At 50.2% G+C, this 142,994-nt stretch overlaps 1 protein-coding gene and 1 pseudogene across 10 annotated transcripts; both read right to left on the minus strand.

Annotated features, from left to right (window-relative positions):
* Window positions 1-1,755: 1,755 nt before the first annotated feature.
* LOC118670309 lies at window positions 1,756-6,818 on the minus strand (annotated as a pseudogene).
* Window positions 6,819-16,439: 9,621 nt separating this feature from the next.
* PAX2 (paired box 2) lies at window positions 16,440-108,573 on the minus strand. Of its 10 annotated transcripts, none has more exons than XM_036336297.1 (12): window positions 106,754-108,567; window positions 96,217-96,327; window positions 92,562-92,727; window positions 91,634-91,831; window positions 65,188-65,273; window positions 63,312-63,431; window positions 57,534-57,602; window positions 39,003-39,178; window positions 36,603-36,729; window positions 20,360-20,461; window positions 18,110-18,196; window positions 16,440-17,668 (listed from the first exon to the last, which is right to left on the minus strand). In XM_036336297.1, exons 1-12 carry the CDS (start codon window positions 106,776-106,778, stop codon window positions 17,547-17,549), a joined length of 1,389 nt encoding a protein of 462 aa, XP_036192190.1. In that variant the 5' UTR covers window positions 106,779-108,567; the 3' UTR covers window positions 16,440-17,546. The 10 variants fall into 10 exon arrangements, with proteins under 10 accessions (XP_036192190.1, XP_036192189.1, XP_036192195.1 ...); XM_036336296.1 differs by having other exon boundaries at window positions 92,562-92,730; XM_036336302.1 differs by lacking the exon at window positions 106,754-108,567 and adding an exon at window positions 98,652-99,522 and having other exon boundaries at window positions 92,562-92,730.
* Between the last annotated feature and the right edge of the window lie 34,421 nt (window positions 108,574-142,994).

Consider the following 142,994-nt stretch of genomic DNA (forward strand, 5'->3'; position numbering starts at 1 on the left):
AAAAAAGACCTCGTTTATTTGACAGCCAATTCATTGGGAATCATTGTGGGGCACTGTCGGGAGTACGATGACTCCCCTGCGCCCAAGCTGTTTTAGTAGATTTCTTGGAGTAAGAAAGGCCAATTGTCCCACCAATTTCCACATTTTGCTGGGTTCAGAGCTGAGGACCCTTTTTTAAAGAGTGATGTCTTTTAAAAAAGGAACACCTGCTCATTGAAAAATTTCAAATGATAGCTAACTCGCTTCTGTAAAATGGATAAGCTATTAGTATCTACCTCAAATTGTTGAGGGTTAAATGAGTATAAAGTGTTCAGAATAATACATTAAAATTTATAAGATAAAAATAAAACTGTTTAAAAGAAAAAGCAATTCTTTCTTTCCTAACTCCTCCCATCCTTATATCAATCATGTGCCTCAGAGGTAGTCATATTATTAGTTGCATGTATTTCTAAATTTTTTTTAGAAATATTTTTTTAAAATATATTTTTATTGATTTCAGAGAGGAAGGGAGAGGGATAGAGAGATAGAAACATCAATGATGAGAGAGAATCATTGATTGGCTGCCTCCTGCACGCCCTCTACTGGGGATGGAGCCAGCAACTCAGGCATGTGCTCTTGATCAAAATCGAACCCCGGACCCTTCAGTCCGCAGCCGATGCTCTATCCACTGAGCAAAACCGGCTAGGGCTCTAAATATTTTAATTAAAAATTAAGCCGAAACCGGTTTGGCTCAGTGGATGGAGCGTCGGCCTGCGGACTGGGAGGTCCCGGGTTCGATTCCTGTCAAGGGCATGTGCCTGGGTTGCGGGCATATCCCCAGTGGGAGATGTGCAGGAGGCAGCTGATCGATGATTCTCTCTCATCGATGTTTCTAACTCTCTGTCTCTATCCCTTCTTCTCTGTAGAAAATCAATAAAATGTATATTAAAAAAAAAAAATTAAGGTAATATGTTTTTATGAAGCCAGTGTAGCAAAATCTTGATAATGGCTAACTCTGAGTGATTAGACTTTGGGAGTTCAGTGTATTATTTTCTCTATTTTTAGATATCTTTGAATTTTTCATTAAAAATAGTTATTTACATAGCTCAAACAGCAAACTAATAAAAGTTTATAGCTATTCGCTATTAACTCCCTATAGGCTATATTTTAAAATTATTTAGGCCCTAGCTGATTTGGCTCAGTGGATAGAGCGTCGGCATGTGGACCAAAGGGTTCAATTCTGGTCAAGGGCATGTACCTTGGTTGCAGACCTCTTCCTGGCCGCTTGTGCAGAAGGCAACCAATAGATGTGTTTCTCTCACATCGATATTTCCCTCTGTCTTTTCCTCTCTCTTCCACTCTCTTTAAAAATCAATGTGTGTGTGGGGGCCATGGGGGGATAAGGACACATATGTAATACCTTAATCAATAAAAAAAAATCAATGGGAAAATATCCTCGGGTGAGGGTTAAAAAATAAATAAAATAAAATTGATTAGCTATATCTTCTGCTACTTACCTTCCTATTTCTATTGAAATATTACATTTATGTTGCTATATTTGACTTTTCATATTTTACAATGATCTATTGACTATTATGAAAGATGGAGATGGGGCTCTTTTTTTTCCAACACCTATATTTACTTTCTCTTTCTTAATTCTCTCAATACACTTATATCACAAATTGGAATAAAATCAATGTTTTGTGTTTATGTAAACAAAAGTGTAATTTTAAAAAATGTTAACATTTTAATATAGTTCAGATCAGTGTGTTTAGTTCATTTCAGCTCCTTCACTGCCAAACCTGGAGGCAGGGATTGCTTCAGTTTCTCTGCCTTCTCTTTGATGACCAAAGTCTAAAGGTGTCTTTAAGCACCAGACTTTAAACGTAACATTATCCTTATTTTTCTTGATCTGAACATATTTGACATTCGTTCTCCTCGCAATAAGCAGGAAGTCCTTGATTTCCTCAAGTTTGCAGGCATGGCTAGCTAGGAGTGGGAAGCACGTGGCTGCCACAGCAAGCAGCAAGAAGCAAGGAAAACAAAAAAGAACAAAAGTGTAACTTTTTTACAGCTGAGTCATGTTGTGCCTTTCATCACGTTTTATTTCTTGTATAACTTTTTTGTTTTTTCTGGGGTTAATAAGTGCCTCGGTTTTATTTTACTTGCTAAGTTTTTTAGTTCATTATTACTAATTCATGTCAAAATTACCAACAGGAATATGAAACTCATTTTATTTTTGTCAAGCATATTTTGTCATCTATTGTTACGGTGGCATCCTTCTAAGATCTGCAATGTTTTTCATTTAGACCATCACTAATACAAATGACCCTTTGAGTAAAGTTTTTAACAAAGGCATACCCTCTGGATAGATGGATTATAAAAAGGAGCTTCCTGAACTGACAAATTACAGAATAGTGCTCTCTTTGGGAAATCATAGTAAGTGTTTTCTTTCTGTAGGTTTAATGCAGCCATTCATCAAGATTGTGTCATGGCAAGCAGAGGGCAAGATAGATTTTGGCTCTAATATATGGCCACCAAGCTCGACACCTTTGGTCAGAAAACAACCTACACTATTGTATATAATGTACCTGTTCCTGTTCCTATTGTACTGGTTACTCCGTGGATATGTTGCATGATTGTCATTATGGAATTTTTCTTCTCTATCATGTTGGAAATTCCTCTCACCCCCCTCCTGTATTAGATCTTTTGCTTACTAGATCCCAAGTATACCTCTTTCTTGGTTTATTCATTTATTTTATTTATTTATTCATTTTGTATGGAGAACATTCTCCAATAATTTTAAAAGAAAGGATGCATGAGAATTTGGGGGGATTTGGAAGCACGAGAAAGACTATTTTAGTCTCAGACTTGATTGATACTTTAGCTGGTTATAGAATTCTAGACTTGAAGTGATTTTTCCTAAGAATTTTGAAGGCATTATTCCATTATTTAATAGTTTCCATTGTTGCTATTGAGAACTTTGCTGCCCTTCTTATTTCCAAACTGTTGTACTTAACCCTTATTTCCCCCTTCTCTCTCATTCTGAAAGCTCCTCTTTATCCCTTGATGTTCTATAATTTTATGATGATATGCTTTGGTGTAAGAATTTGTAAATCCATTGTGGTGGATATTTGGTAGGCCCTTTCAATATAGAATTTCATGTCCTTCATTTTGGGGAAATTTATGGAATATTTTTTTTGATAATTTTCTCACCTCCATTTTCTTTTTCTGAGACTCCCATCAGTTAGATATTTATACTTTCTGTATTTATCCATTAGATATTATTTTTTTTCTTTCCTAGTTTCATCTCTGTAGTCATTCATTGTAGTTTTTAGGTATTTTCTCAACTTTACCTTGAAAGCCTACCATTGAATATTTTTAATTCTGATATTATATATGCACATATACATATATATTAATTTCCAGGGGTTTAAAATTATTATTATTCTCTAAATGTACCTTAAAATACACCCTGTTTTTATTTCGTGAGTATGTTTCCTTTACCTCTTTGAGACTATTAAATTATAGGCAGTTTTTATTTTGTTTTGCTTTTCTTCTCTTCCCTGAATTGTCTTTGATTTTTTTCAAGTCTTTTTTCTTGTGGTAGTTAATTCTGGTCTCTATACCCCATGTTACAGGCTTATTTTAAACCATTAACATCCTTTCCTGTCCATCAACACACACACACACACAAAGGCAGTAAAAGACTGCTTGGAAACATTGTGTGCATGTTTGGGTCCTGTTGATTGGTAGACATCACTGAAGAGTAATACGATAGAGACCAGGATGTTTTTTGGGAGACCCTGACTTCCAGAATCTGGAGTTATATTTTTTTAGGTTAGTCAGTTTCTTCAGAATCTCCAGCTTAGACAGCTGACCAATTAAAGACAGTTGTCAGCTTTCTGAAAGTCAAGATAGGGGATATGGCTATCCCCAAATTTAACTGGTTTGATTTAATAGAACAATGGTTTAAAATTTTTTATTATTGAAAAATTCAAAAATAGAGGATAAAAATAGGATAGTATGATAAACCCAGCTCCAAGAATTATCAATTTAAAGCCCGCCTTGTTTCAATGACTCTGTCCCCATCTTATTATATAGAAAATCCCAGACATTATATTATTTAATCTGTAAATATTTAAATTATAAGATGAAAGGACTTTAAATGATCATAATATCATTAGCTCACCTAAAAATTTTATAATGTGCAATTAGTGCAGTATTTACATGTCACTGATTACTTCATAACTTCTCTTCCGCTCCGCCTCCTCTTTTTAAGTACTTGCAAGATTCAAATATATTGCAATTAGTTGATATATCTCTTAAGTTTCCTTTAGTCTATCTATTTTCCAACTTGCTATTTCTTTTTTCTTTCTTTCTTTTTTTGGTTAATCCTCACCTGAGGATATTTGTTTTCCATTGAGTTTTAGAGAGAGTGGAAGGGAGAGGGAGAGACAGAGAGAAACATCGATGTGAGGCACATCGATTGGTTGCCTCCTTCATGCACCCTGACCAGTGTCAGGGAACCTGCAACCAAGGTACATGCCCTTGACTAGAATTGAACACAGGACCCTTCAGTCTGAGGGCCAACGCTCTATCTACTGAGCCAAACTGGCTAGGGCCCAACTTGCTATTTTTTTTTTTTTTATTGAAGAAGCCAGATTATTTGCCCTCTCAGTCTGGGGAAACTACACAATCAAGAGCCTAAATCAGATTTCATCTCTGTTGTTCCTCTGTTCATAGTATTGTCTGTAAAAATGGTGTTTCATCTAGTGGCTTGATCAGATTCAGGTTGGATATTCTGGAAATATTAGCTAATAGAGTTTTCGGTTTTTGTTTTGTTTTGTATGTGTGTGTTTTGTATTTTCATCAAGGGGCACATAATGGTCTGTTGTCTCTCTTTTTGTGAAATTAACAGCCATTGATGATCATTGCCTAGATCTATTATTCCATTAGGGGTTGCAAAATGGTGATATTTTAATTCTATCTGTTTCTTCTTCATTTATTAGCTGTACGGCATTTATAAAGAGAAACTTCCCTTCACTCACTGTTTGGTTTTGAAATGCAGTTCTTATAAGAAAAGCAGTAGAAATGTTTGATTTTTTTCTCTTTACTAATTTCCCAAATAATGAGTTGGTTTCTTAGCATCCTACAAATAAAATAATAAAATGTTTCTCTTAAGTATAATTATGTATTCATGGATTTAAATATATTTAATGAGTTTCAATCCATTGTAGTTATTATTCTAACTGATGTTCAATTATCTCATTTTTTGAGCAATGACAGCCTCTAGTTGGCACCTAAGTCCTTTTGACCTGACTTTAGTAGGAGTGTTTAATAGCTTCCTTGCTTTCTGTTATGGCAAGATTTCCAGACACATCTTTCATTTTCCCAAAGAGTTATGGTTCCTTTTAGTGCAATGTGGTATTTAAAGCCCACAATCCAGGGACCAGGGGTGCTTATTGTTACTGAGTTGATTAGCTTCTTGCCTTTCTCAGTGGGTAGAGCTAGGAAATGGTTTTCAAAAGATAAAATGCATTGACTTATTACTAAGGCATCCATTTGAAATCTAGGACCAGAGGGATTTTACTTATTTTCACTGATCTTCCATTTGTTTTTGTTTGTTTGTTTGTTTGTTTCTCCCACACCAAAATCTTCAAGAACATCAATGTCATTACTTATTTGCTTTATCAGTGTATGACCCACTAGGGAATGTACATATAGTAAATTACTAGGTTTTAAATTACTTGAAATAGTTTCTCTCCATGTGGTTATGATTCCAACACAATGAATATTTAGGTTCACTTATTTCATTTTGTGTCTGCCTTTTGGGGGGATTACTAAGTTATTAATTTTGTTGGCTTATTATATAAAATATGTACATAGTTCTAAAGTCAAATCTACAAAATAAGATATAATCAGTGAGGTAGCTTTTATCTTGTCCTCTCCATTTTGTTTCTCCCTTCTTCAATAGATGAGCATAAAAAAAACATTTTGCTTATCTTTCCATTTTGTAGCATGTAAGCAAATAAGTATACGTATTTATATTTCACTTTCCCTTTTTAGATAAATGGTTGCTTATTATACAAATTTTTATTCACCTTAACATTGGTCTTTTAATAAAATTTATGTTTAGGAATGTTACCGGTTTATGTTGTGGCTCAACCTGCTCTCTGGTTTGCCTCTTACTATTGTGTGACATCATCGCCACACTCTGCCATTATGTGATGACATTGTTATGTCATCATTACCGAGTTAACACGATTACACTGTCAGGTTGTCCTTTGGTTGCCGGATTGTGTGCCTTGTTACAGTGTCACTGATTTACATGGTTATTTCATTACCACAATACAGCCCCACATTATTAATTAGTGCATTGACCCATCATTCCCTGGTTCATATTAGTAAATTGTCATATGGTTATCCTGTTTCTGAATTACATCATTACACTATTATTACAAGCCCTACACTATCACTTGTACCTCATGACACACTTTACTGCATATTATTTAGGATCCTTTGTTTCAGTATTATACTATCACTCTATCGCACAATTTCATTGGCCCATGCTAACTAAATGCAAATTTGGAGGAAGGGGGGGGGGGCAGGAAGGTATCTTCCAATTCTACATCTTAAGGCCAATTTACTCCCAAGCTACTGCTCTGTAATTCTCTCTATCGGCCATCATGCCCAGGCATGGCAATCTCAGGCACGTGTACTCAGTATATAAAGTCATGCTCATTGTTTCTCGTCTCAAGTCCGCCTCTCTTCTTACCTCTGCTGACAGCCCCACCAGCCACCCAGCCTCTTGGAACACAAACCTTGGAGGCAGCCATCTTCACCCTATCTCTCTATCTCACCCTCAGATCCAACTGGCAGCCAAGTCCAGATATATCATCTCAGTGAGGCCGCCAATAGTCCTTTTAGGCATCATTGAGATGGAGCCCACTCAGCTCACCTTATTCTCCTCTGCCCCTCATGGGAGACTTCACAAATCTTTCTGCAGGTCTCTCTCTCTCTCTCTCTCTCTCTCTCTCTCTCTCTCTCTCTCTCTCCTTCCTCCCACCTTCCCTCCCTTTCTCATAACTGCATGAACTTTCTAATGGTCTCTCTGCCTCAACCTTCCCTTCAGACACCTTGTCTGGCTGCCAGAATTAACTCGGCAAATAAAACTTTGCATCTGGCCATTGTTAGAAGCAGTCAATGACCATCCTGCCATCAGGAAAGGAAAAATGGCAAACTTAGTCTGGCATTCATTGCCCTATAAAATTGGTCTAAAATTTCATCTAATCAATATCAAAGTCCTGTCAGTTCAACTTCTGGTACATATATCAAAATACATTTTGGAAAGTGCCCTTTCTAGGTGTTTATTCCCTCCTCCCCTGATCAGCCCATGCTTCAGACAACCTTCGTAACTACCCAGAGCATGCTTCTTCCAGACCCTTGGCTATGCTCTTCTAGGAAGCCCTCCCAGAAATTCTCCCTAGCATTCTAACCCCCAGCTCTCAGTAGCCTCTCCCTTATCTGAACTCACTTAGCTCAGCTGTTTTGGGTCCATCTGATGGGGTCACAAGTTGACTATTTTCTGACAATTTCTTTTTTTAAAAAAATATATATTTTATTGATTTTTTACACAGAGGAAGGGAGAGGGATAGAGCGTTAGAAACATCAATGAGAGAGAAACATTGATCAGCTGCCTCCTGCATACTCCCTACTGGGGATGTGCCCACAACCAAGGTACATGCCCTTGACCAGAATCGAACCTGGGACCCTTCAGTCCGCAGACCGACACTCTATCCATTGAGCCAAACAGGTTAGGGCCTGACAATTTCTTATCTCTTCAGCCACCCAGCCTGTCTTGGCTACTAGGAGAGTTCTGACTCTGGGAAGCTTGGCCCCAGAGTCAGACCAGGGATAGAACCAAGAAAAAGCTGAGCCTTTATTCATTCATTTACTTATTCAACAAATATTTTCTAGTACCCATTAAGTGCCAGGCTCTAAGGATAAATACATGGGCTCCATTCTTGTGAAACTTGCCATTTTGGTGGAAGTACAGACAGTGCACAGGTAGGGTGAAATGTTGATGAATGAAGAAGTTTGGGAGCTGTGAAAGCTCATTAAGGGGTTGAGGAAGGCTTCCTGGAGGGAGTGACATTTAACCTAAGATTTCAAGGATGAGTAGGAAGGAATTAGTCAGGTGAATGGTAGGAGTTAGAAGGTAGAAAGAGTTTTTTAGGCTGAGAGAGAAATAGCATGTGTAGAGCCAAAAGAGAAGGTCAATGGGGCTGGAGCTGAGAGAAGGGAAAGCATACTGGAAGTGAGGCCGGGCTGCTGGCAAAGGCTGGGGCTTTGTGCCTTCTCAATTAAGTTAAAAGTTTGGACTCTATCCCCTGCAGGCCCATGGTGGTCCACCAAAGAGTGTTAAACTGAATTTTGTGGTAGGGCGAAGGGATACAGCAGGGTATTATCTGTATTTTTAGAGATAACTCCAACTGCAAGTAAGGACCTAAATTAGGAGAGCAGGCAGAGCCACTGGTGGCCCAACCTTGGGTGATAGGAGGAAGCTGGAAGCAAGTGGCCCAGATATGTTTACAGGAGGGTGAGCCGACAGGATGTGGATTCTGATTGGTTGAGAGGGATGAAGGAGAGGGAAAAGTCAAGGACAACTGGCAGGATTCTGACTTGAGCATTTGAGTGGAAGATGGGGCCATTATCTCAGATCAGAGTCAATGGGTGGTGCAATCATGTTTTGGCCTCCACACAAAGAGTCACACAAGATGGTTGAGGTTAATGAGAGTGAAGTACAGGGAGTTATAGCTTCCAACCCTGTCAAAGGGTCGAAGGCGGCTTCCTGGTTGGGGAGCTAATGGCAAGGCCATGACTAAATGTGGTGTATGGTTCAAGATAAGAAGTTGGGCCTAAGATTGGGATCTGGTGGGGTCTGGAAGCTGAGGGAGCAGGAGGCCTGAAGACTTGGAAGTGGATTCAGGGTGGCCCAAGTCCTGGGTGACTCTAGCCTTGGTTGGTGACAGACGGCTTGGTTGGGCTGGGCTGCCCTCTCCTCCTCTGATAATTAATCCCGCACGGGGGCCTCGGGCGATGACAGGGCTGTCTAGCGTGCACTTAAGCATTAAATGACCAATTTCTGTCAGACTAACTTCCCCAGCCTCCCTGTCCCCTCCTCTGCCGCCCAGCCCCCGTCTGCACCCCCTCCTTCCGCTCCCTGCACTCTGAGTTTTTCAGCAACTGATGGCTCCTGGTTCATTTCTGTGGAATTAATTGGTCCCTGAATGAATTCTGTTGACAGGGCAATTTATCATGTGTTTGGGCTGACAGTGCGGGTGTCGGGGGGTAGGGGGGATAGGGAGATGAATGGGGGCCCTGAGATGAAGGGGGGAGGGGTCTGGGTTGGGGTGAATATTGACCATCGATGGGGGCCTGAGAGACACCAGCCCTAGGACTTAGGGGGCCATAGAGTACCCCCAATCATGGCTTCATTCTTTGCTATAGATCATTGATTCCTCAAGTTTGAGAGAAAACCCCAAATTGGAGAGGACCCACCAAACTTTGGCCTGTCCCCAACTCTTCAATTATCTCAAATGAGGGTGTCTTCACTGGGAAATTCAACATCACCCTACATTAACTCTCTGAAGGCTGGAATGGGGCCTGAAGCTCTGGGAAAGAATAAGGCTCAATGTGTGTGTGTGTGTGTGTGTGTGTACACGCATGCACTCAAGGAGCGAAGGACTGATTAGTCTGGGGGGTAAGGGGGCTGGTCTCTAGGGAGTTGGGCGCTCAGCCGGCCTTGCTAACAGGGGCCTAAGGGACTAGCTAATTAGGATATTGGGATGGTTGGGCAGGTGGGGGTGTCGAGGAAGGCAGGAAATATAGTTGGCCCAAAATAGCTGCTTCCTTTGTCTTCTTCCCCTGATCCCCTCAATGCACCCTCAGTGGTCCCCACTATTCTTCTCAATGCTCAAAGCCCCTACCTCTAGAAACATCAGGGCAGACACTGGGAAGAGAGATAGAAAAGACAGTACTAACTCCCTATCTCCCAAGATGGGAGAGATGACAACAAATAAATAAATCTATGCCTACTCCTCTCTAGCTTAAAAAGCTCCCCATCCTTTTTCTCATCTGAATGTACCCACCCCACCTCTACGGAACTTTCTTGAACTTCTCCTGATCACAGAGATGACTTGAGAACCTACAGAATACAACTACAGGTGAATAGAATGTCAAATGGGAAGGAGCCCTCGAGGCCATCTGGTTGTACACACGAGGAAACCGGGCACACAGAGAGAAGGGGGCTTGAAGCTTACACAGTGACCTTGTGAACCAACTTCTGGGTTCCTTCTGCTATTGGTTTGGAGATGCCGCCATACATACATGCTTTCTGTTCCACCTCTAGGTTGCATATGGGAGTTGCATATAGGTTGTACTGGGAGTTCCTTGGGAGTCTGGGTCTTCTACAGGCCTCCTACCAAGTATTGGAGGCCATGCTTGGACACTTGGGGATGCACAGTCACAAAGGTCATTCCATGAGAATGGGCCCAAGGTACTGCTGGGGTTCATCAAGTAGGGTGGCCGCATGGAGAGGGATGTAGATGAGGTGAGAGAAGGGAGAGCAGTGTAATCTTGGGGGGCCAGAATGCTACATCCTAAGAGAGGGGAGCTAAGGATCTTCTGCTCATGTGACTCATGTGTGCTCTCCCTCCTGCTGCCTGGCAATGAGCTCCTACTGCTCTCAAAGATTTCTTTTCGAAACCCCAAGAAAAATGCTTCCAAAACTCTCTATCCTCCTCAAGGCTAGACCCAGCCCTGTTCCCCACACCCTCAGCAGACAACAATTGTGCCTCCTGTAATTTCTCTGAACAACCCTGGCAGCCCCCTTTTTCTCATGACCTTCTTCTCCCCAGAATAATTCTCTGGTTCCTCCCCACCCATCACCCCATATTATTTCAGGCCTCCTTTCATAAGTCCCTCATGTCCATCTCTGAATAGCCTCTCTTCACCCTGGTTGCCTCCCATCCTCTGCCTCAGTCAGCAGGCTTGTCTATAACCCTTAGCCCGAAAGGATCTTCCCTTGAGCTCACTAACAACATATTCTGGCCCTCCTCACGTTCCCCCCTCTCCCAAACCTTTCAAAAGACTTATTTACACACTTCATCCTTCCATATTCTCAGGTTTTAGCCACCCCATCATTTCAACTCCCAGCAGCTCTCCCTCCACCCTCAGAAAAAACTAGCTCTCAGGTCACCAGGTATCCCCTATTCACCAAACCCAATGACCATTCCTTCAGTCCTACAATAAAAAGCGAAATTTGGGTTATTCTTTAAATAATTATGCCTTATGTGTCAAGGACCTGGCTGTCTCTTGTCTCTTTTTTAAATTTAAATTTTATTTTTCAACAAACTCAGAATTACATCAAAAACTATACTCACAGAAATCTCATTCTTACCCGGTCCCAATCGACATTCCTCCCTCCTCAGAGATAGCCATTTTCATTAGATTGTTGTTTATGTTTTCAATGTATATATATATATATATAAACAAATGTAATAACATTCTTATTTTCCTTCTTTCTTGCACAATGTGCCCACTGTTCTTCAGCAAACAGAACAAAAATCTGTCATCATGGAGTTAACATTCTAATGGGAGAGGACAGGACCTAAACCAATAAAGCATAACCTGTCAGGAGGTAGTAAAGAATGTGGAGAAGCAAGGGAAGGGAACAGAGAGTGATGGTGGGTGTGCACTATTTTACGTAAGTTAATGAGGGAAGGCCTTGTTGGAAGGTAACACTGGAGCAGAGACCTTAAGGAAGTGGGTAGCCAATCTATCTGGATCACATGAAGTGCAAACACCTTGGGAAGGCTTGTGCTTGGTGTAATTAAAGCACAGAGGCCAGTAGGCTCAGAGCACAGTGAGTTGAGGAGGCAATGGGAGGTGAATTAGGAGTGGCAGTGGGAAGCAGGGAGGGTGGGAGTGAGAGGGCAGACAGCTAAAACATGTAGGGCCTTGTAGATCAGGTTTAGGATTCTGACTTTGAGGGAGAAGAGGAGCCACTGGAGGCCTCTGAGCAGAGGAGGGCTATGATCTGCTTTACATGTTGGGAGCATCACTCTGCTGCTGGGGGAGAATAGACTGGAATGGGGAGGGAGGGGGTAAAGATGGAAATAGGAAGACCAATTAGGACTTCTTTTGCAAATCCAGGTGAAGGATCCAGGCTTGGACTGGCATGGTATAGTGCAGATTGTTAGAAGTGGTCAAATTCTGAACCTATTTTAAAGGCAGAGCTGTCTAGTTTTGCTGGTGGATCAGATGTGGGATGGGAAAGACAGAAGCAGTCAATGAAGCGGTGCTTGACTGAGATGAGGAAGACTTGGGGAATCCCCTTAGAGCAGCGGTTCTCAACCTGTGGGTCGCGACCCCCTTGGCAGTTGAACGACCCTTTCACGGGGGTCACCTAAGACCATCCTGCATATCAAATATTTACATTACGATTCATAACAACAGCAACATTATAGTTATGAAGTAGCAACGAAAATAATTTTATGGTTGGGTCACGACATGAGGAACTGTATTTAAAGGGCCAGAAGGTTGAGAACCATTGCCTTAGAGTTTCCATTGGGCTTTGCTGCTAATGGTTAATGGCCTTATTCTCTCTATACTTCCTAATGCTGTGTCCTGAGAGAGGGGGAATCATTGAATCAGCTTGGAGTCAGTCATTGGCACAGATATGGTAGGAGGAGGTTGAGTGGGACAGCCTCCTTAAGGAAGCCATGGTATTCAGTGATGAATACCATTTTGACATTTCTAGCATGGTGTCCTGGCACTCAACTATTTTAAAGCTTCATCTCCTGCCACCTGATGCTCTAGCCACATTCTATCTGGTATATTTCCATGCTTCCATGTGTTTGTTCCTGCTGTTCCCTCAACCCAGGACACCTTTCTTAATCTGTTTATAACTGCCATACTTGGTGTAGCTCAACTCTGGGAGTGGGCTGGGGATAGGCCTAGCAGAGTCAGAACTGGGTCAGTTATGGAGAACAGGCCCTATTTGTGTTTGGCACATGTATATGGGGCTGAAGTTAGAACAGGCAACTGCTCAAAATAGAACATGTTTCAGGGATCCTCAGTCTGATTCCAAGCAGAAACCAACACCCCAGGAGAAACAGCATGAAAGTGTCTGTACAGAGGTGGTCACTCTCAACAGTGGCACTCTCACTGTCCAATTTGGTATGGGGAGGCCAGACAGAACAGAAGGTAAGGAGTTCTGGTGGGAACCAGGTAAGAGGCCCTGACTCCCAATTTGATGTGTTAGGCAAAGCAGTGTTCCCAGTCTGGGAGCACCTGGAAGCAAAGCCAGGGACTGGGGGTCAGGTAGCCTGCTATATATGATGAGGGCAGCATTGACTGGGCCAAACCAGAGCCTTGACAACTTCCAGGAACTTACCTGTTGACATCAGGCAGTGGTCAGGAGTTCTGCCATGCTGGGTTTTGATGGGTTCTGAGCAGCATCTCAAAAGTAGGGTGAACATCTCCCAGGGGGTACAAGAGAAGCCATTTATCATAGAGAACATTAGAGCAGCAGTCACCAACTGGTGGTCTGCAGACCGCTGGTGGTCCGTGAGGTCTGAAAGGTTGGCGACCACTGCATTAGAGCTTCTATGTCTATGTATTCCAACCTCATCTTTTTACTATTTTATGTCTTATGAAATTCATAATTTGTTAGTCCAGTTGTACATTTGTGGAATTTATAAATAAGTAAATATTTAAATAAATATATTATACTAGAGGCCTGGTGCATGACATTGGGAAACTGGGGGGTCCCTCAGCCTGGCCTGTGCCCTCTCGCAGCCTGGGACCCCCTCAGGGGATGTCTGACTGCCTCAGAGATGGGAGAGGTTCCCACCACTGCTCCCCAGCTGTGAGCCTGGCTTCTGGCTGAGCAGTGCTCCCCCTGGGTGGGGGTGCACTGACCACCAGGGGGCAGCTTCTGCATTGAGCGTCTGCCCCCTGGTGGTCAGTGCACGTCATAGTGACCGGTTGTTCCGCCCTTCGGTCGATGTGCATATTAGCTTTTTATTATATAGGATTGGAGGTACACATTAAGAATTCTTTTTACTGATAGGATGTATGATTTAAAATAACTTTGAAGATCACCCAGGAAAATGACAGTCAAGAGGTGCAGTACCAAGCAAGGTCAGAAGGTGGGATTGTCATTTGCTGAGGTGGGGAATTGGGAGGGGCCACAGGGGAGAGGGAGGAAGAAGGAGATTAATTTAGGGGCTTGCTGATTTGTTGGGGATCCTGCGCATCCTCCTGAAGTGTCAGAGGGGGTGAAGCTAGGCAAATAGGCTTGGGGAAGGAAAGGCCTCTGGGATCCTGGAGGGAAGGAGGTGTCTGGGACACACTGCTCCCAGCCAAGAGGATGCCCTGGCAGCTCAGAGCATCAAGAGCCTTCCAGGAGGGAGGAGGCCCAGCGAAGAGCTGAGCTGGGAAGGTATCCCAGGGGCAGAGAAGGAAAAGTCTCCACGGGTGAGATCAGGTGAAGGCTGCAGCCTTTAGGGGGGCTGGAGTTGAGGGGTTGTTGAAAGGATCGAGAGAAGACCCTTCCAAGTACTTCAGATGCTGCCTGGGCAATCACCCATCCTTCCCCCAAATGGGAACAGACACAGGATGGACACAGAGCCCCGCCCCTCCGCACAAGAGCAGTGAGAATGCCTGAAAAAGCAAACAGTTCTCCCGCCTCCCCCAACCCGGCCCACCTAGGAACATAGACCCACCCAGTCCAACAGAATGGAAGCACCTACGGACCCACAGACTCCTCTCGGGACACAACCAGACCACACCAATCCTAACTGCTGCTGGCGAGGGCCCGGGCGCCGCAAGACACAGGGGGCGCGCGAGGTCCCGCGAGCTGGCGGGTTCTACCCGAGCCTCCGCGGAGCTAAGTGTCGGCACGGAAACTTGTGACCAGCGTCTGCGGCCTCCGCGGCCTCAGTGCAGACTTGCGGGATCAAATTGCGGCTGCGCGGAGGATTGGAGAAAGGAGGCAGGACAGCAGCCATCCCCACTCTCCTCACACCGGGAAAGGGCCTCTGACCCCTAAATCTGGGAGCGGGTGGAGAGGCAGGGCGACCATCGGCCTGCTATAGATGTGTACCCTGGAGTGATTCTTACGTTTGGAAAGCTCCTTGTCCCAAGGGCGGGTGACTACGGAAGGACCAGCTGGTCTGGGCCTTCGCCTGCTTTCAGCTGCCGCCACGAGGGTCCTGGGAAAGGGGTGGCAGTGGGAGCGTGGCTGGGAGGGTCACTGAGGGGGTTATCTGGGATCCACCAGCGGGAGGGGAGGCCTGTCCCAGAGACAGGGAGAGACAAACCTGGAGCCATGGGGAGTGACATACAAAATTTTATTATTATTTATTTATTTATTATTATTATTTATTATTTATTTCTCATGTGCACAATAAAAAAAGAAAGAAAAAGAAAAGAATCAAAACGAACCGACGCGCTTCAAGTGGCCAAGGAGACCAGAGCTATGGGGGGGCTGTCTCTCGAGGGTTGGGCTGGGTCGTGGCGCTGGTGCCCCCCCCCAGGACTGGAATGGGTTGAGCCTCGGAGTTCGAACCTCGGTTCCCTTGCCGCCCCGCTCAGGCCCCTGGAGCCTGGCTAGGCGCCGGTTGTTCCCTTAAACTATTCTCTTTACTCGTTTTCCTTTTTAAATAAAAAAAGGCTCGAAGGGGAGAGAGATCTGGGCGAGGACGCCAAGCCTTTCGTATTTGTTTAAGAATTTTTATTTATTTATTTTCACTTTTATTGACTTTGTTTCTGTTATTTCGAGTCGTCACGATCCACGGGTGAGGAGACATGCAGGGCGCATCGCCGCTACCGAGAGAGCAACTACGGGGCGGGGCGGCCCGGCCCGGCCGCCGGCGGCGCAGGGCGCGCGGGGCACGGCAGCCTCGAGGGGGCGAGCCCGGGAGTGGAGCCGCCACCGCCGAGTTGGCTGCACGGGCCTGGCGGCCGGGGCTGGGCGGAGGAGAGGCCGAGGGGGGCAGAGACAGACAAAGACGGAGAGAAACGGACTGCGGAGAAAGAGATGGAGAGAGGGGAGCGATGCGCAGGAGAAAGATGAGCGAATGAGGACATGGAGTTACAGAGAAACAGCCAACAAAACAGAGGCGAGAGGAGTCCACAGGACCATGTTCGTCGTTTTGCATAGAGATTTCTTTTCTTTCGTAATTTTTTTTTTTTGTAACATAAAAAATGCCCCCCTCCCCCAGGACGTGCTGTGCTTCAGTGGGCGTGTAGCTGTGTCCCCCTCCCCCCACCCCCCAGCGAGCGGCGACTCTCACAGCACAGAGCGCGGGGCGTATCTACAGGCAGGGCGGGCAGGCGGGCGGGCGGGCGGGCGGGCGGCGGGGACTCTACCGGGCGGGGCGGGGGGAGCGGGGCGGGGTTATATACACTGGGGTTCGCCTTCGCACGACACACATCGCCTTTCTACAGAGCAGCAGCCTGTTGGGCTTTTGTTTCTTCCTTTTTGCAAAGATCATCATATTAAATAAATGTAGACTTTTTGCGGTTCTGTTCAGTTCCTGCCGGAGGAGGAGCTGGGGGTGGGTGGGCAGCCCCCGCTTCCACCTCGTCGCAGCTCAGACCCTGCTCCTGCCGACGGCAGATCCAGAGTCTGTGTCGGGGGAGGGCCGCACTGGAGAGCCTCCGATGGGTGGTGAGACAGGGAGCAGCGATGCAGAGCACCGTGGGTCGGGAAAAGGACGGGCAGGAGGGAAGACGGGGCGGGGGGTGTCACAGAGGCAGAGACGCTGAGGTAGGGGCAAGGTGGGGCTGAGTCTCCTCACTAGTAGGGGGTGCCTGGGCCCTGGGGGGCTGGGGCTCTGGTGGAGTCGGCTCGGTGGGTGCGGGCTGCTGGGGCCTGCGTGCCTGGGGTCCCAACCTCGGAAGGACCAGACGACCCCCACCTTCCCCGCTAGAGCCCAGCCCCCACTCCAGTCCACCTTTCGGGGCGGGGCGCACTCGGAAGGCGGGGGCAGTCCGGCTGGCGCGGGTGCGAGGGCTTTTCCCCAGGGTTAGGCAGGAGGCTCTTCCTCCCGCAGAAAACCAGTTTGTCCTTCATTTCCTTTGCCCAGGCCCTGCGGCGAGGCCTCCTGGCGAAGCGGGCTGCTCCGGGGCTGGCCGCGCTGCAGTCCGCGCTGATTGTGTGTCACAGAACGTGTCCCCGCGCCCAGCGGCGGCCCGGCCCGAGTCCCGCGTCCCGCCCGCTGGTCGGCTCGGGTGCAGCTCGGGCGAGGCCGGGGGGAGCTGGGCGCGCCCTCCTCGGTGCCCTCCGAAGTCCAGGCAGGCGGAGAGGGGCGGGGTCGGTGGGCCCAGCCGGCCCGAGGGTCCCGCCGGAGGCTCCACTAGTCCCGTCCGGCCCGGGGCCGGGTGACGCGAAGGGCTGCAGGCGTCCTGGGTGCGGGGGGTGGGGTGGGGGGCTGGGGCGGCGGCCAGGAGGCTGCGAGTCGAGGAGGTCCTCCCTCCCTCGGGGCGGGCGGTCAGACAGGGACGATGTGGAGGCCGAAGCTGTCGGCCTGGAGCTTGATGTGGTCCCCGCGGTAACTAGTGGCGGTCATAGGCAGCGGCAGCAGCGGCAGGGGCGGAACCCCGGGGGGCGGCACTATAATAATAAGGGGAACCTGGAAGTTAACACAGGAGAAGAATGGGCTGGGTGAGAGGACAAACAGGAGAACAAAAAGAGGAAAGCAAAGCAAAGACCGCCCGGGGCTCGGGGCTGGAAGACCTGGGCTGGGCTGAGGGGCTGGGAGAGCTGCATGCCCTGGGGGGTGGGGGGAGGGGGGACCCCGTGGGCGACCACGCCGCGCGACTGCGGACCTTGCCGGGAGGCTGACGCTGGGGCGGCCAGGCCCTTTCAGCGACTAGGAGGGCGAGGAGGGGAAGGGGGCGGGAGGCGCGGGGTCCGCAGGGACGCCGGGCCTCGGTGCTGCACTGCGGGCCTGCCCGGCGGCACCGGAGGTCCGGTGGCTGGAGTGGGGCGCGTGGGGCAGCGGCGGGCGGCGGCGGGCGCGCTGAGCCGCCGGCTGCCGGGTGGCGTACTCACTTAGTAAGGCGGGGTTGCTGAATCTCCAAGCCTCGTTGTAGGCCGTGTACTGGGGGTGGCTGTACGGGTTGCCGGAGAACTCGCTCCCTGCGGGAGGGTGGGGGAGTGGGATCAGACACGCGCAACACCGAGGCGGACCCGATGTTGTAGGCTGTGGGCCAGGCGAAGGCGGAGCAATCCACTGAGACCGCGTGGGGAGAGCCCTGGGTGCGTGTGTACAGGGCGGGGGGGAATGCAGCAGCACCCACGACCCTCGCACACGGGAGTGGAGAGACCTGTGGGGCGGTGTTCCCCTAGGACACCTCGCGGGGGCGTCTCTGGCACCCGAGAAGGGTTGATTCTGGGTGCAGGCACGCCTACCCCGCTGCGTGGGAGGACAGGGTCTTTTTAGCACAGACTCTGGTTCTGGGAGCCATAGCCCCCCGGGGTGGAAGCGGGGGAGGGTGGCGAAGAAAGGCCCTGGGGACACTTTGTCCCAGAAAGTCCTAAAAATGGCATCTTAGCACTGTGCCAAAGCAAGGGCTTGGGTTCTGCTGGGAACCCCCCTCCCACCTTTCCCTCCGAGAGACCGGACTTGTGGGGCACGCAGCAGGGGAAGGAGGTGGCGGGCAGCAGGTGGACTGCCTGCCCAGCCGTGAGCGGTGAGCGGTGAGCGGAGGGCCCCGTGGGCTCCCAGCCCGTCGGAAGCTGCTTCACTCCCTCCACGGGAGAAAGGCCACATCTCCGGGTTTCCCCCTCGCCCTTTCTCCTGTGTGATGACCCCAGACTGTTTACAGTGATCCCTAACCGTGGGTTAAGTAGAGGAGAAGGGGCCCCTCTCGGAGAGGGAGCTGGGGTGGGGGTGGGGGATGCAGCCACTGGAAAGCCTGTTTATTGACGAGGAGGGAAAGCATGCGTGCAGCAGGATAATGAGCTTCTGAGCTCAACTGTGACCAAGAGGAACTGAGCTATCTCCTTCCCCATCGCTAATGAAACAAGTGTAATTTCCTCATCAGCACTAGATTCTGTTTAACGACTCCCCCCTTGCCACCACGAGCTCTCTGCGCTCCCCTCATCCCCACCTCCTTACAGACTCCCCCCTCCCTCACCCCACAGCTCCAAGACCTTCTCCAGCCTCCACCAGCTCACTGCTGGGACCTTCCTGGAAGAGTCTCCTTGCTCTCAACACTTCTACTCCCCCTACCCCACATCTGGGTCTCCTCACCCACACCCCTCAGCTCCTCCTACCCAGTTCCTCTAAGTCTCTTCAGCCCCTTTCTACCACACTCTGCAGCAATGCCCTCTTAGCCATGCCCTTCCCCCAACTCTGCTTATCCAGGCTGTCCCTGGATGGACAGTCCAGGAAGGGGGCCGGTCACCCTTTTCTACCCACCCTCCTCCCATGAGAGCTGAGCTTCAGGGAAGGGGCACACAAGAAGGCAACCATGGGAGCGGGTGCAGGCCCACCCTTATTAACCAAGAGTTTTCCGGTGTTTATGCAAATAGGTGCTTCAACTCTCTTTGGCTCCAAGTCTGGCTGCAATCTGAGGTGAGGGGAGCACAATACCAGAGCCTACGGGCGACCTCTGCCTCTGATTCACACAGCCTAACCCAGCTGCGCCCAGCCAGGGGGTGGTCTGCACTCTGAGGAGCGAAGAGCCTGGTTCCTCTGAGGACATGTGGGGGTGCTTTAGCTCATTTCTCTGGAGCTAGCCTCTCTGGTTCCTGCCGTAGCCTGTCCCCTGTTCCTCTTTCCTTCGGGGTGGGGTAGTTCCCTCTTCTCTCTAGGGTGGGGTAGGTTCTTAACTCTGGTCTTCCCTGTAGGTTGGTGTGGACCAGGGTGGCTTTGTCTGAGTGACTGACATGTCTCTGGAAATGGTTCTTGGATCCAAGTTTCCATGGAAACCAGGGCAGGCTCTTCCAAGCAGTGTCAGCTGGCTGGGGGGGTGGGCTGGGGCACTGAGGGTGGAGCTGAGGCTGAGTGCTCCCTGGGCACAGGCTTGAGTGGGTGGGCCCTGTGAAGGGGCCATGACATACAGTGGGATACACACAAGGGGCACTTCTGCAAGCTCCTTCCCTAGGTTGCTTAGGAAAGAGGATGAGGGACCAACTGCAGCTCTAGGGAGAGTGAGGGGTAGAATAGCAGTGTTTTGGGGGGAGGGGATGTTGGATCTCTTCCCACCCCCAGCCTCAGCCTAAAGACCACTCAGCAGCTCACCCACAATTTAGTTACCCCCACATAAATTAGGCAGCTATAGCATTGTCACCTACCAGGCACCATTCCTGCCAGGGTGGAGGTGGGGTAGCTTCCCTGGCCAGTGGGGGGCACGTGAGGGGGGTAACCAGGCAGAGTGGTGCTCGCCATGTCACGACCTGGAAAAACACAAAGGGGAAGGCATGAGGCCTGGCAGAGAGGGGCCTGCCTCTACGCACACCAGGGCACTCCATGGGAAGAGGGCCCTTGGAGAAGAAAGAACTGTGTGTCGACAGAGATGCATGTGATGAGCAGATCCGGGTGTGCCTTTACAAGTGCGTGAGCTCGTGACCTAAACGTCTGTCCTGTGATCAGCTGTGTAGGCACCTCCACTCTGTAGCTCTTTCTCTGTGCGTGTGTGTACGTGTTTGCCTTTGCTTGTGTCTCTTTGGAGCCCAAACCCAGATGGAGAAGGGCGGGAGGATGACCGGGCTGTACTCTCCCTTCCCAGCCAGGTCTTCAGCTGTGGTCTCTCCAGTAACCAAATGGGCCGCTATGATCTTGCTCATCTCTCTCCTCCCCAACACCCTACCTTTCCTTCAGGTTTGGAAGATACCCCCCACCACCCACATGGGATAATGGGTCTCTCTTTTCCTCTCCAAGAGATGCTGCAGGTGCTGGGCCTGGCCGGTGTGGACAGCAGGGGGCCAGCCAGTGAGCCACTCTGTTGTTAGTGTTTATGGCATTTAAATGACAGAAAACCATCTCCGAAGTGAATCAGAAGCTTTTGAGCCAACAGTGCAAGTGGATCAGATCAAGTTCCAAAATCTTCATCCCCTCCCCCCCAACTGATGACATCTGTCCCGAGAGTCCTCTATTAGCTAAAGCCTGGAGAGTGGGAGGCAGGGCTTTCCTTAATGGGAAGGCACATCAAGTCAACATTAGGGAAATACCCATGGTCCACAGACATCTCCTCTTCAACACAGCTGCACCTGAGTGAGTGGCCTCCCTCCCTGCCTGTCCCCTTTACCACCACGAAGAGGTCACCACCTCCCTTTGCATTTTTCTCCCTTTGCATTTTAGTATGCTCCAATTGCTAATCATAATAATTTGCCCTCATGCTCAGGCCGGTTTGGCTCAGTGGTGAGAGTGTCAGCCCACGACTGAAGGGTCACTGGTCTGATTCTGGTCAAGGGCAAGTACCTTGGTTTCAGGCTCAATCTCTGGCGCCTGTCAGGGCGCGTGTAGGAAGCAACCAACCGATGTGTGTCTCTTGCATTGATGTTTTTCTCTCTCTGTCTCTCACCCTTCCACTCTCTAAAAACCGATGGAAAAAAATATCCTCAGATGAGGATTAACAACAACAAAAATTGCCCTCTTTCTTCTCCCACACTTTCATGCCCTAGACCAGTGATGGCGAACCTTTTGAGCTCGGCGTGTCAGCATTTTGAAAAACCCTAACTTAACTCTGGTGCCATGTCACATATAGAAATTTTTTGATATTTGCAACCATAGTAAAACAAAGACTTATATTTTTGATATTTATTTTATATACTTAAATGCCACTTAACAAAGAAAAATCAACCAAAAAAATGAGTTCGCTTGTCACCTCTGACACGCGTGTCATAGGTTCGCCATCACTGGCCTAGACACTACTTTCTGCTCTCCTGGGTCCCATTCATCCTCTCCAAATTCCCTTTATCCTCCTCTTCATCCAGTGCCACTCTCCCTCCAGTGTCTCTGTCCAAGCCTGGGAAAGCAAGGTGTGGCTGGAGGAAGTTATGGAACTATGCATCTCTGGCCCAGTTCACTTTCACTAATCCTCATCCTCCTAATGTCTATTCCAAAGCCAGTCTCTCTCTCTCTCTCTCTCTCTCTCTCTCTCTCTCTCTCTCTCTCTCTCTCTCCTTGCCACTCTCACCTTGAAACTGACCTCTCCTCCTACTTTTCTGAGTTTCCTCATCCCCACCTTAACATATCTGAGTGATTCACCTTTCCTACCCTCAGACTACAGAGATACAGTTCAAATTTCTGTATTTCTAGCTTCCTGCTGAACATTTTCATTAGCTGCCCCACTGTCACCTCACACTTGACAGGAATAAAAGCTGATTCACTGTCTCCATTATCAGTTCTACCATCAACTTACTTGAAGACCACGAGACCAAAAATATTGGAGTCTTTCTTGACATGGCCTTTTCCCTCCCCCTCCATATGAAGTCAGTCACCAAGTGTGCCCAGTTCCTCTTAGCAATGTTTGTGACATCTGTCCCTTCTCCATTTCCTCAAACACCTCCATAGCTCAGCTCCTAAGACCTGCCCTTGGTTTGCCACAACCATTTTCTTGCTTATATTCCCCGCCTCTACATTCTTCCCTCTCAGGTCTCTCCCAAGTGTGGATGCTTGGCTTGTCCTCATAAAACATTGCTCTCAACACTTCCCTTGTAAAAACCATCATTGATTCTGTGTAGACTACAGTTTGAATCTAAACTCTGCCAGGCTTTCACAGCGTCCAGGTGCTGCTCCCAGCCAGCTTCCTCAGCTCTGATTTGCACCCCTCCTGGTTTAGTTTGACTGTTTTCACTGGCGTGTTGCTGTGAAACCTCTGTGCTTTTGCCATATCATTTCATCTTCTTACTCATAGCTTCCTTCTCCTTCCAGCTCAAACCCCTACTATTCTACCCTTCAGAGTTTATCGCTCCTAAACTTCTGTAGCGTCTGTGCTCCATGGATGAGCATGTCATTACATTTCATATTATACCAGCCCTGTTGTTTCATATCATGGCTTGCTTCTTCAAGCAGATCATAATCAAACTGAGGGTCCTGTCTTCTGCGCTTTCTTGCACAGCTGAGAAATGGTAGGTGCTCAATAAATACTTGTTAATTTTCTATCATTCTATGCATTTATAGCCAACACAAACAATAGAGGGGGGCTATATTGTTTTTTAATTGTTTCATATTTGTTGGTCTCCTTTGAAGAGGTAAAGGCTGGGACAAATGTAAATGTTTGAATCTGCCCTTTTCTCTAAAAATAGTTTGAACAGTGGATTATGAGTGTTTACAGGTTAACGAAAGATTAACAGTAAGGGACTCAAATATTGTGACCCAGCTTTCTCATGCAATAGAATAATTTTTCTCTAACCTATCTATTATAGCCAATTTCTTACACTGTAAAACTCAAGAATAAACAGAGTGGAACTATTAAACAAGAGATTGCTTTAGACTCCCAGAGAGATAGAAGAAAGAATCTGTTTGCTTTGTTGTGTGTTTTCTTTCATTGACTTCTATTGTCAATAAATGGTCTACTCCTTCTGACCACCTCTCAGAGAAGTGGACCTGAAATGGACAATGACAGCCATAGCTATCAATTCCTAGAGAGATTAATAACATGACATATATTGGTCAAAAACAGACCAAGACAGCCCTAGTTGATTTGGCTCAGTGGGTAGAGCATCGGCCTTTGGACTGATCAGGTTCCAGGTTCGATTCTGGTCAAGGACATATACCCGGGTTATGGGCTTGATCCCCAGTAGGGGGTGTGCAGGAGACAGCTGATCAATGATTCTCTCTCATCATTGATGTCTCTCTCTCTCTCTCTCTCTCTCTCTCTCTCTCTCTCTCTCTCTTTCTCTCTTTTCCTCTCTGAAATAAATAAAAACATATTAAAAAAGAAAAAGAAAAAAGGACCAAGACAGAGGAGAGTTAAAGAGAATGTAAAAGATTTAGAAACCCAATTCCTCTTGGTCTTGTGATCTTAATGTATACAAAGCAGCTAGGAAAAGAAGTAGGCTTCTTTCTTAATAAACAGGAATTTAAATGCATCTGGATTCTGATTTTCAGCTGCATGGTTTCCACAACCTGTCACACATGAACTCCTTGTAATATGTTTTTGTCACACAATCCCGTCCTTAGCCTCTGAGGCTGGATGACTGGAAAGGTGTTTCCAGCTAACCTGGAGGTACACCTCCAGGGTTTTTTGTTTATTTCCACTGGATTTTTTTCTTGCCAACTTTTATTTCCACTGGCTTTTTCTTTTGCCAACTTTCAACATATAGACACTTTGGCATGCTGAAGGTCACCCACAGAACTGTTGCCTGACAGAGACATTTCTGAATTCTACTTTAAACACAGAATCTATAGAGTGCTATTCAGACTTTTTTTGTTATTGTTAATCCTCACCTGAGGATATGTTTCCATTGATATTTAGGGAGAGTGGGAGAGAGAGGGAAAGACAGAGAGAAACATCAATGTGAAAGAAACACATTGATTGGTTGCCTCCTGCATGAGCACCAACCAGGGCCCAGGCCAGGGAGGAGCCCTTGGCTGAAATCAAACCCAGGACCCTTTGGTCCGCAGGCCAATGCTCTATCCACTGAGCTAAATTGGCTAGGGCCAGACGTTTTTTTAATAGTCAAGTTGTCACTTTATTTTTTTTCTCAAAATGAACTTTAAAAAAATTTAAGTAATATTGGTTTATAACATTATCTAAGTTTCAGGTGTACAATATTATCATTCAATATCTTTATTTATTTGAAGAACACAAAAACACCTATTCAAAAAGATATATGTGCTTCTATGCTCATTGCAGCATTATTTATAAGATATGGAAACAACCCAAGTGTTCATTGACTGATGAAGGGATAAAGAAGATGTGGTATATATACAATGGAATACTACTCAGCCATACAAAAAGATGAAATATTGTCATTTGTGACAACATGGCTGGGCCTCAGGGGTATTATGCTAAGTGAAGTAAGTCAGGCAAAAAAGGGCAAAAATTGTATGACTTCACTCGTATGTAGGCTATAAAACAAAAGAAGAAACAAGTGAACAAACAAAACAAAAATCAACTCATAGATACAGATAGCTTGGTGGTTATCAGACATTTTAGAATGTGCGAGAAGAAACCCATGATGAGGTAAAACATGCACGCTTCTGGGTGGTCAGCATACAGCTGTGCTGCTGCTGCTCCAGATTCTGGAACATCAGTATCACCACAAAGAGGTGCCCGTTCAGGACGCCTAAGCCAACAAAGGTGCAAGCTACTGCATACAAAGCACTCTCAATGGCTTCATTAGTACACAGGTGACACCTGAAGAGCAGGAAAACATTGACCAAACTCTTGCCGGAGCCATATATTCTCCCGGAACACCATTGTCAATAATGGAAAACACATACTGCAGGAAGTTTTCAAATTACTAAGACTGTCATACCATTTGCCCAGCAGCATTCTTTGAGCAAGCCTCTTTTAGTGAGAGAATATGAATGGGTAATGGAATCAGTGCAAGGAAGAATCGACAGAGCACTGGGTCTTGTGTTACTACAGACAGATGGACAAATGGGAGTGGAGACAAACTCTAAAACTGTAAGACAGCACAGCCACCTCCTTAAACAAGCAAAAGCTTAGAAAGAGAGAAAAAACCCCCAGCTACACAGCAAAATACATCAGTTATAAAATATGTGCCATCCAACAGGAGATAGGAAGCAGTAAAGCATTTGCTTTGCTCACTGACAATGCCAGTAACATAAAAACAGCACCAAGAATCACAAATGGATAAAATGCCACATATTACAAGGGGATGGACATTTCATGTTGGAGACTTGCTTCCTAAGATTATAGTTTTAAAGATGGAAGAGCCTTTGAGATGATCAGTCTAACTTGCTTGTTTTAAAGTTGAGAAAATGGAGGCACACAGAGCCAGAATGACTTTCCTCTGGCTCCAGAGCTAGTATATGACAGAGCCAAAGTGTGAAGCTACGTCTGTACCACACTACCTTCTAATGGTGACATGAAGCCAGGTACTCCCAGAAGAGCCAAAGAAAAGGAAAAGAAGCCATCCAACCAGCAAAATCTCATATTGCCACGGCCATCGTGAAGATGAGACAAGAAAAAGGAGGACACAAAGAAGAAAATACTGACACTGAAAGTCTGTAGTAAAGCTCCATGGGGTGGAGTATTAATCTCCTTTGAGAGTTTGCTAAAAAACAAAGAGGCTCTTCAAGAAACAGTAGTAGTTGAGTCTCTTAAAGTACCCAGAAGTGTTAGAAGCACTGTACTTGATGAGGATGCCTTCTCAGTTCAACTGCAGAAGTCCCTGAAGATTCTAAAGCCAATTTCTACAGCAATCACTGCATCCGAATCAGACAGTGCACTTTTGTCAGGCATTCCCTACCAAATGGGCCAGATCGAATCAACTGTTTTGGAGAGAATCTAAGTGAAGTTGCTCTTACAAGTACAGAGAAAAGCAAAATGAAAGACCGTTAAGAAATTGGAAAATTTCAGTCACCAGATAACTTATGCTATTTCATCTAAGATTCAGGGCAGACTTGTGTTTCTGCTTGTACCTAGGCTAGCCAGCATTCATTGAGCACCTACTATATGCTAGGCACTGTCCTAAATATTTTCTGTGTATTATCTCATTTAATCCTCATATCAACCTATGACAGCGGTTCTCAACCTGTGGGTCGCGGCCCCTTTGGGGGTCGAACGACCCTTTCACAGGGGTCGCCTAAGACCATCAGAAAACACATATGTAATTACATATTGTTTTTGTGATTAATCACTATGCTTTAATTATGTTCAATTTGTAATAATGAAATTGGGGGTCACCACAACATGAGGAACTGTATTAAAGGGTCGCGGCATTAGGAAGGTTGAGAACCACTGACCTATGATGTTGATCTGTTTTTAATCACCATTTTATAGACGAGAAATGGAAACTCGGAGGCGCTAAGTGTTATGTTCAAGATTTCACAGCTAGTACATGGCAGAACCTGGACTACAGAAAAAACAGTATACTTGGGTGATTCTAGAACAGCCGTGGGCAAACTACGGCCCACGGGCCGGATCCGGCCCATTTGAAATGAATAAAACTATTGAAAAAAAAAGACCGTACCCTTTTATGTAATAATGTTTACTTTGAATTTATATTAGTTCACACAAACACTCCATCCATGCTTTTGTTCCAGCCCTCCGGTCCAGTTTAAGAACCCATTGTGGCCCTCGAGTCAAAAAGTTTGCCCACCCCTGTTCTAGAATGACAGTCTCAAATATTGTAGACCCAGGAAATACATACTAGTAGCTATTTGGTTCAGGTAATTAACCTGGGATTATGCTGAGCAAATTCTTCCTATAACAGAACATCTTGTCACTTATTGTTTCTTGCATGTTTCAGGTTCTTCCATTTTCCACAACAAGGATTCACTGATCCTGTAGGACTCCAATGACGTGCTTTGGGGAGTCCCATATAAAGTCATACATTAAATGTTTATATATAAATAATATCTAGATGGCTTTTAGCATAGTCTCAAAAGTATTCATGACCCAAAGATTAATAAGCAGTATTTATAAAAGACCAAAAGAACCTCTATTCTTTGGTGTAGGAAAGGCACTGATTTGTTTGAAGCCACTTGAACTGTACTGATAAACAAGATCATACAAAGAACAGCAAAATAACACGGGAAGAAGCAGAGAAGCTTCTCTCAAGTAAAAAGAAAAATGTCAGCATTTAGAAGACCAAGGAAATGATAAAGAGGAAGCTGCCAAAGCAGAGGGATGCTTCGGCTCAGTGATGGCTCAGACAGCAAGACTTATTAGACATAGATTTATGCAGCAAAAGTTATATGCGATGAGTTGAGAGATGCTTTTCCTCAGCATCTTTCTCTGAAAATGAGCACTTTTGCTCTCCACTTGACACTATGGAGGACCCTAAGGCCAGAAAGCATAACTCTTGTTTTACTAACCTATCCTCAAGTTTGCCTGCTTCTCATAAGGTAGTGAAAACGAAGACATTAGATTGCTTCAAGGTTGGTAGTCTGTGGCTGCATTGGACACAAGCATTTATACTGCTTCCAAGAATACACAGTTATTAGATTGGTAATTGCTGCCTAAATATACCATATACTTACATTTACTAGACCAGTTATGATCACATGACCAATCCAAATTACATAATGCACTAACGTAACAAACTTTAAGTCTGTAAAAGATGCTTTAAAAGGAGAGGGAATGCCAGGCCGCTGTGGCTCAGTGGTTGAGTGTCAACCTATGAACCAAGAGGTCATGGTTCGATTCCTGGTTAGGGTATATGCCCTGGTTGGGGACTCGATCCCTAGTAGGGGTGTGCAGGAGGCAGCCAATCAATGATTCTCTCTCATCCTTGATGTTGCTATCTCTCTCCCTCTCCCTTCCTCTCTGAAATCAATAAAAATATATTTAAAAAATAAAATAAAAGGGGAGGGAAAGAGTTTTTTAAAGAATATTTCATTTTGTTTCTTATTTCCCAGGTTTTCAAGTCCTTCCACAGGTGTGAGGTTCCCCAGCCCCAGCCAGTCTTGGCTCCACAGCTCCTCATCCAGAGACTTGTCTTCTCTGGGTTCCAGCAGAGGGGGCTGTGCCTGCAGCTCAGAGTGGCTGCTCTCCTAGCTGATCTTGCTTCCCACAGACAGTTCGACCTTAATTTAGTCCCTGGTGTATCCTAGGCAGGGATGCTGCCCAGATCTGTGTGGACTCAGTGAGGGCTTCCCCTTCACAGCCAATGGGCTGGACCCACCAGGCATGCGGTTCACACCCCTTCTCCTCACAGCACATGGCCTTCATCTGGGCCATGGTAGTCTGCTGGCCCAGGACCCCACAAGAGGAGGCTTGCTTCTAACTCAGCTGGACTATGGATGGACCTGCAGCCTCAGCATCCTAGCATAAGGCTAGGGAGTATTGGGAGAGTCACATTTTCCGAGGGCTGATAGGGAACTTGGTTACCTTCTAGTCTAACGCCCTCATTTTACAGACGAAACTAAGGCTCAGAGTTGGGAAGACATCCTAGCCCGCTCATTTCGCTTCCCCACACTGCCTCCTCTGGCTCCATGAGCAAATCGCCAATGAAGACTGGAGCTGGGCAGGCGCTTGCTTTCTAGAAGGCTGGGGCCCAGGCTCACTGATGGGCTCAGAGCAAGAGACACCCTCGTGCTGGGTGGGCAGAGGTTAAGCCTGTTTGCACAGTCTCCCGATACTCCAGCTCTGCCAGTTCCTCTCTGGCTTTATTTTGTTCTCTGAGAGCACTGAATTGTCAGCTCTAATCCTTCCGAAAGCGCAGCGTTTTTCAGGCGCTCTGTGTAAGTGAAACACTAATCCCAAGGAAAACGGCCACTTAAGCTGCTGGAGCATTAGGCTGCTCTCTGAGCCTGCCCAGGATTTCCTCCCTCCTGCCTGCCAGCCCAGCCACCACCTGGGAGGAGAGGGGAGGATTCCAGTCTGAAGGCGAGCAAAGCCCTCTCAGAAGCAACAATAGTGGCAGGGCTTGCCTCCCAAAGCTCAGGTGGAAATGTGTTTGTCCTGAGGCTACAGCTAATGTGGGGGAAGGAAGGATTCTGATCACCCTGGGGAGACAGTGGGGGAGGGGTCTTCCCATCACCTTGGGGGATAGCTGGCTCTTTGAGGGAAACAAGCTTTCAGGTCTTGCCTAGGTGGCTTTGAGGCACCAGGACATTGCTAAGAACTTTGGTTCCCATGCATACCGGTAATATTCATTGGAAAACCACTATTTAGGCTTTCTGGTCATTTAGAAAAGGTTGGGTTGATTGACTTGACTTTTACTTAGCTAACCTTTTCTTCATAGGAAGTGCCAAATAATGGAGTAAACAAGCTTAGTGCTGGGAGATTCCCCCTTTGGAGAACTCTCCTTTGGGACACCTCAAGCATCTCTAAACATCTGCAGCAGCCTAAACACTCCCTATAATCTAGCGAATCATGAAAGCAGTGCCCAGCGTTTTCTACTAGGTAAGCCTTTGTTGGCCTGAGTTGGCTACTATATGCACTTGAAAAAAAGATCAATGATTTCTTGAAAATAGTTTGAATCAAATTTAAACTGGCCCCTCTCCCTGATCTCTAAATGAATTGGTGAAACTATGCTATGGAGGACCAAGCACAGTCCATTTGGCATGGTCAGCCCTTGGGTCTCATGGATGGAGGGGAAAGATGAACCGAAGAGTCAAGAAGAGAGGCCCAAAGTAATGGGCCAAATTTGAACTCAGCTTAGAACACCATAGAATTACATCTGTGCTGAGATGCCTGGGAGCCCTTCATACCTCCCTATGACTCTCCTCCCCTCTGCAGCTCCATTAGCAGCCCCTTGTGCTTCTGCCCAAGGCACCTTCCTGGGAAAGGCAGCTGAATAGGAAGGCCGGTGGGCACAGGCATTGGGCATGGGATTGGAGCTGGAGACAGGGGTGGTACAGGTTTTATACTGCTCCAATTTGACCTGACTCTCCCTTCCTAGAGTAGATTAATGCCTCTTATTTTGAACATTCTTTCCCTCTAGAGGTGCATGAGATAAAGGAGGAAGAAAAAGAGCCCTGATCCAATGACTCCCTAGGCTGCAGGCCCAGGGCACCTGCATTATCTGTCAATGTCTCATTGCTATGGAAATGCCCCCATAATTAAATCAGAGATGAGGTCTGGTGGCTGGAGGTCCTTGGGGATGTGGCTGGAGGCCTCAAAGATGTTTGGAGGAAGCTAGCTACTTTCCATTGGGCCTTTCCAGTTTAAATGAAGGGTCCAGGGCCTGAGGGTGCTGAGGAGAAACCCTCTGGCTTGGTTCTGCCTCCACAGGAAAGGGCTCTCTGACTTGCCGCATGTTGGTGTTGCCCTAGTCTTCTCCTCTCAAGGTTGGAGAGGAACCCTGATGTCTGTGCTCTAAATTCCTCTTGCTAATCGGGCTTTGGGCTGATAGACAAGACTAGGAGACTCCCAGCCTCCTCCAAAAACATTTCTCAGCCTTTATTGCCCTCTCCTCCCCTGAGGGGCTGGCCAAGGGCTGAGCTGTTTGTTTTATGGAGGGAAATGCAGTCACTTTGGAAGGGGGTTGTTAACTACAGGAAAGAGGCCGTTCCTGAACTCCCTGAGTAGGAGGAGAGTTTCCCAGGGTCCACACTTCTGTCTGCTAAAAGGCCACTTTGCTGACCACCCCAGATGTGGGCAAGGAGTCTGAGCTTCTAAGGGTTCGCAACCCTTTCTCAGAAGCTGAGCTCACACTGCTCTCCCAGGCTTTCAGGCCCTGGGGGCCAGCCCTTGCTTTTCTTTGAACTTTGCCTGACTGGGCTCTCCACCTCTGCTCAAACCAGCATCTCCCTCTGCCTGCTTTGGGCAGCAACCACATCACCTCCTGGTTCTTAGCTATGGATTCCTTCAGAGCTGCAGTCTCTCTCTAGGCATCCAGAGAAGTCTCTTCCAAGCTCTTGAATAAAACTACCTTCTTCCCACCAGCGTGGGGAAGCTAAGAAGGCTCCCATACCACTGGGGAGGGATGCACTGCCCTTGGCATTATTTCCAATGTTCAGACATTTTCCCAAAGAAAATAGAAGATTCTCTGCTGAGACTTCGCTGTCTGGAAGCTTGGCTGCTAAGCAGGGGACAGACTTTACTTGAAAGGCTACTTGAGGTTCATCCCTTTCCCAAACAATAAGCTATAGGTGTCATCTTCATTTTTTTAAATCCTTTATTATCTCCATATCTCACAATTTGCTGAGCAGTGGTGGGGAAGGGGAAGTAGGATCCAAATCTGTGATATTCACAAAACTATATTTCTCTTATCTTTTTTAGAATATTAAATATGCTTAACGTATAGTTGCTTTGCATTGATCTATGCCAGTGATGGCGAACCTATGACATGCGTGTCAGAGGTGACACGTGAACTCATTTTTTTGGTTGATTTTTCTTTGTTAAATGGCATTTAAATATATAAAATAAATATCAAAAATATAAGTCTTTGTTTTACTATGGTTGCAAATATCCAAAAATTTCTATATGCAACACGGCACCAGAGTTAAGTTTGGGTTTTTCAAAATGCTGACACGCCGAGCTCAAAAGGTTCGCCATCACTGATCTATGCTCTCCAGTGCTAGGGGGTATTAATTGTCCTAATTATCGCTTCTGTGAACTTTCCTCGTGATAGTGTGTGTTGATATGAGGTGTGTAATTTTTTATAGTAAGCTCATCTTTACTGGTGGATTTTTTTTTCCCTGTGGGAGTCCCAGGTGCCCTGGATTGGGGAATGTCTCTGCAGAAAAAGTTTGCCCTTGTTCAACCCCAGCCTCCAGTATGATACCAACAGGTTCTCACATACTGCTCTGGCTTTGAGTTTCCCTCTATTTCTGGTAGCAGAGAGTGAGGTTTGGTCATGTGTAAACAATTCTTGTTATATTTTACCCAGCTGCGTTTTGGTGAGTTTCACCTTCCTTGCTTCTGGAACTCAAGTCTCACTCCTCCATTACCTCTCTGGGACTAAGATGAAGTGGTGAGAACTACATTGGCACGAAGCTTTCCCAGTGCGTGACAGTGATGCACACTACAGGCCAGTGACGGCCGCTCAGTGCAATAGCTCGGGAGACCGGTGTATTCCTCAGCTTCTAGAGCCGTGATGGCGAGCCTTTTGAGCTCGGCGTGTCAGCATCTTGAAAAACCCTAACTTAACTCTGGTGCTGTGTCACATAGAGAATTTTTTGATATTTGCAACCGTAGTAAAACAAAGCCATATTTTTGATGTTTATTTTATATATTTAAATGCCATTTAACAAAGAAAAAATCAACCAAAAAAATGAGTTCGCGTGTCACCTCTGACACGCGTGTCATAGGTTCGCCATCACTGCTCTAGAGAGAGCAGGCAGAGCCGCCGCACAGCCCTAACGCGCTCCAGCACCATCTCATCCCATTCAGCCCCACCTTCGGGGTGGACTTTCCCCAGGCCAAGCGACTCTCTAAATGCTCAGAAGCATCTCCAAGGGACTTTGGGAATCCTGAAACTAGTATCATCTTCTCCCAGATCAACATTAATGCCAGTGTCCCTTCGTGTTCCTCTGTGGCTGCAGACCTGACCAGGCACAGGAAGGGAGGGTTCACGGTGAGAAGGGCACAGGGAAGAGGGGCTCATTCTACCAGTGATGAGAGACTTGAAGGAATGAAGGCACTAATTCACAGCTGGAGCCAGAGTCCTCACTGAAGAGGCCCTGATCCAGAGGTCCCTGGGACCACTGAGGGGTTGATGGCGGCTCCCTGTGGGGTCCTTTGGAAGAATAAGAAGTTAGAAGACGGTACCAGCCACAGCCAGCCAACCTGAGGAAGCCTGGGGCCAGAGTGCCCCCAACCTATCTCTCGTCTAGCTGGTCCCTTTTTTCTTATCACTTAGGAGCGACTCGGCTCCGTTCCAGATCAGCAGCCTAGAGCAGTGGGCTGGAGAGAAGAGGTGCCGCTGAGCTAGAGCAGCCCAGCGGCGGAAGGGAAAGTGGGTGATAAATTTAAATAACCAGCTTGACTTGGCAGCTTGCTGAGTTGTGATGCAGTGAAATTAAAATCTCGGCAGAACTTGCAAACACTACCCAGAAAAATCGGTCTCTCTCCTTGGTTCCATGATGGAAGGTGGGGAGGGGAGGCTACCGGGCCGAGCCCCAGCCTCTGGCAGCCACCCTTGCTTGCAATGTGATTAGCTGTGTCCTGGCCCACTGGGCCCCACTCTCCCCTCCACACAATAGTCCAAGCTCCTCTCTCCTCTCAGTCCTGACCTTGTGGAACAGCTGTATCAAGTGGCTGGTGAAGTTTGAAATCAGCTTCCAGTGCCAGGAGGTGGCAGGAATATCAATAAGGTCGGCTCCTCAAGTCAGGCTAGGGCATTCCGGGCTGGTTTCCTCAGGACTCATCCCCGGAGGCTGCAGCTTCAGCTGCCTGTCCCCAGGGAAGATGAGCTGGGTGCCTGAGACGTGGGGAATGAAGAGGGCTCCTTGAACTGGTACGCCTAAGCCAGGCTGTAGGCACAGGGTGCCCCCCTGCATCCACACACCTGGCCAGACACCTACCTGAAAGGGCCTCCCTTTTCTTCCTCCACCAAAGCCCTTCATATTCACCAACAAAGTCAGCTTTTCAAGAATCTTGGGAAGGAATTTCTACAAATACACCACAGCCTCTCCCAGATCCCAGCCATGCTTGGAGCTTGGTTCTCCCAGATGCCCACATCTTTCTAGAGAACTGTGTGTCTGCTCTCCTGGCATCACTGCTCACTGCTCCCCACAAAGTCCTGGCCTGAAGGCCGATCTGCTGGACCCACTCCTGAGATGGGCCATGAAATCTCTGGGCACTGCCTTGTTTCTCACCTTGACAGTACCTTCAGCAAATTCTGTTTGTCCCCATAATAAACACATCATGAATCATTCATCTTTAATAGATTATGCAAATTAGGAGGACATAAAATCAACGAAGATCAATAACTGCAGCCGTTTAATTGCCAGCAAAAACATTTTAAGAATGAGGAGCCCTTTCTCGGGTAATGGCACCATTCATCCAAACACTGGATCTTGGCCTAAGTGTAGAAAAATCATTCCCTGCCCCCATCCCCTTCTACTTCCCCTCCCCCACATCTCCACACACTTCTCTCTTTTTGGTAATTTCCAGTTTCTGAGCGAGTTTCCCCGTCATTACCACTGGTGAACAGCTCCGAATGTTAATGGTTCTGCTTTTGTTACTCCTCGCTTGATTGAAATGTCGCATACAGATTGAGATGTTAGTGCTAACTTGCCACCTGGGAATGTCAAGCTGGGTCTGAAATGAACTTTTCTCACACTTGGATCCAGATGGATCAGCCGGAGATGTTCCCAGGCTGGGCTGGGACTGTTCCAGGGCAATGGGGGTGGGGTGGGGCGGGGGGAGGCAGGCGGGGGAGGCTCAAGGTGGAGGGACTTTTCTCCACTAGCCCCAAGTTTTCCTGCAGCAGGAGCCCTGCCCCCAAGTTCCATCTCTCCAGCCCAGGAAACACCTGCCTTCAGGACTGTGGCCATGAGCCCAGGGGAGCACAGCTGGGATTAGAGAAAAGTCTTCTGGGCTCTGTTTCACCAGTTACCTAAGGTGGCCCCAATGGGAAGTGACACTGTAACTCTCGGCAGATCAGGAGAAAGGTGGGCTGGCCTGGGCCATCTCCCTGCCGAGGGTCACAATACCCAGCAGCTCAGAGAGCTTCCAAGTTGAGCTACGGAGAGCTCATGCCAAGTGTCAGTTGATAATAGGCTGTGTCCTGATCCAGCTAAGATTGTCACTTTCAAAAGCCTGATCAAACAGTTCTCTGACACTTCCGGAACTCAACCTCTGATTGTCTAGCCACAGAGCTCAACACTGTCCAGGCTGGAAACGTTGCACCAGGACACCGCTTGAGGGAAAGCTAACAACAGGGCTCTCCCAGCCTCCCAGGTGGTGGCTGGGTGGACACCTGCTGCCCATCTCAGGCCTGAGCCATACTCAGATCACCTCCAAGTCAGAAACAGGGCCCTGTCTTACAGCGAGCGGGGCCAGGCCTGCTCCTGGTCTTGCCACTGGCTGTGACGCTGGACGCTTGCCACCCTGCTGCCAGGTCCCCAGGCCGCCTCCACTCGCCTCGGCTCACCAGGTAACGCCTCAGTGTCTCCCAATCCCCACCGAGACCCTTCTCAATCATTCTGTCTCCCAAGGAACAAACGGCACATTGCCTTTAGTGGCTCCAGAATAATTAGGTGAATTTTAATAACACCTCAATGTGTGTCTCTCCCACTTGGGCACTTCCCTGGCCTGGAAACCCTTCTGCAGTGCCAGGCGCCTTCCGCAGCCGACAGCTCTGAGGTCTAGCGTTCATCGGCTGGCCCTCACCGCGCCACATCCCCGCCTTCTTTCGCTCCAGCTGCCTCTGCTGATCCTAGTCCATGGGACCACCCAGATTATGTGACCCTGCATTGCCTGTGGGACAGGCCCCACCTCTCTGGCCTTGGATCAAGCCTTGGTCTCTGTGATTTCTCTGGGAAGCCGGGAAAGCACTGGGATAATTGTGCTTTTCTATAACCAGAGAGCTGGATGCCATGTCCTAAGCCACAGCCACCCAGGCTGCCCAGTGGGAGAGGAAAACAGGTTCCCAACAGCCCTGGGGACCTAAGAGCATGGAGGCTGGACCCTGGGCACTGATGCTCCCTCCTGCCAGCCTGGCCTATTTACTCTCTGCCTTCTCCTGCGCAAATCCTAGTTAGAGGCTTATAATGCTGGGCACCTCGGTGGAGGCAAGAATAAAGGCAAAGAGAGAGGAAGAGGGTTGGCAGAAAGAGCCGGCAATGACCCCCTTTCCGGGGGGAGCACACAGAGGCCCTGACCACAGTTTCTTATCCGCACCTCTGCACACATCCATTCGGGAAGCGCCCTGGATTTGGGAGCCTCACTCTCTCTGCAGATATGGCAGGCGGCCTTCTTATCCCCCTGGGCCCCAGGCGGCATGAGCTGAGGAGCTCCCACTGAAAGCCGTGCTCCCACCCTCCTGGAAGCCCTCTTACCGGTCACAACGGGGTATGTCTGCGTGCCTGACACGTTGCTGCCCAGCTCGGGGTTGGTGGATGCAGATAGACTCGACTTGACTTCATCAAGCCCAGGGGTCAGGGCTGGGAGGGAGTACTCGTTCCCCTGGGAGGAGAGAGAAAAGCGACAGCTCTCTATTGATGCACACACTCGGAGGAAGAGCTCAGTGTGCAGATGGGGAGGAGGACCGGGGAGCCCTCCCAGATGGGGTGGAAGGAGATGGCCAGGGAGAGGGCGGGAGGATGGGCGGGGCGGGCTGGAGGATGATGGAGAGTTTGTATGGGTGGATGCAGACCTGACTGGGAAGCTGAGGTGCAGCCTATACATTATCGGTCGTTATCCCAGCACCCTCAATATTGCTGTAGCAGCTCTTCCTAGGAAGCCCCAAGGGTGGAGTATAGCACTGAGGCTCCCCTGCTGAGAGGCAAGGGGTGTTTTAAGGTCCCCCTGGGGTGGGGAGCCTTGGGGAGGAGGGGTGGACCATGACATGATGGCAGAAGGGCCTAGTGGGGCCTCCAGCCTGGCACTGCTGGGCTGGCTGATCGGGTGCTGGCGCCCCTTTTTTAAAAAACAAACAAAGACAGCCCCATGGGCCCCTCGCTCTCTGCCTGTGCACTGGGGTATGAAATTGGGGAGGGGGAGAGTCCACATGGCTAACAGAAGGGTGGGAGGGGGCCAGTCATTGACTCTGAAAGGGTGTCCTGCCCGAAACACTCGGGTAATTGCCTTTTTATTGCAGCCACCGCCAAGCCAGACCCCAGTGCTGGGCAGGCCAGGAGCCTGCACAAAGCAGGAAAAGTTGCTCTGATTAATATTACGTTAAATTAAAACTGATTTTCTGCTCTTTCGGGTCCGTTTTTTTCCCTTCCGCTTCCTGGCCCCCCCCCAGAGGACCCCCTCCCCTCCCTGGCTGGACGGGATTGCCTCGTCATTTCCAATTCCTTCTCGTATTGATCTTCCTGTAGAAATCAGTTTTGTAATTAGCTGCAAATTAGGCCTTCTACTGGGGGTGAAGCTGCCCCCTGATTTATCACCAGAGTAATTCGCTGTGATCGGAGAGAAATTAAAATGAACTCAATTAGGCTTCGGATTTGCTTTATGGGCCCTGCTCCGAGTTTCAGGGGGAAAAATGACTGTGCTGGTGTTTAATAGTCTAATGAAAGTAAATAAAGGTTATTCATTGTAATACAGCCGGGGACTCGGGGAGGGTGCACCGAGGCTCCTGCCTCGGCCGGCTCCTCCTTTGTTGGTTTATGGCTCAGGGCACCTTAAAAAGACTTTTGATTTTTGTTTTATGAAGACAAACAGCTTATGGGATAAAAGGACGGGCGGGGAGAAAGGCGAGTGGCTGTGAGCTGTTGGAGTCCTAGAGCGGAACTGTGCTGTGTGGAGCCCGTGGGGCTGCGCTGGTACATGTGTGCTTATGTGCTGGGGTGTGTGTGTGTGTGTGTGTGTGTGTGCATGTGCTGCATGTTTGAGCATGCACCGTGTGTGTGTGCAAGCGCAGCTGAGTGTGTGGTGCTGTAGTTGTGGGCCTGGGCTGGGCTGTAGGTGTGGGAGGAATGGGGGCGTGTTCCTGTGTTGGAGCGTGTGCACTGTGGGCTACATGAGGTGTGGGGGCAAGGGGGCTGGAGGGGGCTGAGCTGGTGGGGGGAGTACTGGGAGCACTGTGGGCTGTGGGGAGGGGGAGCCAGTGGGTGGTGGTGGTGGTAAACATGTGCACAGGGTTAATGTGAGAAGTTAGCAGATGTATTTGTACATTGTGTATTATGCGGGTGTGCTGTGGGCGGCGTCCCATGCTGTGTGTTCTGGGCTGTTCTGCATCTGCAGGAAGTATTGGGTCTGAGAGGTAGGCTGTCAGCCTGCCTGGGATCACACCGGACAGCTGGATCGGGGAGCAGGAGGCAGGGACAGCCGGGCAAGAAGAGTGCCTTGGACTTGCATAGACTTTCTGTAGGACCCCGGGGGCGGGGGTGGGAGGGTAGGAGGGAGGATTTAGGCAAGGGACATGGCAAAAGGAAGTTCCCGAATACTCGACACCAGAAGCAGGTAATGGCAGGGCCAGAAGGAACCTGTCAGATCACACCTCCAAGCCCTTCATCTATAGATGGGGAAACCGAGTCTCTGAAGGGAGTAAGACTTACCCAAGGCCACACTCGCACCCAGAACTCACCATTTCTAACTACCATATGCCATAATGATTTGCCCAACTCTACTATAATGTGCTGTGTGCGCCTGTTCACACGGCCCACACACGGTGCATCCATGAGCAGCACATGCAATGCAGGTGTGCACATGGCTGATCCCTGTGCATGTTCTCCAGAGGCCTGTTCTGCCAGGTCCTTTCCACTTCTGCACCCAGGAAGCGCCTTCCTCACCTGTTCTGATTTGATGTGCTCTGATGCCTGGAAGACGTCAGGGTAGGAAGGACGCTCAAAGACCCGATCCAAAGCTTCCAGCTGCTGCTGGGTGAAGGTGTCAGCTCGCAAGTGCTTCCGCAAACTGTCCACGCCACTCTGGGAGTCTCCATTGGGGACTGATCCCTCGGACACATCTGGGGGACACATGGACACTCGAAGCATCAGTGCAGGCCAGCGAGGCACAGAGTAGTGCAGTGGGTAAAGCAGGGCACCTGGCTTGGTCCCTAGGGCTTCGCACTCCTGCTGGGGCCCCTTACTCCCAGCTTTGGGGCTGGAGGGGCTGGCCCAAGGCTGGCCATGCCTCAGAGACCTGGCTCAGGAAGCCAGAGCCTCTGAAGGAGCTGGGGAGAGACAGGAAAGTTGTCCCAGGATAAGGGGCCAGAGGACTAGACAGAGGTGGAGCCAGAAGGGCTCTCAGGGGCCATCTCCCCTGAACTCCTATCCCCTGGTCTGGGTCAACCTGGCGAGGAGCTGGGTGTCTGGGACCGGCATTACCCAGCCTCTGGAGAATTGAACGTGGCTCTGAGATGAATTTCAGTTCCACTGACTCCATGGGTGGAAAATCATCAAATCTCCGAGGCTGAGTGTAACATGGAGACTGGGTGAAGCAATTAACTTCACCACAGAGGGAGGAGGGACTTGAAGCCAAACTGAGGCATGTGGCTTGCACTGGGCCAGGACGGAGACCAGAGCAGGGGGACAGCAGGTGGCAGGTGGGCAGTAAAATGCTAACTCGGACAGACTGAAGACAGAGTCTGTGTGGATGCTGCTGTGCCCAGGCACCCTGCTCAGCCTCTGTCCCTGACCCGGACTCTGGCTAGGCCTCTATCAGAGGCCAGTTCCCTGGCCACCTGGTTCCTCCTGTGGGTCTCAGTGGTGCCACATTAGTGCCTGCTCCCTGGGGCTGCTGGCCAACTCTGTCCACATCCTGCCCTACCTAAGCTTTCTCTCCTTTCTGCTCCCTTGCTTCCCCGCCCTCCCATATCAGGGCCACAGTGAGCCCAGTGCCTACTCTGCCACCTCTCCCTGAACCCCCACCCTGTAACTCCCCTGGACCAAAGCTGGGTTCTCCCCAGCCCTAGCTTGGCCAAAAGCAGCTGGGGAGCCTTGGGCCTGGGTCCAGACCATGTTGTAGGCCTCAGGATGATCCTCTGGGACTGTTATATATATCAGTTTATAGGTGATTATACGATATGATATAATCAATATTGCATTATATACAGTAACACCGTACAGTATCATTCGGGAGAACATAGAAAATATTACATATTGATTAACCTCAACCTGCAGCCGTCCTACCCTTTCTTGCTGGCCTCTCAGACGGAGCATGGGGGTCTGTTTTCTTAATGCGACCTCTTGTCATCCCTCCATTTTATTCTGGTGGGGGTGGGCAAGCAAAGAAAGTGGGTGTGTTGAGGGGCGAAGAAAGAGAGAGAGAGAGGGAAAGGGTAAGGGAGAGAGAGAGAGAGAGATAGAGAGAGAGAGGAAAGAGAAAGAGAGAGAGAGAGAGAGAGAGAGAGAGAGAGGGAGATGAAAACCAGGATCAAGTCTATGGAGGACAAACAGACATAGAGACAGCCTCAATGGTATTTCTATGTGCCCTGTTACTATGGATACAAAACTTGGTGGTTGTGTTTTTTCTGTATAAGCCTCCACTATGATTTTCTGTTAGGGTGTGGCATATTTATTTTTCCCTTTTGTGTGAGTATTCTCTGTGTAAATGCATCTCTACACATATAAACATCCACATACATAAGCGTCTGGGTATGTGTAGGTGACAGTGTGAGAACTTTTCTGAAAAGGTGTGTGTATGCGCATGTGTCATTGCATGGGGAGCAGGAGCCCACGTCCCCCATGTTCTCCTGTCCCTGTGCCATCATCCTAATTCCACCCCTTGTAGCTATTTGCATGTTTCATTGGATCTATTCTTCCTTGCTAGAGTCCTCCTACCTTTGTGGGAAGCCTGGCTGTCAGGACTGAGGGAGGCAGTAAGAGTGTCTTTGTGTTGCCATGTCACCAGTGGGCCTGGGAAGGAGAGTGTGCACTTGTCTGCGAGAGGCTGCCCACACATCATGTGCATGGATGTGTGCATGTGTGTGGCGAGACTCATACCATGCCTCTGTGTAGATTTGTGAATATGCCTGTGTGTGGCTTGACCAAGCCCTTGTGAGTGTGTGTGTGTGTGTGTGTGTGTGTGTGTGTGTGTGTGTGTCTGTAGGGGCTGAACTGAAGCTTTGTCCTCAGGTCACTGGCTGGAGGAGTCTCTTTTCCTTCATTTATTCAGGGGCCCTTCAGATCTTGACAAATCTGTCACTCTAAATTTGCGAGAGATTATGGTGCTCTCTCCCCAGCCCGCAGAGAGGTGATATATGATATCTGCTGCCCCTATTGATTGCCTGATCTGGTGGCAGAGGCCGGCGAAATGAACTTGAAATGAACATCATGCCTCAACTCATTGTGCGTATAATACACTACTTAATCCCACATTTTTCAGCCGCTATGGAATTCAATTGATCAATCATGTTCCACTGATAGTACTGTTTTAGGGGTTATTGCTGCTCCCTCTACTCACTGACCTTTTTATTTATTTATTTTTTTGTACACTCAGGCCCTGGTGATAAGACAGGTTACAGAGGCAGCAATGGAGAGAAACGGGGAGGGGAAAGGAAGGCAAAAGGAAGCCTGTTCCAGGCAGAGGTGGCGGTGGGAGGCGGGGACAGGGAAGGAGAAGGAAGGGGTGTGGGAGAGGAAAAGAAAGGAGGTGCTAGAGGTGCAGCACAGCAAGCTGGCGTGAAGAAAGCATTCGGAGAACCCCTAAGAGAGGCTGCTGGAGGCTTGAGGAAACTCCCCAAAGATAGAAGGAAGGTGAGGAAAGGGGGAGAGGCAGCAGTAAAGACGAATCATGAAGGAGCACATGGAAAGTTCTGGGCAATCAGGGAGGAGAACCACAGAGGCAGGGGCAGGGAGAGGGCAGCGGCATGACTGGTGGGGGACAGGGGGCGGCCCTCCCAAATCAGCCAAAGGGCCCATAGGCTCTCCCGGGCTCCCTCCAGAGAATGGGGTGGCACCCTTCCTTCAGCTAGGGAAGGAAGAGAGGAATGAAGGTAAGCAGAGAGGGTGGGAAGGGAGTTAGGAAAGGAGGTTGGGAGACGCCTGAGAAAGGACACAAAGAGAGGAGAAAGGGAGCCTAGGGCAGCGCTGGCTGGGAGGAGGGCATTTGCCATCCGAATAAACCTGCTGGCTCTGTCTCCCCATCAGCCTGGGTACCCACTAAGGGGGGCAGCCCAGGGCCTAGAAGAGAGTGGGGGTGGAGGATGAAAAGGAGAAGAGAGTAGAGGAGGAGCAGAAAGGACAAGAGAACACAGAAGAAAAGACTAGGAAAGGAAGGGAAAAAGAAGCGGTTGTCTGTGCCCACCCTCCAAGGGACCTCCTCAGGAGAACAGAGGGGGAGAGCTCAGAGTGGGATTGTCCATGGGTCGGCTCAGAGGTGACAGCAGAGAGGGGGTGGAACTGGGCTATGAGGCTGCTGCAGCAAATTCAAGTACTGAAGCCCCTTTTGGCAGAGCTGGGCTGAAAGAGAGGAGGAGGCTTCAGAGTGAGCAGGAAAGGAGAGGGTGTGAGTAATTAGGTAGCATCCTTCCCCTTGTGAGCGCCTGTGGGCAGGGACCATGACCGACGCATCTCTGGAGCTCCAGGGCCAGGCACGGAGCTGGGCTTACAGTTGGTACTCAATGAATGAGGCTCTCCTAGGAGCATTCAAGCCAGAACCCTGGCAGAAGGTCTCTGGACTGGCAACCTGACTGGCTTGGCACCCTTGCAAGGCAAGTCCCTCGCATCCCTAGGTCTCAGCGGCCCCTGGGTAGACCTATGCCCCACTTCACTCACCCCCACTGCTTGTTAGCTTCTGGCAGCCGGGACTCTGGTCCACGGGAGGCCCTTCCTGCTCTCATTAACACCATCCTGCCCCCTACAGTTCCTCTACCCAAAGGACAGAGAACAACACCATATTCCAAATTAAAAACAGAACCTAACCTTGGAGCCACAGAATTGCCATCCAAAGCAGGTAGGAGAGGTTCCTTGGGAATAGGGCCCCGATGGCCTCTGTATTGGACTCCCCACACCAACGCCCTGGTCTCAGAGAGCAGGGTCAGCACAAAATGGATCTATTTGCCCGTGGTGGGAGCTGGTTCCAGGGAAAGTCTTTCCTAAACGATGGGAGGAGGCCCCCGGCCTTCACCTTGATGGGATAAGAAGACCACCCCTTCAAGGACTCCAAGAAGAAGGCTGGAGTATGGTGGCCATATGGCCCGAGCTTTCTGAAACAGTTCTGATTTCCAATATCCTTCTCCACGCTCAGGCCATGTTTTTAGACTGAGGTTAGAAAATATGGTTGCTGTAGGTTTAGTAAGACCCCATAGACCAAGGAAGGAGCTGTGTCCTAGTTGGTCTCCATATATTGTCCTGCTGTCCCCTGCCCAGCCACCATCCATTAGCAGTTACAATACCGAGAGCTTATTACATGCCATTGCTGAACTTTACACAGCTCATTTAATCCACCACCCCCTAACAACCCTGGGAGGTAAATACTGTGACACCTCTTTTAAAGCTAAGGAAACTGAGGCCAAGACAGATTACGTAGCTTATCCAAGGCCATGCAGCTGGTAAATGACAGTCAGGATTTAAATTCAGGTCTGTCTGATTCCAGAGCCTGCCCTCTACATCATTTCACTCTGCTGCCTGGGTGCTAAACCCAAGGGCCCAGCTGAGGGCCACTTGGCCCCATCCGGGACATGATTTCCCTCCCAGCATCCTCACTTCTCTGCCTTGCACCCTCTCTACACTGAGGCTGCAGCCTGTAGCTTGAGCACAGACTGTGCCCAGAGTGATTAGGGGACACCTGGTCCAAAGTCCTCATTTTATAGTAATGAAAGCTAATGGGGTGGGTGGGGAGGTGAGGGAGGGAACGTGACAAGCCCAAGGTCACACAACTAGGAAGTAGATTTGCAGGACCAGAGCCCATTCCGGGACCTTGGTCCACTACACCGTGAGCACTTCCAAGGAGAGTGAGCCACCAAGAGTCCTTTTTGGAACAAGGCAGATATAAATAAATTAATTAAACTGCTGAGTTAAAACTTTGACATATATTATTCTTTCAAGGAGAACAAAGGCTCATGTTGACTCCTCCTCTAACCACTTCATATTTGCTTAGCGGTTAACAAAAAGGTTTCAAAGACCTTAGGTTATTTGGGTTTCCCCGACCACTCTCCAAAGTGGTGAGGATTATAATCCCTGTTTTGCTGGGTAGGAAGCTGAGGCTCAGAGTACATGAGCTGCAGATTCAATGAGAGTGAGGGGCTAGCTCAAGGGCACATCTACCGGCGAGCCTGGCACAGGAACGTGCTCTGTAATCAGGTGTGGGCTGACCCAATGAGCATCATCAGCTCCCAATCTCCACGCAAACCAAGTGAATGGCAAAACCAAAAGATCATCTTGACTGGAAGGAGAGCCACCTACCTCACTCATTTAAGTTTTTCCATATCATCCAAGCTTTGTGCAATAAGCACGTGCCACTTACAGAATCACTAATAATAATCTTTTACTCCTCAATAAGCTCTGATTTCCTCATTCACTTAGCCTTGTCACTCCCCATCTACACCTGGGCTTCCCAGAGCAGAGCTCTCTACCTCCCGCCTCTCTGACCCCAGACCAGAACCCTCTCTCTGGCTAAAAATAAATAAGGTTGTCCAGTGAGGTCTCAGCAGCTTGGAGAGGGGGGCAGTCCCCGAAGGTCATGTCTCAGGGATGAAGGCTAGGGACAAGGGATAAAATAGAAGTGCTCTGTCTTCCTCGTATGTGGACATTCCACCCAAATTCCCGAAGTAGTCACTGCAAGGGACAAGAAAATTCTCATGCACTGACCAAAGGTAGGTGGGGGTGATGGTAATAGAATAGATGATGTCATTTCCTTGGTCACAAAGTGCCAAGGTTATCAAAGTCTACAAAATCAAGATGGGTATGAACTGGGGTTTCCCATCAAATCCCAGGAAGTGAAAATGAGGCATTTGAAGGGACTGTTTTTAAGTGTAGTAAAGAACTATACTAAGTTCCATTTTCTAAGACCAAACACAAATATGTCAATGGGGAAATTGACAATATTAGGGCTTTCACATATGCTCATGAAATCCATTTAACTTTACAAGGTAATTATTATTAATCTCATTTTCAGATGAGAGGCAAAATTATTTGTTCGACACTGTCAAATTTGCCTTCTTGTCAAAGATTGTCATTATCATCATTTAGTGAGCACTAACCATGTACTAGGCAGTCGAGGTGCTTTACACACATGCTCTCTAATCCTCACAGATCACTTGCAAAAGAGACACCATTAGTTCAATTTTACAGCAAAGAAAACAAGCTCAGGGAGAGTTAAAAGCATGCACAAGACCACACTGCTGACAGGAAGCAATCTTGGGGAAAGCAAGTCTTACTTCATCTGCAGACAGAAAATGACCTGAAAAGGTGATACGGGAAGAAAAGAGAAAAATGTGGAGGAAGTGAGAACAGTGGGTGATGAGCTTCAGGCCTCAGGGGGTTGGGCGAAGCAGGAGGGGTCAAGGCTAGCTGTGGTTGGGGGTGGGGCTCTGAACAGACATTTGCTCCATACCATTCTGATCTATGGCCTCTGCCCCCGTCTCTCTGCACCCTAGCTTCTCCAACACCCCTTCCCCCTCTGAGGGGTTCACTCCCAGGCTTCCCCAGTTTCCCCAGCTGCCAGTTGTTGCAGTTTCAAACTCAATTGTTCTCCTCAGTACTGAGGCAAATGGAGTCATTAATTACCTTCTATCGGCTGGGCTGAGTTCAGAATGCGATCAATATCTCCGCTTGTCATTCAGGGCAGCCCTCCTGTGCAGCCCCAGCCCCACCCCCACTGCGCAGGAGGAGAAGGTCTGGGCTGCCACCCTGGCCCTCCCATCTGATCGAGAACAGGGAGTGTGGGGTTTGGGACCAGGAATGGAGCTGCTTTCCAGACTGGGAGAAGAACGGGGATAAATGGAGTGGGAAGAGGGTACAGGCGAGTGGGAGGGAGAAAAGAAAGGGAAGGAGTGCGAGGAAAGGCGAAGAGAAGGGCAGAAGATAGGAAAGGGGGGGGGGAAGAGGAGGGAGGGAGGGGGAGGGGAAGCACGGTGGAAGGGAGAAATTGATAGGAAATGGAGGGAAGAGGAGGAAAGCGGTGCTGCAATGTGCTGGGAGGGGCTGGGTGGAGACTGTGCTGGGAGAGACACTGCCTGTCCAAGGAGCTGAGGTGACGTACCCCATTGCCTCCCATCCTTAAACTGCACAATCTGTGAGCCTGCCCTGCCCAGGAACCCTAAGCCCAGCTGAAGAGGAGGGCACAAAGAAGCCCTTGGAGATCTGGCTGAAAGACAAGGATCTGGTAAACCTTCCAGCCCTGGAAACCTTTGGCCAAAGGGTTCTCCTTGACCACGCCCAGCTTCCAAGCACTCAGTGAGTTCATGGTAGTGTGAAAGGTGTGTGTGGAGGCCTGGCCTGCCTGGCCTGACTTCCTGTGCTTCCGGGGACACTAACTGCCCGAGTGACCCTAACTTAACACTAGACCTGTAGTAACATCTCCTGAGCTGAACTCCTAGTTTTGTCGCTCATGTGCTATGTGACCTTAGCCAAGTCCCTTGAGCTTTTCTGGATTGAGTTTCCTCAGATGTACAGCAGAGGGTTGCTAGCTCTCCCCCAGCAATTTCAATTTCTCCTTTCTCTGTGTTCCAGTAGCCCATCTATCCAAACCTCTATTGTAGAAATAATAATAACTAAAATCGATCCAGTTCCCATTATGGTGCCAGACACTCTGCTTAACGTACATCTACTGATTTAATCCTAACAATAACAGCAGCTAACATTAAGTGCCTACTATATATTAGGCACCCATCTCAGATTTTTACATATATTAACTCATTTAATTTTCACCAAAACTTAAAGCAGGGAGCTTCTATTACTATTCCCGTCTTGAAGACACGGACATGTCTTTTTCATCTTTATAAACCTAGCATTGGGCTTGACACATAGTAGGTGATAAAAGTGTTGACTGATTTGTCAAATAGAATCCCCAAAGCAAAGGTTGATAGATTATTAATTTGCCTTGTTCAATATTTTACCTTTTAGAAGGAAAACTAAGCAACAAAAGAAATTGCTACTCTGGATTCAGTATTATCATATTTCACAGCTGGCAAGTATCGAGATCATTTAATTCCATTATCTCTTAGAGATTTAAAAAAAAAAAAGAGGCTCAGAAAGGTTAAGTAATTTTCCCATGTCACACAGCTAGTCATCGTTAGGCTGGGGACTGAGGTTCTCAGTGTAGAGGCCTTTCTCCTATTCCAGGGTGCTCAATTTTAATCAACAAAGAAACACTGATAAAAGGGAAGTGATGGGGATCTGGGGAGAAAGCAACCATGTCTAGAGTTAACAGCAGCAAAGGAAGGAGGCATTTGACAAAATCTGACTGGAGGAGAGCAAACTGCTAGGTGTTGAGGGAAAGAATGGTCGTGTGATCCCATTGCAAGAGGTTCTGGAAAGGAACATAGTTCCATAAGGATTGGATGCTCTAACAATGAAATTCTGCCCCTGCAAGCTCAAAGAATCAACCTGACAAGAGGGAGTGAGAGTGGGGGAGGGGTAGAAAGAGAAGGACATTTTAGGAACATCATTGCTGTTGCACACGAATAAGCTTTAAAATATGATGAGCCTAGATTTTAAAAGGACATGTACACTGAATAGTGGAAGATTATGCGACCATTAAAAAATCATGTTTTCAAAGAATATTTAATGATATGTGAAAATGGTTCTATATAATGTTAAGTGAAAATAGCAAGACAAGCTGTACATACAATATCATTCCAATTTTTATCAAAATAATATATATAAGATTATACTTGCACAGAAAAAAAAGGATACCATAGTCCAACAGTGGTTATCTCTTGATGATGAGATTGTGGATAATTCTTTTAAAAAAATCTACCGTATCTTACAAATATTTTACAATGAGCATGTATTGCACTTATTATCAGACAAAAGTTATTTTTTTCCTCCTGTAAAGGACATACAACAGATGGAAGGAGGGGACCATAACCAAGGATGGATATGAGAATAGCATGAGCCTGTCAGGAAGACAAAAGCTCAGAACAAGCTGAGACAACAAAAAAGGGTCTTGATAGCTCTGCTTGGAGAAAGAACAAAAAGGAAGGCAGGTTTAGGCTCAGTGCTGGGGAAGAGGAGGTAATACTGAGAGGAAAGAGAGAGAAGGCAGAACTTCTCCACCAAGAAAAGTATCTTCCAAACGGGACCAGCAGGCGTTGCCCAGGTCGGGGGGGGGGGGGGGGGGGGCAGGCAGGAGCTCCTAACCATGCCCATTGAGTTAACTTTCTCAGGCCCAGATAATTCATGTAGCAGGAGTCTGGGAAGGGGGAAAGGCAGATAAAATTCTAAAATTTTTGTTGATGATTCTTGAGGAGTTACAGTGAAGCAGTGATAAAGCCTAATGCCACCCTGCCTTGCAAAAAAATAAAAGGGGGTCAAGGTAAGCTTACACAATAGCACTTCAATAAATTTAATATTGGGGTCTGGAAATCTTTTAGAAGAAATTATTATAAAATTAATTTGTGGGCATCTGAAAAGAAAACAGTGATACATGCAAGATGGAGCTTGCATGTACTCACCAAGAATGAGTTGGAGCACATTACTTATATATCAGCGCTTAGATCAAATGCCACCTCCACTAAGACTTTCTCAATTCCCCTGGTTGGAAGCAACTGCCCCCCATTTTAAAAATATTCGTCACAGCACTTCCTACCTTGATTAAAGCACCTATCGCATTCTGCTCTTATAATAATATAGAGGCCCTGTGCACGAAATTCATGCACAGGTAGGGCCCCTAGGCCTGGCTGGCAATCAGGGCCAATCTGAGGGGCGACCAGCGGGGTGGCCGGGGCCCCCCTGCTCACACCCACCTTGGCTGGCCTAGCGCTGCCTGCTCGCCGCCCCCCTCCCCCCCCCCCCCGTTGGGGCCTGTGGGCTGGGGGCAGCTCCTGCCCCCTGGTGGTTAGTGCGAATCATAGCAACCAGTCATTCCACTGTTCGGTTGATCTGCATATTAGGGTTTTATATAGATAGATGCACCCTATCTCCCTTTTAGATGAAAAGCTTCTTGAGGTCAAGGCCTGAGTCCTATTTGCCTCTGTAAATCAGTCCTGACATGTTTCATACATAACAGGCACTCAATTTGTGCCCTGACTTAAGTTGGATTTGTTTTATTGATCGATTAAAGAAATGCTCTGGATGTAGTGAACGTTAACATTTCACAAAGAATCTCCTTCCTAACTTTATGGACAAGATGAAGAAAAGTGAAATGGTTGATGGCTACGGGAGTCAATAGTACCCAAAACATTCATTTATCACAACCAGGAGGGGGATCTCCACTGGTGGGCTATGTGACTCTCCTTTATTTGAAAGGAAAATAACTCTTTAAAAAACGATGAGGGTGATGATATAGAAAACTTCCTTATGACCTTAATCGGGTGGAATTAAGAGTCCAAACCAACAAGATGAAATTCAACAGGGATAAATGGAATGCCCTATGTTTAGGTTAAAAAAAAATCAATTACATAAGTACAGAATGGGGTAGACCTGGCTTGATAGCAATTGATGTGAAAAAGATCTCGAGGTTTTAGTTGACCACGAACTCAATATGAGCTTGAGTCTGACATGGCTGCTAAAAAATCGAATGCAATCTGAGGCTACATTATGGGTTTAGAATCTCCAGGTGCAGAGCGGCAATGGTCCTACTGTACTTGGCATTGGTTAGACTGTCTCTAGAGCAGTGGTTCTCAACCTGTGGGTCGCGACCCCTTTGGGGGTCGAACGACCCTTTCACAGGGGTCGCCTAAATACATCCTGCATATCAGATATTTACATTCGATTCATAACAGTAGCAAAATTACAGTTATGAAGTAGCAACGAAAATAATTTTATGGTTGGGGGTCACCACAACATGAGGAACTGTATTAAAGGGTCGCGGCATTAGGAAGGTTGAGAACCACTGCTCTAGAGTTTAGTGTTTATTTAAGAGAGACTTTCACTGTCAATAATGAATTCAGAAATGGGTAATCAGGATGGGTAGGGACCTCCCGCAAGTACAAGGACCATATCATGTGAGAAACTGAAACCCACTCGGCTCAGCTCATTGTTTTTGCAGGTGCTCAGTAAATCAAATAGAAGGAATGGAAGGGAGGGAGAGCCACTCTAGGTGGTTCACTTTAAAGATGAGGAAACTGGAATTCAGAGAGTATGTAATTAGCCAAAGGTCCCAGAGCAAGTAAGGAGTGGAAATAGATCCCACATCCAGAAATTTGAATTCTAACAGTGACAACTGTCCATTCGCGTCCTATGTCCAGGCAGGGGATGTACCCTGTCAGGCAGAACTGCTGGAGGGGAGACCTGATGACCTTTAAGAATCTGAGACTCTGCCTGACACCACTCTCAGTCCAGCCTCTGACCTCCTTCCACATGGAAGGTGTCTCTGGAGCCTGTCTCCCTGAATCTTAACCACTCCCAGGCTCAAGTCCCATTTCCTTCTTGCTTTTCTAGCTACTTTCCTGGATTCCTACTGAACTCTTGCCACCTGGTTCATCTTCTAGTCTCATGTGTGATAGCTCTGCCTCCCCCAATAGATTGAAGTTCCTTGAGGCCCACCTCCTGGTTCTTTGCTCCTCTCATACCTCCCAACACCGGGGCCCACGTTGATACAAAGCTCCCCCGAGAGATGAGTATACATTTCCACGTATTAATATACCAAAGCAAGATCACAGATTCTCCGTAACCTGAAATGGTTTATAAGAAATTTGCCCAAGGACAGAGAGATAGCCTGAACGATCATTTAGGACCTCGCGTTTCCTAACCAACCAAGGGAGCTATGAGGGAGATACGAGAGAGGCCTGGAACCCCAGAAAATTATACCTGTACAGTTAATTTCCCTGTTTTGAATGTTAGCCCCCTCCACCCCAAACCCCTAGTTTACCTGTAGGAAAGAAGGACATGGGCACCCACTGACAACACGACCAGCCTGAGTGTATGTGGGGAGGGTGAGCTAGTACAAATGGGGGCGGGGGGGGAGGGGGGCAGGGGAGGCCAGAGGCAACACAATGGGAGGGAGCAAACAGGTAGCAGGGAGTGAGCATTGGGTGGGTTCGGGTGAATTCCCCAGAGTGATCAACTTTCCTGCCTGAGAGCATGCGCTGTGCCTTCCTGCTGGCCTGCTGGGCTCAGGCGCACTGGCTGCTGGTGGGGAAGGAGGGCTGGCTGAGGGTCCCGCTTTGTGGGACCTGCGTCCTCCATCGGCCCTCTCTGGGCTTTCTGGAAGGGGCCGGGGCCTTCTGCCGGGTGCTGGACTCCACGGGGACCAGAACCGGTTAGAAACCTCTCTGGAGCCAGGAGGGAAGGGGCTTTGTTAGCTCAGAGGACACAAGCAAGGCGAAAAATTACATACCAGGCCGCTCTAAGTATGCTTGTTTAGAGAAACTGCTTGCATTTATGAAGTCTTTGGTGCGGAAAGCAGGGTTGCAAATGACTGCATCAGAGCGACAGTAAAGGCCATTAATTTCCTGTTATGTTTTCCTGCGTTGGGGGCTTTATTAATTTAATTTTACACTGTCGAACAACAGCGAGAGCTGACACTGCCACACCGCCAAGGCTGGGGCTTGCTTTCTGTGTGCGTAGCAAGGCTTTGCCTGACATGCAAATCAACGCTATTACCGGAACCAATAAAGATGTGCGGAGGGAAGAGGGGAGAGATAAGGAGGGGGTGGCAGGGAGGGGAAAGGAGAGAGGGGAGAAAAAGGGCGAAAGCCATCCTGGCCAATTTCTGCTGCGCTCCATGCCTAGCATCTCCTGGCTTCCCAGACTAGCTCCAACTTCTGCCCATCCTCCACACTGCCTTCTACTCTCTTCTTCCCTCTGCTCTATGCCTTCAGATGACTCTACCTCTGTTGTCCTCCTCTGTCCTAGATCCTGGCAGAACTTGAGTAAGGACAGGAAGTTCCCAGGAGGAGGTAGGGATGGAGTTCCCCCACTGCCTGTGCCCGGCAGAGGCATGTCCCAGAAGCATGGAGGCGAGAGACCAGATGCTGCCAACCCAGCAGGCTGGAGTGAAGGCCTTTGTTACGTACACTGTCTCTTCCAGTCATTTTTCTCCTCCACACAACTTCTAAAACCAAGGGCCCTGGCCCACTGACATACTGTTAGCGCACACACACCTGATCCCATATGCTTGTGCACATGAAGAAGAGTCTAGAACAGGGGTGGGCAAACTTTTTGACTCGAGGGCCACAATGGGTTCTTAAACTGGACCGGAGGGCCGGAACAAAAGCATGGAGGACTGTTTGTGTGAACTAATATAAATTCAAAGTAAACATCATTACATAAAAGGGTACAGTCTTTTTTTTTTTTTTTTAGTTTTATTCATTTCAAACGGGAGGATCTGGCCCGCGGGCCGTAGTTTGCCCACGGCTGGTCTAGAAAGCAGATATTGCAGGTTCCTCTCAGAGCTCCCATACCCCAACCATTTATTTCCTTTGAATTTCCGGAACAAAATACTGTCCCTCATTGTTTCTCCTTAGGAGACTCCAGTAGCTGTCTTCAGTAGCTGTAAGGTACCTACTTGGTCTAAACCAAACTGCCAGAGGAACACGGCTCCCAGCATCGGAAAAGGGGCGGATTCCTGGCAGACCACATTCTGATCTCTCTGACTACATCGACCTCATACTCACCACCCAAAGGCCACCCACACTGCCCCTCACCCAGAGCAGCTTCCACCAGCCGGCTGCCCCAGTGGTCCACCCAAGTATCCACTCTGCCCACGTGTCTGGGTTGGCTACACTGCCAAAGGAGGTGGAGGTGGGCTGGGGGTGGGGAGGGAAGAGGGAAGGAAAGGGAAGCTCCTGAAGTCCCTTCTACCAGACACACTGTCTGCATCTTTCCATCCATTCTTTGAAGTCTGCTGGGGTCTAGGGAGATCTGTATGAGCCAGTGTGAGAGAGAGAGGGAGGGGGGAAGGAAGGGAGCGAGGGGGGGGGGGGAGAATGTGTCTGCGCGTGTGTGCACGTGTGTCCGTGCATCTCTCCCTCTCTTGCTGGCTTGCCCGTGCTCCTGCCTGCACTTTCTGCTTCAGGAGCTGCTTGCCAGGCTCTGGGAGGCTGTTGGACGGAATCCAGCTCTCCCTGGGAGGAAAGCATAAACTTCATAAACTACATTTGCTTTAATGCAGGTTCCTGGGGGCAGCTTTCCTCCGGCTTTTCTTCCCTCCTCTGTCTTGATCACATTTTATCCCAGCCCCTGTGTGCACCCAGACCACACGCACGCACGTGCACACGCACACACATACACACACGCTCGCACACACACATGCACACACTCACGCGCACACACTTTATAGCTAGTGCTCCTGAAAGAGCTGAAGCCTGGGCGGGAGCATGGGCAAGGTGTACAGGCTGTGTTTACAGGAGAAAGCCTCGGCCTGGCCCTGGAGAGGCCCTTGTGAGATGCCCACACACTTGTCCGGTGGAGATGAGCACAAAGGGTACTTTGAGGCAGGCGGGCAGGCGCCGCGCCTTGGGGAGGGAGGTATGCTGTCATTTTGAGGGGATGACCAAATTAGGAGCCACCTGGAGGCTGGGCCCCGGGGCTCCAAGGAGGGAGAAAGAGAAAGCGAGGCCTCCACGCAGGTTGAGGTTTGTGAGGCCTCCCTTGTCTGGTGCTGTCAAGGTCAGCAGGTTCGGGTTCACCGAAGGGTCAGGATGGTTTGAATTACTGGCTCCACTGCAACTCGGCTCTGAGGCTCGTGATCATCTCCCAGCCCTCCCCCCACCCTCCTGGCTTCTCCACCCCCACAGGGCAGGGTGGGGAAGGTCCTGGAGAGCCTTCCAGCCACCACGGCCCTGGGGAAGGCAGGCAGGAGGGAGTCCTTCCCTGGGCTCCCGGGCTCCTTGTGCAGCCCACAGCGTCGGGAAGGTGGCTAGGACCCATTCCTCTGTTGGGCAGCAATCCTGGGTCTCCAAATCCAGCCTACCTTCTCTCCAAATCCTTTTTCCAAGGGGTCCCCCATGCCCCTGCCCTTCTCAGCTGCCCACTGGCCTGCAAAGGAGGAGGTGTTCAGGGAGGCCAGCCCACTAGCAGCAGGGCCTGGGGGACAGGCTCAGGGCCGGGCCCCTCCCTCCTGCCCACAGCCCGTGCCTGGGGGAGAAGGGCAGCGCTGAGGCAGCGGATTTCTCATTTCTCGCTTGGTGCCCTTGCCGGGTGGGGGAAGGAGAACGAGGCTACCTGCAGGGCGGAAGGTAGTTGCCAAGTGGAAGACTAGGGTTTGAAGACAGTCTGACAAGGTGGGTGTGCAAACACGTGCCCAGAAACACACAGATGCCTTTGCTGAGAAAATTGTAATACTGTGCTACACCCCTCCCCCTCCCCCCAACTTTCAGTGGTGGAGGGGTGCACGCAGGCCCCTCTACTGCTAATCTGTACATTCTCTCCTGAGGGCTGGGGTCCACCTATTTTAACGTTTTGGCATTTTATGAAAGAAAAAAAAAGCTCTTTTGTGCGAAATCGCAACATACTTCCTCAAACAAGGAAATATAATTCTTTATCTACAACAGCAGGAACTGGTTAGGAGCCTGAGGTGGTTAATGATTTGACTGAAGTCTCTGGTTTAAACTCAGGGATTTATGTACAAATTCATGCACCCATGTCAGCTCCACACCACCCTGGCTAGCCCCAGTCCTTCCCCACAGAGGAAAGCCAGCCCATGTGTGCACAGGCCCCAAGGTGCAGGCCTTAATAACACATCGGCATGCCCTGCACCCACCTCTGTATAATGACATGGTCAGTGTTCAACGGGCTCACGGCCAACATTGTCCAGGGTTTGGCTAAAAATTTCGATCCAACTAAGATAGAAAAATTCCCCCCTCAGCATGAACGGCCTGATTTCCCAGTTTACTGGGAAGATATAATCATAACAACAAATATGTTCTCATAAGTGGACTTTTTTGGTGTCTTAGTGAATGCAGACCTTTGAACCTTAGCTCCTTCTTAGCCTAGAGTGGACATTAGCCAGGGTTTGGATATTTGTTGGGAAATGAATACAGGGTGAGCTTTGTTAACGCAGTTAAACTCAGGCACTTGTCTAGATGGATGGTTACCTTCCTGGGGACTTGGTTTCTGGGCTTTCCTAGGACTTGCCTCACGAGGGGCAGCCTGTGACCCGTGCTCGGTAGTATAGCGCATGTGAAATCATATCAGTCTGGCAATAACCCACAGAGCACCTGTCCTTAGAGAAACTCAAACTCTGCTTGGCTTCCCCCTGCCAGTATAATGCTTTCTTACAGGGCCTGGCCAGGGCCCAGAGGACAGTGGAAGCAAAACGAGGCTCCGTGGTTCTTTGCCCACCATGTGAGCTCACTTCAGAGCTCTGAGGGCACGCCACCCCAGGTTTACACTCCTGGGTGGGGATTCTTTAAAACCAATCAGATGTGTGTGTGTGTGTGTGTGTGGATTAGGTGGTGAACACAGGTAACTGTGCCCAAGTGCTGGGTTTAGGTTAAGGAATCAGTGAGACCTCGTTCTTCATTTTGTTTACTCAACATAGTGCAACTTCACTGTGTCTTCTGGGCCCTCCTCGGCACCCCTCCCAGCTCCTTCAGGCTGAACCCTGGCCCACGAAAATGGTATGTGCTCAGTGAAACTTCCCAAAGCTCTTCCCTTGCAGGAACGCTTAGATCCTTCTCTGTTTCCACCAGCCCCCTGCAGCTGGACCGAAAGGCCACAGAGGACAGACACTGTGGGCCTGAGAGAGTCAGCTCTGGCTCCTGCTTCTGCCTCTAAATGTCTGCCCATGCCAGCCGACCAGGGTGTGCCGACCTGCAGACTTCCCCCATCGGCCTCCTCCAGGACTGAAGGCTGCACCCAAAGTCCCAGGGCGGGCCAGCGGGCAGGGGCAGCCTCTCCTCTTCCAGGGGGTCCTCCTTGCCTGCCTTTTCTGACACCAGCACTCTTCCCACTGCCCCTCCAGAAGGAGAGCGGGGAAGAGAGACTGGTGACCAGGGCACGCCTGGTTTACATTAATGAGATACACCGAGTGTAATCCAGCCGGGGAGGCAGCCTACAAAAGGAGGCGATCGCGATCGCGGGCGGCCAGGAGCAGAGCTGCTCAGGTAATTGGTTTATCTATCTGGAAGCAGGGGGAGCAATCTCAGCACAGACAGACTAGCAGTAAAGTCTCTTCCTTAAGGCTATTTCCTTTGTCTTTTCAATTGCTTGCACATCCATGTGAGAGAGGGAGAGAGTGTTAAAGAGAGAGGGAGAGGGAGAAATGTTAATTTGTGAATTAATGGCTTTTCTCAGCGGAATTGTAAATTCAAATGTCACCTCACACGGTGACACCACGGCTGGTCTGCTGAAGAAGCAATGATAAGATCCCCCACCTCCCTTGGTGCCCCTCCCTCCCCAAAGATAGCTGTGGAGTGGAACATGCTACTTTTAATTTGCAATAACAACACAACAGAGGTATGCAGTAATGACTGCCTTCTTTACCCTCCTCCTGGCTTCCTTCCCCCCAGTCCAGTTGGCTCCCCACTTCCTCCCTCCTTTTGCTCTTCTGAAACAACACCTCACCCCACCCTGGCTGTCCCCCACCGCACCCCAGCCAGGGCCTGATCACATGGGGGGTGCCTTTGGAATTGACGATGCTACAACCCTCTCTTCTCCTTCAATAATCAGGGAATTAATGACCCTGAAGTTAAAGTGAGGCTGATACCGAGGCCCTGCCCAGCGTTGGGAAAAAAGCCTTCATTGTTTTCAAGCAGGAGGCGGGCAGCAGTGAGGGAGATTCATGGATGGAGATTGAATATGCAATTTTCTTTCACCTTGCCAAGAGCTGCCCCTGGGCTGTGCCTGGCCTAAATTTTTCCTTTTACCATCTCTGCCTTATCCGGCCCTCCCACCTCCCTTCCATTCTTTCCAGAAAATTACCTTCAAAATTGATTTCCACTTTTACAAACAAATATAATGGGAACACAGGAAAAAACTTGGGCCGTGATGAATTAGGGCTGTCAGGTGCTTCCAGGTCTCCTTTGCTTTTGTTTTACTACCCGATCTGCTCTTTGTTTTTCCAAGGGCTGGAAAAAGTGCCCCCCATCCACTGACTGCCTGATCCTCCAGGCCACTGGGGTCTCAGCCCCCACACCCAGCAGTGGCCCGTGGAAAAAGTGATCCAGGCCCTGAGATTCTCTTAGCCTCTTGGTTTCCCAGCGGACGCTTGAGCCACCTCCTCCTTTTCTGCTCACTGGCCCTTAGGAACCCACTCTCTTATTGGTCTCTAACCGCCACCCCCAGCTATTTCCCCTGACCCCCACACCAGGTTCCCTCTGGCCCCCATACCTCTTAAAGTCCAGACCAGATGCAAACCTCCACCTCCTCTAATGTGGGCAGGATCAGTGTATACCTCGACTAGAGCAAATGAGAGACAGACAGACACTGAGAGATCCCGAAAGACAGGCAGGTAGAAGAGGGGGGCAAGACCCTGAGATTGGGAGACCAGGCTCTTCTTCAAAGGGTATGAGGGTGCTGAGTGACAACTCCCATATAGCCCGAGGGCATAAGGGCTCCCAGCCTGTCTCCCTTGCCTTGAGTCCCAGGCCACCCCTGGAGGCGGGTTCAGTACAGCCCATCCATTTGCCAACAGATGCAGGGTAATGTCTACGGGGCCCTGTGCCTCAAGACCATGGGCTCTAACACACTCAGGCCTGGCTTGAGTTCTCCCTGTTCACTAGCACTCGTAGACATGCAGCTGCTCACATCTGCTCATCTCTTCAAATATATACACTCTCCAGAAGGCTGCATGCCTGCTCAATGCCTGGCGTTCTACATCCCCTTTCACCCAAAGATCTCAGAATGCTGGGAAACACACACACACACTTCCATAAATTATGTAAAAAATTACATATATGTCCATAAACAAAGTAAACTTACACATGGGAGCGGAAATGCACAGCAGTGAAGAGGGAGGGGTGCCTCCCTGGTAGAAAAGAACGGGGTCCTATATTTATTTACATAAAACTGAAATGTCTTTGGATGCTAAGAGAGGACATGTGACCCAACTAGGTAACTGCAGAGCCAATGAGTAAGCAGAGATAGACCAAGGTCCCCCCATCACACACGGGGAGCTGACATCTTTCCCGCACTGCCCTAGCTCCCCTCCTTAACAGGGGCCGCACCAAGACTAGGGAGACTCTGCCCAAGTAAGCTTCTTCCTGACATGGCTTCATTTTCTCTCAAAACTTAAACCTGCCAATTAATTACGTCTTCCCTCCCCCGAAACACAGTGACCCATCTTCCAAGATGGATTGGCTCGGCATTCTATATCCATGACCTCGTGAAGTCCTTTCCACAGTCCCTGTGAAGTGAATGCTGTTACTGTCTCCCCTTCATAGAGGAGAAGACGAAGCTGATGAAGGTTAAGTGACATGACCAAGGCACTAGGGTTCAAACCCAGCTATGCTTGACAGAGCTCACACCTTTTCCAACTGCCCGTTCATGCTGCCCTTCAGGGACGGCCTGCTGGCCCCTATCCCAAATCCTCCTTCCTGGCCCTGGGGGGCGGGGGGGGGGGCGGTCTGCAGCCTTCCCCTGCCTGAATCCAAAGCTCCTGGACAGGGTAGGTCAGTGATGGCGAACCTTTTGAGCTCGGCGTGTCAGCATTTTGAAAAACCCTAACTTAACTCTGGTGCCGTGTCACATATAGAAATTTTTTGATATTTGCAACCATAGTAAAACAAAGACTTATATTTTTGATATTTATTTTATATATTTAAATGCCATTTAACAAAGAAAAATCAACCAAAAAAAATGAGTTCACATGTCACCTCTGACACGCGTGTCATAGGTTCTCCATCACTGGGGTAGGTGCTGCTCGTTTCCACAGCTTCATTTCCTCCTTTGCTCCAAGTCTAACCTGAGCAACACACTTGGGGACCTCTAGGAGGGAAACTAACTAAGGAAATAAACTGCTTCTTCCAGTTACCGTTCCATCCAAAGCAGGAGGGAGCTATAAAGGCAGTGACAGGACTCGGTTGTTTGCAGCCGTGCAACCTGCCCTGCCTGCAAATGCACAACTGCACCGGTTTGGCACCACTCAACTGCACAACTCATTGTGCACCTAATTAATGGAATGCAGAATCACAGCCCCCGGCAATCCCACACGTCAAAGGATGAGACCAACACACCTCCCCGCCCACAGATTAACAGACTCAGACCATATGACTTCATTTGGATTGTTGGACAGGTTATGCAATTGCTCTGTGTTTCAACAACACCAATGGACAGCAACACTTTGGGCCATGGCTGAAAGCAACTGGGGGAAGGCAAAGGCCTTTGGTTCTTCAGCCTGAAAAAATGTAAGAGTCTCTTTATCCTCCAGTCACATAAGCCAAGACAAGCCACATTCAGGGAAGCAGTAACCTTCAAAGGACCCTAATATACTCTGCCATAATTGTAGCCAAAAAGAGGTAAAGCCTTTACGGGTCCACAACAGGGTTTTACCTCCCCAGACAGTCTTCTGGGGGCTTTGTGACATACCTTACTCATCTATCACTAGCCTGTCTACCTGTCTGATTCTGGGATCTCCTGGACTCTTGGGGTTTAGGGGCGGTGGTAGCATATTTCTCAAAGGAAAGTCTGGGGATTCTTGCAAAGGCCAAGGGCTGAGAAGGCGTCTCAAGCAGACTCACAGTCACTGTCAGTTTCTTTTTCCCCAGAGTCACAGCTGATCGACCCTTTACTAATATCCCCACAGATATGATTGCTGCAGATACTAATAACGCTGTCCATATTCCAAGTGCCAGTGCCAATAATGCTCTGGGTATTATCACTGTGAACACCAATAACTACTGCTGAGATTGTCTCCAATAACGCCAGCACACGCTGCAGTGATTGTCCTCGCTAATGCCCAACACCATGACATTGTTAGAGCTGAAGAATAGGCTGAGCTGTACCCAGAGGCAGGAGCGGGAGTGGCTTCCTTAAGGACACAGAGGCTCACAGCTTGCCCTCAGAGTATGACACTCCTATGGAGATGCCACAGTAAGAGGGGCCAAAACAAACAAACAAAAAAAGGCCAGCCTGGCAGGGCATCAGGGTTCTCCTGGAGGGAGATGTTGTCTGTCCACTCCCTCAGTCCCTTGACACGCATACCTGCTCCCATCCCAATGCCCTCAGCTCCTCAAGCCAGTTTTCTCTTTTGCCTGCAGTGCTGGCCCAGGAGCTAAAGGACACACCTGGGTGTCGGTGCAGCCCAGGCCGGAGGCTGCCTCCTGCTACTGGCCTGCCAGCTGCTGTGCTACCTTGGCCTGACTGCAGAGTTGGGCTACATCATCTTGACACATAATTATCTCCCCTATTCTTAATCATCTGAGCTGCTCACTAATGCAAACTGGACCTGGCTGCTTAGAGGCACCAAGAGTGGGGGAGGGGGAGTACAGGCTGGGGAAGGGCTGTCCTTGCTCTCTCTTTTCTTTTCCTCTCTTCCCATCTGGGTCCGATAGGTCAAGTGTATGTGGTGTGGGCACGAGGGGTCAGAGAACGGGCCTCCCTTATAGGCTCTACCAGGGAAAGGACAGCTCTATCAGATCTGTGGTGGGTCAGTAGGAGGGAGAGTCAGGGCAACAGAACCCGTCCACATCCCCCCAAAAGCAGTAGGGCCTCTGATCCTTCCTGCCACCTCGCTGGGCCCAGGGAGTGAGTGTGTAAGCAGGACACTTGGAGACCCTCCTGTCCCTCACCTGCAGGAGTTCACCTGCTTCCTGAGATGTCTCCCCACTGCCACCACTGTCCCCCTGCTGGAGGGTGATCCTCCCCAACCCAGCCCTGTCCTTTTCCCTTCCTGCTCACACACTTTCGGCGGCTACTCTTGCCTGCAGAAAAAGTCCAAACGCCTTATATGATCTGGTCTTGACCTGATCTGCGACCCTAACCCATTTACTTAGCCTGATTTCCCATGACTTCCCCTTCCGCCCTTTCATTCCAGCCAAAGTGCCCCTGCACTTTCTCATCACAGAACCTTCTGGTCACAAGGCTGGGTCCAGCAGAGAATTTCACACCACCATTGTCTTTGAACATGCCCCTCGCCCATTCCTCAGGGCCCTCCTCACAGAGCAGCCCTCCCTGGGGTTTGTTCTCGCCCCACTCTGAGCTCCAACGGTCCGCAGCCCAGACCTCCACCACAACACGGATATCTGATGGGCCTTTCCGCTCTCTGGGCTCACATGTTTTATACGCCCCACTAGACGGTAAGCTCCTTAAGGACAAGAATCATATCTCGTTCTGCTTTGGGACCCTATAGCACCAAGCCTTTCTTGTGATTAACACACAGGAAGGGTTCACTGAATTGAATTGACTTGAAACAATGAACGTGACCAATTGCTCAGAAAGGACAGTGCTCTGTTCTGGGCCAACCAGGCCCAACCTGGGGTGGCCACAGCCTCATGCCAGTGCCTCCCTACCCCTGGTCTCTTTTCATGGCCCATAGGAGCCCAGGAAGCAAAAAGCATGTCCAACCACAGGACAATGGGACAGAGAGAGGTGAGGGGGTCTGTGGCCTACCCTGGCTTCCTGAACAGCTCTCACTCTAAAAAATGCAGGGCAGTGGTTAAAGGAGAAACCCCTTAGGGTTTGGGGCAGAATCTTCCAAATACTCAGGGCATCAGGAAGCTTGGCTAAGGCCTGAATGTGGGAACCCCTCAGGGAGAAGTGGAACTAAGGGCCTTTCACATCGCTTCCCCCTGCCCATCAGGGGCTGTGGCCAAAACAACCACAATGAAATTCAGTGAGTAGCAAAGGCCGTGGCAGCCAAATGGGTTTGGATATTTGGGAAGAAGGAGAAATAGAGCCAGACAAGCTGTTTCCCTGTGAAACGAGGCCATTAGGGCTTCTGGAAGGAGGCCAGCACCAGGTCATCACTGTCTTGCCAGACCCAGGCCTCTCCTACACTCTGCCCCTTCTACTGGAGGCCAGGGCTCTCATATCTTTTCCTGGGGCCCAGGGAATCTCAGTGTTGTCCCTTTTCTCTGTTCCTTACCTTCTAAAGCTGCCCCAATTCAAGGGCTCATCTAGGCTTAGGATGACTATATGACTTATTGTCTAAACAGAACATTTTTGAAAGAACAAGGCGATGCTGACTGGCCAAGATGCAGAGACAAAAGGTATAAATTGGGACCATCTGGACTAATGGGATATATGGCCACCCCCTTTGTGCTCATCTCTAGAGGATTCTGTCTATTTCAGGGTATCCTTAAAATCATACCCTTAAAATCATACACTCTCCCGAAAGCAGAAGGCGACTGCCTCTCCAGCAGAGACCATGAGATTGGGGCTAGAGGCAGGTTCCAGGCACTGGTGTCTCTGTTTGCCAGGGCCTGCCAGCCCTGCACCCTGGCCATGCATCATAAGAGAACCAGACGGTCACCAAGGGACCTCTAATGTCACCCATATGAACAACACCTTCTCCCAAGCTCATGGCCACCACTCTCTCCTCTGACTCCTTTTCCCTCTCCTCTTCCTCTTTATTTCCCTCTCTACCTCCATGCTTAACAGCTGGCTGCACCATGAGGTATTACAGGGAATGAGGGCAGGCCAGAGAGGAGCCGGACCGGTGTCTCCTCCCATGGGGGGAGCACAGAGAGGAACCCATGTCCAGCTCCCTGGCTGGTTTTAATGGGGCCAGTGTCCATGTGTCACAGAGAAAGGACAGCAGGATCAGCTGTATGTGACACCACTCCCCTCGCTCCTGATGGGTTGGGATCAGGTGAGGACAAGGCAAATTGGCCTTTTATCCTCAGGTCAGAGACCAGATGCCCCCCAGCCTCCAAAATCTTCCCAAGGTACATGGCTCATGCTTCTCTTCCTGGAATCCCACGGAGATTTTGGGGGTGAGTCCCAGAGGAAGGTGAGCAGTCAAGGCTGCTGAGCAGATGGTGAAGCTGATGGCCCCACCAGCAGCCTGCCTCCCTCTCTCCAGGAGCCAGCAGGGCAGTGGGGGGACCTGGGCTTTGCCACTAAAACTGATCTCATAGCAGAGCAGCTGCGAGGCTGGGCCGAAACCGGAGCTCTGAGTCCAAGGACAAAGCATGCATAGGGAAGCCAAGCCTCTTCCCTCCTCCCTACCTTCATCACGTTTCCTCTTCTCGCCGTTGGAGCGAGGGATCCCCAGGATCCCGTTGATGGAGTAGGATCCCACTGGATCATTGGAGGCGCTGGAAACAGGAGGGGAGGCCGTACTGGGAACTGGATGAGAATAAGGAGGAAATGCCATCAGGAAAGCAGTGGTGATAGCAGGCCAAAGCCCCAAGGCTGGGGGCAGAGAGAAGCAGAGGAAATAAGGAGGGATGGGGAGCCCATATTCCCCTTCTTTCTCTGAGGTTTAAGAGAGAAGGCATAGCTACATACAGAGCAGGCTATTCACTTCTGTCCAGCCCTGGACTGGGTGGTGGCCAGTCAACCCTAAGCCTTCTCTGCAGACCTATAGAGGTCACTGGTGCCCTGAACTCACTCCCCTGAAGATGAATGGAAACCTAAAGCTGACTCAACCTAAAAAGTGACTCAGCAGTCTTGGAGTGAGCACAGCTCCTAGGAGGCCTCCTTGCACAGCTAGTCCAATCCCTGGGGCCAGGAAAGCCCTTCTAAACAAACTGCATCTCACTGCCTCTCAGTCTCCTGGGCTGAGTCTTTACCAATCCTGATTTAGACTCTGTGGCTTTCTAAGATCTGTCTCTGAATCCCGAGGAGACACAAGAATGGTCCTGATATTCTCCAGGAGTGCATAGCTCTTCTCTCTCAGTTGCTTCTGGTCTTGAAATCACTTGAGAAGTTCCTCATTCCCCCCTCCGGGCACAGACTAGTGAACACATTCACTCCGTAATGATCTACTCAGGTACAGCCCAGCCCAGCCCTCCTTCCTAGCACACGCTGTAATACAGGCCCAGTAAACAACAGATCCTGCCAACTCCAGGAGGGCTGGGACCTGCCATTCTACTTCCTGCTAGTCAAGAGAGCAGGGGACAGCTGCCAAGAGGGGCAGCAGGAAAAGTTTGATCACATCCCAGCTCCTTAATACCTGGTGCCAAGCACCCTTGGGCCAAAGGGAAGACTATGATTGGGGGAGGGGGGTAGGAATGTTAGCAGGTGTTTTGGTATGGCCTAGGTCACGTCTCTGGAGGGCCATGAGCAAGGATCCGTAAATAAGGAGGTTGGAGAGAGGCAAAGAGTTACCAAGTAGATGACAGAGAGACAGAGATCAAAAGAGATAGGCTATGAAGAGGGAGGGAGAGAGACAGAGGCACAAACCCAGAGCCTCACATACAGAGATGAGAAAAGAGAAGGAGAAAGAGAAAGAGGGGGGAAGAGGAGAGAAGGGAAGAGAAGAGAATGATAATTTTAGAAATTAAAAACAGAACAAAAATGGAGTCAGATAGTAGATATGAAAAAAGAGGGGCAAATAGGGAGACAGGATCAGATAAAAACAAAAGATGGAGAAGGAGGGAGGGGAGGAGAAGCTATGCTAAAGGGGAAATATTAATAGGGAGGAAGGGGAGGAAAGAGATAGATAGATATGGCGAGAGGGGTAGGGATCCCAGTGAGCTAGTCTCTCTCAAGAAGACCTTTGAGCCTCTAGGACAGGGGTAGGCAAACTTTTTGACTCAAGGGCCACAATGGGTTCTTAAACTGGACCGGAGGGCCGGAACAAAAGCATGGATGGAGTGTTTGTGTGAACTAATATAAATTCAAAGTAAACATCATTACATAAAAGGGTACGGTCTTTTTTTTTTTTTTTTAGTTTTATTCATTTCAAACGGGCCGAATCCGGCCCGCGGGCCGTAGTTTGCCCACGGCTGCTCTAGGAGCTCATAGAGAGCGCAAATTGGAAAAAAGTAGTTCTGGGCGTAGCTGCATATCCAGCTCTCTCAGGTGGGGTCCTGCTTCCCCAACCCCTCGACCCCTGCCACTACCCCTACCCCGCTTCCCTGAGCCTGAGCCCTCTTACCAATGGTGTGGCCAGGCGCAGTCACTCCAGTCCCAGCCCCATCCGGTGTTGGGTGAAAAGGCTGCTGAACTTTGGTCCGGATGATCCTGCAACAGCATCACAACAGCATCACACATCTCATGCCTCTCCTTCCCCAGCAACTCTAGCCCAGACCTGCAGAGACCAGCCCTCAGCTCCTTCCTCACTCATCTGCCCCCTGCACCCCTGCCCTCACTGACTGCTGCAAGGCATGCTTTCCTTCCTGTTTGCTCTGTGGGTGGAGGCCGTCTGCCTCTGTCCTGCCCTGTGTGCATCACCAGAACTGCAGCTTGATTTTTGGTAGCAGGTATTGGGGCAGCAGAGTGAGTAGAGCACAGCACCCTTCCCCTTGGTGGGGGTGGGGACTCCCCCCTTCCCCTTTCCTAATCACATGCAAATCTCTTCCTGGGCGCGGGACTCCCTAGATCTGAAGATCATTTTGGAGCTGGCTTTCCTATTGGGACTGTACCACACAACTCCAGAGTTGAGGGAGGGGGCGAAATTTCCCTTTATTGAGCCAAGGAGAAGTAACCAGGAAAGGGCTGCATTACAGGTGACCCTTTTGTCCCCAAGATTCCAACACAGCGCACGGTCCCTCTGCCAGATGTCAGGCCCTGGACAACTTCTCACGTACTGCTGTCCCTGTCCAGCTCGCTGGCCTGATGGCCTCCTTTTCTGAGGTCCTACTTGGATCAGAGCTCCTTTACTAGGCTAGCTGAAAAGCCTGGCGCCCGCCCCCCACCCCCACCCCACCGTGCACTCTGGGGTGAGTCAAACACCCCAGGACCGGGGATGAGCTGGCTAGTCAGTGATCAAAGGACCAAGGGCTATGTGATACAGAAGGCCCACGCTGGGGCCAGGACTGAGAAACGCGCCCTTCCACTCACTGGTCAACTTAGGTGCCCTTGGAAGCAATTTTTCCAACAGTGTTGCTCCTCCCTGCAGAAACGTGTGCGATCCAAGTTCACTTCAACCAGCAGGTAAGTCGTAAGCCACGAGTGCACTCCTCTCTAACCAGCTTTTACCGAGCGCTGCCAGACAACAGAAATGAGGCCCTTGCCTGAAAGTGCTGGATATAAAGTTAGGGAAGGAAGACACACACTCAGAGAAAGCTAAGTAACTCCAAGGGGGCCAAGTGTAAGTGCCAAAAGGCATCATCCCCCTTGCGGGCAGGGTAATCGGGAGAGAAGTCACTGAGGAGGTGAAACTTTATGTAGCGCTTCAAAGCAGAGTAGGGCTAAACATACAGATACACAGAGGAACCAGAGGCATGGGGGATGGTGCACAGGGCACCGGGCTACATGGCAGGGGCCCCAAGCCCTGCTTCTGACTCTGCCATTTTTTGGCTACAGAGCTTTGGGCTCATCATTCTACTTCTCTAGGCTTCAGGTTCTTTTTTGTTGTTAGCCTAACAAGCTTAGACTACAGCAAGCATGTCAAACTCGTGACCAGCAGTCCGCATGCCTCATACATATTGAAGCATGCAGCCCGCTGGCTGCGAGTTTGACATGCTTGGACTACGGGATCTCTAAGGTCTCTTTCTCCATTAAAAAACATGATTCTAAGATGAACAAAGAAGCAGAGGGTGAAACATTATAATCAGGTGTTGGAGGGGAGTAGAATCAAAGCATGGGAGCCAAATGAACCTGATGTTTCAGGGGCTCATGCCCAGACCAGTCAGCCAGAACAGGGGACGTATGGAAGGGAGGAGAGGAAATAAGGCTGCAAACTTGGAAGTGATGAGAACTGTGATCTCCCACTTACTGAGCATGTATTATGTGCCAATCTTACATGCAATTCATACCACTTATATACACCAGTGTTAATTCTCACAGCCTCCACGGTGCACACTATTACCCTCATTTTGCAGATTGGAAACCAAAGCTGACAGAGGTTAAGAAGCTTACCGGAGATTACACTGCCAATTAGGGTAAAGTTAGAATTCAGTCTCAAAAGTGAATGCTTTCCTCACACTTTTCCCAATATATGGGGACCAGGTTTAGAGGGTCTCAGGCCCACGAGTGATTTCTAAACTAGAGGGGGCACATACAAACTGGTTCTGGTAAAGCAGTATGGAGGCAGGAGGCGATGAGGGGCTGTTCTCAGGAAAAAAAGGAGAGAATTTGCAAGATATTGGTGAAGGCAAAATGGCCAGGATTTGGCAATTAACTGGAGTCTATCGTAGCTCTAGAGACGCAAGTCTGGTAACTGAAAAGCTGGTGGTTTTATAATCAGGTGTTGGAGGGGAGTAGAATCAGAAAGAGGGATGCATGTGGGGATGTTGGTCCTAGACATGCAGCATCAGGTGGGGGAGGAGTGTCCAGGTGGACACGCCCACACCCAGCTGGCATAGCAGGTATGGATTTAGAACAGTGGTTCTCAACCTTCTGGCCCTTTAAATACAGTTCCTCGTGTTGTGACCCAACCATAAAATCATTTTCGTTGCTACTTCATAACTGTCATGTTGCTACTGTGATGAATCGTCATGTAGATACCTGATATGCAGGATGGTCTTAGGCGACCCCTGTGAAAGGGTCGTTCGACTGCCCAGGGGGTCGTGACCCACAGGTTGAGAACCACTGATTTAGAAGGTTGTCAAGGCGAGGAGTGTTGAGAGGTTCAAGAGGCCTGAGGAGTGGACCCCACTTTCAGAGACTGGGGAAAGGAACCTGACCTTGCCAAGGGGTCGGAACTGGCCACACAGGAAAGGGCAGAACCAGGATCCGCAGTTTCACCCAACTCAACGGAGAAGAAAGTTTCCATAAGGAGAACATAACTCACAGTGTCAACAGCGACAAGAGGATTGGAGGGAATTGGGAAGAAGAAGGGGCATAGATTTGGGGATTTTAGTGACTACTAGTGACCCTGGGGAGAGCAATATAAACAAAGAGAAGGAGCCAGACAAAAAGAGGCTAGGAAGTGCATAGGAGGAAAGGAGAGAAAAGTGTGGAAGCCAGGGGGGTGAACTGAGTGGAGGGAAGGCTTTTTAAGGTAGTGGCAACATGGATAATAAGCCTTTAGGCTGAGGAGGAAAAACCTGTGAAGAGGGAGCAATTGGTTGGCTAAGGGATTGTGAATGCTGGTGAAAGCAAGGCAAAACAACAAGAGAATGGAATGGAGAACATAGGGGAGGAATTAGGGAGAGATGGCATATTTTGAGGGAGCCAAAAGCTTTGAAAAGGAGCTTATTCTCTTAGAGCAAGAAGGCAAGGTCATCTCCCAAGAGTTGGGGTGGGGGGAGTGTTTGGAGCATAATCACAATGGGAAAGACTGGAGTAGCTAAGGGCGGTGTAGACTGGTCTACAGGAAAGGCCTAGAGCAGTGGTTCTCAACCTTGGCTGCACATTAGAATAACCCGGGAATCTTTTTAAAATCCTGATTTCTGGGCCTCATCCTCTGGAAATTCTGTTTCTTTATTATGGGGTGAGGCTACAACATTAGTAACCAAGAAACAGAATTTCCAGAGGATGAGGCCCAGAAATCAGGATTTTAAAAAGATTCCCAGGTGATTCTAATGTGCAGCCAAGGTTGAGAACCACTGGCCTAGAAGGAGGCGGAGCAGGTCAGAGCAGCTGCTTCTAATTCATTGCAGCAACAGCTTCTGGGATCTCACTGACCTGTGGGTGGCTCTGGACTAAGGAAGCCTCAGAGCTGGGGCTGGATGAGACAGGTAACCACTGGCCTTGTGGAGTTTCTCTTTGTTACCCAGTGCCTCTGACCCCTGGGGCACAGGTGCAGACTTAGCTGAGGCAGCAAGTGATGGAAAAGCACAACTCCCTGACAGTGGCTCGGTGGTGCCTGGAAGAGGAGCTGGGCAGGTTGCCGGCTGTGAGTTACTCACTAATACTCTTGGTGTCCACCCGTGCCCTCTGGGCTGTGGGTATTTGCAAGATCGAGAGCTGATCGCGGGGAATTTAAGAAATGGGATTGTGGAAACCTGATGGCCAGCCATTGCCCTCCTGCATCTCATACACAATCCAACAACTCACAGGAATATCACGAGGGGCTAAAAGGATGGAGAAAAGCAGTTGTCTTGGGTGACTGCTTGATACTATTTCCCCCAGTTCCTCCTCCCCTTCCTCCAATTCTTTTTCATTCTTGGCCCTACAGACAGCCAGATACCTCTATGGCCTCCAGGGTCCCAGGCAGGTTTGGCCTGGAAAGTCAAGTAAGTTCGGCATATGGGTCTTTGGAGGGTGCAGTCGGGAGCCCTGGAGAGCACATCTCTAGAGTTGGGGGCTGGGAGATGCTATTTCCTGTATCTGGAAAGACTGCCCTGTCAGGGTGCCTGCTCCCCGCTTCTTTTTCCAGCATGCTTTTTTCCACGGGGATGTTCTTTCTCCTCTAACTTTCCTGGGACCTCCAGGGCTCTGTCGGGGCCCAGCGTGGGGACTTCAGGCAATCAGTGTCTCCCACACTCACAGGAGTATGACTAGAGCAAAGGGAGAAAGCTCAGTCTGGGTCCCAGCTCTTGTTATTTATTGCCTCTGAAACCCTTGCAGTTTCTTATCCCCTCACCTGTATAATAAAATTCTACTGCTACTTACTTCCTAGGACTATAGTGAGGATTAAAGATGGTAACTCATGTAAAACAATTAGTATGATACTTGGCTCAACAAGTACTAGCTATAATAACAACAAAGAGTAGTAGTATTCCCATGGGCGACCCCTAGGCCTGGCTGTTTTCTATTTAGCGGCTGAGCCAGGTGCAGGCAGGAGGCCTCCCAGCCCAACAAGCCCCTGTCTGGTCAATGCAGCCGCTACAGAGACACTGAGAAGACAGGAAACCGCAGCAGCAGGTGTCACAGCCTGACCCCAAAAGAGGTTGCATCAGAGAAGACAGACTGGGCACCCCTGCCTGGGGGTGGATCTGTAGACACTATGAGTAGCAGCTTCTTCTGGACCCAAGAGATACCAGGTTGAGCTTTAGAGTAAAGGATGACAAGGCAGGTGGAATCACTCCATCTTGGGTAAATTCCCAGGAAGCCTTCAGCTCCCACCAAGAGGAGAGGGAACCAGTCTAGTGGCTCTGTGAGACAGAATGAAAGCATGTAACCAGCCGCATAGTAATAGTTTGTTAAACTCATGAAGAAACACAGAAGCCCTCAACAGTTTAAGAAAGCAGTGGGGACATTCTTAATCCTCCTCTGGCTCTACACCCTCTTCTTCCTCCTTCTCTCATCCTTTCTTCTGTGTTTCACTCTTCCCTGCCCTTCTCTCTGTCTCTCTTCTTTGTCTGTCTGTCTGTCTGTCCGTCTCCTTGCACCCTGAAGTCCCAGTGTGGCTGTGTGAGTTTATTGATTTCTGGGAGCTGGGGGAAAGTGGGAGGCAGGGCTGGGGTGCAGACTCAGGGATGGAAATAGAAGGCTATAAATTATTTGTGACAGGAAAGCAATAGTGGCAGAGTGCTGAGCACAAGTCCTGTGTCACTATTAGATTCCTTTTAGCCCGATGACACTGTAAAAAAGGTTAAGTGTCTGCTGGAATCGTACACCTGGGGGGCCGGGGCAGCCTGGGAGCAGAACAAGCCACTGAGAGCAGGTATATCAATTCTCCAGGCCAATAATATTCCTCTCATTGATCGCCACGCAAAGTTCAAAAATCTCATTACAGCCAGGCAGACCGGGAACTTTTTACAAATCAATAGAATGATATAATGTATGTATACTTAGTACAAATGTATCTATTCATCTATCCATCCATCCACGGTCCGCCTCAGGGTTTCCAAGTTAACCTACCCATCATATTATGTTATGTTATGTATGATATTATATTGCATTATATTATATGATAATAAATGGTGTGCAAAAACTCCCTGAGGTGGGGACAAGAAGAGGACCTATTAGCATTGAAGTGACCTCAGCTCACCTTGGAGGGAGTTAGGTGGCAGTATTTCCAGGGCTAGGCTAGCCGGGATTTCCAAGAGCAGTGTGCTTGCTTCCTTAGTGGAGGTTCCAGTAATAAAAACAATTGCCCTAAATATTCACCAGGTGCCGGGCAATGGTCTAAGTGCTTCAAACACATGGTTCGCTTAATCTTCACAACAAACCATTTTACAGATCAGACATATTATTACTTGGCCAAGATCAACCATTTAATAAACGGCAAATCCGAGGTTTGAATTCAGGTAGACTAATCCAGGGCCCATACCCTGACCCGCCAAGCATACTGCCTCCAGGAGACAGGTACCCAAAAGTCCCAAATCCAAGCTCCTACATTCTGGTCCTCTTGTTTTGTTGTGTTCTGCAAAACAAAGGTAAGGAGCTCCCTGAGCTTCAGCATCCCCCTCTATAGAATGGGAGTAATAACACCTGCTCACCAACTGCTGACAATGTGATATACACAGGACCTTGAGCACGTCCCCATGAAATCCTGTCCAGCTGCCTGGGACAGACTGCCTTCTCTACTCTGGAACCACTTCCAAGTGGAACGGCAGGCTAGCCCCAGGCTTGGTCCTATCGCTGGATTGCTCAAAGGGTCTTTGGAGCAAGATGTCAAGTATCTTCATTCTTGTGTCATATGCAAGTGTAAGTCACTTTAAATTGTCCTGGGGTAGATAGCTCACTCACTTTAGTTTTTGCAGAAAATGTTGCCCTGGTAGGAGGAAAATCCACCCTGGTTTGGTAAATGAAAGGAACTCCAGTGTAGAGAATGGTTCAGACTAGCTGGCCCCACTGCACACTGGGCCAGAGGAGTGGTAGGAGGGGCCCCTCCCAGTGACTTCATAGGTATTCTTATAGGCTGGATCATTCTGGAGGACAAAACAATATTTGCTTCAGCAAAGGATATTTTGCCCAATGAATGCCGGTAATTGTTTCAACTCAGGCCTTTTGAGAGCTGCCAACATCAGGCATTTGTCCCTGGCTCAGCCCCAAGGCAACTCAGAGCAACGCAGATAGCTGGAGAGTTTTCATGGCAGAACCTCGGGTGAGGTATCATAGATCATCGAGGAAAATTTCACCTCTCCCAAAAACGGTTCCTACCTCTCCCTACTCCTGAGAAGTCTAAGGAACTGGAATCTCCCCTCTGTACATCCCAGGAACTGAAAAGGTGAAATTTACTACCTCCACCCCACAGAGGAAATAGCATCCATCCTGCCCACCCCACTGGCAGCCCCGAAGTGCTGCACATAAACTGTTTTCTGAGGCTTCCGCTTTGCAATTTGTGCAGAGTTTAGAGTTGTCTGCCCGCACTCACTCCCATGCCCTGTGGGTTTCAGCTTGGACAACTGACCATATGTCAGGCAGGGTTGTGTGCGCGAGAATGGTTACTGATGGGGGGAAGCTATGGGCAGAACCTTCTATCCTGCCTGTAGGAGGATGTAACTGGAATACACAGGTTCCAAGGTTAGCAGGGTTCCCCCGAAATGTACCAAGAGCTTCTGCCTCTTGTTGCTTCTCAGAAGTCAAAACTGAGCTTCAAGAAATGAGAGCCCAACTATAAGCTTGCAGAAGGGTTTCCTCAAACTACTGTCCTTGAACTGCCTGCATTAGCTCTCCCTGGGGTGTGTGCTAAATGCAAATCCTGGGTAACGTCAGACCTGATTAGAGTTTCTGATGGTGGTCAGGCCCAGGAATCTGTATTTAAGCAAATTCTCCAACTTATTCTTAAGCTCTCTAATATTTGAGAAGACGACCTTCCGTCAAGGGGTGAGGAAACCGTCCTGGTGGTTAGCAGGGAAGCCCTGAGAGAGCAGGGAGAAAGGCTTAGTGAGTTAAGAATACTTCGGGTCCTTACTCATACTCCAGCAATGGACATTCCTCCCCATCTGCTAATCCTGACTCCAAATGACACAGTAGCCAAAATTCAAGAAGCTCTCAGTTCCTCTGTGGGAACTAAACTATAGGTTAGAAATAAAAATAATTTCAAAATAGTTTTTGGTACATTCCAGGATGAGAGATTCCCAGTGAATTCTTTAGGTACTGGGCATATTTTCTGCATCAACGTCGCCTTCTAAGACTGGCACTGAGGGCGATAATCCTTCCACCACGTGTCCCCGGGAGCCCAGGCCAGATACAATTTACTGGGCTAGATGGGCCATGGGGCTGGCCCAAGGGGGCCATAGGGATGGTTTAGATGATGAATGGTAAGCATATGGATTGATTTAACTTCAAGATAGGCATAGGTTTAAAAATTAAGGGGCAATGTGTTTAACTAACCATTTGGAAACCGGTCTGCAGTGCATGCCAAGCCCAGAGCCGTGACCAGACTAGCTCCTCTCATCACTGGCCGTGCCCTCATCTGCGAGGGCTTCCAGGCGAGGGCTTGGGGTCGCCTGCTGCCTATCACACACATTCCTGCTGGCCCCGGGAGGCTCCAGAGGCTAGAAGACTGCCTGATATGATGAAGGGTGCTCCTGTAGACTCACTGCTGGGACTAATTCCTCCCTGTCTCTCCACTGGCATGCCTCCTCCCGCCCAAGCAGAAGGAAGCCTGGAGGAAGTGCCTTTTAGCAGCAGCAATCTCCCAGAGGCTGCCTGGCCTCCCTGCCTCCAGCCCCACCCTCTCTCACCTGGTTAACGCCAGCATTCAAAAACAATGCATGGTTTCTCTCTGTCCACCTACAAGAATGTGATGTGGCTAACCCCTCTAACTGCTTCCTATTAGCTACAGGATAAACTCAAAATTCCTCAGCCTTGCCTTCAAAATCTCCCCTAATCTGGCATTCTAATCTTCTGTTCCCCTCTTCCACTCAGGGTCGAGTATAGAGCTGAAACCTTGTTTTCTTGCTTACTCAATTCACATTGAACCCTCCCCTAGACTGTGAGCTCTATAGGGGCAGATGTCAGGCTTAGATTTCTCGCCATTGTATTTCTATCACACAGCAGCAGTGCCTGGAATAATGTGAATATTTAAAGATTATTTGTTTAGTAACAAATAAGTGTGACTATTAATAGTAACAATAATATAATATTAAGGGATATAGTGAGCGAATACATGTTTATTATGTACCAGGCAGTGAGCTAAGCACTTTACATGGATTATTTAATTTATCCCTCTTTTCTATTATTGTGGGAGTTGAGGTTCAGAGAGGTTATGTAACTTGCCCAAGGTTACACAGCTGTTAAGTAGCAAACCTAGGATTTAAACCTGGGAGTCTGACTCCAGACTCCACGCTGCTAACCGCTGGGTAGAATAAGTCAATCATATCAAGAACAGATGGAGAATCCATGAGAGGCTGGGGCTGAATAGAAGAGCTGCATATAATAATAAGAAACATAATAACCATCATTTATTTCATATTCACTGTATGACAGGCATTGTAACAAATGCTCTTTCTCATTCAAATCCTAACTACCACTCTATCAAATAGGCATGCTCTCTATTATACCAAGGAGACAACAGAGAGGTTAAGCACCTTGCCCAAGTTCGTGTGCTTAATAGCACTGGAGCCAGACTTTGTGTCCGGGCCTGTGACTCCAATATCTGTAGGCTGAATCATATTACATCTTCTGGAAATATCTATGTTAGTAGTTTTTTGTGTTTATTACCTATTTGGGAATGAACAAGTTTTCCCTCCAGTCTTTCACATCCATGATCTGGACAACTGAGCAAATGTATATGTAGATAATTAATAGAAGTTGCATGTAGCCATGATTCTAAAGATGCTGACCCTCTCCCCCACACATGCCATAGTTGTATTTGATAAGCATCATACCTGCATTACAAAAGAACCATAATTTTAGGTTAAGGGGTCTGGTAGCCATGTCTTTTATATGCACTGGTAGATTTGGGGTGTAGATTTTCCAAATTCTCTGTATCTATCTAGCTTTCAAATCATGTACATAATTATGTGGAGATAATGCATAAGATGTGTTTCTCAGTTTCTATGTTTCTAGAAACTATTTCTATGATTAGTGTGTCTTTATATTCATGTCTGCTCTAATGCATTGATCCAAGGTTTATGATACTGGATGTATTTATTGAAACCAACTTCATGAATTTCTGCCCAGTTATGCCTATTTCTGTCAAATATGTAAGCCACAATCATACATGACTCCACACTCATCACTGTTCCCTTCCCAGGGTGTCTGGGACGCTCACATCACAATCATGTTATTATATTGGTCCGTGCACAGTATTGATGGGCATAAATGTGCATTTGTATACCTGTGTGTCTTTCTATCTATGGCCAGGATGGGGTGGGGGTAGAGTGATGTGGAAATGAGAGACTTATTAAATGCCAAGTAGATATGCAATAAATTTCATTGATTTTATAAACTCCAACTTGTCTTCAGTCTCCTTCCATTCTTTATCCTGGGGGCATTGCAACAAAAACCTATTTTAAATACCTTTACTTCCCCCACCCCCTCCCCAAAAAAGTGTCAATATTTTATTTGGATTTTTAACTTCGCTCCATAACAGTTGTTTGACCTCCTGACTCGTGCGAGTCACATAAATTCTGGGACTTTATTCAGGAGCCATGTTCTTGCTATTGAATAAGCAATTTGGGAGGGTGAATTAATGACTTGTGCTGTTGCTGGAAAGTCCCTGAAGAAATATTAAAATTGCTTGCAGACTGAATCGATACTCAGTGAACACCCAGCAAGAGGGCTTCGGTTCTGGAATGACCACAGAAGGCAGGGCTTGGTGGAAGAAGGGGAATTCCAGCACCCAGCCTGGCAAGCCCCCTCCTTGCCCACCCCTACCTTTCTCTCCATCCCTGGAGCTCTGTCATTTTCAGTAACAGCAAAGTCTGATTAAACCCCAACCCGGACAAAGCTCATTTGTCCTTTCTTGCAAAGCAGGCTTCGGGGACAGTTTACTCTCTTATGAGCAACGAGAGCCTGCAGGCATGTTGGAGGTGATGGTCTGGACACATCCACCTGCTGGAGAAACAGGAGGGCCCTGCTTTCTGGCGGGCTGTGCCGTGCTTGGGGATCAGGAGAGCACCGGGGTTTGGGAGGCTGGAGCTGTGACCATTTTATGCTGGGTACACAGAAGGGTTGGGTGTTGCATTGCTGACTCCAGCTCTTTGTGTGTTTGACCAGTGCTATCACTCAGATGCCCATATGATTTCAGCCTTTGTGTATACGTGTGCCTGTGGGATGGAAAGTTGGAATTGTGTTGTGTTATTGTGTATTGCATTGTGCCATTGACAGCTGGCTTAAGGTTTGTTACTTGGTGTTTTGTGGTATTGTATTGAGGTGACTGCACTTTGTGTAACACTGAGTTAGAAGAATTTAAGTATTGTTTGGTGGCAATGTCCATGTTTCTGCTTTGAATTATTGTGTCCGTTGATCATATCAGCATCCATTTTTTTCCACATAATGTATGTCTCAGAGATTAGGTTAATGGGTGTCTCCTTGGTGATGTGAGTTGAGTAATGATGTTGGATCTGGGTGGTGGTGTATAATTTGGTAATTGCTTTCTCTGTGTGGTTGTGGGTGAGAGAGCCCACCCTTTAGCTTTTTAAAGCTTCTGGCTTCATCAGAAGGAAGATTCTAGAAATGCAGAACAAATCTCTTCTTGACCAAATGCACAGTTCTATTCTTGGAAGCAAACTCCCCCTGCTCGATGGAGCAGTTCTGACCTTACCTCACTGGCACAGGTCCTGATGCCACACTCCCTACATCTGCCTAATTTGGAGAGTTAAAGCCAAACTCTATGCCTGTCAATAGTCTAGATCCCTGATGGTGCTAGAGGAGGCTAGATGGGAGAAAACTCCCCAATTCCAATGGGAATAACAACATAAACTCTGGTTCCAAGAATCCCGTTTGCTCCACTCTGTAGCTCTGGCCACCAGCAACTTCTTCCTTCCCAGTATCCCCAGATGATGTAGCTCAGCACTCACAAAACCACGCACACACCACGGAAGAGAACAGGAACAAGTACTAGCCATGTCTTTCTACTAAGACTCAGGGTCTCTGTTCTGAACTTGTAAGTAAATGCATGAATACACTGCCAGGCATGAGATGCAAAATATACAGAGCTCCCCAAGAGGTTACACATGCCTGCACTTCCTTTGATCAAAAGTTGATATGAAGTATGAATTAGCGCATAAGCACATGTGTTTCAGAGCCAGCACTACATGGGCTCAAGTCCTAGTTCTGCTACTTAGCCTGTGGCCTGAACAAGTTATTTAACTTCTCTGTACTCTTCATCTATAAACAATCAATTAATACATGCAACGTGCTTATAACAATTCCTATTGCAGTGAGAAGTTGTTAGCTATTATTATTATTATGAATATAAGGACTCACCAAGTAAAGTATCCATAAGCTTGGCCTATGCATGTGTAGAAACATGTACACATGTGGGCTAATATCATACAAAATCCTATGATAAATCAAGATGCTTGTGTGATTTAAGCAGAATTGCAAAAACTAATAGTCAGAGGCAGTCAGGTGGGGGCAGAAGGTAGTTCTCTTCTTGGCCTTCTGGTCCATTTGGACAGTGGCAGGGACTGGGGGTTGATAGTCTGTCTTTACACAGAGGGCTGCATCCAGCCCCATGAGGATCAATAGACATAAAGGAAAATGGCCCATATATATTTTATACTTATTTTAAAAAATGTAAGTTCTCAGATTTCCAATTTAGCTCACTTAAAATATTTATTTATTTATTTTAAAATATATTTTATTTATTTTTTACAGAGAGGAAGGAAGAAGGGTAGAGAATCAGAAACATCGATGAGAGAGAAACATCGATGCCTCCTGCACACTCCCCACTGGGGACGTGCCCGCAACCAAGGTACATGCCCTTGACCGGAATCAAACCTGGGACCCTTCAGTCCGCAGGCCGACACTCTATCCACTGAGCCAAACCGATTAGGCAAAATATTTATTTTTTAATTGAAAAAATCAGGATCTCTACCAGCTAACAGGTATACATGAGGAATAGGAGAATCTAGGTGCTAAATTTGGGAATTAAGGAAGGAATCAGATAAGTGAATGTTAAGACATTTGGATGTGGATCTTGAAGAAGGCCATTGAGCTGAACTTGGTTACTCAACTAGGCCAAAGGCGCAGGGAGAATTTAGGGCCTCAGACTTATCTCATGGGTTTCTCATAAAGCTGGGGAGGCCAGAACACATCATCATGAGTTTGGGAAGCTTTGGTTTTCATCTTTGCTCTCATTGGGCACAGAGTAAAATGGAGAATTTTCAGATGTGCAGTTACTTTGAGCCATTGCACTAACTCTTAATTTTTCCTTAAAATCTTTTCTCCCTCAGCAATGGAAATAGTTGCAATGATTATCAACCCCCCGCCCCCATGCTTCCCTGGAATATATAGATATGTGGGACAATTTGGTAGATAGATTTGGTTTGAATTTGTCAAACAATTGCTCACTTTTTCCTCTTCTCTTACCTCATCCTTTCTCTTATCTCTATTTTCTCTCCTCTCTTCCCCTCCTCTTCCCAATTTCCTCCCTTTCTCTTCCCTCTATGATATTTAAGAATCAGAGGAATCCTTCAAACCTATCAAGTAAGGAATTTTTTTCCATTACCGTTTCATTTTATCTTTAAAAAAACCTGCAAAATGCAAAGCACCACAACACATGAAAATGCCGTGAAGCCCAGAAAATGCCAGCCTTCAACTCCTCAAACAATAGTAGACTCATCACAGAGAAGGAATGTGCAGTCATACGAAGATGCGACGTTGACACACACACACACACACACACACACACACACACGCAGGCAGGGCTCTCAAAATGGACAAAGGGGGAAATTATGTAACTAATTCTGTTCAATGGTTAGATAACTGAGTTAGTTATAGAGTTGTTTGTTTGTTTTTCCTGGATGTACACGGAGCGGGCCCCCTTCCTAAATCCAGTGGGGCTCATAGCAGCCCACAATTCTCACTGGCATTCATATACACAATTCTGTCCACACAATATCCTTTTGGCTCCTCAAGCATTTTTATTTTTAAAATTTCAGTGTTTGTGCACACTAAAGCCAGAACTCATACACGTTGACATAGACACAGAACAGGAAATATATACTTGATGACTGCTGTTGCCGTAATAATAACTAGCATTGACTGAGCACTTGCTATCTCCAGGTGCAATGCCAAGCAGGTTTATGTGGACTAACCCATAAGACCTTCATGAGAACCTATAAAAGATCTATACAATTATCCCCATGTCAGGTGAGTGAGGAAACTGAGGCCCAGAGAGGATATGAGATTTACCTCTAACCGTGCAGCTAGTGAGTAAGGAAGCTGGATTCACTCTGGCAATTCTCTCCAGAGCCTGCTTTCCTATACCATAGGTTTATGTGAATTGCCTCACACATAGCAGGTGCTTAGCAAAGGTTTTCTGAATGGATGAATGAAAGAATAAATGAATAAAAGACAGTATCTACTAAGATCCCTGATATTCTCTTTCAATATGGCAAAGTGGATTCCCGTATGGAAGCCAGGCCTAGTTGACAGCTTAGGTGTATTTGGACCAAGTGATTGGCCCTCCCAACCAACTTCAGGTGGCAGTGTCCATCAGCTGTGCTTGTTCAAATACTAAATGCTCTAAGCTCCAGATCTCCACTGGTTTTCAGGCCAAGCCCAGTCCCCCTTCAAATCAGAAATGAGACTCAAATGCATCAAAGATGCTTTCTAACCACAATACTTTGTTTCTTAGAGTATTTTCCTCTGCAGACAGAGGAAACAAAACACCAATGAAACAAAACACCAATGAAATGCAGATAGGTATTCATTCTGTGCCTAGATAAAAACTAAAAATTTCAATCAATTACTTAGACATCTCCAAACTACCAGATACTTGACATCATATCGACAACATTTATTAGATGACTGATTAAAGGTTTTGGTTTTCATCCATATGTTTGGGAGTTAACCTGTTCATCAGCAAGTGCTCATGGTTTTCCAAGAGACATAAGTGAACAGTAAAGGAAAAAACCCACAGAATAAAATAGACTAAAGAGGACAGGGTAGCAGCTATTCGACAAAACTAGTCAAGCAGACTCCATTCTGGGAATGGGTTGCTGCCTTGGAGATCCATTAGAACACGGATCCAGCTCACCAGAGACTCGTGTGCTTAAAGACCTTTCAAAACCTTATAAGGCTGTATCCTTGGCTGTTTACGGAATTGGACCCAATCAGATCCCAGCATGACGGAGCTGATGGATCAGTCCCAGCATCTGGTATAGACAGCCCGCGACTGACACAGCTTCATCCCTACTGTCTTCAATTCACATAAACATGTAGGCACTCGGATGCCCACAAGCCTGTGCACTTAGTGTCTCTACGTATCAACAGTCCGAGCTGCAGATTTTGCAAAGCTGGGCATAAATCTGGTTTGTGACTTTGCACAGGTACCTCTATTTGTGATTTAGTGCTGTGCCTTTTATCATCTCTCCTCCTTCCATTTTCTTTCCCTCTCTACTTTTTAATGCTATTTACAGCTTCCTTATCCATAGAGCAGCACAGCAATCCTTCAGTGTCTCTACTGATATACCCAAATGATTTTTCTTACCCAGGTTTTCTCTCCACTCGACTTAATTTATGTTTTAGTAAACAGGACTTTAGATCACTCCATTCAATAGTATTTAGGGTTATCACTTTTATCGAAGGGGCCGTGGCACTAAAGGATCTTTGCAAGGGACATTTGTTTATTCTTATGAGAAACCGGCTCTCCCTGCGTGCGAGAAGGCTGTGTGCGTGTGGGCATGCATGCACAGCGTTCTCAGTGTGTGCCACTATGCTCCATTGCCCTGTGTCAATGCCACTTGGCACTGGCAGGAAGAGCCCGGTGAAACCATAATATGGACAGAAGCTGACCCTCAAACTGCTGGAGGTAAGTCCAGGCCCCGGGCCCTCCCTGCTCCTGACCAATCAGTTCTTTGAGGACCAGGCCCATTATATCTAGCCTGGCTGCTGCCTGCAATAGCTCTTCCTCCCATGCACACCCTTCATCCCGGAGCTGCAGAGGAAACTGTGATGACATTGTTCACAAGCGAGGTTTTGGGGATTTCTTCTCCTAGAAGTGTGATTTGGAGTATAGGAAACCAGGACAATGCCTCCCTATGTGTCTGGGTCATCTATTGCCTTTTTTTTTTCTCTTCAAGTCTTTCCACTCTATTTGACCTTGAGCTCTGGCCTCTCCCTTCACACTGGAATGTGTCCCAAGGGGTACAGCACCTCCAAAGAAGCAGTCACCTGGCCTGACAAGGCTGGAGACCAGTAGCCAGAGGGGCAGCCCATCACTCCACTCCTGGAAATAAATCCCATTGTATTTGCATTTTAATTTTCCACATAAACAAGGACCCAGAGTACTCGCTTGGGCAGCATCACTGGATGAATTTAATTAGAAATGAAAAGTTTATAGGATCCTCTTTAATGCGATTAATGCTCAGTTAACATTTATCACATTCGTATGCTGGAATCGCCTTTTATAAGCAGCCACTGTCCATGAAATGAATGTCTCTCAACTTTCTTTGCACCCACCCTGGGAGGTCATCTCCTAAGTAGTCTGTGCTGCTCTCCAGGCTGTCTCCTGGAGCCAGGAATTAGCTGGTCCTCAGAGCCAAGTTTAGGGGAAGTGAGAACAGGGAAAGAGGTGCATAATAAGCACAGGGGTGGGAGGGCAGTGGGCATAAGAGTGAGGTGAACACTACTTCTAGGAGGAGCTGGACCTGAACCAAGGCAGTACCCTCTCCAAATAGTTGAGTGTTCTGCCTAGCAGACTGGCTTAAAGGCTTCAGAATCTCTTCAATAATAATAATAATAATAATAATAATAATAATAATAATAATAATAATAAAGATTCTCTTCCTAATATACACACCCAGTGCATTTCTGTGAACAGAAATCAGGTTTCTGCTAGGGTTGTCAGTGTCAATTACATCTGGCTCTCACTTCTCCTGCCTTTGGCCATCTCTCTTCTACCCTTTTTCCCTGTCTTGTCCCTTATACTGTTCCTTCCAGGCCTATGGCAACTGGGGAAGGAACCCAACTCTCCATCCTGGGGAATACTTCCTTTTCTCTGGCTCTCCCAGAGGCCAGACAGCTACAGTCAGTGAAGGCCGCCTGCCCTGGTGTCAGCTCCTTAGGGAGGCAGAGCGGAGTGGGGGAACATGAAACCTCTATTGGTCCCCAGAGGAATGATGGCCTTCCCTATCTTATCAAATTCTCTTCAATCTTCAATTAGAGTCTACTGAGATTGGCCTCCTAACCCAAACCAGCTAATCAGAGTGATGATGAGGAGGGCAGAGAGGAAGGAAAACACACAGGATGGGGGGAGGGGAAGGAGGTATCCTCACTGCAGATGATAAAAAGCCATAAATAGCTTGGTCTTTGTTCCCACCTACATGCACACTCCCTTTGAGGACCTCAGCAAACACAAACAAGCAGTTGCTACCTTTTTTCCTAGTAGCGTGTTACTCACACACACCTCCCTGGCATCACACATAACTCTACACCCTTGCCTCTAGCACAATAAATGCATGTGTACATGCTCACAGACTAAACGTGTCAGGACCCTCTGTGTACCTGACAGAACCCCCACCCACCAACCCAGCAGGACAACTACCATCCATTCAACCCCACACTCTCCCAATCACATTTACTAACACCCCAAACAGGCAGGCCGTCCAAATGATGGCAGAGACTTTTGTCCTGGGGCCAAACAATCCCTTCAACTGGAAACCCTCTGAACAGTGAGCCACTAGCTCACTATTCAGGACAGACTGTTCAACAGGACCAACTCCCTTTAAAAGCTCCCTGTAATGCCAGGGCCATTTAGATGGCTTCCCGGGGCACGGATGCCATGCTCAACTAGATACCAGGAGCCCACACACTCTTTCCAAAACAGAGCTACGCAGAGGCCCCCAACACATAGTCACCAACTTCTCCTGGTGCGATACACAAGGTAGACACCATCTTGTCCTCTTGAATTACTTCGAGAGGTCACAGGATAAGGGGTCTCCTCCCTGACCATCTCTGTGACCTGTTAAGCTGGACACTGTCACATGAGGCTCCAGACTTCCTTCAGCCTCCTTCATCAGCCCAGCAAAGACCCTGGGGCCCAGAGGAAGCAGCAGGACCAGGGAAAGCTGATCCAGTGCTCACATTTGCTCACTCTAGAGCAGCGGTTCTCAACCTGTGGGTCGCGACCCCTTTGGTGGTCGAATGACCCTTTCACAGGGGTCGCCTAAGACCATCCTGCATATCAGATATTTACATTACGATTCATAACAGTAGCAACATTACAGTTATGAAGTAGCAATGAAAATAATTTTATGGTTGGGTCACAACATGAGGAACTGTATTTAAAGGGCCAGAAGGTTGACAACCACTGCTCTAGAGCCTCTGTTGATCTCCCTTCCTGCTCTCCTCCCCTCTCAACCCTTCCTCTTTCTGATTTCTTGACCTTATGGAGCCTACAAGGTGGGTACAGTTTCCTTTTCAGCCTGTTGCCCAGTCTCACAGCCTTTCTCCTCCTTCCAGGAGCTGCCAAGAGCTGCCAGAAGCTGCCAGGAGCTGTCGGTCATGTCCTCTGGCTTCCTCTGTTCCTGGATGGCTGCAGAGGGAGCTCACTGCAGACAGACGCTCAGGCAAAGCTGATGGCAGGCAGAGCAGGAAGTCCAGGGCAACGTAGCCCGAGGCTCCTGGGTGGAAGGGGCTCTAGTGTGGAACACCCAGGAGGCCAGGACCTCCCTTCCTCTTGGCCTCTCTCCCACCCACCCTCCTTCCAGGGACCAGGCTGGAGCATCGCACTGCAGCAGCCCCACAGTCCCTACCGGCCTGCCCTGCAGTGTGCTGCCCGATGCAGGCAGCCGGGAGCTCCAGGTCTTGTGACTTTGCTCTCACCATACCCTCCATTTCCAACACACCTGTCCAGGCTGAGCCAGGTCCGAGACCTCTGCCTTTTCCCTCTCAGCTCCATCTCCTCTTCCAGTCCTCAGTCTTACTTTTGTCCATCCCTTTCCATCTACACCTTGCCCTCTTCTCCCCCAGCTAGAGAGAGTACACACCCTTCCTCACCTCCCTTCCTCGGGGGCTCTGGACTAAGGAGCTCAGGAAGTGTCACATTCCCTTGCACCTGTGCTGAGGTTGCTGCTCTGGTCTGAAGCAGCGAGCTAAGTTATGTGCAGTTCCGCAGACCAGGGGCTGCAGCCCGCTGGCCCATGAACCGAATCAGGCCTGGCGGTGTGTTTTATTTGGCCAGCACAAAGTTTTTTTAAAAAAAATCTTTTGCCTCTAGACTGGGTCAGTGCACTCCAGCTTCTGTTTGTCCAACTCTCACCACCTCTGTCTCATCTTCTGTGGCCATTCCCACTGTCCTTTCCTGCCATGGGCACTGGAGGCATTTGTACTCCTGAGCCCTACAGCCACACGGCATCTCCATCACTGCCCTCCACTAACACATTTCTTGCCAATCTGCACTTCTGGGCACTACTTTTCTCCCCCCATATTCCTAGACTAGACCTGACCTCTCTAGAATGCCAAGGACTCTTCGTTTCTCTCTCTCTCACACACACACATGAGAAACACAAAATATCTCCTTATCATATTAGCTCCTAAAACCCAAAAGAAAGAGTCCAGTGGTTTTTGAGGATGAGCTACAAGAAGAACCTGGCTCTCCTGTCTCCCTCCCTCCCTCCCTGAGAGTTTCCAGGTCTACAGGGGCTTTGCTCCTCCTCCTCCAGTACGGGGTCATTCTCCTCTTGTTTCTCACACCCCCAAAAGCTCCCCTGTGCACAGCCCTCCCCAGGAGGCCCCAGGCATCTGCCTCTGCCATGATGCCCCACCTGGTCTCCAAGCCTTCTCCAGTCGTAGCTATGCATTTCTCGCACACAGTTTCTCCTTATTTCCCTGGCACTTGGATTAGTGGGGAAGGGTTTGGAGGCTGGAACTGGGACCTGGCCCTTGGGAGAGCTCTGCCAATGACTGTGTCCGCGTGCTGCTGCCATGCCTGCTGCTGGGGCACCTATAACCTTGGTGGGTCACTGCACTGCACCTCTGCAGGAAGGGGACCCACCGGGAAGAACGTCTTTCGGCTGCTTACCCAGTTGGTCCCTAACTAGTCCTGCCAACTGGTCTGGGACTCAAGTGTCTAAGTGAAGATGGACAGCTGATCACACAGCTCTCCATCACAAGGGTGGCATCACTGTACCAAATCCCCTCTTAGTGGGGGCTACTGGACTATGGAGTGTTACAGCACAAAACAAAGGAAAATTTGGCCCGTTTGCCCCAATTCTGTAATGAAGAATCTTTGGCCCAGCCCTATAATCACTCAGTGGCCCTAGGACTGCCTCCCTAGTTGACCTAATAGGCCCACGGACCCAAGGACAAGGTGTCCAGACTTTATGATCGAGGGTCACATCCAATGGGCCTTCTTCCTTTTCCTCCTCTTTGCCTTAGAACCCTTTCACCAGAGAGCAGGTACTGGTTGGTGTACGCACCGCCCCCACCCCCCAGATATCAACCTCTATGCCTGGAAACCATTATGAATACATTCAAATGGCACCTTACAGCACCAAAACAACCTGTCAGCAGGAGGAAACATCTCCACCCTGTAGCTGATTGGTAGACAGATAAAGCCAAGGTGATTTAAGTTCCCTCCTGTTTAATATTTAACTAGCTATTTGTGCATTGGTTGTGAGACACTGTTTCCCACTCCTCAGATCTGTAAGGGTCCCTTCTCTCTCCTCTAGACTCTCCCACATAACTGGGTGAGCTGCACTGTCCATAGCTGTAACTGCTTCCCCTGCAAGGATCTCAACTCTGGACACCTGCTGTAAGCAAGAAGGAAGGAGGTACAGGCCAGATTAGCACCCTTTACTACATTCTTTTAAAGAGCAGGAAGAGCCTACTTGGCATGGCTCAGTGGTTGAGCATTGACCTATGAACCGGGAGATCATGGGTTCGATTCCTGGTCAGGGCACATGCCTGGGTTGTGGGCTCGATCCCCAGTGTAGGGCGTGCAGGAGGCAGCCAATCAATGATTCTCTCTCATCACTGATATTTCTATCTCTCTCTCTCTTCCCTCTGAAGTCAATAAAAACATATTTAAAAAAATAAAGAGCAGGAAGTGAAAACAATTCTTTCCAGTATTCTGTTTCCTTTTACTATAAGAACTCAAGCTTCCAACTCTAGGTAGCAACAAAGAGGGACTAAGGACAGGCCTGAGCAGTAAGAGGCAAAGTTGCAGCATAGCTAGAATTTAAAATCTAGGAAGCTGGGAGCAGACAATAGTGCCCCTGGCTTAAGGTGTTCCTTTATCAGTCCTGCTGAGAAGACTGAGAAGCAGGACTTACATTCCATGTGAACTCATAAGAAACCGACTCTTCAGAGTACAAGCTCTTGGTGCTGGTGGGTGGGTGGGTTGATTTATCTTCTGCACCAGTTACTACTATCACTGCTCTTTCTCTGGAAGCTGTACTTAGACCACAAGCACATATCATCACATGAACAACCACGTGATCCCATGTGTATAAGAACAAGCCCCTTTCCCAACTGTTCCCTTCCACCCCAACTTCCAACAGTGCCTTTCATTTCCTGATCTGCTTTGCACAATAATCTTCCCCTTGTACCCATTTACTCACAAAGCCAATGCTCTCCCCTGCCACACCCCACTCTCTCCCCAATACGCCTGCACCCTGTTTCCTTTCTCCAGGGGCTGCTCCTGCCTGGCCCCATCTCCACTTGGCTAATTCCCCCTGTGGCCCCTGTATTGAACTGTTGTGTTGTCCATTTCCCTGTGACAGGGCTCTGGTTACAGAGTTATTGATTGGTTTTCATGCAGACAGATGGGCCCTTCCCGAGCTCCCATCGAAATCCCCGCCTGTATGGGCTGATTGTTGCCTCTCAGAGTGTAGGATTGCACTGGAGACCACCCTCTATGCAACCTCCATGGCCCAGGCTGTGGATGGTTATAAATGGAAGCAGCCTGAGCGATAATAAAAGCAATTGAATGGGTTACCTGTGTAGACACAAGATTTATGCCTCTTCATTTTGATGTGATTGTTTTATTGAGTTCTCAGAATAGTTGGGACACTATTTATTTATTTAGGGGTTTCCCTTTCTTTTCTTCTTTGCATCACCCTCCAAAATCCACTTGGAGCTTTCACAACCCTTCCTGTCTGCCTCTTCCTAAGAGTTGCCAGCTGAGGTAAGAACTCAGGGCAACCAGCCATTGCTCTCACCTGAAAGTCACTTTGTGGCCTGAACGACCACTCTGAGCCAGCCACCAGGGAAACAGACCAATATGACTGCCGGCCAAGAAGTCTGAAATAACTAAGAGAACAAAAATGGCTTTTTAGAAGGACAATGCCAGTTCATTTTAAGGAATAAGAGGACCAACAGTCATGACTGTAACATGTGATACCCTAATGATGGGTGATCTCAGCAACTGGAGACCCTCTCTGGGGAGGGTCAGGCGAGCCAGGCTTCTCAGACAGAAACTGACATGTGTGCTTGCTATTTGTGACCCAGTCTGGTAGGCCAGGGGCCAAGAAGGCAAGTTCTCTGTCCATATTTTTCTCATTCCTTTGTGGGAAGGTCGTCTTCTTAGCCCATCAACTTGCCTTGGCTCTTTGCCATGAGACCAACAACCCTGACCACCAAACAGCTGCAAGGGTATGGAGATGTGGCAGGAAAAGCTGCACCTCTTGCCTGGCTTCGTGCCAAACCAGGTCCAAGAGTCAAACATGCAATGTTCTAGAAACCTGAGTTTCCGAGAAGGAGACACAAACCCTAGCCCTGAACATGTCCTCAGCAGTCCCTTGGCTAGGATGAGTGGCTCCCAGCTTATTTAGAAAGGTCTTTGAATGGACAGCTGGTAGACCACTGTCACCCCACTGCCAGAGCTCTGATGAAGACCTGTGAACGACATAGCATTGGGTCTATAGCCTTCTTGAAGTCAGTATTGCCCCTGCTATGAGAATGAATGTACTCACTTAGGGCCAAACAGGCTAAGAGAGAGTGTGGGTAGCAGGTGATCAGTGAAATAATGGATCCTGGAAGAGTCCATTCCAAAGACCTAAGGACAGGAGTGCCCTGGTCCCAAAGAGTGTAGGGCTGAAAAAGTTAGGAGAGTGATGGCTTCCTGTCAGCTCATTCCAAGAGATTGCCCTCAGGGGATCTTCAGTAACCCTGCTACCTGGAGTTTGTGCCTGTTCTTTCAAAGGAGCCCTATTCTCTGCCCAGAGCAACAGCCGAACCAGAAGGCTTTGGCGCACAATCAGGAAAATCCTTCCTTCCTAGTCAATTGCGATGTAACTAGGTGACTTTTTCCCCTTTCAGCGGCATGGATCTCCCTCCAACTCTTTCCCTCTCCAGGCACTTCCCACCCCAGGTTTTAAATCTCAAGTCACCTGCTTATAAACACCCACCCTCTACAGTGGCAGTATTCAAGCCGAAGAACTGGCAACTCCATGCTCAGTGATCAGTCACCCAATATTGAGAATGATTCAGGCGCTAAGAAATGATTCACATACTAAACAATTCATCAACCCTCCAGAATTTTGACAGTGGTTTCTGGGGCTGGGGGTGGGGGTGGGGGCTGGGGTGGGAGGCCTCCTTGACCTTCTCCATTGGCTAAGAGAAGTATTTCTATGAAGACTTGCCAATGGAGAACGTGGGTTGGCTGTCCAAACCTTTATCACGACAGGATCAGAGAAAGTCAGAACCATTTTGAAAGCATGAGAAGCAATTTAGTTTATAACCATAACAGCATATTTCAAGTGCGGCGACAGCATCTGTTTTGAGGAGAAGAATATGAAAAACCTTATGATTTGGCTCAGGTGGGTGAGCATGTGTGGACTTCCTTTCTTGCCAACCACGGGCACATGCACACCCTTACTCATAATGGTTATAAAGTACCCAACACGCGTTGGCATCTCACCAATAGTAAAGCTCTCAACTCAAGCACTACCTGTTCCCAAGACACTGCACTTACTGCACAGGGTGAAATCTCCAGGCTCTTTCCACAGAGACTGCGGATTCACAAAGGTCCTGACATCACCAGACCAGCAGAAACACCTGCCTTCCTCAGGCTTTAGGGTGAAAGAACACACCTCAGATGGCTTTCTCCCCTTCAGAACAAAGCACCAACAGGGCTGAAGCTAAAGGCATGGGGCCCAGATGCATCCCTCCAGCCCCGACTCAGTAGCACACTGGGAAGCTCCCAGAATTCTTTCCAAAATATTAATCATGATAGGATTCTGTCCCAAAACCAAATCGAGAATACCCTCACAGCTCCTTGTTGACAAAGCAAGCGGGAAGCCTAACTGTAGACCCAGAGCTTCCCCGTTCCTCTCCTCCCACGTTGTCTCCATCTGCAGCAACACCTGCCCACAGACGGCTATTTCTCCACACCCAAAGGCAGCCTCCGTGCCCCTCAGATGAAGGGGCTCCATACTGAGCAGATTCTGCCGCTGTCAGAGCTGTCAAGCTGAGGCTGCTCTTTCTCACACTCTTATTTCAACCAAGACTCACTTCTCTACTTTCTCCCAATTCTGGCAGATGCACCTTAAGTTCTTTGGAGCTTGATCCTAGGGTCACCTGTCCCCTGTTTTCCATGGCTTTTCAGGATGAGAGCATTCCCAAACTTTTACCTAAGCCAGCTTCCAAAATCATCTTAGTCAGTGAGGAGTATATTTTGGGGTGAGGGGGCAAGGGATGCTAGATAAGGGGTGCTGCCCCCATGCCTGCCTTGATTGCTCTAATCCTCCGCCCATCAAGGGAAGCAAGCTGCCTTAACCATACGTTTGGATTCCTCAAAAGCAAATCCTATCACTGACGGCGGCATTTCTCTCTAATGTTCTCCAGAACACGAGCACCCAGACCCAGCACCACTGCTCCTCAGCAGGGCTGCTCTCCTCCCAAGACCCCAATTCCAGCTCACTCCAAGCACCAGCAACCAGCAAGAGACTAAATCTCCAGATGGCTGGGAAAACAATGCTTTGTCTCCTTTCTTTCCCTAGCCACTACTCCTGCCTCAGCCCCAGCCTTCTCCTCTGGCTTTTAAATGCAAAAGACTCATTCCTCTCTGGAACCACCCAGCATCTTTCTCCAGCTTCTTCGGAAGGTGTCTGAATGTCAAACTGCTATGCTTTCAATACCTAGCCGAGCCAGGCCCAGGGAACTGGAGGGTTTTCGGAGGGTGTATAATTAGCTGATCAGTATTATGTTACCCTGTTCATAACTGAATAACCATTTTAATACAGATGGCACACACTGGGATAATTTCTGGGGTCGCCTTGCAGTACGTTACAGCATGAGTGTGGCAGAGGGAATCTTCTTTAGCCAAGGTACATTCTACCAGCTAATTTTACCTGCTGTTTTCAGGATGATTTGGGATAATTCCATATCATTTACAAATTATTTTTAAAAACCACCTTGATATGTGATGCCAGCTTCTAAATTATTAGCTAGTGCCTTTATTACCCTGAAAATAAGCCTGTGAAAAGGGCAAAGAATAACAAGGGTATGAAACCCTTAACCCTCATCTCATCTGGGGATTTGTCTTACCATGGGGGGCATGGGTTGAAAGGCTGGCCAAGGTCATCTGGAACATGTACAGAGTCTCTGTTAGTGCCAGGTTGTACAGTTCTGTGATGTTGAAGCCATCCTATGTCCAACTACTGCTTACATGTGCTGCACCCACCACAGACAGACACATTTGCACACTGGCTGGGTGCACATACATGGATTGAGTATGCACATGCTGGCGTGGCTTGGAGATTGGGAGACTAACTAACTTCTGTTATTACACGTCAAGCTGATTCGAGCCTGTGCCGTCCCCATGTGCCTGAGCCTGTCAACGGTGCACTCTTAGGCCTGGACACAGGCACTCCAGGTGGTTAGAGGCATCTCCTCAGGTTCAGCCTCAGAATCCAGAGTTCCCCCTCCCCTACTGATCTCCCACTCCTTGTCCACCTTCTCTAGTCCCTGCCAATTGCAGGCTAGTGGTTGGCATCTGCTCCGAAGGCCTGGACACTCCTGCTTGTAGGCCGGAAATTTGTGCGAAGCTGGCTAGCAAGGCCTGGGCTCCGGGGAGGCAAGCTTTGTGGGAGTTGGCAGGGAGGATGGGGGAGCCAGGACAGGCTGCTGTCCCTGGGGAAGGGAGTATGCCTTTAGAAAGGGAAGTCTGTTTGGAGGCGATGAATAGACACTGGTCATTTTAAAGGCTTTGGCTGTGGGCTGTGATTGTCTCTAGATACCGAGGCGAGTAATCTTGGAGTCTTAATTACCACAAACACTTGGATTCATTTCCAGGACGCCAGCGGGAGAAGCCTGGCAGGGAATACTCGGCCCTAAGCTGGAGACAGCTCAGTCTGTCTGTCTATCTCTCTGCCTCCTAGACCCCCTCTCTCAGCCCAAAATACTTTGGGGCTGGCAGTAGGGAGGAAGGGCAGAGGCTGAAGAAAGAACCAAGATCCCAAGATGGAGTGCTGGGGCGCCCTGGCGGGCAGGGGGTGGGAGCTGGAGTCCTGCTCTGCAGCCCAGGGTGGCTTGCTCACCTGTTGATGGAAGAGACGCTGGGCACTGTGTCATTGTCGCAGATGCCCTCGGCCAGCAGCCGGTCGCGGATTTCCCAGGCGAACATAGTTGGGTTCTGTCGCTTGTATTCAGCAATCTTATCCACCACTTTGGGCGTTGCCACTTTGGGCTTGGAACCGCCTATCACTCCAGGCTTGATGCTGCCAGTCTCGTAGTACCTGCGCCGGGAAGGCCGGCGGGTCAGCGAGAATCAGTAGTGGCAGGGGCAGGGGGGGCTGTAGGTTCCACAGACGCTGAGCCACTCTCCTGCCCAGAGCAGCGGCACAGGGGGAAAGGCCCAGCATGGCTGAGAGGGCGCTTGGCTAGGGCGGGGGACTCAAGGGAAGATGAGAGGGTGGACAAGGGGACACTCTCTCCAGGAAGGGAGCCCGAATAGGTGCCCCCGGGAGTGAAAGTCCAACCTTTCATCTAGGAAGAGCTTCCAGGCCCCCAAGGCAGACCCGGGCTAAGGCACTATCTCCAGCCCTTTCCCACCTAGACGGAGCCCCTGTGGGAACCAAGATCCTCCTTCCACTTCCCCAAGGCTTGTTTTTCTCCTCTTGGGGGTCCGTTTCCCCTCCCCCCTATGCCTCAGTCCCCCAGTCCGTATAACTCTCCTAGAAGAGGCATCCCCATCCCCCTTCTTGAAGACAGGAATCAGGTTGCCTCCCCTCCAGGACCCTGGAGCTGGGCAGGTGCTGGATGACCCTGCTCCACCCTTGCTCCTGGGGCTGCAGCTGCCACCTGAGCGCCCTCTCCAAAAGGGGCAGCTCTCCAGATACCCCCCAGTGGGGCATGTCCCTCTCCCGCTGGCATCCTCAACTTTCAGCCAAGTCCCCGGGCTGGAGACCCAGGGCCGATAGGGGAAGGAGGCAGGGTGCCTCCCTGGGGCAGCTCCGAGGCCCTCACCTGCCCAGGATTTTGCTGACACAGCCGTGGCTGACCCGCAGCTGCCGGGAGATGTCGCAGGGCCGCACGCCTTGGTGGGCTAGCTCCACGATGCGCTGCCTCACCACGTCGGGCAGGGGCCGGCCGTTCACAAACACCCCCCCAAGCTGGTTCACACCCCCGTGCCCTGCTGGGGAGAGACAAGAAAAAACACAACACCCCACATACAGCAGGGACCGGCCATTAGTCAGGGTCCTCGGCCCAGGACTTGGGAAAGGAGCAGGCAGGGCAGAGGGGCATGTTCCCAGGGTCTCGGGAGAATGGGGGCCAGAAGACCACAACGCCGGGGGCTTGGGGATTGGAACCTGCGGGCTGGCAGAGACGCGGAGGTGCAGATGTTTGCTGGGTGGAGGGCTGGGAAAGAGCGGGCTCAGAGACCAGTGAGACACAAGGGAGAAAGCGAGAGAAGGAATGGAGATGCAGGGCAAGAGAAAGGAAGGGAGAAGGGGAAACAGCAGAGGGGGGATTAATGCCAGCAGGAAAGAATGCAGAAGAAAGGAAGGGCCGGACAGAGGACAGAACCTGCGTGGAGCGGGATCCCCGCCTGAGCCGCAGGCAAGATGGAGCAGTCGGTGTGTGCGGGGCAATGTGCTCCGAGGCCAGTGCGTTCTAAGTCCCGGGGACTCTGTACATAAGGGCTCTGAACACAGGGACATCCCTAAGTCCCTGACACCCCCCTTTTGCTCTTCACCTTTTCCCTAGTATTTATTTTTAATCGGATTGGAGTTTTCCTACCTCTTTCTCTGTGTTTTTGTTTTATGGTTTTTTTAAATCGAGTTTTCCTTTCCTTTATGTTTTCTATCCTCCCGTCTCCCTAATGTCTAAAGTTCAAAGAAAGCCAGGTGGAGGAGGGAAGGCTTTAGAAGCAGGGGCTGCGTTGGCCTGGCTCAGACGGGGAGGCAGCGGTGAGCGGCATGTCCGGGAAGGAGCCTGGGAGAGCGCAGGCGGCGATGGCTCGGCCGCAGCCGCTGCGCCAGGCTCGGGGCCCACCACCTCGCCCTGGTCGCCCGGTACAGGTCGCCCGGGCGAGCTGAGGGCTCACGGAGAACCCTGCGCAGCCAGCCGGGCCAGCTCGCATCCTTCTGACCTCTCAGACCTGGCAGCAGGGCTGTCGCTCGCCTGGCCAGGAGGAGGGCGCTGACTTTCCAACCAAAGTCCTGCTCGGGCTTCCGACCTCGGAGCGCAGGTGGTTCCCGGGTGCCAGGCCTGAGGGCGCTGACCGCCGGCTCCCCGTGCTCCCTGGCCTAACGCAGTCTAGCAATCCTGCGCCCAGAGCGATCCAGCCGCAGCCGCGGTTACTGATCAGTCCAAGCCCAGAGACTTCTAGCGGCCCGGCTGGGCCGGACCCTGCGGTCAACCTGCTGCCCCTGCCAGACTAGCCTCCGGCGACTTTCGGAGAAAGCGGGGACGTCTGCGTCCCGCTCCATTCTCTCCCGGCCCCTTCTGGGGGGATCCAGAGCGCCGGCGGCAATGCCCCCGGGGAGAGGTCTCCGATCTGGAGGCTGGGGGAGGCCGGAACCTCTTATTTTACCCGCTCGGCCCCGCTGGTCTCCCTACCTCTAGCCCCACTCCTCACCCCTCCCCGCCCTCCAAACCTGAACCATCAATAATTTAGGCCCCGGGAGAACTCGCGTTACCGGTATGAAAAGGCGGCAGCTGCGGGCAGATTAAAGATGAATAATTCAGCCTTCCCGGGCTCTGGGCCCGGCCCCTCATCCCCAATCTAAGGGGTGGGAATGGAAGGGGACCCGGCGGGAGTCCAGGTCCGGGGGTCCGAGCCGGCGCTGAGTCGGGCCTGGAATGCGCCACCGCCACCGGCGCCGGCTCCGGCTGCGGCTGCTGGCGGGCCGGTCCGCCGCCCGCGCCGCGGTCTCTCCCTTCCTTCGATCACCTTCAGCTCGCCTTGCTCCCCTTTAGCTTTCAAAGTGGCCCCCCGTGGGCAGCCGGGATTCGGCGGGTCCCCTCGGAACGGCCAGAGAGGAGAACCGGGGCAGAGGCAGCGGCGAGAAGCGGGCGGGCTGGGCGAAGCCCGCGCTCAGACCCGGGTTCACTCTCGCAGGAAGGGAGCCTGGGTTTCTGGCTTGGCTCGCGGAGACTCGCCGCAGCTCAGGGCTCCTGGCTCGGGTTTCCTGTGCTTGGATATTATTTAGGAAAATGTATTTTATCCGAGGGGTATTTCTTAAAGCTCTCCCACCTCCCTGTAATGCTAAATGTATGCTTAGGGGAAAACTCAGCTCTTCCTCCGGGCTCTCTCATCCAAAACATATATCAAGCGAGTTCTAAAAAGTTTCCCTGTGAAGTTACAAATCATCCTTAATTATTAATCTACAAAAGAGGAGATGTTTTTATTTAGGATCCATTTATCTTTTTTAAAAGCCTGGAAAAAAATCTCTGAATTGTTTTCCAAGCTAAAGACATATGACATGAATTAAATTCAAATTTAATTAAAATCATTCCCTTTTCTTATTTTGTTTTGGTTTCTTTGCTCCTCACCTCTTTTTTTTCTTTTCTTTTCTTTTTCTTTTTTTTGGTCACATCCTTTCTGTTTTCTCTTGTATTCGCTTGCCCATGTTTTATTTCGCTCTCCCTTCTCCTCCGCTTTGGCATTTGCCTTCCTTTTGTTCTTTCCCCCATATTTTCTCCCTCTTCGCCTACACCCTGGCCAGGTCACTGGCTAAACCGTCCTCACCAGGGAGTGTGAGGTGGGCAAGGAGCCTCCAGAACTAGAAGCAGAGCCTGGCTCTGCCCAGGTGCCTTCCGGAGGCTCCTCTACTCCTGCTCCTGCGGACTTCAATGTCTCTTTGGAACCTGTCTTTGTTTTTGGAGCATCTCCCGGGTGGGGTGGAGAAAGAAGACCCCACATCCTGCCAGTCTCAGACTCCCAACTGGAGGAGCAGAGAAGGGGAAAGAGAGGGAAGGGAGAGAGGAAAGAAAAGGAAGTATTTCAAACCAGCCCATAAGAAGCCTTGGCTGGGCTGGCGGCCGGGAGATACTGGGAGCTGAGGGTCAGAAGGGGGCACCCCACCCCCATACTCTTCTGCCTGATTGTCCTGACACTGAGGCTGCTGATGCTCCAAGTCTCATCCTGGACAACCACACTGCAAGTTGGGGAAAGGTAGAGATGAGGGGAGGGAGGCGAGGGAGGCGAAGGGAGGAAGAGACAGAAGATAGAGAAAACACAGCACAAACCCTGAAAACAGCTAGCTCATTAGTCCCCCAGCCCAGGGTAAGAGGGTGGCTAGGGAATTGGGGTTTCTGGTGGGGATGGGGTATAGACCCATGACTTAACAAGGAGCAGGTGGAAGGAAGGAAGGAAGGAAGGAAGGAAGGAAGGAAGGAAGGAAGGAAGGAAGGAAGGTAGGTGACGGGCACCAGGGAAGGTAGGAAGGCAGGCAGAGAGAGAAGCATGGGTGACAGGAGGCAGCAGGAGTGAAACGGAAGGCGTTAGAAACACTGGGAAGTGAGAGAGGAAGAACGAAAGGGGAGACTGGGAGAAGCCAGTGTGGCCTCCAGGATGGGACTGAGCACCAGGGGCCAGGGCCGCGCCAGGATGGAGCCAGGTTGGGACGGGGAGCCCCGAGCTGAGCTGGGACAGAAGCCGGGCGCCGGTACTCACGGTGCATCGCGGAGAAGGGGTCTGCTTTGCAGTGCATATCCATGGGGAGGCAGAGGAGCGGGAGGAGCGCGGCTGCCGCCGCCGTTTCGCCTCTCAAACTCAACTTCAGGACTTGAGGAGAAAAGGGAGGGATGGTTGGGGGTGGGGGTGAGCGGGCGCCCAGCTGCGGCGGGGCGCACGGGGGCGGGGGACGCCGCGCTGATCTCCCCGCGGGGACTCCTCCCTGGCCGGCTGGAACTGGCAACCGCAGTGCCCGCAACTTCCCACCGTCGGGACTCGGGGCTGGTGGGTCAGCAGAACGGCCCCGAGGCAGCGGGCCGGGCTGGGGGGATTTGGGGGCGCATGGCGCGCGCGGCCGCGGCGGCCAGGGCTGAAGCTGGGAGGGGGAGGCGGCTCGCTCAGCTCCCCTGGAACCCGGTCATCCGAGAGGCAGCAGTCGGAGAGGGCGAGAAGCCGGGGTGGCCCGAGGGCGCCGGCTGGGGAGTCGGGCCGCTCCAAGTGCCGGTGAGTTGGAGAAGTTGGCAGAGAAGTAGCAATCCTCGGGATGTCCGAGCGGGCGCCTTCGGGCGGGGAGAGCGCGAGCCGGGCCCCCGCCCCGGGAAAAGGCCGGCGCTCGCCGAGGCGGCCGAAGGGCCGGGAGGGAGGGAAGGAGGCGAGTGGCGCCGGCAGCACCAGGCTGGCCCCAGGTGGGTTGCGGCTGCGAGAAGGCTCGGCCAGAGACTGGAGCCTGGGCTCCCGGTGTGTCTCTCTCTAAAAGCTGCAAAGTCCCCTCCAGACCCCCTCCCCCTCCCCGCGCTGGGAGATGGATGACTTGTCAGACAAAGGCAATAGATTCCACCACTCTGTGATTCGCCAGCGCCGGAGCCTCGAGCTTCGGCGAGGAGGGCCCCGCGCCTGTCACTCCGGTGCCGGCAAGGGGAGGGCAGGAGAGGGGGAAACGGGAGGAAGGAGGGAGCAGCGGGCGAAGGAAGATGGAGGGAGGGGAGCGGGCCAGGGGGAGGGGGAAGGGGAGCCCGGGATTAAAACTACGCTGAGAAACGAAACTCGCCGATAAGATAAACGTTAGATAAGGATAAAGGGCGGCCGGTGTAATGAATATTCAGGCATCGACAAGAGCCACGGAGTGCTCGGAAGCCTGGCTGGAAGTCCCAACTCACCCAGCCCTGCCATCCGCCAGCCAGTGCCCGCGCGGGCCGCGCCGCCCGGAGCCGGGTCCGCATCCCCAGCCTTCACCCCCCTCCTCTCCGCTCTGAGTTCCCTTCCGTTCCTTCCTGGTTCTTCCTTCCTCTCTCTGGTCCTTCCCTTTCGCCTTTCCCTCCTGAGGTACCTCCCCACCCACGCACCCCCCAATTCTCATTCCGGGGCAAAGTGCCCGGCACTTGGTCCTCTCGCGTCCCACGCGCGGCTGCGCGTAGGGCTTCCCTCATCACCTTGCCCACGGGGTCTGGGCACCCAGAGCGCTCGGTTTAGAATCGAGGTGGACACCTAAGACAAGGACCCGCCTGCTTCAGCGGGACCCACCGGACAGTGGGCGAGCCGGGGACTGGGCTCCTGGAACCTGGGGTGACCCCTACGGAGGGCTTGGGGAGGGAGACGGTGCGGGGCTACTGGTCGCTGGCGGCAGAGAACGCAGGCGACCAAAGCTGGCTCTCCCCGGCTGGGGAGAAGAGGCTGCGCACAGGGTTGAGCGCCGCCCGCTGCCAGATCCGCGGACCCGGCGCCGGCACTGGGGGCGCATCGCGCTCGGCCGGGCCGCTCCTGCCGGAGCCGCCGGCCCAGCCACCGCAGCCCTCGTCCGCACTCGCTCCCTCGCTCGCTCGGGTCCGCTCGCTTGCAGGCACCAGGCAGGAGAAGCCCTTTGTCTCCTAACTGGTTAAGTACAGAATATCCAGGAGATCTTTATGAAATATTTTCCCTCGTCTCATAAATCATCTTGGCACTTCAGCTGATGTTTTAACTCTCTCTCCCTCCTTCACTCCCTCCCCCCGCTTCCCTGGGTCTGTGAAAGGGCGGCTCCGGGAAGCCCGCGCTGCGCTCCAGCCTCCCGGACTCGGGGCTCCTCTGGCCCCTGCCTGCAGAACCGGCTGTCCCGCTGGCAGGCGGAGTCCAGGCGGCCGGTAACGTAGGGGCTACACTCACCCGTCTCCGCCAGGAGGAAACGCCTACTGGGCCTCTTGCACCCAGGTTTTTGGGGGGGCGCCCTTAATCCTCTCACGGGGCTAGGGCCAGGCGCAGCCTGACATGTTTCTGAGCCTCCACTCATTAGGGGACCGGGTCTGCTGGGATCCTAGCATTTATCCTACTTCCTAGATCCTCCTGAGCCCGATCCCCTAAATCCACCTGCTAAGTAACTTCTGAGAGGAAAAACCAGTCTCCACCTGCCTCCTCCCTCGCAGCCCCCAACCCCACTTCCCTCGGGTGGCCAAGCGGATTACCTAGGGCGGGAGGTTGAAGACGCAGGGTCCAGCCCTGAAGGTCAGTCTCTTCCTCTGGAGACCTGCAGATGGCGCTCTCGGGTTTGCTTTGGCCTCAAAACCCCACGAACACGCACTAACTTCGTGTGGGTAGTGAAAAAGGAAAACCACAGTTCTTTCCGTCTAAAGGGAAAGGCCTGGGAGTCCAGGCTCTTAGGTGGTGTTAGTTGGTCCAGGCACGGGCTTTCTCGGGGAGGTCATTAACCCAGAACTGGGGTTTGGGGGCATCGAGGAAAGGTCCTTATTGAAAGGAGCTCAGAACTCAGAACTCAGGGAGCCCTTCTCTCCCATCTCCCTGTGTTGGTCCAGGAAGTTGTCTTTGAGAAGCTGAACTACTGGAGGAACAAGACTGTGGGCAGAACCACACATAGATTCAGGTTTTTCTAGAACCAGCTGGACACATCCCTACCGTTACATGTATGTTGACGTGTGGGTGCAGACAACAGGCATTTGCAAGAGGCACTTCCACCTTTTGTAAAGAAGGGGACTTAATGCACAAAGTATGCTGGACGTAGTTCTCACACACACGTACCCCCTAAGAAGTGAAGGAAGACCTTTCCATGACAGTCCAATTCCCAGGTACCCCCTGAGATTCCAGAGTTCCACCCACCTCACCTCAGCCCCTTCTGGGACCACTTCTCCATCCAGCACTACACGAGTTGGTCAGCCTCCCCCAGGCCAGGCCCTGGCAGCTTCCTCCTTAGCTCCAGCCCTTCCAGGCTCTAGAAAGTCAAAGAGCCCTGCTCCCTAGTGATTTTAGCCAAAGCCCTGCCTTCTCCTGGGGCTCCAGGCTGAAGGGCTGGCCTCTCCCGCTGATGCTCCCTTTCCTGTCTTTCCCTTTCTTCTTCTATAGAGCCTAGTAGAGAAGAAGAAGAAGAAAAAAAACAAGAAAGGGAAGAAGAAAGAAGAGGAAAGAGAAAAGGAAAGGGAAAGAAAGAAAACAACCCAACCCCAAACACAACCGGGGCTCGGACCTGTCAGGGTTGGTTGCTTTTCCGTCCGCCTCTAAATGAACCTTTTCTCTCTGGTGTTTTCAAAGCGGCCCATCCACCCCCCAACCCAGGGGCATTTACACTTCAAACAAGGCGCCCGCCTCCCTGCGGAAATTTAAAGGCAAATAAACTTTTGGGGAGTTGCTCTGATACCCATCTCGGGATTTGCTTCATTAGCCGCCTCTGTGCATCTGATCTGCCCAATAAATCTTCCTTGTGGATCTCCATTCCTCTGCCTTCTCCACTCCCTTCCCTGGCAGGCTTGCCTGGTGCCCAGAGCCCCCACCCTTGCTGCCTTCCTCCAGCAAAGCTGCCTGAGTCTCCAGTTGCCTGGTGCCTGCTCTGCTAGGGTCAGGAGACAGTAGTCCCCCTTGAGATCCTTTCTCCGCCCTACTATGTGCAAACGCACAGACACCCCCTCCCCCAGCCAAACCAACCGCCCAACTAGCACCCCAACTCCCAAATTGGTTTCTGGGCAGATTGTGCATGAAGGGATGGGTTTATGGAAACCCTGTCTGTTGCCCCCAATTGCACCGATTCTTTGGCGATCCTTCTGCTCATTTTTCCAGTTTCCCAGTCCCTGACCCAGGGCTTTCCACTGGGCGAGGAAAAGGAGAGGTGTGGCTGCCTCCCCTCCACAGGATGGGCCCTGAACGGTGTGGCCCAGGCACCCCACCTCCAGAAGTTTGGGAAGGTGGCTTGGTATGGGGGGCTGGGAGTGCGGGGAGCCCCCCAGCCGTGCCCCAGCCTGCTGGCCGGCCCTGCCTTCCTCCTTCCACTCCTGAGGCCTCCTGGGGAGTAGTGAGGGGAGCCAGGGCCCGGCCTCTCAGGGAGGGGATTAGAAATTCCGAAATTAAATGTATCTCCCTAGGAAATGCTTCCCACAGCGAGGACCAAATTAAATGCATTAAAGTTCAGGGGGGAAAGAAGCTGTTTAGAACCGATGGGGGGAAAACTAGTCCGAAGGGAAGAGAGGCAGAGAGGAGGAGGGAAGATAAAAGGGTGGTGCAGAGCAGCAGCTCCGCAGCTGAGCTCCTTTTCTGAATTATTCCCAGTTTTGGAAGTCATCACCTTCACAAAAAAACAAAAAAAGAAAGAAAAAAAGTTCGCCTAACAACCGAAGTCCCAGGCGGCCCCGCGGCCCACTCGCCCCAAGGTTCCCGGCGCACCCCGGGGCGCACACTGGGAGATCAGATTCCAGGCAGTGGGCGCACGCATCACCCGACCCCCTCCCCTGCTCGGCCTGACCAGCTCCTGCCCGGCCCTTTTCTCTCCTCCTCCCCATCCTCTCCCCACCCCTCCCCCTTCCTAGCCCTCTGGTCACGTTGGAGGATGGTTGTTTTTTTTTTTTTTTTTTGGAAGAGCTTCTGGTACAATATGGAGCACCATGGGCTGCAATTTCACACTCCACGGCACATTCCCCCTAAAGCTACTTTTTTTTTCATCTAAGACCCCCTAATTTCTGCTTCCTCGCTCCCTCCCTTGCTCCCTCCCTCCCTCCTGCTCTCACTTTTCTTTTCCTGCTTTTGTTCCCGATATTTGGGCTCCCTGCGTGAAGCCCGGGGGGCCAGAGTACAGGCCGCCCCGCCCTCTCGGTCTGTTGGTCCTGTGGCGGCTGGCGCACGTGCTGCGCCTTTATCCTCCCCGGACCCTCCCCCTTCAACCGGCTGCTTCTTACTAGAGGTCCTAGCGACCTGCCCGGCCCTTCTCAGCCCCTTTGAAGGGAAACGACAATGCAAGCCACTTGGCCACCAAAGCCGCCTCTTAGTGGCACGGGCCTGCCAGGTGGCTGCCGCTGGTGGGCCACCAGACTGGGGAGCAGAAAAAATAGTCAGAGACAGGTCTAAACTAGGAGTGGAGGGTTCTGCCCAACAGAGAACAAGTTGGGGGGGGGGGTTGCAGTGAGGCCCTGGTCAAACCTGGACAGAGTCTAGTAGTCCCTTCACACACACCCACACCCAGACACCCATGGACCTTTGAACGGCTAAAGGGACCACTCACCCCAGAGCCCACGGGAAGGAGCAGCGGCCACCGCCTGCACAGTCCTTTGGCCTCTTTGAGCCTCAGTCTTTTTGCCTGTGAAATAGGGATAATGACACCTGTCTTGCCTACTCTATGGAGCTAGCCAATAGGAAAGCACTTACAAACCAAACATTTCTATAGTAGAAGAAGGAGTAAGTGCCTGGCTCTCTGAACACTTAACCTTGCACGAAGAGGGAAGGGGGGGGGGGCGAGGCTGGGCATTTAGGCAAGGCAGGGGGTGGTATTTTCCAGACAACTTCTATCCTATAAATGTAACTAGAAGATCCCTCACTGTCTCCCTTCCTGGGTTCTTCCCTTTCAGGATTTTTTCCTTTCCCATAACCACACCACACCCCGTACATGTTTCCCACCCTGCTCTCTCTTTCCTGCCATTCCTCCATTACCACTTCTTCCTGCACGCTGCCCCACTACACTAGCGCAGCTGCTTGGGGAGCAGTTAAACTCCCCATCCCCACCCCCACCCGAACAGCCGGGTTAATTGTGGCCTCTGGCGCGGTCCCCTTTGGGCCAATCTGCCAAAACCGTCGGGAGGAGCTGGCCCGTTGGCGGAAATTTGGGGAAGGAAATCCCGTCCGGTCCGGTTCCAAACAAAGCAAGTTGGTCCTCCCAGGACCTGCAGTCAACCTGCCAACGCCAGAGTGGAGATGAGATGGTGCGGGGAGGCCTGGCCGAGGGGAGGCGTAGAAGGCGGAGAGGGGCGGGGAAGAAAAGGGCGTGAAAGGGGTGCGGAGGGCATGGAGAAGGCACCTGTCTCTGGAAGGCCTGCGGAAGCTAATTTGGGAAAAGTCGAGGTTCCCGCCTGGCCAAGAACCCCTTCCCAGGTTCCTCCCCAAGCCGGGGTGAGAGAGTCCCAGTGAGGCTGAGTGTCTGTGCCCAAGTAATGATTAACCCTCTTCTCAGTCAGGCCTTGAGCCCTCAGCCTAACCTGGCCCGGGTGTAGGGAGACGGTGCCGGTGCCGGCGGGCCCTGGACGTCCCAGGCGTTACCCGGCAAGTCCACCCGACGAGGGGGGTTGCGAAGTAAGGGGGCGAGCGGTAGACGGGGCAGCCGAAAGGGAACTCAGTGCTGAGCAGGGGGAGCGCAACTCCAGAGGCCGAGCTGATCAGAGGAAGCGGAATAGCCACAGCCAGAGTCCGAGGAAAGCAAGGGGCCACAGGCGGGCGAGGGCGCGGGGCTCTGCAGCGCCAAGGAACAGTGGGCGAGGCGGGAGAAGCCCGAGGGCCGAGTTGTCCCGGAGTTGAGAGCAAGCACCAAATCCACTCTCGGATCCCTCCGCGGCGCCCGCCCTCCCTGTCTCCTCTGCCAGCAGCTGTGCGGGTGTGAGGAGCGGGCGGAGAACGCGCCAGAGCCCAGAGCCGGGAGCGGTAAGGAAGGGGAGACCCGCCTACGGCCCTGGGAAGCCAAGGGCAGGGCCGCCCAGGCGGGGACGGGCTGCTTGGCGTCGCGAAGTGGCTGCAGACAAAGGACCGGAGCGGAGAGGAAGAGGGAGAAACGGGGGAGAGAGGGGCTGGTGAGACAGGGAGAGAGCCAAGGAGAAGAGGGCTCTCGGGGGACTGGCCGAGGTCAGTCCACTCCTGCAGCCTCCGCCCACTCTAGCCTGGAGTCCAGGTCCCGGGGCTCACTCCTGCTGGGGTTCCTGCCGGTGGGTCTGTGGCCTGGGGTCGGGGCAGGAAGTGTTGCTGTGGTTGGGTGTGTGTGTGTGTGTGTGTGTGTGTGTGTGTGTGTGAGAGAGAGAGAGAGAGAGAGAGAGAGAGAGAGAGAGAGAGAGAGAGAGAGAGAGAGAGAGAGAGAGAACGCAAAAGCGCGCGCCGAGTTAGGCAGGCGGGGGAGGCGGGGAAAGTCCTTCGCTTGGGCTCAGACCCCTGCCCCGGCGGCTGCAAGCCTCCATCCTCCGCCCTTTGCGGTCCAGAGCTGTCCCCCGCCCCGCCCCCCCCTTCCCAACTTGAAACAAAAGGGCTGAACCGAATCTCTCAGGAGTCAGGGCACTGGCTCTTTCTGGGGAAAGTGCTTTGGTTTGAGACTGTAAGGGTTATCCGCATCCAGGGATATGTAACTTTTCGGTCAGTGTTCCTGGGGGGAAAAAAGATGCAAAGTAAATCTCAGACGGAATAATGCCCGGGTCCTAGCAGTTCAATCCGCCACGTCTGGCCGGCGAGGAGGTCTAGACCCGCAGCTAACGAATGTATTGGAGAATCTGACTAATGTAGGGAGGAAGCCTCTTTCCATTTCTATATCAATTAAGGAGACTTTCTTGTGTCTCCTTGGCGAGGGGGTCGTGAGAGTGTGTGTGTGAGTGTTGTAAGGGTGTGTGAAAAGTGTGTGTGTGTCAGGGGGTGGAGAAGGGTGTCTAGGCAAACAGCTGTGTCCCAGGCGGGGCTGCGTTAGGAGCTCAGGACCCATAGCCAGCACCTCCCCCTCCTTCCTCTGTCCTGGGCTGCGCGGCTGCTCTGAGGCCAAGGCCTCGCAGCCTCATCCAGAGGGGCCGCCAATCAATCCTGCAGGTCAACACAGCAATTAATAACGGGGTGAGGAGGCCTGGCGAAAGAGGGCGGGGAGGCGTCGGGCTGCGTCTCCCCCGGGCGCTGAGAGCCCAGCGGCGGGACCAGGGAGTGGGAGGGGTCTCGGAGGGCAGGAAGAACCCTGGGAACCCACTGTGGGCCGGGAAGTGGGCGCAGGCTCCAGGAGAGAGAGGCCGGGGGCAGTGACGGGGCGCCTGAGAGCCAGCTGGGACAGGCCACAAGAGTAAAATAAGGACCTTAAGTAAAGGTCTTGTTTTTATGGCTCTGGGGTTTTGGGTGGTCTGACCGTAGCTGACCTAGATGCTGATTCTCTCCCCCGCTCCTTGTCCTCCCCCTTTTTCTGATGGTTTTGGCTGCTCTGGAACGGGCGCAGCGCCACTGAATAAAACCCGCATCCTTCGCAACCCCGGCTGCGGCGGTTGCGCCAGGGCGTCTGCGGCAGTAGCGCTCGCACGCGCGCGTCATTGTCATTTTGAACTAGCTGGATGGAGCCGAAAGGGACGCGGGGGCCGTCAGGGCAACGCGAGGCCCCGGGCAGCTGTGCCCCAGCCAGGCTTGTGTCTGAAAGAGGTGAGGGCAGAGGAGCGGGAGGGGGCAGTGAACAGAGAAAGAGAGAAGGCGGCTAGGGGGGCGGAGGACTCCAGAGCTCGGCGGGGCCTCCTCAATGGGAACAGCGACTTCCTTTTCGAGAAACAGCTCTTCTCAGGCCCGGCTCCACAGCTCCTCCCCACCGTCCCCAAACCGCGACTGGCGGGAATGCGATCCTCCCACCGATAAAAGCGGGGAAAAGAGCGAAGGGGAAGGTAATGCAATGCCCAGCTAGTCTTCCTGGCCGCTCTGTCCGGCCAGCCGGGAGAGCCGCTACTGGGTAAGCGCCCTGGTCCCCTCTGGAGTGTCCCGAGCGCCAGGAAACTTGAGATGAGGGCCCTGACCGGCGGTCGAGTACGGTCCCTCCCCCCTCCCACCGCTCTGCCTTCTCCTTGAGGCGCCGTAGAGAAGCTCCGTCTTCTTGGGGTGGGAAGCAGGTCCAGGCACCCCAGGCCTGCAAGGCAGGGAGAGTTGCCTTCCAAAGGGGAAAATGGAAAAGTGGGAGTATCAGGAGACTGAGGAGACAGGACAGGGCGAGAAGGAGGAATAGGGGCAGGGGACAAAACAGATCCAGACAGAGTGAGGGCGAGAGAAGCCGGGTGCAGGAGAGGAGGAGAGGGGGAGAGAGGTTCCCAGAAAGGCCCAGCCATTAGATCTGTCCTTGGGCTGCATATTTATACGGTCGAGGGGGTGCACAGATGGGCTCTCAATTGAATTCCATCTTCAACACCATCAGAGATTGATTTTGTACTCGCTTTTAATTTTGCCATAATTAATTAGATCATTACAACTGTTTGCTATTGATCTCCCTACTTAAACCTCTGGTGCAGAGGGGTGGCCCAGAGCCCTAAAAGCCCAGGAGGCCACAGTTGACACTCCTAGGGGCCCAGGTGCCATTCCCAAGGGGGAATGGAAACAACCCAGGGACTGGGCCAAGAACCTAGAGGAAGGGGGATGCTGAGGGTGGAAACTGCATTATCAGCTGAAAGAACAGAACCTGAGTTGGGGGGGGGGGTGGGGGGTAAGGGGAAGAAGAAGATTTGAGGAAAGGGAGGAGTGAGGCTAGAGTTAGCCTTTGACCTTGGTGGAATTATGGAAAACTCTTGGAAACCTGATCCAATCTTCTCCCCTGCCCCCCTCCAATCTAAAACTAAACTTGGGTCCCTAGCTTCCCACCCTGAACTACCCCAGTGCACCTCCTGGGCAGACAGAGCTGAGTTGGCAGGAGGGGGAGAGGAGAGGGGAAAGAGAGAGAAAGAGAAGCCCTCCACAACCTTCACTTTTTGGGTAAGCAGCTTCACATTCTCCCCACCTGGGTCCCCTGGGGCCTGCCACCTTTCCCCTGGTCCCAGGCCTCCCTGGAATTTTTTATTTGGGGGGGAGGGCAGAGCCTTCTCTCCACACGTGTTAGGCACACACACCAGTGCGTACACGTTGGCTCCTACTCAAATACACAAAACCTTCCCACACGTGCACACTGACATGCACCCAGCAAGCCCCGTCCACTCGCACACACGCACGCATACCCACAAGCAGTTCCCACTAGAAACTAAGGCCTTCCCAGTGCTCCCAACTCGGAGAAAGTTGTGCAGAATATTTCCACCGAGGGCAAGTGGAAAGATAAAGTCCTAAATGCGCAACGGAAAGGAAATGCCAGGTTCTGTAAAGAGGCCAAGAGAAGTTGTAACTCACTTTTTCTGGGCGGAAAGTTTTAAGTTGATTTAGAGGACAGTGGGCAGGAAAGCCCAGGAGGCCCCCGTGGTGGGAAGACGCCACAGAGCCCAGTCCCCAGCCACGACAGAGGCGCCACCAGGCAAGCACAGAGAGAAGGGGAGTGGAGTCCGCCCCTGGCGCGGCCGCCCCCAGCCCTCGCAGCCAACCCCCTGGCCGACGGCGCGGACAGGTCTCTCCAGGCTCTCACCTGCCCGGCCAGAGCGCTGTTCCATGCTCTGCTCCCCGCCGCTGCTGTCCGGGCCCGGGTCTCGCTTCTCCGAACCGCCTCGCCCCGACAGCGCGTCTCTCCTTTGCCGCCGCCGCCGCCCGAGAGCTGGGCGCAGCCACCCAAGACTGAGCGGCTCAGATAACCCAGGCTGCCTGCCGCCTCGGCGGTGCGCTCCGCTCCTGCCCGCGCTCACGCACCCGGCCGCGCAGAGGCACAGCCACGCGCGGGGGAGCCCCCGGCTCTCCGCCCCCGCACACGCGCGCACACGCCCCCAGGCCCCAAGCCAGCCTCAGGCAAGCGACTCCCGCGCTGCCAGAAGCGCCCAGAGACCAATTCCCCAGCCTAGACGCCGGCACTCTCTCACCCCACCCCCTCTTCACTGTGACAGGCGCTCCCCGTCAGTCTCCAGCCTCAAGCGCAGGGGCGTCTATGATACTCATGCACTCCCCACTTCCGTGAGGTCCCCTTCCCGGTGACTCACAGCATTGGCCCATCTGATTTTCTCCTTCATCAGGCTCCACAGCCTGCCACACACACCGGGGTCTCGGCCTCAGTTTCCAAGATCCCTACCCACACACCCCAACTTTCTCCTCCACACAGGACTTCCTCCCTGGTGGTCCCTCTCACCAACACATTGTGGAACTGCTCCCTGAGTCCCTCAGAAGCTCTCCTTCTCTGCATTAAAACAACAACTCAGAATAAAAAGGGAAAACCCTGTTGTCCTTGCCTTAAGGAGATGATGGGGGCCCCAGGGAAAGGGAAATGACCAGAGCCCTCCCAAACGCCTGCCACAGTCACGTGACCGCCCACTTGAGCCCCGCCGTCCCACAGTGTTCTGGTCCTCTCAGCCTATTCCTTGGACCCTCAGGTGCACAGCCTGTCCAAACACACTCATGCTCTTTCATGCCTGAACAAAGGATCACTTCAGCTAAGTTTCCCTTTAGCTTTTCCCCACATCCTGCCCTTTCTGTCTGGAATTTACCCCTTTCACACCTTTGTCACAAATTCTCCTTCAAACCTCTCATATACCACTTTCTCACATTCACTCTCTTGTACTCCTACTACTTAAACACTCAGACACCTATCAAGCACCATTGCTCCTACTCCTACCCCCTGTGTACCCCTTTCTCATTTGCCCCACTTTATAACCCTTCCCACTTACCCTGGCCCTCCTGCTCTCACACAGCCTTGCTCACACATGCTGAGTAACATGGAAAGGCTGTCCAAAAAAGTGCCGGGTAAGCCCCAAGGTAGGTTAGGAACTAGACGTTTGTTACTGGGAGTCCCATCCGCTTTAGCTGAAGTTCCTCTAGAAAAATTATACAACTAGGAACAGGAAGCTGGAGGGGCACAGGACCCCAGAGGCAAAACCTATGTCATTGTTTCCCAACTTAAATTTTTAAAATCTTCCTACAGATACATGAATTTCTATTCTTTCGGGCAAATCATGGCCAAATTACCATCTTACCATTACTTGTGACTTAAAACATCAGATTTGCCAGTGTTTCTTTTCATTTCTTTTTCAATCAAACAGTGGTTTTTCCAAAACATTTTTTTTGCCTTTTTTTATACATAGAACCACAACCAAGGACAAGAATGGGAGAGCAATAGCATAAATGATAGCCTAGTCACACACACACACACACAAATCACACTCTCACGTGGTTACTCCATGACACACGTGTGAGATGTTCACACACATAGTCTCTCTGTCACTTATTCAGAATTGCACCCAGTCACACACAAGGGCCATGACCTGCTGACTCATACCTTCACTATTTAGCTTTTTGTGCCTTTGTTAACCTCTTCTCTAAAATAGTGGTAATAATCCTTGTCCTTCTTACAGGTTTCTCACAAGATAACTTGTGTGGAAGTGACTTATAAAATGTAAAGTGTGACCACAGACACATTCATTGCTCTTGCTCCTATATTATCAGAGACAGGAACTGAGATCCAAAGTTTCTCTCTCTCTCTCTCTCTCTCTCTCTCTCTCTCTCTCTCTCTCTCTCTTTCTCTCTCTCTCTCTCTCTCTCTCTCTCTCTCTCTGTCTCACCACACACACACACACACACACACACACACACACACACAGCAGAGAAGCACCCACTGGGGAGCCAGGTGTTTTGAACTGAGACACACTCAGTTCAGTGTCCCTACCTGCTCCTGAGCCAGCTCGTCACAGTTACCTGAACACAGGGCCCAGGGTTGGGGCAGTGCCAAGGCTGGGGCCTAGGCCCAGGGGAAAGAAGCTGAGGCCATTGTGCTAAGCAGCCTGTCGCATACCAGAAGGACCAAGAGGAGGAAGGAGGTTTCTTAGCTCTTGGCTCTGATACTCTTGGAGTGTTGGAGACTACGGAAGCCTGCAAAGTGATGCCAGTCAAAGGGCTCAGCTCCATACCTCAGCCTCCCACCCACCTCCTCCCTCAGGCTCTGCTTCTCTTTGTCCTAAGCTCTCACCCTTGTCCCACACTGTCTCTTGGGCCCTCTTGCTCACTGCCCACCCCATTGATTGAGAGTCTCTCTCAGGTTCTCCAAGGAGTCCCAGGAAAAATGATCCGCCAGCCTATTGATTCTTCATTAGAATTACATTTTCACGTGTGCTAAATTGGTTTTAAAAGCTTTTTCTGTTGTTATTGTCTTGTCAGACCCTGAGGTCCAGGGCAAACCAAGTTTAAATGTTGTGGCTTCTTAGGGGGGAAAAAAATTTACCAGGGCCAGATCTGTAATTACTTGCTTTCCTGCCTTATTGTCATGACGACCATTGTGATTTGGTGTAAGTATCTTTAGGAAAGGGGCTCAGTAGGAGGCTGCTCAGGTCAGGCTGGGCCGGCTGGCAGGTGCGTGTGCGTGCAGAGGGCTCTGAAGTCCCTGGAGGAAGGGCACCAGAGCAGCTTTCCTTCCCTTGAAAATCAAATTTACCACTTGAACCTGTATTAATTGCTCCTGGAACAAGAGAAAAGGTGAAAGTTTTAAAAATCACTTTTTTCTTTGCCTTTTCCAGGTTGACTAGAGGAGGAACACACAACACAACCCCACTTACTCTAGTTCCCTCCCCTTTCTCCTACATAGCTGGGGAGGAGGTGTCAGCTTTTCACCAGGTGCTGAGGGAGATGTTGCAGCCTCCTGCTCTATAGCAGGGTGGAAGCCCTGTTACAAGGGCGCTTTTAATTGCTACACCTTGCACTGGGGGAAGAATGAACCCAAATGAAGGGGAAGAAGAGGGGAACCGAGAGGTAGAGAAGGAGGATAGAGGGAGAAGAAAAGGGAGAGGGGGGAGAGAGAGAGAGAGAGAGAGAGAGAGAGAGAGAGAGAGAGAGAGAACGAACAAACGAGGGACAGTGTGAGAAGCAGAGGACAGAGAAGAATGAAAAGGAAGGAAGGAAGGAAGGAAGGAAGGAAGGAAGGAAGGAAGGAAGGAAGGAAGGAAGGAAGGAAGGAAGGAAAAAGAGGACAGATTGAGAAAAGGAATTGTACAGAGGAAGGGAAAAGAGGAAGACAGAGAGAAAGAGAGGGAAAGAGACCAAGGTAGGCAGAAGAGCAAGCCCTGGGGAGCTGGCAGCCTCCTGCCCCTCCCTCCTCCTGGCCTGGCAGCTGGCAGGCAGTGCTGGGGAGTGGGCATCGGGCGGCGGCGTCGCCCAGGCAGGAAAGCCGAATGTCTCCGTGATGTGTTTATCCCCTAATCAGTTCATTAGTTATAAACAACATGACATTAGAAGTTAGGAGGCAGTTGATATTAATTTTTATTTAACCAGTTGATGTTTAATCCGTCACGCCAGGCTGGGTAGCAGCGAGAAAGATCTTCCTGACACAAAACCAGTTAGAACTTCATAAGGCGCAATCAGTGTCCCCGCGTTGGAACAAACAAGAGAGACAGAGACAGAGAGACAGGGAGAGTCAGAGACAGAGGCAGCCCCGCCTGAGACCGAGCCCGCCAGGCAGGCGGGGAGAGCGCACGCCCGGGTGAGGGCTGGGGGAGAACAAACCAGAAAGTCCGGGGGCAGAGAGGGTGGCTCGGCTGGGGTGGGCGGCCCTGAACCGGGGCTGCGAGCCCAAAACAAGTGAAGGGCCGGGCCGGGCGCCCTGGGAAGGCCCGGCCGGCAGCGGCGGGGTCAGGGACCTGCCCAGCCTCTCCGTGGCCACCACTAGCGCCTTCCGCCGTGGGACGCGGGGGGTGACCAGCAGCCAGGCGGCCCGCCAGGGCCTCGCTAAGGTCCCCGCGAGGCGAGGCCCGCACTTGTGGACGTTGTCCTCGCCCAGGTCTGGAGGCTGAGAAGCCCTTCCCGCCCTGCTCTAGGAGGAGCCGGCTGGACAAGAGGAAAGCAGGAGAAGGCGAGACATTCGTGACCAGCGGCTCAGGCTCAAAGTTTGCAGCGGTCACAGGGCAGAGCAGGGAGTGTGTGAGCATGTGCTGGGGGTGCTCGGTGTTGGCGAAGAGGGAGGACGTGGGGGACAGTGGGGAGTCTACAGGCGGGAAACACTCCCCCCCCCCAGCTGGCCAGCGCCTCCGCGGCGTCCCCGCGTGCTGGGCTCCGAGGAGGGACCGGGCTGCATTGATGGCGGGCTCCGGGGTGGCCGTGCGGGGCCGCGAGTCTCAGGTCCCCCGGGCTGGCGGGTTAGCGTCTCCCTCAACCCCGCCCCCAAATCAGGAGCGCTGGGCTTTTTCCACCTTCACTCCGGGCACCGCCGGGCACTGGCTTGGTCACGCTTCCTGCGCCGGCCCGGGGGTGGGGGTGGGGGGGTCGGGGCTGTAGTTTTCCGCGTTCGCGGACGCTGTTTAGCGGGGCAGAGGCATCCTCTCCCGCGCAGACTCAAGCCCAGCGTCTCACTATTTGCATGTTAATCTGCCTCCACCGCAAAAAGGAAATCGCTGAGATTCCGAAGAAAATTGCCTCTCACCCGCGGTTAATAGTTAACTTAGACAGGAAAGTTCCCAGGGAAAGAAAGGCGAAAGCCGGGGCGAGAGGCTCCGGGGAGGCGCCCGGCCTCGGCCTCTCCCCTGGCCCCGCGCGTCGGCCCGGCCCGGCCCGGCCCCGCGCGCCGCCCCTCCTCCCGCGGCGCGTCCCCCACCCCATAATTAGCATCGTTTAGTTCACAAAACCCTTCCTGGGAGAAAGCTGTTCCCTGGTTCCGGGGCTCGGGTTCAGCACCTGATTCCGCCGGGCGAGGCGAATAAAAGGCGGCGGCGGCGGCGGGGGAGCCGGGCCGAGCCCGCCAGACCGGGGCCGCCTGGAGAAGGAACGAGTGAGAAGGAGGCGGCGGGGTCAGGAAAAGCGATTCCGAGAAATGGTGTAACCCCACCCCAGGGACAGCGAAGGGCCCTGGAAGAAAGACCCAAAGAACGAGAGGAACCCAGAGGCAGAGAAGGGCCAAAACAGAAGAGAGGGAGATACAGAAAGAGAGGGACAGGAGAGAGGCAGAGAGAGAAGGAGAAAGAAGAGCGAACGAAAAGCAAGGGAAAATGGGGAGGGGAAAGAGAAGTTCCAGAAAAAAGAAGAGCGTTAAGGGAGATGAAGGAGGGGACAAAAGAATAAAGAAAATAAAAGAAAACCAAAAGAGCAAATGCTTTTGTTTATCCACAAAAACTCCCCCGCCAGGCTCGGCTGGGAAAGCGCCCCGCGGCGGCCAGGGCTCGTGCGCAAGGGCCGCAGACCCGGGAGGCCCGGGCGGCCCGGGCGGGAGCGCAACCTGCTCCGAGCTTTCAGGGCAGAACCGGATTCCGAGTTGAAGTTTCAGGGTGCGGGGCGCATAGGAGTATCTGCCCTGGAAGGAATGGTGTTTGTGTGCGTGTTTGTGTGCGGGGTGTCATCCTGGACCCAGGTCAGGGAAGGGGTGAGTACATAGAAAACGCACGGCGCTCCCTTGGGCATGCACTGGGTACCTGGGACTTCCTGCTCTGGAGCGAAGGGAGATGGGGACCCAGGGAGGACGGGCTTTGGCCTCCCTAGTACAGACCACCCGCAGCTAGGACTCCCCACCCGTCAAACTTCCTCTGTTGCAGGGCCTTGGGGGACTTCCCACAACGCTCCCCCCCGCCGCCTGCAAATCCCCTGTGCCGGCTGGCAGAAGCTGCGAGAAAAAAAGTATCACAGCGAGAACTGCCCAGCGGAGGGCGCATTTCCAGAACTGCCTCTTAGCGCCGACAGAGAGGCCGGCGCAGATTCCGCTGGGTGTAGAGGTCGGGCCCCACCCCGGCTGCCCTGGCCGGTGACTGGGGAGGAGGAAAAGGGGGAAAGGAAAGAAGAAAGGAAGGGAGTGTGGGAGGGGAGTGGGCGGTGCAGAAGAGAGGCAGAGAGGAATGAAATACGGAAACTCGGACCTGAGGGAAAGGAAGGAGCCAGGGTGGTAGCCAACGTCTCCCCTCTGATCTGACGAAGTCAAAGGCGCCCCTAGGACGCCGGGCTGGAGACTGAGACCCCAGCAAAGCCTTTGGGAGCTTCTGTGCGCGCGGGACCCTCGCCGAGGAGAGGAAGTCTTCCTTACCCGCCAAACAGCCCCTGGAATGACAAATGCCCCCACATTTTCCAATCTTTGGGACAAGTGGGGCGATGAACAACCTACTCCTTTTCTTCTCCTCCTTCCTTCCCCTTCACACCTTGTCCACGGGCCAGGTCACCTACAGAGCTGGAATAGAGGGGGGGGAGGGGAAAGACCTCCAGGTAGGAGGCGCAGCTCAGTCAATTCCTACCCCCACACCCCCACGCCCCCACCCAGGCAGGACGAAACTGCTACCTAGATCAGAATTCTTTGGGTTGAGGAAATTGCGAAGACAGTGACCAAGCTGGGCCAGCTTCGAGGACACCAGTGTCAGTCAGTAAACCCGAGTCAACTCTGTGATGGACACTGTGGTCATAGCTGTAAATCAGACACTCGCCCTGCTTTCAATGATGGCAAAGAGAGAGCTACAAACCGAAGAACTCTGCAAGATACCCCCTGGAAGGGTGACTGGGACACAGGGAAACACACTGGGGGAGTCAGAGGATGCTTCAGAAAGGGAATGGGGTCTTGCAAGATGATTGATGTACACTAAATGCAGGGGATAGCTGGGTGAACTATTCCTAGGCAGAATGAGATAAGGAGCAAAGGCATGAGGAGAGGGCAACAACCCACCTAGTTGGGGAACTGCAAAGGATTCTGTGGAGCCAGGGTGGGGGGTTAGGGGTTAGGCACAGGCTAGGAGGTGGCAAGGCCTGGAGCTAGGAGCACTTTTACTAAGGAGTTTTGATTTGCTCCTTTAGGCCATGAGATGCCACTGAAGAATGTTAAGCAGGGAAGAGAGAAGATCTGATTTGGACGGGAAAGACCACTCTGGAGGTGTGGGCAGTGCACTGGAGGTAGACGGAGCAGCAGAGACTGGGAAAAGTCTCAGCAAGAGAAGCTAGGAGGCCTTGAAACAAGAAGTCTGAGGGTGGAAACTGGTTTGGCTCATTGGATAGAGCGTCAGCCTGCGGACTGAAAGGTCCCAGGTTCGATTCTGGTCAAGGGCATGTACCTGGGTTGCGGGCACATCCCCAGTAGGAGATGTGCAGGAGGCAGCTGATCGATGTTTCTAACTATCTCTCTCCCTTCCGCTCTGTAAAAAATCAATAAAATATATTTTTAAAAAAATCTCATTTAATAAAAAAAAGTCTGAGGGAGCTGGAGAAGAGAGGGTGAAAGTGAGAGGTGAAGGCAGGATGGTCAGGAGTGGGTCACAAATTGTGTGTGTTGTTGGATGAGATGATACATTAAGGTCCATCTAGGCTTCTGGGTAACTTTAGTCTCAGCCCTGACCCTCCCTTCACCCTCCACTGCCCTCCCTTGGAAAGCCCTCCCCCACTCCTGTAGAGGTTACAAAAGTGGAAACCCACATACTAGTATGTCTGGAGGCAACACTTTCTGCCCTTGTAAAGGCAGCCTCATAGGACAATGTTATCCCCCTCAGAAGGGGATAACTTCTCACTAACCCCAAGACAGAGAAAGCAGCACCCAAGAGTGAAGAATGGAGCCAGGTTGTCCTGAGGTAGATGGCGCCTTTCTCAGATCTAAAATGGACCAGTTATGCGACCTTAGGCACTGTGCCTAAGTGTCATCTGTAAAATGGGGACAAGAATATCTGCCTTATGGTTTATATAGCTCATATATAACTTATATAACTGTAAGTTGTACCATACAGATTTCCATGAGGAGGCAAAGGTTCCCTGAGAAAGGGGTATATTGCCCTGGCCAGTGTGGCTCAGTTGGTTGAGCGTTGTCCCATGCACCGAAAGGTCACTGGTTTGATTCCTGGTGAGGGCACATGCTCAAGTTTCAGGTTCAATCCCTGGGGGAGGTGGGGGAATGGGGTATGTATGGAAAGCAACCAATCAATGTTTCTCTTTCTCCCCCTCCCTCTAAAATCAATAAAAACATATTTTAAAAATAAGGGGTATATTGACACGTGACATATAGATGTTTGGCCACACTAGTTCACTCCCCATTCCCACTCCAGGCCCAGACCTCTGCATACACTGATTGCGCATTGTCTCCTGAGTAGGCTGTCAGGGGTACAAATAGCAATAATCTAGAGATACTCTGGAGAAGTCAACCCAGAGGGAGAGCCAGGTGCCCAGCTGAGCAATGTTAATAAGAACAGCAAAACAGCTAACACATCTGAGGGCTTACTGTGTGTCAGCGCATGTTAATTCTATAATCCTCAGCTATTACTACCCCATTTTAAAGATGAGAAAAGTGAGGCCCAGAGTTGTAATATCTCGTCTACACACAGCCAATAGGTGGCAAAGGTAGGATCTGTACCCAGATACTACCTTCATAACCCACACTCTTAAGGTCATGCTATACTAGATATTCCTAGTGCCCCAAAGGAAGTCACAGGGAGAAGAGACTGGCTGTGCTTGGAGGTTGGGTGGGTCTGAAGGGACTCACTCCTTCAACATATCAATTTGGTAAAACCCAGGAGCCCTCTTCCCCTCTGTCTTCCAGATTCTCACACCAGCCCCCTTTCACCACCTCCATGCTCTTCTCTCTTCTTGTCCGCTCAGGGTCTCTGAATCTGGAAACTCAGAGCTGGATCCCGCGACCAGCCAGCCAACTCTGTAAGGCTGCAGGGCCACTAGCCCTCACCAGCCCTGCAGGAAGCTCAGAGCCCTACCCTAGGAGCCGTCCTTGTATTGGGATACTCTGAATTTTCGCAGCCAGGCCTTGTCCCTCTCTATGGGCATCTGGCTTTTCCCCCTCCCAGGCCTGCAGCCTCAATATGGGGGGATTCCCTTCATGTTCACAACAGCTAGGCTCAGTTTCTGATGAGGCCTTGGTGGATCCTGATCTTCATTCAGCACCAGCCACAGACAAGAATTTCCTGGACTGGTCCTGATGCCACACATGCAGGTTTAACCTCAGTTGGCCCATACCAATCCCCATGAGCTGGGCCAAGGTACCCTGAGAACTGCAGAGGAGCACAGAGGACCCTTCCCCTGCCCCCCGCATGCTGGAACCACCCTAGTCCCTCCCTTTCTCTAGCCCACAGAGGTCTTTCTTTTCCCCCTTTGAGCAGGAGTTGTCTTTGCCATAAAACAGAAGTTGAAGAAGACCTAGAAATGATCTAGGTCTGTGGAGCCTCTGTGCCCTCCTTTAACCCATCCAGGTAGACAGGGCAGGAATGAATATGTGTGAATGGGGGCCGGGTCTAGGCCTATATTTGGAGGGATTTCACTTTGGACTTTAGCCAGTTCCACACAGAATGGCCTCCTCTAAGTGACCTGTGAGTTCTTCAGAACAGTCACTGTGGCCGGGCAGATGTCCCTAAAGTGCCAGCCCACTGAGTGAAACCATTTCCCTTCCTTGAGGTGACTGCCTTCCTGGTTTGCAGCCTAGTCTTTTGAAAACCTTCCTTCAAAATGGACAGGGCGCTAGGCAGTCCCCAGACCATGGAGACAAGACACTAGGATGAAGTGACGGGATGGATATAAATCAGAGAGAGGAGTGTTCTCTCTTCCACTCCCCTTTTTTCCTCCCCCCCCCGCCCCCTCGCCCCCAGCACACCTCAAGAAAAGAAGCGGTTGGGAGAGGTGGTGGTGGTGGTACTGTTGCCGGCAGCACCCCTGAAGCAAATGTATCCCCTCCCAAGGACAAGTTACTCTAAACACTTCCCCTTCTGAGCAGTGGGAGGCTCATTCCTTCCGTATGGGGAAATCACAGCATCAGAGCATCCAGCACCGCGCCTGGCACACAATAGAGGTCCCCCCACCTGTAATGGTTAATACCGTAGGCCTTTAAAGGAGCTCGCACTTCCTCCTTCCTCAGTCAGGGGTTCAAGGCCCTCCTCAACACCTGTGGGAACTGGGAGCTGGGAGGGGTACTTTCCCGGCACAACACCCTCTGGGTTGTGGGGTTTCAGACCCACTTGTCTCTCTGGCACAGAGCCAGCGCAAGGCCCAGGCCAGGGGCGGATTGGGGTGGGGGTGGGGGTGGGGGTGGGGGGTGAAGAAAGTGCGTGAGAGGACTTGGGCCCCGCAGCTTGAGTCCATAGCGAGCCTGGCCGCCGCCGCCACGGAGCCCTCTGGGCTTGGAACTGCCGGGCGGGCCGGGAGTATTCCGTGCTCAGAGCAAGCTTGCCCGCGGCCCGCCCCGCACACCGAGCGCAGGCACTCGATTAATAATCATAAACCCCCCGCTCACCCTCCTCTTAAAATTAATAACTCTGTAATTAGAGTCATTTCAGAAGCCTCCTGAGCCGCCGAGGCCGGCCGGCCGCCTGGCCGCTCGCGCCGTGGGCAGGAGGGAGGCGGAGGCCGGCGCGGCCCGGCATCTGCAGGTACAGAATGAGAATTAAAATCGCTCTCAACAATCCAATACACTTTTTATCAGCCATCTATCTGAGAGCCGAGCCCATTCATCATCCGAGGCATTCTCCCTGAAAACAAGACCCATTCAGATTTTATACAAATTATCATATTTATCATCGTCTCCAACTCCGGAGTAACATCTCCGCAAAGTGTCTGCCATCTCCCCGGGGAGCCGCGCAGCTCGGAGCGCCGAGCGCCCGCCCGGCAATTCCCCCGCTGAGCCCCCTCCTCTCGCCCCTTCTCCCTCCACCACACCCCCATCGCCCGCCAGCCTCTGGCCTTTGAACCACTGTCTCTGCTTTACCCCACCACTCTCTCTGTTCTCTCTCTCTCTCTCTCTCTCTCTCTCTCTCTCTCTCTCTCTCTCTCTCTCTCTCTCTCTCCCATCCCATTCTGGTTTTTAGGGCCTGGTCAGGTCTTCCCTCTCTATCTTTCTCTCCATCTTCATACCTGTCTTTCTGGGTCTTTGCTTTCTTCCCCCCAGCATCCCCATTTCCCTGCCATAATCAAGAAGCAAGGAGAGTGGTTTGTGACAGGAGGGCTTGTCCTACCCTCTTGGACTCAGGAAGTGTTCCACAGTGGGGCTCCCCATTGATTCCAGGGTCAGCTCAGGCCCATATCCAAGAGTCTGAGGAAATGAAGCAGGGCCATACTAGGCACATGTTCATGCCCACCACACTGTACACACACACACACACACACACACACACACACACACACACACCTCATAACACACACACACACCTCATAACACACACACACACACACACACACCTCATAACACACACACATAGTCACACACACACCACAAGCCTCCACCACACATACCACACACACAGCCCCCAATACACTCACAGCTATCTACCACATATACACCACACAAATCTCCCAACACGCACAGTCCTCAATATATACCCCATACACACAGCCTCCTAATCATACTAATGTAGCCATCTCTCTATACATAGCTCCCCTATACCACCCAGCCCCCTAATGCATACATAGCTTCCTACCACACCCAGTGCCCCCAATCCATGCCAATGCACATAGGTACATAGGTACAGGAAGACACGCACTGCAAACCTGCAGGTGTGCAGATACACACTGTTCTCTCATGTCCTCTTACCTAGATTCTCAGCCCCCCTCATCTCTCTCCCCTCTCTCTCAGCACATACACACACTTCAGGCTGGAACAGGTCAGGCACCACAGCCTCTGGAATAACTTGTGGCTTAAGTGGGGGAATTTGCCTGTAGCCAACAAGATCTCAGCTTGCTCTGCACTGACCCCCAGGGGTTAGTGAGGTCTCCCCACTTCAGGCCCATAGACACTGAGATGTTTTAGAAGGAAGGTTATTCAGACTGTAAGGAGGGAGACCACAGAAAGTGATAGCAAGAATATTCAGAACACAGGTTTCTGACTCAAACAGCAATCGGTGGGTGACTGCTTCCTTTCTAGGCCTCAGTCCTGGGGTGACCCTGCTGGCCTCCCTTAGGGAAGCCAAGCTCCAGGGTTATATTAAAGTCCCCTAGCTTACCCTCAGCTTCCCATCAAAAGCCTGCCTCAATGAGTTACTGTGAAGGAGCCTGTGGCTATGTCTCCTGTGGGCTGTTGTCTGGCTGATTCATTCATTCCTCAGTCATTAATTCAACAGTGCCTTCTCTGTGTCAGCTCTCTGCTTGACATGGGAATTACAGTGGTGGGCAAGAGATGCCCAGTCCCTGTCTCCATGGGTTGCAGTCTAGAGCACTGCTGTCCTGTAGAACGCTCTGTGATGGCGAATGTTCTCTCTCTGCACTGTTCAATATAGTGGCCGCTAGCCACATGTGGCAATTGAGCACTCAAAATGTAGCAAATGCGACTGAGGAACTGAATTTTCATTTTATTTATTCATTTAAATTTAAGTTCATTTGGTTTGATTATTTAATTGTAGCTGATGGCTACTATATTGGCCAGCACAGTTCTTGCAAGCAGATTAGTCTTCATTTCGTTCAATGGGGCAGGATATATGTGAAGGAATTCCCTCCCTTCTTCCAGAGCTGTGGGGTTTCAGATCCTCTGTCTGTGAGTGTGAATGGGGGGTGGGGGGAGGCGGCCTGTGAGCATGGCTTCCCTTCCTGTTTGGACCATTAGTTCCCTACATGCTATAAGAATGCAACCCACCCACATGTGTGTGAGCCAAACAGGCTCCTTCTAAAAACTGTAGATGAGTAATTCCCCGTGAAAGAGTAACAACAGCATTTCTTGAGTATTTGCTTGGCTACCAGACACTATTTGCATATGCTATATCATAAGTCTTACCAGAGGTTTATGAATACAGAGGGCACACACGAAGAGTTGGGAAGACAACAGGAAGTGGGTTCTGGGGCAACTCGAGAGGGCAAGGCCTGTGACTGTCATGCATAAGTGGGGGCCAGTGATCTCAAGTTGTCTGACTTTTTAAAATCCACACATGAGGCTATGTTTATTGATTTTAGAGAGAGGAAGGGAGGAAGAGAGAGAGAGAGAGAGAAACAGCAATTGGTTGTCTCCTGTACATACCCCAACCAGGGATCGAAACTGCAACCTAGGCATGTGCCCTGACTGGGAATCAAACCTGAAACCTTTTGGTGTACGGGACTATGCTTCAGCCAACTGAGCCAGGGAAAATTGTCTGATTTTTTAAAAGCAATCAGGATCTTGGCTTTTGTTTGAAATTCATTGGGAATTATTTAAAAGAAATTTTTTAAAAATCCTAACTGTTCAGGTGAACAAATGATGATGTGCAAGGATAGTCACTGCAGCTCTGTTTGCAGATTAGAAGTAATCTAAATGTCCACTAGTAGAGCCTGGTTAAATGACTTATGACACATCTAGTCAATAGAATACTAGGCAGCCTTAATCAAGAATGAAATGAATCTTCATTTATAGATATGGAAAGACCTCCAAGGTGAATTAAGTGAAAAAAATAAGCCTGGAACAATGTGTAAGAGAAAACTCCACAACCCATTTTTGTAACCCTGGTTGGCTCATCCCAAGAATGCTCTATCACACCTCTCGGGCCTGCCATGAGTGTACACTGACCTGTATAGTGCGGACCTATGTACATGTTTATTTATCCAAACACATCTACACAGCCCCAGAGCAGATGACCTCGGGGGACAGACTTCCTGTGTCCTCTTCCAATGCGAGAAGAAATGGGTATCTCCTTGTTAGCAATGGGCCTTCAGATTCCTTGTGACCTGCCCTTTCTACTTAAACCCCTGCACTGCCCATGACTGAGAACAACCAGAGTTGCTTCTTTTCTCCAAGTAAATGTGAGAAAAGGCCCCAGGGCCCCAGGCATTAACAACACCAAATGATTGTATAGCTTGTTCTCTTTCAACTGAGGAAAGCAGGAAAGGATTAGTATTCCCTTTTTGTGGATGAATAAACTGAGTTTCACATATGTGTGTGCACATGCACGTACTTGTAAGAATTAAAAATATATTGTGGTGCAAATTAACACAGTTATTCCATTGTCTCATAGCTATGTCACCAAAGTCCCTGGCCCCATCTAGGAACCGTAAGGGGGAGCCTTATGCAGGGGCCCCAAGCTGGAGATAAGACAGCAAAAGAAGCTGAGAGGTAAGGGGAGAACCATGGCATTTGAGCAAGAACTCCCCCTATCGGTGGCTAATATTATGGCTGAAGGACCTGTATACTGCACAGGCTCTCAAGGCATCAACTTTCCACGCAAGTTTCCCTACCCCACAACAACCTTGTCTTCCTGCCAAGTCTGGGCCAAAAAGCAAGTGAGCCTGACGATTCAAAGATTGTCAATCTGCCCCCAATTCCCTCAGCCACAGGCCTAGATCCCTAGTATGAGTTCCAGCGTGTGATTAAGGAAGAAGCAGGCAGATATTGAGGGAGTATCCTCAGCCCCCCTAATGTGCCCATACTAATATTGGCAAATCACAGGCTCTGGCAAAATCCAGGATCACGGAGTCCCAGGGGGTAGCCAGAGATCGCCTTAGATGGGGATGGCAAATCTGGCAACAGACTGACCAGCTAGGCCTCCCCTAGGGCCTCAAGCATCACCCCGAGGAATTTATTTAACACACATTTATAAGGTAGTTGCTCTATACTTGGCATTGTTGTTAGCACTTAACATGTGTGTTAATTTCCCACTGCTGCTTTAACAAATTACCACAACCTCCGTGGTTTAAAACATCACATTAATTATTTTACATTGCTTGAATTCAGAAGTCTGAAACTTTGGGTTGGCAGGGCTGTGCTCCTTCTAGAGGCTCTAGGGGAGAATCAGTTTCCTTTCCTTCCCCAGTTTCTAGAAGACACCCTCATACCTTGGCTCATGGCTGTATCACTCCAAGCTCTGCTTCTGTCCTCACATGTCCTTTCACTCTGATACTCCTGTTCCTTCTTATAAAGGCCTTTCTTATGACACTGTCTGCTTGGATAGCCCAGGATAACCGTCTCATCTCAAGATCTCCCACAAAATCACATCTTAAAAATCCCTTTTGCCATGTAAGGTAGCATATTCATAGGTTTTGGGGATTAAGATGTGGGATTTTTTTTTGGGGGGGGGGGAGGCATCATTATTCTGCCACAACAAGTATTATTAACTCATCTAATCCTGATAACAGCTCTATGAAGTAGGTGCTATTACTAATCCCATTTTTCTGATGTGGAAGCTAAAGCAGCCAGAGGTTAAGTTTGTTCAAGATCATACATTTAGTCATGACAAAACTATCATTCAATCTCCAGCAGCCTGTCTCCAGAGTCTGTGCTCTTAACCACCACACTACAAGTATTTGGGGCCCGACAGAAACAGATGTTCTGTGCCTGCATCTTCAGACGCAAACACTCTACATGCTCAGACATCTCACATAATGGCTGTGCATTTTCATACACATATAACACAACACACACATATATTTCATATATGTATTTTATATATATATATATACACACACACACACACATATTTCATATATATATTTAGTATATATATATATACACACACACACATATATTTCATATATGTATTTTATATATATATATATACACACACACACACACATATATTTCATATATGTATTTTATATATATATATATACACACACACACACACATATTTCATATATATATTTAGTATATATATATATACACACACACACATATATTTCATATATGTATTTTATATATATATATACACACACACACACACACACACACACAAAATACCTGGACACACACATTCACAAACATGCACTCTGCTCACATACACTCACATTACACACATGTACACATACACATGCTCTGAACACACACATGTACACTATCGCAGAGCCTATGCATAAATACATATTCTGCACACATAGCAGATACGTTATACTTTCTGTGCTATTTGCACACACAAACATCCTGTGTTCACAACCACTTAATGCCCTGTGATATATATATACCTTGTTTATGCATGCACACAGACCCATGTAAACACATATCCTCTTAATAAACACATCTTGCAAAAAGGTATATAACATGCTTGCAATGTCGTACATATTCTGTACATGAATATACCATGCATACACATATACTCACAAGTACCTATGCTATCTAGGCACATATCTTACCCACACATAGATTCTATGTATACACACATACACCCTTCACAGAGTCTCACTTGGCATCCATACATTGTATAAATACACACTTTGCACCCCAAAGCTTTGTGCCCTGCATACACATTTACATTCCATGCATATGTTCTCAAGAACATACATACGGAACATATACACATACTGCACACTCACACATATCCCACTCTGAATGCATACTTTCACACATACTTATAATCTTTTTTTAAAAAATATATTTCATTGACTTTTTTACAGAGAGGAAGGGAGAGGGATAGAGAGTTAGAAACATTGATGAGAGAGAAACATCAATTAGTTGCCTCTTGCATACCCCCCACTGGGGATGTGCCCACAACCAAGGTACATGCCCTTGACTGGAATCGAACCCGGGACCCTTGAGTCCGCAGGCCAACGCTCTATCCACTTAGCCAAACCGGTCAGGGCACACCCACAATCTTTTAAAAATACGTTTTATATGCACAACCTGCAGTTACAGAGATGTATATCCTATTCAGCAGGATGAAATACACACTGAATTGTCAGCTTTAATTAGCCCTTCACACAAAAAATAACCACACAACTGTACAGCCCCAGCCGAGATTTTGAGGTGCTTTCTTAGGCAATTCCCTCCAACACTCGATGGAGGTTCTCCCCATTTTCCTGGGGGGGAGGCTGAGGCTAGGGAGGGGCGGGGCTAACCCTGGCTAGCCCCGCCCACCTCCCGCGGCACCCTCCCCCCTCACCCCACTGCCTGGGTGTGATCAGCCCCGGCTCGTATCCCTCAGCTCCAACAGAAAGTAGTTCCAATACCATGTTTGTTAACTAGGTTATCTAGGCTGTGGAAGATTTTAATGTTGAATTTTATAGCTTTACCACGCTCTGCCGTCCTTGTGAATATTGTAATATTGCATTTTTTACAAGTTACTCTTCTGTTAATGTTCCAGCTAGTAACTTTTATAATCCTCCTCAATGAAATTTTTTTGTATTCTTCCGCACCGTTAACCCCAATGGCGGCGCCTCGGCCCCTGGCAGGAGGCAGATACGAGATGAATTCCTCTTTAATCAGAAATAATAATAATAAAAACACACACGCGGCTCTGCGGTCTCTCACTTCGGCTTCCCCTACCGCCGCCACCTCCTCTCCGGCCCGCCTGTGGGCCCTGCGGCCGAGGCCCCGGCTGCAGACCGACGGTGCAGTGCGGCTCCGGGCCGCTGCCCCCATCTCCAACCCTCCCGACACTGCGGCTCCCTCCACCCCCCAGTCACCCCCCAGGTTTCCATCCCTCCTCCTGCCTTGTGTCTGGCTGGCGGGTGGGCCTCTCCCGCTGCCCTGCCATCACTGTTCTCCCTCTCTGGGCCTCTGTCCTCTGTTTCTCAGGCTCCTCTCAGTTCCTGCCTCTTCTGCATCTCGTCTTCCGTCTAGGTTTCCTTCCAGGCAGCTGCTCTCTTTTCCACCTTTTTATCTTCCGCGTTTCCAGTCTCTACATCCTGCCCTTCTTTTTTCCTTCTCAGAAGACCAGAAGCCATTTGGGCCGGAGTGGGGAGCCCCGGTGAGGGATGCACGCTGCTTAGTGAGATGACTGACTAGGTGGGGGCTGGGTTGGGATTGGGGGTACATTTGGAGCCACTAGGGAAGGGGAGTTTCAGGGTTATGGTGTCTGTGGCCATACAGACAGAAGGGGTCCGCAGAGGGGAAGGGGAAGGATGTCCAAAATTTGGGGGTGAAGGCTAAGTCAGAGGAGCCGAGACGCTGGGTGAGAAGGCAGTTGGCTGAAAGAGTCCTGGCTTAGTGCCAGACATCCTCTTGCCCTGGGGTCCCCTTCTCTCTAATAGGGAACACCTCCCTGGGAGATAGGGAACGGGCTGTTACCTGCAGTTGGGGAAGAGTCTTGGTGGAGGGGGAGTGTGTGCGCCTGCGCAGGCGCATGGGGTGAAGGCCTATCTCCACTGATGACGGCACAGGAAAGATGATCTGAGGCCACAGCCGACAACAGGAGCTCGTTCTTTCCGTCACCAAGTGTTCATTGAACGCCCCCGTGTGCCAGGCCAGTGCCGGGCCCAGGGAACACATCGGGAGTGAGACACAGTCTGCTCTCATGGAACTTGTGCGCAGACGCTAATCAGATCATCAGTCTTTGCACACTGGGGTCACTCTAAGGATTTTTGAACTGGGGTAGCGTATATCCCTGTGGCTTTCAGGAATCCTATGGGGGCTGAGGGGGTAGATTGGACTCAGGACCTGATAAAGTCTCCGTCTTCCTCCTCATGCTCCCGCTCCCAAGAAGTGGGAGGGACTTCTGCCCCAATTTTGCAGAGGGAACAACTCCCCAGGTGGTAAAGTGAGTTTTTATCAGCTGGTTGTTAAGACTCTGTCCGGTCAGATTTTCCCTAGTCTTCCAGATCTGACTACTAAAGTGCTCTCCTCTCGTCATACAGAGGGGATAGCGGTCCCACACGTGAGAACAGAGGTACCCAACATCTGGAAATCAATCGGCGCCCCAGCGCAGCTGAACATCTGGAGCGCTAATCGAAGGAGCCACCAGCGGTCCCCCCCCCCCCCGTGGGGTAGGGCGGGGAAGGGGATGGAGGGGTAGGACTACTCATCTAGCGGGGCACTCGATGCTCCTGTCTTTGTGCCTCCCAGGCTGGACGGAGCTGAGAATCTGCCTCAAAGCAATGCCGAGTGCTGCCCTGCTGGGCCGTGCCAGTGCCCCCGCGTGTACCCCCACCAGGTCCGCTAGGAAGGGTTAATGTCCTGCGCCCCACTCCCACCTCCACTGCGGGTCAGGAGCGAGCAAGTGAAGGGGAAATTGTTAAATGACTACCAGCGAAAGGGAGAGGATGAGGGACCAGAGGGGGAGGGGTGGGGACAGGCGGGGCCTGGGCGCCGGGCGCGCCTGTGCGGAGCGCGGAGGCTGCGAGCGCCCGCGACAGTAAAACATCTGTAATGTGCCATTCGCCGCTGCTCGCTGATTGCTCATGGATTAAAGATTAAAATCTCGGCTTTGGCAGATGGGGGAGAGAGAGGAAACTCTTACGAGCACGTTTTGCATCTGCATTTCATTCTGCTCCGCTCCCTGCGCCACGCCTGGTGGCGCCCGTCCTACCCCGCCCACCCCGCTCCCGGCTCCCCCAGCGTGGCCAGGCTGGGCCATAACTCTCCCACCACAGGCTCTTTTCTCACCCTCCTGTCGCTCCGAACCCTAGGAACCTGAACCCTAGGCACCTGGTCCCCCTCGTCTCGTTTTCACCTGGGGGTTCTCGCTTCTGACCCATTGTTGGTCAATCTCTCGCTCCCACCAGACTCCAGGCAGGACACCATGAACCTCCCTAGAAAAGGGGTACCCTCCCTTCCACGGGCTGGGTACCATACGCCCATCATGTTAGGCTGCCTACCCCTGGCGAGTCCTGAGACAGGGGAGTGGATGCAATCTTGGTACTCCTGGTTGTTGGAGATGGTGCAAAGGTGTTGTGGTGTGGCCAGGGGGGTTACCTGGGCGGATGTGTCCACTTTGTGCTTTTCACACTGAACTGCTGTGAAGGCGGGGAGTGGGGTAGGAGAAGGGACTGGGTTCAGGAGGATTCTTGGGAGCTCCTAGGGCCAGGAGGGTTACTCTCGGAAATAGGTCTGTTCTGGCTTTTAGATAGTCCCTGTAAAGTAGCCTGGTGCTGGGCCACTGGGGAGTTGAAAGGTGTGCGCATGTATTTGGGGAACTGGGGGGCAGATTCACTGGCTTCCTCATTTTCCTGGCCTCCCAGAATGTGTCCTTGGCATCAGACTTTGCTGGGGTAGGGGGTGGGGAGGGAAGAATCCAAACAGAGAGAACTAGAGACAAAAGACTGTCAGAAAGACAGACAGGTACTAGGGAACCAGAAAAGGGAACAAAAAGCTGCAGAGTAGTGTGGCAGGTGTGAGCACCTGCACCTGGTGGGTGGGGGGAGAAGGCTGGGGAAGTGGCAGGAGGAGGCCCTGCCTGGGTTCTCAGGCTCCAACTGGGAGGAGGAGGTTGGTTCAGGGTGAGCAGAAGAAAAGCTGAAGAAGGATGAACGAGAGGAGGGTCGGTGTGGCAGATGTAATTAATTACTGCATATTAAAATGTTTGTTTACTGAGATGAACAGCGGCCGGAGGTCTGATGGTAATTAATTCACAGCATTTCCCAGCCCTCTTGGAGCCCAAACCCCTCTTGGGAGGTCTGGGGGTGGGTTGGGCTGGGTAAGGTGCTGGCTATTGCCCTCCTCTCACCAGGGGTTGGAGCCCAGATTGCTGATACCAGAGGGAACCTCAGACAGCACATACTTGGGGACACCACGGCCAGAGAAGAGTTGTGATTAGTGAGTTGCTCAAGGCCACCAGCTGGTCAGTGATGGAGCCAAGACAGGAGCCCCTGCTTTCTTGTTCATGGAAATGTGTTTAAGACCAAAGGAACACTGAGGTGATGGTGCTCTTGGGCAGAGGTGATATAAGAGAGAAGGCATAAAGGGGAATCAGAGCCAAAGTAAGGAGCTGAGAAAAAGGCAACAGACTTAGGGCCCATCATGAGAGGGGACCAGAAACCCCGCACCCTGGAGACGTGGGGGTGAGGCAGCATGGTTATCAGAAAGCAGCTCCTCCCCACCACACCACCCTGGGCCATGACCAGGGAGGCAGAGCAGTTAGTAACCCCAGCCCTAGAGACTGACAGTCTGGCAAACTCTGTCACTCCCAGCCTTGTGACCTTAGAGAAATAATGTCACCTCTGTGAGCCTCTGTTTCCGTATAAAATGGACACCTCCCACACGGGGTAGTTGGGAGGAACGCATTGGTTGTTAGTGCTTTCACAGAGGAAACAGGCAGCGGGCACTTATGCCCTGTGGCTGCCTCTACTCCCACCTCCTCTTCACTCACACAGGTCACACTCAACAGCGAAGACACAAGCCATACTCACATTCTTCAGCTCATTCCTCAAGGAGCCAGCTGAGGGAATGCCAGGCGGATATGGGTGGGGAATGCATGATGAATTGGAGATCTGCCCCTGTTTTGTAGGCGTTCCCCGAGGTTCACAACTAGGGTGAGAACCAAAAGTGAAGGAATATCCCTTCAGTGAGGGGTACAATCAGGGGATGGGATTGCCAGTGGGCAGCCTGGCCTTAGGCTGGTGGCTCCAGGAGCGGAAGCTTCCTGGAGAATCTAGGCCACAAAGGATGGGTAGGAGTGAGGCAAGAGCAGAGGAAGGGGAACTCTGTGGGCACGGTCAGCAGTCCATTGGTGGAAGGCAGGAAGAGCCCAGACACAGCCCTGGGAGCCCACAGGGTTCCACATAGGCCTCTTACTGGGGGGCTTCGTAGGGGACCCCTCATTTTCTCTTTCAGGCCCATTTCCATACCAAACCTAGGACTGAAGTCAGGTGGCAGAGCGTGCAAATTTTCCCTCATTTCTCACAACTAAGAAATGGAGTAGGAACCTTGGGGCGAGGGATAGGAGAGGCTGCTAGCCAGGAGGAGGTTACATGGAGGTGAGCAGAAAAACAGCTGCAGACGATGAATGAGGGCATTTGAGGTGAATGAGGCATTCGCTCCCTGATGGGTCTGGGCTGGTGGAAGGTTGAGAGCAGGAGGCCATGACTAGTATTTGTCTGGGGCTGAGAAGGACATGCTGAGTTTGTGTGGACGGGATGGCCACCAGTGCTTGTAGGAGCCTGTGGTGGTGAATGAGTGTGTTCTTGATTGTGTGGTCATGTCTACAAGAATAGGCTTATAGTTGTGTAAATACATGTGTGAATGTATGTGGGTGTGTGGCAGCATGCCCTCGAGTGTTAGCGGGTCCCTGTGTGAGGAAATGCTGAGAGACTACTGTTGCACATCTGGGCCTTTCTCCTATAGCCAGCACCCCCCCCCCACACACACACACACACACACACACACACACACACACGCTTCACCTCTGCAGGTGAAGTGGGAGGGGGAACAGGGCCCCTGGAGGTGAGGGGTCATCCCCCAGCCTGATCTGACACGCAGCTCATCCACAGTGCACTAGCCTCCCTCCCTGTGGCCGAGTTAGTGACAGGGCCTGGAGTCTGGGTGGGAGTTTCCAACCGCAGCCCCTGCCCTGGATTGTCTTTTTACAACTTTGGGGGGAAATCACACAAGATATGTTTATTGAAAACAAACAAACATGCAAAGATAAAAAAAAAAATCCCCTAAACAGACAAACAAACAAACAAAAACTCCAGGAGACACAGATAAGCAAAATGAAGAAAGGAAAACCACCTATGAATTCACACCCAGGGGAGCTCCCAGTACAAGTTGGGATGTCTCTTTCCAGTCTTTTCTCTACGGGAGCACGGTGACAACAGAAGCAGGGTCCTGAAAACAAACCATTTTGCTGCTGTCTGCTTCCCCTGCCATCACTGACAGCTGCCCTGTGCCCGGCCGGGTGTCCCCCTTGTCCCCACTCCCCCTCGACTCCGCTCCTCCTCCTCCCTCTCCCGTCCCGCGACACCCTGGAGGGCTTGGCAGCGACTTGTTGGGCGGGATCGAGGGACCGGGGCAGGCACTGGGGCTGGGCCTGCGGCGGCCCGTGAGCCGGAGCAGGGGAGGAGCAGCGGGAGGGACCGGAGCGGAGGGGGGCGGAGAGGGCTGTCGCTTCCCATCAGGCGGAGGGTTGTCCCCGGCACGCGCAAGCCCTGCGGCGTTTCTGTGTCAGGGAGTTTTGCCGGCGCCGTGACCCGTGCGCGGGGGGTCGGGCTGCGCTCGGGGAGCGGCCAAGAGTGACCAAGGCGGCCGGCCGCATCATCGCCACCTGGCTGGGTCACTGCTTCCCTCTCCCGCCCGAGAGCGGCGGCGCGGGGGCGGGGCTGGAGGGGGGAGGGGGGTTGTCCTGGGGACCCTGCCCCTCCGCCCCGCTGCGGGAAGAAGAGCCAGAAGCGGGAGGAATCACCGCGGGCCTCAGTTTCTCCCCTTTGAAATGGAGGGGCGCTCTCTCCTGGTCCTGAATTGAGGCTGTTCTGTTCCCTGAGAAGTGAGTGAGGCGCTGTGTGGAGACTGCAAAGCTGGGGGGGCGGGAGGGGGGGGGGGCGAGTCTCTCAAAGAGGCCTGGAGAGGCCTTGGCAGGCCCAGGATTGGCCGCAGCCAGAGCTGCTTAAACCAGACGGGAACCTGGAGTCTCACTGGAGTGAGGCCAGGGACCTGGAAGGCTGGGGGTGGGTGTCTATGTAAATAAGGGGGTGTGGGTAGTTGAGTTTCCTAAGAGGGGCTGCGGGGAGGGAGGGGTAGGCTCCTGACCTCTTCCCCCTGCCCACTGGTCCCATCTGAAGTCAGGGGCTCCCATCTTGGGCAATTAATGATTTTGACAGGCCCCACCCGCGCACCATCGGGGCCTTTGTGTCTGCCAGACCGATGGCCCCTCTCCTGGGCCCACCCATCAGTCACCCTGAGCTCCAGCTGTTCCCAGCCTTTGGAGCAACCTCAGCCGTCACTACTACAAATTGACTCTCAACAGCCGTTCTGAGACCCCTTTTCTCCCATTGTCTCAGGACAAATGGCCCTTCCCCTGCTCGCTGCCCCATAGGCCCAGCCCAGGCTGCTCTGGGAAGGGGAGCAGAGCCACTGAGCTCTTCCAGGAAGCCCCCCTTCCCTAAACCCCCACATCTCGCCAGGGCTGGGCCAGCAGACAGTCCCTCCTGCCCAGTTCTGGCCTGGACAGACACACTGCGTCCTTTCCTCACTCAGATTTGGGACTGAGACTCCTTTTTCTCCCACAGAGCTGGAAAAGCCTCACTCTGTGCTAGTTGACAGAGGCTGAGTGGAGAGGTAACAACGGAGAGAGGGAAGGATTGGTGGGGGAAGCATGGGAACTGGGAGCCAGGGTTCCCAGGAGCCCCCATGGCCAAGCACAGAGCCAAGACAATTACATGCCTAGTTTTGCTGATTGCATTAAAATCATTAGAATGAGGGATCTGAAAAATTGTACATTAAGGGTAGAATTAGAAAGGGCTTTAGAGACTGGCACAGGCAGCCCCAAAGTGAATCTGATACAATTAGTCAAATTGTGTTACACAAACCGACACCCACATATCATGTCAATGACCTTCTCACCACACCACCCCCATCCTCCCTTTCCTTCTTTCTCTCTCACTTCTCACTCCTCCCCTCTTTTACTCTCTTCCTCTCCCACACTCCACCTTGCTCCTCCAGCTCTTACTTGCTTAGGTTGTACTAATGAGGAAGCCTGAGAGGATACAGTGGGTGGGGTCTTTGTCTTTGGGGATGGGAGACAGGCAGACCAAGACATCCCCCATGGCATCTACCCTTAGTCAAAATGCCCATCCCAGCATCTGTCCCAACATCTGTGCCAGGGCAGCAAGAGAGTTAAAATGGTCTGCTTTGGGTTGGGTCTGTCTACAAATGTCTGTATGGGAGGAGGTCTGACTGTCAGAGTCCGGATGAGTCTATGGCTGCCTGTGTGTGTGTATGTGTGTGTGTGTGTGTGTGTGTGTGTGTGTGTCCTGGGTGAATCTTGATTGAGTTGGTAGCTAGTCTTTCTCCGTGGACTGGTCCGATTTGTGGGGAAGGGAGCTAGAGTGCCTCTCTTCTGATCTCAAGAATCAGTGGGCTAGGCCCTGGATTGCCTTCGGGTGGGCTCAGAAGTAGCGAGACTGGGGTGCGAGGGGGGACTGTCGCAGCACTGGTGAATGGGCCTATCTGGCTAGGGGAATGGTGGAGAAAGGATGGGGCGTGAGTGGGGATGGAAAATGGAATTGCCAGTCTGGAATGAATGAATGGTGGAGTTTCTCTTTTGTAACCGGGAATAATTAAGATAGATGTGCGGATGGATTAGCTGTCCTGCAAGGTCAGGAGCGCATTGCCGGATCACTCTATTATTTCGCTGCGCCACAGCTACCCGACTAACGCCTTTTTCATGATATTTTGAACATCCGCACAGAAAAAAAAAGCCAAGTGAGTGCACGAGAGATACAAATGGATCGTTTGGTGGAGAAATCCGTCTTCGTCACCGCCGCCAGCCTGGGATTAATGCGATTGAAGGCTCCTCCAGGCTCCGCCAGGGAGACAGGCTCAGGAAAGCAAGAGAAATTGGTTCGTACCCCTGGGAGCACGATTGATGGGCCTGGCCTGCCAGGCTGGGCTGGGCCACCATGTTCTCAGGCTGGGCTGGGGGCAGGGAATGGGTCTGGGGCCCGGCCTTGGCCTGGGTGGGGCCCTCCCCTGTGTGAGAGACCTAGATGGGACTGGAGTTTGCTTTGGACCTAGATGGGACTGGAACCTGCAGGAGCTGGCTCTGGATGGTGAGGAAGATCACAAGCTCTGATGCCCCAGTCGGCTGAGAGACTTCAGGGGAAGAACAGGACGGGAGAGGCACCATCCCCAATGGCACCCTTCTTTCATGAGTGGCCAGGGGGAGCCTGCTACAGTCTATCAATATGTAGGATCTGCCCTGACCTGGTGGCTCCGTTGGTTGGAGCGTAGTCCTGGTTGCTGGTTGCACTTAGGTCTGGTAGGGGCACATGAAGGAGTCAACCAATGAATGCATAGGTAGGTGGAGAAGCAAATTGATGTTTCTCCCCCTCTCTAAAAGTCAATAAAATAGCCCTAACCGGTATGGCTCAGTGGATAGAGCGTCGGCCTGCAGACTGAAGGGTCCCAGGTTCAGTTCCGGCCAAGGGCATGTACCTTGGTTGCGGGCACATCCCCAGTAGGAGGTGTGCAGGAGGCAGCTGATCGGTGTTTCTCTCTCATTGATGTTTCTAACTCTCTATCCCTTTCCCTTCCTCTCTGTAAAAAAAAAAATAAAAATCAATAAACTATATTTTTTAAAAAGTCAATAAAAAAAAAAAAGTAGGAACTGAAGAGAGGAGTATGGATGAGGGTGATGTGGCCAGAGCAAATATTTACTGAGCCCGAATCATGTGCCAGGCACTGTGCTAGGCATGATAAACACAGTACGGTTCCTGTCCTCGTGGCACTTGTAGTCTTACTGGGGAGGCAAACCCTGAACAAGTCATGCCCACCAAGTGTTATAGAGCTTGTGATGGAGAAGCTACAGCACAGGGTCAGGACCTCAACTAAGAGATTAGGGAGGTCTTCCTTCAGGAGTGGCATGAAGCTGAGTCTTGAAGGATGGATAGGAGCTATCGAGATAGGAAAGGGGGGATGATTCCCATTTTCTAGGCAGAGGGGACAGACTATTTGAAGTTAGGAGGCTGATGGAGAACTCTTCACCTACCTGATGGAGGAGACAGAATCTACCGTCAGAGAGGTGACATGGCTTTTCCAAGGTTACACAACTAGCAAATGGCACAGCTGGGGCTAGAACAAAAGCCTTTTCCTTCAAGTGACTGCAGGGTCCTACTTGTCTGGTGGAAAAGACAAAGTCTTCGGTCTCTGAAAATGGTTGATATGTGAGCCTCACTTGGGAGGCTATAGAAAGAGGGGAGCAGGGCTCACCCATGTACCGGGACTTTCACATACATGAAGTAAAGATGAGCTCAGTGGGATGATCAGAGAAAACTTGGAATTTTTTGCTTTTTAAAGAAATTATTAAATGTATGTGTATGGCAAAAATTTAAACATTATACATGGGTATACAGTGAAAATTAAGTCCCTTCTCCCCCTTCACTTTCAATCTCTATATTCTCCCTTCCAGAAGCAAATACTGGAGTCATTTTTGTGCACACATATAGAAATATTCTCTATATTCACAAATGATAGCAGACTATACATATTTTTTATTTAACAAATTACTTTAGAGATTATTCCAGAGTAATGCATGAAGACATTCCTTATTCATACAGTATAGTATTTTTTAAAAATATATTTTTATTGATTTCAGAGAGGAAGGGAGAGGGAGAGAGAGATAGAAACATCAATGATGAGAGAGAATCATTGATTGCCTTACCGTGTAGTATTTTATTGTGAGGCTGTATTGTTACTTATTAAACCAGATTGATGGACATTTAGGTTGAAAGTGGTCTTCTATTACTAGAAAAAAATGCCAAAGTGAAGTGGAATGATTGGGTTAAAGGGCGTGTGTCAGAGGGAGTTTGGGCTTTGGGCTTGAAGGGAGAGAGCGGTGATGTAAGGGGAGTAAGTGATGGAGAGGGAGAAGGGCCCGGAGGGACAGTGAGCACAGCAGAGAGAGCCAGGGGCTAAGTCAGTGAGGCTGGAGTCTTAGGTCCCAATCTGGGCTCTGTTCTGAGTTCTTTACTAGTTCTAGGTGACCTAGAGCAAGTTATTGAATTTATCTGAAACGTTTTTTTGTAATTTGAGAACAATATAAACCTCATTAATTTGTTGTAAGGTTTAAAAATTTTCCATGATTATGTATGGAAAAATGGGTGTATATATGGGTGAGACATAATAACTAGGTTTACAGTTGTGAGTACACAAAACAGAGTTTATTATTGTACTAGAGGCCTGGTGCACGAATTCGTGCACAGGTGGGGTCCCTAGGCCTGGCTGGCGATCAGGGCCATCTTACCCAGTCCCGGTCAGGGCCTGTGGCCAGGGGGAGGGCCGTGGGAGATTGGCCGGCTGTGGGAGGTTGCCTGTGGGAGCACACTGACCACCATGGGGAAGCTCCTGCATTGAGCATCTGCCCCTTGGTGGTCAGTGTGCATCATAGTGACTGGTCAACCGGTTGTTCCAGTCATAATGGTCGCTTAGGCTTTTATATATAGATGATTATTTACTAATTATTATATTATATTATTTTCCACATGAATGACTGTAGATCTACTTTTACCCTACATGGTATAGTAAAATCAGCAATTATCATTGGGAAGTGATATCTGAAATGTTTCTCTTTTTTCTTTTATATTTTGAATTATCTGTGTTATCTAAAATTTCTACAATGCGTATGCACTATTTTCATAATCAGAAAGAAATAATACAAACTACAGATACTCTTGGTTGGGGCATGGGGAAGGATGGAGGTAGGAGCCACTGAAAGCCAAAATATTGGTCAATATTATTTGGTAGAGACTACAGGAGTGGGTTGAATTTACAGAAGAACAGAGTTGGCAAGAGAGCATATCAGGTGGTGGGATATGAGTCAACAAAGGGTGGAGATGAGAAAGCAGCTGTGGGAAAAGCAATCAGTTTAGCTAAAGCAGAGTCCTTGTACTCCTTTCGTTCATGCATCCCTTTAACAAATACTTACTGAGCATAAATTCTGGACCAGGAACTGTGCTCTGTCCTGGGGACATGATGGTGATCAGAAACAGAAACAGCCCCAGTCCTAATGGCGCTCATGGCAATTAAACAAGAGGTATAAGTTACTTCTGAGGTCTGAAAAGGGGCCTCCATGAGCCTCTAATTGAGGAGTTTGGCCTAGTCAGGGAGGTCAGAGAAGGCTTCCTGGAGGAAATCCTCACTAAGATCAGAATTGGAAGGACAAATAGGTGTTACTCAGGCAAATAGGAAAAGAAAGACTGTTTCAGAAGGGAAGGGAGGGGGAGAGAGAGATAGAAACATCAATGATGAGGGAGAATCATTGATCGGCTGCCTCCTGCACGCCCCCCCACTGGGGATTGAGCCCACACTTGGGCGTGTGCCCTTGACCAGAATCAAACCCAAGACCCTTTAGTCCACAGGCCGACGCTCTATCCACTGAGCCAAACTTCATGAGGGTGACCCTGCTTTTAAAGATCTCTGTGACTAGATTAGATCCCCTACCCCCACCCTGCCATACTTTTTGTTTTGCTATATAGCATAATTTAAGGAGTAACACCAGGGAGTTAAAGTCTTGTGTAACCATAGGACCACTTGTGTTTATGTCTTGGAAAGCTGGTTGAGGCAGAAGGGAAGAAGAGGTGGCATATGGATAAGATGGCTTTGAGGTGTGGAAACTGAATAATTGGGAGCATAGTGATGACAACACTGGGAACAGAAACTCAGGAGAAGAGCTGATTTGGGAGGCCGGGTAAGACCATGAGATGGGTATTTAGGTGGACAGGTCAAGCAGTAAGAAATTAGGAATTCCCTTGCAGGAGAGTGGTGATATTGCATTATTTTTTTACCTTCCTATTGAGATATCCCACACATAGTAAAGAACTTAATCCTAAGCTTCCAGATCAATGAACTTTTACATATGCAGACACCTGTGTTACCACTACCCAGATCAAGATTTCCAGCCCTCCGTGAGTTCTCTTGTGTTCTTTCCCAGTCATTATTTCCCCATAACCATTATTCTGACATTGATCACAGATTGATTGTGCGTGTTCTTGAGCTTCATATAAACAATCATATAGTATATGCTTCTATCAAATAATTTATTGGGTGCCTGCTGTGTGCCATGCTCTGGGGATGCAACAGTAACCAGACAAAGTTTCAGTCCTTGTGGAACTTAAGTTCTGCCCAGAAGGATGAGGTCGATTTTGTTGGAGGTAACAAGATGACCAAAGGGGAGAGTGTCGACAAAGAAAAAAGAGGTGGAGGATGAAACAATGCTTAAATATGGTGGTGGTAGGGGGCAGGTGGAGTAGTCAGAGGATGAAGAGAAGCCAGGGCATGCAGCAGCACGGAAGCCAAAGACCTGGGCTTCAAGAGGAAGGGAATGATCAACAGTGTCACATGCTGCTGAGAGGTTAATCAGCACATATTTATGGAGCACCTGCTTTGTACAAGGCTAGGCACGGAGTGGAATACAGAGTGGCATAAAACTCCCTATAATAATGATCTCTAACGTGTCTATAGAGATAAGAGAAGGCCCTGGCTGGGGGGAAAACACCATAAAATTCAAATATGAACATGTCATTGCCCTGCTTAAAACCTTCCTGGGGCCTCCCCTTGCCAGTGGAATTAAAATCAAAACTTCACTACTGCCTCCTGGCCCTGTGGTCTGACCTCTGTGAACTTCTGTGCCTCATCTTACCTCTCTCCCTGTCACTTTGACTCCCCAGGCACCCTGGGCTTCTCCCCGACCCCTTGTTCTGCTCCCTCCTGCTCCTGGGATTTTGCACACATCATTCCTTCAGCCTAAAATACTATTCTCCTTCCTTCTACCCCTATAAAGATCCAGTGGACTCTACTCTCCATTTCTCACCTCTCTGCTCAATGGTCATCTATTCAGAGAAGCCTTTCCTGATTTTCCTGCTTAAAATAGTTCCCTATGTTTTCCACTCCCACAACCTGCATTATGAAACTTTCTTTCTGAACACTTATCATGGTGAGTAATTATACATGTTTGATTATTGCATAAATGTTGATCTGTCTTACAAATCGGAGCAGAGACCTTAACTGCTTACGATCATTAGTGATTTCCCAGCACCTAACACAGTGCTGGGCCCATAATGAGGGCTTGATAAGCACTTGCTAAATGAATGAGCTTATGAATTTGAAGTCAGAAGGCCTGCCTTTAAGCCTAAATATGTGACCTTGGATAAGTGGCTTTCTTCCCTTCCCTGGGACTCGGTTTCATCATCCATAAGATGAAGGGATAGACTCTCTAGGGGCCTCTATGGCCTGATGTCCTCAGATTCGATGACTCACACTCATAAAAATGTCACTGGGCTGCCCGCCAGCACATTAGCACTGTTATTAGTTAGTGCTGAGTAAGAAGGTACAGAACATCCAGTGCTGTAGAGACAGGACAGAGAGAACAGTGTGAGCTAGGGCGATCAGAGAAGACTTCCTGGAAGAGGTGGGCAGAAATGCATTAAACAGATGGAGGGAAAGAGGGTTTTCAAGAACTAGAGAAGCGCAGAGACATGAAACGTAACAGGAGACAAGGAGACTGGCCAGGCTGGCTCCTGTGGGAAGGGTCCAGCTCCCTTTAAGAAGGAGAGGTCCCCTGTATTAGTTTTCTAGTGCACCTGTTATAAATTATCACAAACTTGGTGGCTTAAGACAACAAAACTTATTTTACAGTTTTGGAGGTGAAAGGCCCAAAGTCAGTCTCAAGATGCTGACAGGTGTTCTGGAGGCTCCAGGGAAGCATGTTTCCTGGGTTTTCCTACTTTGCAGGTGCTGCCCTCACTCCTTGGCTCATGCCCCTGCATCACCCCACCTTCCTCTCTGCCTTTGACCCTGCGCCCCCCACCCCCTCCTTCGAGGGCCTTTGTGATTATAGTATGCACACTCAAGGTCATTAACAAAATCACGTTTGCAAAGTCCCTTTCACCTGTAAAGTAACATATTCACAGATTCCAGGGGCTAGGTCCAGGACATCTTTGAGGGACTTTTCAGCTTACCAATTCCTAGTGGTTATTTATGTGGTCTCTGGAGCCGGAATGCCTCAGTTCAAGCCTTGGCTCTGTCACTCATTAGTGGCTTAATCCTTGGTGACTTATTTACTGGTAACTCCTCTGTACCTCAGTTTTTTCATTTGTAAAATAAGGAAATATGGTTGACCCGTGAACAACGCGAGGGTTAGGAGCACCGACCACCTGCACAATAAAAAATCCACATAAAACGTAAGTTGGCCCTCGGCATACACGGATTCCCAACCACAGATGGAACATACAGTGACCCTTGAATATGGTTTGAACTGTATGGTCCACTTATACTAGGCAAATTCATTATTCAAGTGTCCACTATAGTAGTCCACACCTTATTTGTTTCAGTTATCTATTGCTATATCACAAACCACCCCACATCTTAGTGGCTAAAAACAACATGGCTTTTTGTTTTTGTGACTTTACATTTGTCGTGGTGGGCGGTTCTTCCACTCTCCATGGTGCTGGCTGCGTTCACTCTTGCAGCTGCATTCATTTGGAAACTCTGCTGGGGTCGGAACATCCAAGTCGGCCTCAGTGACAAGCCTGACAGTTGGTGCTGGCTGGCTGTTGGCCAGAAAGCCTTGGTTTTCCTCCAGGTGGCTTCTCATCCTTCAGGGCCTCTCTCCCCCCACAGGCCTCTCCAGCAGGAGAGTTCAGACTTCTTTACATGGTCGCTGACTTTCAAAGAGATGACTAAGGAAGCTGCAAGGCCTCTTAAGGCCTAAACCCAGAAGTCACAGTGTCACTTCTGTCACATTCTATTGGTCAAACAAATCACATGGCCAGCCCAGATTCAAAGGAAGGGGAAGCAGACACCACCTCCTGTGCAAAGCCACACTGCACCAGTCTTGTGGAATGCACGATTTGCTGCAGCAGTTGTGAGAATTCCATGACTTAGAACATGTAAAAGGACTGAAAACAGTACCAGACACCTAGTAGATGCTCATTTTTTTTAAGGGCAGGCTCTAGTGCTTGACTGCCGAGATTCAAAACCCAACTCCACCGCTATGGCTTTGTGACCCTTGGCAAATTCTTAATCATTCCAAACATCAGGGTCCTCATCTATAAATGAAATTAAGGGTAAAGCTTTACAGGGTTGATGCAAGGATGAAATGTAATAATATATGCAAATTCTTAGCTCAGGGCCTAGCATCTAGTTAGTACTCAAGAAGCATTAGTTTTTGATATTACCAAAGTTCTGTCAGGTGCAGTGTTAGGCATTTTCTCATATATTCTTTATTTAAACCTATTGTCAGTCACCTGTGTGATTGATATATATGCACATATATGAGGAAATGGAGGCCCAAAGTCATTGAAAAACGTAGAGAAGGAAGTAGCATACTAGGGACTGGGACCTAGGTCTTTGTGACCTTTTCCATTTTACTGATAATTTTCAAACATTTTTTTTGTAGAGAGCTCCCCTGCCATTTTCAAACAAACCCAATATATGAAATTGAGAAAGACAGTATTTCATTAGCATATATTATGAAGGCTCAAATTTTAGCTTTTTAATCATTAGAGAAAATATGTCAATTAGCACACATGTTTATCATATAGTAACCTCTAATGTGTTATAATTCAGTTCATAACATTTCTGTGAATGTGTGACGCTTTATTAAGCATTTGAAGAGTATATCTTTATACAAAAACTAAAACCAAATCTCTGTGGAACCTCCAAATGCCTTTAAAATATCAGGGTTTCTCAGATCCCATATTGGAAATTCCTCCATCAGACCACATTCTTTCACAGGAGGAAGAAGTGGGTGGAGCATCTAGGTTTGAACAAAGGTGGTGGTGGTGGGGGTGGTGGTGTCTCAGGAACCTAGCTAAGAAGCTTTGAGTCTTTTTATAAGTAATGGGGTATCATTTATCATCTATTAATCCATTATTTATTTGGTTTTCAAAGATTTGCAATCAAGAAGAATAAAGGTAGTCCTAACTGGTTTGGCTCGGTGGATAGAGCGTCAGCTGCGGACTGAAGGGTCCCAGGTTCGATTCCGGTCAAGGGCATGTACCTTGGTTGTGGGCACATCCCCAGGAGGAGGTGTGCAGGAGGCAGCTGATCGATGTTTCTCTCTCATCGATGTTTCTAACTCTCTATCCCTCTCCCTTCCTCTCTGTAAAAAATCAATAAAATATATTTTTTAAAAAAGAAGAAAGGTAGAGAAAAATAATAACAACCAATATTTATTAAATGATGACTATATACCTTATACTATGCTCTTTCCTTATTTTATCTCACTGAGTTATATCTCAATGCTGTAAAGTAGGTGCTATTATCATTCCCATTTCACAGATGATGAGACTGAAGCTCAGACGAAATAATTAGTTTATCAAGCTAATAAGTAGTGGAGCTATGGTGCTGGATTACAAGAAGTCATTGGAATTTTATTTTTAATGAGGAGGTTATTAGTGACCTGGTGAGTGAGAGCAGAGGGCTCAGGGAGGGCATTGGTGGTGGGAAGCAACAAGTGTGTATCAGGAATTGGGGGTATTTGTGAGGGGAAGGGGAAAATAGGGTACTAGGTCCAGAAGTGGGGCATGGAAGGAAGAGTCTCAATGCTGAGGGGAAGGAGGTAGGGGAGAGGGCAAGATGGGAAGGCTGGGGGCGGGGGGCACTGAAGGAGCATGTGCTTGGAGGACTGCCTCTCCCCGTGTCCCTGCTTCTCCTGAATTCCAAGGGTGTTGTTAGCAAGGCTGAGATTCTCTGTGCACTTGTAGGAATGGCTTTCGCTGTCCCAGAGGTGGTGCCGCACTCCAGCCGGCAATGGCCAATGTGGGGCAGTTTCCACTTTCCCTTCACATACCTTCTGCTCCAGACAAACTAGGCTGCTCCTGTTTTTCCAAACACGCCTGGCACCCTAGTGTAGAGGAAAGAGCAAGGGTTTCAGAGACAACACGTGCCGGGTTCGAGTCCAGGCTCTGCTGCTTACTAGCTGTCTGACCTCGGGCCAGTTATTTAACCTCTCTGAACTTCAGTATCTCATCTATATACTTGGAGATAATAACACCTATTTCTAAAAATGATGGGAGGGGTTAATGACATAATATGGCTGAAAGCTTCCAGCATAGGCTTGGCAGAGAGTGGGTGCTCCTGAAAGACTGCTGTCCTCCTCCTCTGCATGTCTGTTCATGCCCCTCTCTTCTCTGCCCGAGCTGTTTCCCTTGGCTCCACCTGTTGAAGTTGTAGCCAATACCTGCCCAGCTCCAGCGGCGCTTCCGTCAGTACTCTCCCTGACCCTGCCAGCCTGTGGGATCCGTCCCTCCCTGTACATCAGCGTGTCTGTATTCCAGAGAACTTGTGGTTCACCCACTGCTTTGTAATACAGGATATTTGTGTTTGGTTTTAGCAGCATAGAATAAATATTTATAGGAAGAAGCAAAGGATGTGCTAGCTTGAGTTTTGGGAGAAAACATCCCTTGTTCTTTTGTGGCTTCTGGAAGGTCTCCGGCAGAAGCTGGGAGAATTGGCAATGACTTTAGGGGAGGCGGGGGGCATGGTGCAGGCAGATGAAACTTGTCCTTGATCAATTCAACAGGGGAGGAAGGTGTTGGTATCAGTGAAACTTTATTCTGGAGGAATCAATGATACCTTTTTCTGGATTGAGGGTTCGGGAGACTCGATTAATTGGAATGAGGTGCCAGGGAGGAGTCTGCGTCCCTAGAAATTAACCAGAGAGTTAACTAAAAGTTGAGAGCAGATTGGAGATTGGTTGGAACTGGCATTGGAGATGATACCGTCCTATGGGAGCCCCTTCTGCATCTCAGGTGAAGCTGAGGTTGTGCCCACTTGGCCTCTCTGGGATGGGGTTAGGGAGTGATATACCTGGGACAAGAGGATGATGGCTGGCGTGGCTGATGTGGCAGAGAAGTGACTTCTGGTTTCTCCACTCTTCCTCTCTCTGCCACAATCTCCTGGGCCACCCAAGACCATCGCCGATAATAAACCCAACCTCCCTTCCCCCCCCCCGCCCCCCCCCCACTCTCTCCTCTTGAAGGCATCCCCCATTGCCTCAGCATCTCCAGGTCCCCCGCTCTCCTTCCCCAGCATTTTAAGGCTGACAACGGAGACCTAACTGGCCCATTCCTATTTCTCAATCCCTTTTCCAGGAGAAGGTTTGCTTTCTAATCCCTGATGCTGGTTTCCTCAATGGAGATAAACAGCAGGGGGATGTTTTCCTCTGCCCTCTTAACAGGGCGGATTAAATAGTCACCATTGAATCTCCTACCTGCCCTTGCGTAAGCTCAGAGTCTCCTCCAAGAGAGAAATCTCTCCCAGGCAATGAGCAAGCTGGAAGACATGGCAAGGCAGCCTGTGGGGAGCCACACCTCGGGGGGGGGGGGGGTCACAGCAATAAAAATGTTTCCGCAGGATTTCCTGCTTTAGAGCAGTTTTAAACCCATCATCGCAGGTAACCCTCCTAACAATCCTATGATTCCAGCCTAAGTATCTACACTTGATAAATGGGAAACTGAGGCTCAGAGAGGTGAAGTCACTGGCCAAGATCAGAGAGCCAGTACGTGACCAAACCAGGATGGAAGGGGCAGGCTTATTTGGGAGTCCTCAGCTT

Source organism: Myotis myotis, unplaced genomic scaffold, assembly GCF_014108235.1.
Source record: "Myotis myotis isolate mMyoMyo1 unplaced genomic scaffold, mMyoMyo1.p scaffold_m19_p_15, whole genome shotgun sequence".
In the NCBI taxonomy this organism is placed as follows: domain Eukaryota; kingdom Metazoa; phylum Chordata; class Mammalia; order Chiroptera; family Vespertilionidae; genus Myotis; species Myotis myotis.

Coding starts and splice junctions, on each gene's coding strand:
- PAX2 (XM_036336296.1), bottom strand. CDS start 106,778: ATGGAACAGCGCTCTGGCCGGGCAG. Junction 63,432..65,187: donor TGCGCCTGGCCACACCATTG/GTAAGAGGGCTC, acceptor ATTCTCATCCAG/TTCCCAGTACGGCCTCCCCT. Junction 39,179..57,533: donor TCTGGTCTGGACTTTAAGAG/GTATGGGGGCCA, acceptor TGTGTCCCCCAG/ATGTGTCCGAGGGATCAGTC.